The sequence below is a fragment of the Ixodes scapularis genome, unplaced genomic scaffold, assembly GCF_016920785.2.
Source record: "Ixodes scapularis isolate PalLabHiFi unplaced genomic scaffold, ASM1692078v2 PGA_scaffold2__306_contigs__length_199485367, whole genome shotgun sequence".
Lineage (NCBI taxonomy): Eukaryota > Metazoa > Arthropoda > Arachnida > Ixodida > Ixodidae > Ixodes > Ixodes scapularis.
The window spans coordinates 179,246,230-179,390,408 of NW_024609857.1; the positions used below are offsets into that span (position 1 = coordinate 179,246,230).

Consider the following 144,179-nt stretch of genomic DNA (forward strand, 5'->3'; position numbering starts at 1 on the left):
ATATGTTCACAAATCTGGTTCCCTTTATTTCTAATAGTTTATAAGTGGTTCAGATAAAAAAGATTGTAAATAACTTGATTTTTGAAAAACAGGGAAAGGAAAAAGACGGAAGTGACATATTATTTCTAAGTTCACTGTTCACCATTTGCATCTCTGGTCTATTTCAATGGTACGTACTACACAACAAGGAATCACCTGGTGCCACCTACTTTATGTGAATGCTGAGAATGCTTGCTTTTGTTCATTGGGCGAAAGTAATCAAGATCCTCTTTAACGAAGAGATGGACCAGATGACGAAGCAGTTGTCGTTGTCACGGGCCAAAACCTCACCAGCTTCCACATATCCTTGTGATTCTATCCTGATAGCCTGCAGTTACCTGATCTTATTCAACTTTTTCATGCAACCGCATCAGGTAACTGTACTGCCAAATGTTCATACAACACCGAGTTCTGTCTTTGATGTAGGGATTTGCTTGACCTGCATAGGCTATGCAAAAGCGGATCATATATTGTTTTCGCCACTCAATGCACCTGGCGGTGTCTTCTCTTCCAAGGCTTTTTTTTCTCCCCTTCTCTAGTCAATACAGATACTGATACCCATGTGGAGTAGGTGGTGCCATATGATTTATGTTGTCTTTTATATTTTGTGTTTTATTTTTGTTTCCTTTTAGCAAAGCTCCACTAAGAGTTATCTTTTTATCGAGTCACTTCTATCTGTACCTTTTTTATGTTTCCTTATCGGCGTATCAACATACCGAACTTTAGTTTCAGTCACCATGAATTTTTGTTCTAATTATATTGACGAGTAGGAACACTTGTGGCTCTGTTTTGGTTGTTGAAGCACCATAAAATTCATCACTGTGTTTCAGGGGAGTTACTTCAGCTGTAGAAATTATTTTAGCATTCAACTGGTTCCATACTTTTCAGGAATGGAAAAAAAGTGAAATCTAAGTATGTCAGTGAAGCCCATTATATGTTACTATCAAACTGCCAAATTTGTTTATCAAAGAATACATTAGTTTCACACAAAAATTCTTTTTAGTTGTGGGACCCTCGGATCCACCTATTCAGCGAGCCAGCCATGTCTTCAAGCCTTGGTGACAACATCTGCCTCGTCCATCAAGTGATTCCAGTCAGTTCCAGGGAGCAAGGCGGTGACGATCGTAGATCTCTTGTATGCACTTCCAGGCGTAGATCAGAAGGCGCCCAGGCATCCTTCGCCCCTAGGTGCTCATTTACCTAACTTTTCCCTCCCAAGTTTTGGTCAGTGTGAATACCTGGTGCAGCTTGCTCCTTCGAATTCAACGCCACTTTTGGAGGGAGACGGCAGAGGAAGAAACAAGTACAGAGCATGAGTAACAAACATACGTGGCGTGGCGAACGTGGGTAGAAAACAGCAAAGGAGAGAGTGTTCAGCGTCTCATTCAGAGTCCCGTGGTTCATGGACGAGCTGCCGTCACCACAGTAGGAGTTGTGTCAAGGTATCCTGGTCAACAAATAGAAACCACGAACATAAAAACAACAATTTCTTTAGTTATTGGAGATTTAAATATTCTGAAATGCTTTGTGTATGTTCAATACCCTATGGTGCTGTCATGTGACAAATGCTCGAACTTGCCTAATTTCAGTGTCCATGCCCGTTCCAAGTACTTTCATTTGGGTTTACAGCTTTCTTAAGTCACACTGGCACCTGCAGTGCATTTACGTGTAACTCATAGTTTGCAGATATCGGGAGGTTTGGTTTGTCAACGTATTCTATTAAAAGAACTAACAACATTCCACATTTTTTTTGGTTTCCATGTTTTGTAGGTGTTCACATGGACTTGGTTGCTCTGGAAGTTGCGAAGATTGCCTTCCATATGAAGGCTAAACGGGACCCACTAATTAATTCTCAATAATAAAGGTATGCACGTGTGTTACTCGCTACTGCATCTTGTGGGCACTTCCTCAAACTTTCTTATTAACACAGTGTTCAAGCACTTGTTTATCTCTAAGAGGTGCACTCGGCAGTAACATCTGAAATGAACTTGTAACAGCAGGCTTGAAGAAACACAATGAATGCGATAGCTCCATCTTCTAAGGCATTTTTCAAACTCCCCTTGCTAAAACGGTTTCGTATCATAAGTCGTAAGTTGGTTTCACTGTCTATGGCCCGCCAGAGTTAAGACGAGGCTCCTGCAGTGCGCTTACGTGTAACTCATAGTTTTTAGAAATTGCGAGGTTTATTCTGTCTTCGCATTTCGTTCATATCCTAATCACATTCCACATTGTTTGTTTTTTTATTTTCCAGGTTCTGTAGCTCTCCATCCGGACTTGATTGCTCCGGAAGTTAGACTGCCTTCCGCAGTAAAGCTCGACCTGGCCCACTAATTATTTCTCAAGAGTGAAGGTATGAGCACGTTTTACTTCGTACAGCGTGTTACGTGCTTTTGTTTGAATTTTTTTACTAACACGTAGCCTTGTCCAAATAATAAAGTTTGTGTTCAAAGCGAAGAGAGGTTTTGACCTAATATTTCAATTTGAATACCGAATAGTTTTTCCGCGCCTTTTACTATCATTGCATAATGCTTGGACGAAAACTCAGCTAAACTCGCGAAGGTTGTTCCCCTTGTTCGTTTATAAGCCAAGTATATTCTATGTATATTTATAAACTGTGACCTCAGAAGTTCTGATGTCTTGGGATGGCAAGTAAACGATGAATTTGTCATAAAATGAATCCTATAGAGATGGCCAACTATAACCAATTGAGTGAATTTACAAATCTTGCCATACAAAATATTCTTTCTTTAATCTCGAGTTAAAAAAAAGATTGAATTGCGCATGAGGAACGCAGGTTGTAAGGGCCTCTCTGCCCAACATAGTATACTCTTGCATAACAGTTTAATTTTGAAACTTTTACTACAATGCAAATATACATAACCACAAAGTTTCCATTTATTTTCAAATACAGCCGGCACGCGGGCATCACCCCACTTTCAATGTGTGCTTTTCTTCCAAGCACGGAATTACGATATTTCCACTTTCCCAATTGTTTATCGCGCGCCTTACCCTGTTTAGTGCGCTTCTTACCGAGCACCGGTGTAACGCAGAGAAGCAACACCCACGGAGCTCGCTTTCGCGGGTATTGCTTCTCCGCAGTGCAACGGTGCTCGGTAAGAAGCGCACTCAACGGGACTAGCCCACTGCAATCAACACTTCGAAAAACACGAATAGTGCAGTTCTTCTCGAAGCGAATATACAGTAGTGTATTATTCGAAACTACTGTTCGAAATTCCGAATATTCGCACAACCCTACTTACAAGGTCAATAATTATGTCTGGGAGGCAAAGTTGGCAGTAACTTTGAAATTAACTCGTGACAACAGGCTCTAAGTAGCTCATTGGACGCGGCAATTCTGTCTTCAAAGGCATTTTTGGAACTTTCCTTGTTAAAATTGTTTCGTACCATAAGTCCCAAGTTGGTGTCACTGTCTAGTGACCGCCAGAGTTAAGCTGAGGCTCTTTCAATGCGCTCACATGTAACTCATAGTTTGCAGAAATCGGGAGGTTATTCTGTCATCACATTCTGTTCATAACCTAACCACATTCCACATTTTTTGTTTTGTTTTGCAGGTTCTGTAATTCTTCATATAAACTTGATTGCTCTGGAAATTAGAGATTGCCTTCTACATGAAAGCTGGACCTGGCCCAATAATTATTTCTTAAGAATAAAGGTATGAACAGGTTTTACTTAATACTGTATTGCGTGTGCACTTTCTTGAAATTTCTAACACAGTGTTTAAGCGCCTGTTAATCTCTGGAATGCGCTGCTGGCATTAACTCCTGAAAGTAACTTGGGCCCAAAGGCTAATCACATTCCCTGGGCACTAGATATTTGATTTGAATATTTCTCGCATCAAAAAGTAGTTTGCGTGCCGTCTGTAACTTGCGGCGGCAGAAAGCTGTAATTCTCAATCACTGAGCTGCTCGTCATGCGTGACGACGGGAATCGTTCCGACATTAAAGATTAGCTGCCGTGTTGTCCGCACCTTGCAGCAATGGCCAGGGCCTTTTGAACTGCTAGCTGCAGTGATTTAACAAAACGGACATCTCAGTGAACAATAAATATATCAGTAGCATGCTATATTGATTACTGAGACGTCTGTTTTGTTAGGTCACTGCAGCTAGCAGTTCAACGGGCTCTGGCCGTCGCTGCAAGTTAGGGACAACACGCCGGCTATTTTCGATGCCGGAACGATTTCCGTCGTTGCACATCACGTGCAGTTCAGTAATTAAGAGTTACGGTTTTCTGCCGTCGCCAGTTACGGACAACACGCCGGCTAATTTTTGATGCCGGAACGATTTCCGTCGTTGCACATCACGTGCAGTTCAGTAATTAAGAGTTACGGTTTTCTGCCGTCGCAAGTTACGGACAACACGCCAGCTAATTTTCGATGCCGGAACGATTCCTGTCGTTGCACATCACGTGCAGTTCAGTAATTAAGAGTTACGGTTTTCTGCCGTCGCAAGTTACGGACAACACGCCAGCTAATTTTCGATGCCGGAACGATTCCCGTCGTTGCACATCACGTGCAGTTCAGTAATTAAGAGTTACGGTTTTCTGCCGTCGCAAGTTAGGGACAACACGCCAGCTAATTTTCGATGCCGGAACGATTCCCGTCGTTGCACATCACGTGCAGTTCAGTAATTAAGAGTTACGGTTTTCTGCCGTCGCAAGTTAGGGACAACACGCCAGCTAATGTTCGATGCCGGAACGATTTCCGTCGTTGCACATCACGTGCAGTTCAGTAATTAAGAGTTACGGTTTTCTGCCGTCGCAAGTTACGGACAACACGCCGGCTAATTTTTGATGCCGGAACGATTTCCGTCGTTGCACATCACGTGCAGTTCAGTAATTAAGAGTTACGGTTTTCTGCCGTCGCAAGTTACGGACAACACGCCAGCTAATTTTCGATGCCGGAACGATTCCCGTCGTTGCACATCACGTGCAGTTCAGTAATTAAGAGTTACGGTTTTCTGCCGTCGCAAGTTAGGGACAACACGCCAGCTAATTTTCGATGCTGGAACGATTCCCGTCGTTGCACATCACGTGCAGTTCAGTAATTAAGAGTTACGGTTTTCTGCCGTCGCAAGTTACGGACAACACGCCAGCTAATTTTCGATGCCGGAACGATTCCCGTCGTTGCACATCACGTGCAGTTCAGTAATTAAGAGTTACGGTTTTCTGCCGTCGCAAGTTAGGGACAACACGCCAGCTAATTTTCGATGCCGGAACGATTTCCGTCGTTGCACATCACGTGCAGTTCAGTAATTAAGAGTTACGGTTTTCTGCCGTCGCAAGTTACGGACAACACGCCAGCTAATTTTCGATGCCGGAACGATTCCCGTCGTTGCACATCACGTGCAGTTCAGTAATTAAGAGTTACGGTTTTCTGCCGTCGCCAGTTACGGACAACACGCCGGCTAATTTTTGATGCCGGAACGATTTCCGTCGTTGCACATCACGTGCAGTTCAGTAATTAAGAGTTACGGTTTTCTGCCGTCGCAAGTTACGGACAACACGCCAGCTAATTTTCGATGCCGGAACGATTCCTGTCGTTGCACATCACGTGCAGTTCAGTAATTAAGAGTTACGGTTTTCTGCCGTCGCAAGTTACGGACAACACGCCAGCTAATTTTCGATGCCGGAACGATTCCCGTCGTTGCACATCACGTGCAGTTCAGTAATTAAGAGTTACGGTTTTCTGCCGTCGCAAGTTAGGGACAACACGCCAGCTAATTTTCGATGCCGGAACGATTCCCGTCGTTGCACATCACGTGCAGTTCAGTAATTAAGAGTTACGGTTTTCTGCCGTCGCAAGTTAGGGACAACACGCCAGCTAATGTTCGATGCCGGAACGATTTCCGTCGTTGCACATCACGTGCAGTTCAGTAATTAAGAGTTACGGTTTTCTGCCGTCGCAAGTTACGGACAACACGCCGGCTAATTTTTGATGCCGGAACGATTTCCGTCGTTGCACATCACGTGCAGTTCAGTAATTAAGAGTTACGGTTTTCTGCCGTCGCAAGTTACGGACAACACGCCAGCTAATTTTCGATGCCGGAACGATTCCCGTCGTTGCACATCACGTGCAGTTCAGTAATTAAGAGTTACGGTTTTCTGCCGTCGCAAGTTAGGGACAACACGCCAGCTAATTTTCGATGCTGGAACGATTCCCGTCGTTGCACATCACGTGCAGTTCAGTAATTAAGAGTTACGGTTTTCTGCCGTCGCAAGTTACGGACAACACGCCAGCTAATTTTCGATGCCGGAACGATTCCCGTCGTTGCACATCACGTGCAGTTCAGTAATTAAGAGTTACGGTTTTCTGCCGTCGCAAGTTAGGGACAACACGCCAGCTAATTTTCGATGCCGGAACGATTTCCGTCGTTGCACATCACGTGCAGTTCAGTAATTAAGAGTTACGGTTTTCTGCCGTCGCAAGTTACGGACAACACGCCAGCTAATTTTCGATGCCGGAACGATTCCCGTCGTTGCACATCACGTGCAGTTCAGTAATTAAGAGTTACGGTTTTCTGCCGTCGCAAGTTACGGACAACACGCCGGCTAATTTTTGATGCCGGAACGATTTCCGTCGTTGCACATCACGTGCAGTTCAGTAATTAAGAGTTACGGTTTTCTGCCGTCGCAAGTTACGGACAACACGCCAGCTAATTTTCGATGCCGGAACGATTCCCGTCGTTGCACATCACGTGCAGTTCAGTAATTAAGAGTTACGGTTTTCTGCCGTCGCAAGTTACGGACAACACGCCAGCTAATTTTCGATGCCGGAACGATTCCCGTCGTTGCACATCACGTGCAGTTCAGTAATTAAGAGTTACGGTTTTCTGCCGTCGCAAGTTACGGACAACACGCCAGCTAATTTTCGATGCCGGAACGATTCCCGTCGTTGCACATCACGTGCAGTTCAGTAATTAAGAGTTACGGTTTTCTGCCGTCGCAAGTTACGGACAACATGCCGGCTTATTTTTGATGCCGGAACGATTTCCGTCGTTGCACATCACGTGCAGTTCAGTAATTAAGAGTTACGGTTTTCTGCCGTCGCAAGTTACGGACAACACGCCAGCTAATTTTCGATGCCGGAACGATTCCCGTCGTTGCACATCACGTGCAGTTCAGTAATTAAGAGTTACGGTTTTCTGCCGTCGCAAGTTACGGACAACACGCCGGCAAATTTTCGATGCCGGAACGATTTCCGTCGTTGCACATCACGTGCAGTTCAGTAATTAAGAGTTACGGTTTTCTGCCGTCGCAAGTTACGGACAACATGCCGGCTTATTTTTGATGCCGGAACGATTTCCGTCGTTGGACATCACGTGCAGTTCAGTAATTAAGAGTTACGGTTTTCTGCCGTCGCAAGTTACGGACAACACGCCAGCTAATTTTCGATGCCGGAACGATTCCCGTCGTTGCACATCACGTGCAGTTCAGTAATTAAGAGTTACGGTTTTCTGCCGTCGCAAGTTACGGACAACACGCCAGCTAATTTTCGATGCCGGAACGATTCCCGTCGTTGCACATCACGTGCAGTTCAGTAATTAAGAGTTACGGTTTTCTGCCGTCGCAAGTTACGGACAACACGCCGGCAAATTTTCGATGCCGGAACGATTTCCGTCGTTGCACATCACGTGCAGTTCAGTAATTAAGAGTTACGGTTTTCTGCCGTCGCAAGTTACGGACAACATGCCGGCTTATTTTTGATGCCGGAACGATTTCCGTCGTTGCACATCACGTGCAGTTCAGTAATTAAGAGTTACGGTTTTCTGCCGTCGCAAGTTACGGACAACACGCCAGCTAATTTTCGATGCCGAAACGATTCCCGTCGTTGCACATCACGTGCAGTTTAGTAATTAAGAGTTACGGTTTTCTGCCGTCGCAAGTTACGGACAACACGCCAGCTAATTTTCGATGCCGGAACGATTTCCGTCGTTGCACATCACGTGCAGTTCAGTAATTAAGAGTTACGGTTTTCTGCCGTCGCAAGTTACGGACAACACGCCAGCTAATTTTCGATGCCGGAACGATTCCCGTCGTTGCACATCACGTGCAGTTCAGTAATTAAGAGTTACGGTTTTCTGCCGTCGCAAGTTACGGACAACACGCCAGCTAATTTTCGATGCCGGAACGATTCCCGTCGTTGCACATCACGTGCAGTTCAGTAATTAAGAGTTACGGTTTTCTGCCGTCGCAAGTTAGGGACAACACGCCAGCTAATTTTCGATGCCGGAACGATTTCCGTCGTTGCACATCACGTGCAGTTCAGTAATTAAGAGTTACGGTTTTCTGCCGTCGCAAGTTACGGACAACACGCCAGCTAATTTTCGATGCCGGAACGATTCCCGTCGTTGCACATCACGTGCAGTTCAGTAATTAAGAGTTACGGTTTTCTGCCGTCGCAAGTTACGGACAACACGCCGGCTAATTTTTGATGCCGGAACGATTTCCGTCGTTGCACATCACGTGCAGTTCAGTAATTAAGAGTTACGGTTTTCTGCCGTCGCAAGTTACGGACAACACGCTAGCTAATTTTCGATGCCGGAACGATTCCCGTCGTTGCACATCACGTGCAGTTCAGTAATTAAGAGTTACGGTTTTCTGCCGTCGCAAGTTACGGACAACACGCCAGCTAATTTTCGATGCCGGAACGATTCCCGTCGTTGCACATCACGTGCAGTTCAGTAATTAAGAGTTACGGTTTTCTGCCGTCGCAAGTTACGGACAACACGCCAGCTAATTTTCGATGCCGGAACGATTCCCGTCGTTGCACATCACGTGCAGTTCAGTAATTAAGAGTTACGGTTTTCTGCCGTCGCAAGTTACGGACAACATGCCGGCTTATTTTTGATGCCGGAACGATTTCCGTCGTTGCACATCACGTGCAGTTCAGTAATTAAGAGTTACGGTTTTCTGCCGTCGCAAGTTACGGACAACACGCCAGCTAATTTTCGATGCCGGAACGATTCCCGTCGTTGCACATCACGTGCAGTTCGGTAATTAAGAGTTACGGTTTTCTGCCGTCGCAAGTTACGGACAACACGCCGGCAAATTTTCGATGCCGGAACGATTTCCGTCGTTGCACATCACGTGCAGTTCAGTAATTAAGAGTTACGGTTTTCTGCCGTCGCAAGTTACGGACAACATGCCGGCTTATTTTTGATGCCGGAACGATTTCCGTCGTTGGACATCACGTGCAGTTCAGTAATTAAGAGTTACGGTTTTCTGCCGTCGCAAGTTACGGACAACACGCCAGCTAATTTTCGATGCCGGAACGATTCCCGTCGTTGCACATCACGTGCAGTTCAGTAATTAAGAGTTACGGTTTTCTGCCGTCGCAAGTTACGGACAACACGCCAGCTAATTTTCGATGCCGGAACGATTCCCGTCGTTGCACATCACGTGCAGTTCAGTAATTAAGAGTTACGGTTTTCTGCCGTCGCAAGTTACGGACAACACGCCGGCAAATTTTCGATGCCGGAACGATTTCCGTCGTTGCACATCACGTGCAGTTCAGTAATTAAGAGTTACGGTTTTCTGCCGTCGCAAGTTACGGACAACATGCCGGCTTATTTTTGATGCCGGAACGATTTCCGTCGTTGCACATCACGTGCAGTTCAGTAATTAAGAGTTACGGTTTTCTGCCGTCGCAAGTTACGGACAACACGCCAGCTAATTTTCGATGCCGAAACGATTCCCGTCGTTGCACATCACGTGCAGTTTAGTAATTAAGAGTTACGGTTTTCTGCCGTCGCAAGTTACGGACAACACGCCAGCTAATTTTCGATGCCGGAACGATTTCCGTCGTTGCACATCACGTGCAGTTCAGTAATTAAGAGTTACGGTTTTCTGCCGTCGCAAGTTACGGACAACACGCCAGCTAATTTTCGATGCCGGAACGATTCCCGTCGTTGCACATCACGTGCAGTTCAGTAATTAAGAGTTACGGTTTTCTGCCGTCGCAAGTTACGGACAACACACCAGCTAATTTTCGATGCCGGAACGATTCCCGTCGTTGCACATCACGTGCAGTTCAGTAATTAAGAGTTAGGGTTTTCTGCCGTCGCAAGTTACGGACAACACGCCAGCTAATTTTCGATGCCGGAACGATTTCCGTCGTTGCACATCACGTGCAGTTCAGTAATTAAGAGTTACGGTTTTCTGCCGTCGCAAGTTACGGACAACACGCCAGCTAATTTTTGATGCCGGAACGATTCCCGTCGTTGCACATCACGTGCAGTTCAGTAATTAAGAGTTACGGTTTTCTGCCGTCGCAAGTTACGGACAACACACCAGCTAATTTTCGATGCCGGAACGATTCCCGTCGTTGCACATCACGTGCAGTTCAGTAATTAAGAGTTACGGTTTTCTGCCGTCGCAAGTTACGGACAACACGCCAGCTAATTTTCGATGCCGGAACGATTCCCGTCGTTGCACATCACGTGCAGTTCAGTAATTAAGAGTTACGGTTTTCTGCCGTCGCAAGTTACGGACAACACGCCAGCTAATTTTCGATGCCGGAACGATTCCCGTAACTGTGCATGATGTGTTGTACAGCGACTGAGAAATACGGTTTCATGTCATGCTTCTACGGCACAAGTTACGGGCAAAAACCATATGGCATCATTACTGTCATGCACATAATACCTAGTTAATGTTGTGACCGTGATGCAAGACAACAGTAATTGTACCGGCATCAAAAATTATCTGGCATTTTCTAGTAATTTGAGGGGATTCTTTTTACAGTGTGTGCTCGGCGTTTACTTATGACTAAGCAGGATGGGCTTCCAATATTCACCAGTACATGCTGCACAAAAGGAAAATAATAAAAATAGCTGGTTGAACATGTTGAGTATTAATTTACGGTAAGGAAAGGGTGACATTTCTTCTTCTGCCAAAAATGTGTTTGTCTTAGATGTCCCTCTTTTCTTACCGTAAAATAAAAGTGGCGCTCTTGCTATTAACAATTTCTTCTGCTCCATCTTTACTAAAGAGGACTTGCTAAATATTCCCGACTCGTGCCGATCCATTCACCCTCTTATGGATCCTATCGTAATTGACCGTACTAGAGTACTTAAGGCTAAAAATCAACTAAAGGTGTCCTCCAGCTCCGGATATGACCAAATTAACTCCGAGGTAATAATGAAAACTGAACATATTTCTTCCACTTTACTCTGCAACATATTCTCTCAATCTCTTAAACTCTCTGAAGTTCCATTCGATCGGAAAGTTGCTAACGTCATACCCGTTCATAAAACAGGCGATCGCATACTAATCAGCAACTATCATCCCAGCCTGCTCACCAGCGTTTCATGAAAACTCTTGGAGCACATTCTCTATTCTAACATAGCAAACTTTCTAGACACTCATAACCTCCTTTTCAAACACCAGCGCGGATTTCGCAAGTCCTACTCGTGCGCAACTCAGCTAACAGCATTTCTAACTGACGGTTACTCAAATTTCGATTCCAATGTTCAAACTGACGCCATCTACATTGACTTCTCCGAAGCATTTGACAAGGTCCCTCATCAACGTCTTTTAATCAAACTAAGAGATAGTAATCTTCACCCCTGTGTAGTGAATTGGATTTCTGAATTCGTCACTAATCGCACGCAGTACACTTCTGTTAACAATATAAAATCTACCACAAGCACAGTAACGTCTGGCGTCCCGGAGGGAAGCGTTCTTGGCCCCTTTCTTTCTTTAACCTACATTAATGATCTCCACCATGGCATCACTTCTCAAGTACGTTTTTTCGCCGATGACTTTGGCATCTATAGACCGATTCATTCACGCCACGATAAACTAATCTAGCAAAACGATCTCCAACTCATTATTCAGTGGTCATTAATGGAAAATGGCTTAAAACTATAATAAATGTAAATCGCGATCGTTTTCCCGCAGTTCACATGTTCTGTCCTCCTCTTACCACCTTTCTGGCATCCCAGTAACTGCTTGTTCATCGTATAAATATCTCGGAATTCATCTGACATGTGACCTGTCATGGATCACCCATATAGCACCTGTCATCACCGATGCTAACCCCACTCTCGGATTTCTTCGCCGTAACCTCAGAGAAGCTACATCCCCCTTAAAACAACTAGCTATACTACCTTAATCAGAACCAAACTAGAATTCGCTTCTTCCATATGGTCACCGTGGCAGGTATACCTAACTAGCAACCTGGAATCTGTTCGAAGCCGAGCTCTCCGTTTTATTTATTCGCACTATTCCCCCTACGCAAGCACATCAGGATTTCGCCAATCAGCTAACCTTGACACTCTTTCTCACCGCCGCAGGATGTCTCGTCTTTCTCGTCTTCATGATCTTTCATTACAACAGTCATCTCAGACGAAGTTTGTTATCACCTCCTTACCGCATTCCCCCTCGTCTCGACCATTCTTGTAAACTCCGTCCGATTTTATCGTCAACCGTCACTTACCAAGTGTCTACTTTACCATTAGCCACTGACGACTGGAACTCACTGCCTGAAGTAATTCTTTCCTTATCTGATACTAAGAAATTTTCTGCAGCCATTAGCTTATTTTTTCTAACCCATAACTAGATTACAGCATATTTTTGTAGATAAATTGTTTTGTTATTTTTTTTAAGTGCTCACTCCCTTGTATAATGCCCCTTGGGCCTTCAAGGAATAATAAATGATGATGATGATTGCGTTGGTGTTTTTTTGTTCGACTGGGCACTAGTCGTTTTATACCTACCTTCAGAAAGTTTCAGTGCCACCGTCTCAAGCACAGCAGGGTCAAAGAGAGACTTCTTTCACCTACCTCGAAAAAACCTCGTAGTGCGTTAATAATGTTCTGAATATTAACATGCACATGATAGAAAATGCAGATGAATGAACCCTACCTGATCTAATGAATCAAAATGTACGAAGTCGCCGAAACACAATATCTCTTGGCGGAGCCCGGATTTGAGCTCCGCGTCTCCGAATATCCGGTCGGGTACGCTAATCACTACACCACTCCGCCTTTCTTTTTGGCGTTTCCTATCTGCCCTGTTAATTCAACGAAATGGAAGGTATTCAATTAGAGGTGTTCTGGAACTATAAGTCGTCGCATGAAACGTGGTACGGCGCTCGCTGGCACGTTATACGTGCTCGTTTGCTCTAGAATTTCTGTCACTCTTTGTCTTGTCACGTGTACATGTATTATTGCTCGTTCATGAGCTTTACAGACACGGTATCATCAAATACCATTGACTGCCAATACTGGAAACTGGAGCCCAACTACATAGGGTTGTCGGGAGACACAGAAGTGCTGCCATCTCTCGGTGTGGGATGGTAAACCATGAACTCGAATTTAAAAGGATAACAGTCATTCACTAAACTTTTTTCTCTCACACTGTCAGGAATTGTGAATATATGGAAAATTGGTGTGACAATTTCAATTGAGCAAGAGCTGTTACGCGGTATTTCTAGTAATGAGGTGCGCTTCATATTAGCAGTATTTAGATTATATCAACCTATGTATTACACCTGGTACAAATGACTTACTGGCAATTAGTTCCTAGTAAGTTGAGTGTTTATGGACCATTTATAAAGGCAATGGCTGTTACTAGCTGTAGTGACTGGCTCTTTGCAGTTAGAAATAAAGCACAACAATTTAAATACCTAATTGCTGCATAGGTCAATATTTTAAATTATATGAGATTCACTTCCAATGAGGCTGCAAATGTTACACAATGTAGTAATTACAGCCAGTAAATGCTACACTTGCTTTTTAATGAAGAGCCAATAAGGAAGTAGAAATAGTGTCCGGTTCAGTATTACCTGCCGTTTTGGGGCCTGGTTAGCCTCTAATGACTGCAATGACTATTGGATTGCACTTCTGAGTTATTCGATCGAGTATAAACTAGATTGCCTTCCAAGGGCTATTAATGGTGCTGGGCCAATATGCTAAGCGATTTCGGGGCATATAGAGCGAGCAGCTGTTTATTAAGAAGTCCCACTTATGATAGACTTGAATGACCATTAGTGACCATTTCGTGATATTTGTGAGGTTATGTTTCAGATTGGATTTGAATAACTATTATTTGCTATTTGATTTGATTTTCTAATTATATGGCAGATTTTGATTCCAAACGACTTTTGATGACTATCAATGAATGTTTGTAGCTATTCTTAGTTATTTAAGTGCGTGCGGACTGAGTTGGCTTTGAATGGCTAATTTTGGCTTTTTGATCAAAATATGATATGACAGATATCTAGTTCAAATGACTTCTAGTTACTTTTAATGACAATTGGCCACTATTTTGAGTTGTTTGATGGTGTGAAGACTAAGTTGGCTTCCTATGGCTGGTATTGGCTATTTGATATTTCTGAACTATATGGCAGGGTTGGGGTACAAATAACTTCTAGAGACTATGCATGACTTTTAGTTACTATTTCGAGCTTTTTGATTCTGTGGGGACTGAGTTGGCTTCCAATGTCTATACAGTCGTATTTATTAATTATATGGCAGATTCAAGCTTCACATGTCTTCTAGTGATGATCAATGTCTATTAGTCAGTATTTCACATTATTTGCTTATGTGTGGACTAGATGGCTTCCAAAGGCTATTATTGGCTGTATGATAATATTTTTTGACTATATGGCATGTTTGGGGTCAAATTACTTCTGGTGACTACTCATGACAATTAGTCATTTTTTAGTCTGTGTGAACAGAGTGGGTTTCGAATTGCTATTATTGGCTATTTAATCCTATTTCTGAATTATATGGCAGATTTAGGGTCCAAATGACTTCTAGTGACTATCAATATTTATTAGTCACTATTTCGACTTACCTGATTGTACAGACTGAGTTGGCCTAATCTGGCTATTATTGGCTATATGATTATGGTTATAAATTATATGGTGGATTTGAGGTCCAAATGACTCCTAGTGACTATCTATCGCTATCAGTCACTAATTTGACTTATTTGATTTTATACAGGCTGATTTGGCTTTTAATGGCTAATATTGGCTATACGATAATATTTATAATTATATGGCAGATTTAGAATCCAAATGACTTTTATTGACTGTCAATGACTATCAGTCCCTATTTTAAGTTATTTGGTTGTGGGAAGACTGAGTTGGTTTTATACGGCTATTATTGGCTACATGCTCATGTTCATAAATTTTATGGCAGATCCAGAGTTCAAATGACTTCTACAGATTATTAATGACTAATGGGCACAAGTTTGAGTTATTTCATTGTGTGCGGGCTGAGTTGGCTTCCAATGGCTACAATTCGCTATACAATCATATTTTTTAATTTTTATGGCAGATTCGGGGTCCAAATGACTTCTTGTGACTGTCAATGGCTATTAGTCACTATTTCGACTTACCTGATTATGTGCAGACTGATTTGGCTTCATATGACTGTTATTGGCTATATGATAATGTTTATAAATTATATGGCGGATTTGGGGTCCAAATGACTTCTAGTGACTATCAATGATGATCAGTCACTATTTCGACTTGCCTGATTTTATGCAGGTTGAGTTGGCTTCCAATGGCTAATATTGGCTATAGGCATCTGTTATTGACCTGGTTGGCTCGAATAGGTAACCGGCGTTTGGCAGCAGCCGCAAAGCACTCTGGGTATTATTCACTTCCGGTTCGTAGCTAGCAGCCGACGCAGCCCCATGACGGCTATGGAAGCGTGTGCGGGTGTTGAAACCCGATCAATCCGGGCCTCCTTCCTTTGCTGCTGTGTTTCTTACGTCCTTCTGAACGTCTCAAGTTACTTCTACGGATATGTTAAGTAGTAATCGGTACGCAGAAGCATCGAGAAAGGCCACAAAAGCACAGACCGAGTGCGGCCGGCGGCAAGCTGCACTCGCACCGCGCTTTCCGAATCTTCGCGTGAAAACTCAGCTTAGATGTTTCGTTTTCCTTTTGAGCCGGTGTTTTTCATTTGGGTTCTGTATATTTTTGATGGTTACGTTAGATCACATCACCCACTCAAATAGGCGCGAATGCAAGCCGTGGGACGCGGCCAGCTGAAATGCCCGATCGGAGGTCTGGCGTACTTTTCTCATTTTGTTAGAACACCTGAGTCCGGTTAAGAAAATCTTTAGGCGACCAAAAGTTGAAGACAGGGAAAAAGTCGGTCAGACGGCGTTTCAAACTCAGCTAATATGTTTTGTCGCACGATTTTTAACACTCACGCGTTTTTTGTACTTCAACGAAGTTGTCCCTCGTAGACTACCATAACCCCGCCCCCCCCCCCCCCCTCACTTTTTTTTTAATTATGTCGAGTAAGAAAGCATGAATGAACGAGCACCGATTTTGATATGAGCTACGCAGGGTCGTACTACCGCTTTATTATCAGTCAATATGAAGGTGCTGCACATTTGCTTTTGCTTCTTTATATTACAGCAAGCTGACCTCTCCTTTTGTTTACTTATATTATAGCAAGCCACCCATTTACGCCACTTCGCGGGAACAGTCTGCGGCAGCTCATTACAGAAAAAGTTAATCCGAGAAAAAGTTAATCTGAGCTGTCGATGTAAGAATTAAACCGCCTGGCGATGGCACTGTAAGTCGACGAAACGTCATGCCGTGAACTGATTGCCTGCGACATCGAATCCTGCGTTCTCGTGGATGCCTCGTACGACAAGCAGTGCTCGCCCCTTCGCGGATAAATCGAGACCGTTTTGGTGGGTGCCAAGAGACCGTTAAAGATCGTTATTTTCCGCGGCCCCTACCTGAAGAAAGAGAGAACACGTTGTACTGGCCTGTAACAATATTGGCCACGCATAAATGGTCACCGACGTTTGTCTGTTACAGGTCACCTCGCTCCATCACTCGCTTAACAGCGACGGCCGATCCTTGCTTCCATGCTTTGTTTCATGGGAGCTGGAACATCTTATGCCCTCTATGGCTTGCGTTAGAACGACGTACCGCGGAGCTGTAAACCATTTTCACCGCGAATACAGCACGGCTACCACGCCATGAAGGGCTGTTGGTGCAGCTGGAAGAATCACGACCGGCACCGGACGAACCGGAAGCGTGAAGTCACGTGGCGCCTCGCTTTGGATGACGAAACTTCCGGCTCAAACGCTGGTCACCTATTGCCAAAAATATGCCTATTTGTGCTTATTGGTCGCAATATTCTGCTATTCTATACTTATGAATGAAAATGGCTGCAAGTGGCTATTGTTGGCAATAGCATATCATCTTAACAATATTACGTTAAATAGTTTCAGATAAAACATTAGTTCCATAGTTTTCATGATGTTTTGAATATGAATGGATTAAAGTGTCTACTATTATTGGCTATGGGCCGTTCTTGGCCAAATCGGCTTGAAATGGCTATACATGCCTATCAGCGACTATTATTGGCAATTTATGCAGTTGGAGTGTGTATAGATTTGAATGACTTCAACTGGATATTATTGGCTAAAGGAATCTATTTTTGACTTGGTTGGCTTGGATTGGCTATTATTGGCTTTAATCATCTGTTCTTCACCTCGGTGGCTTGAATTGGCTACTAATGGCTTAAAGCGACTAATATTTATAATTATCAGCTATTTCTTTGTCTACAAAGTGAAAGTGCTTCGTGTGGCTAGTTTTGGCTATTACCATCTATTTTTTACCGATTGGCTTTAAATGGTTATGAATGGCTATTCGTGAATATAGTTGACAATCCTATGCTATTTCGGTGTTTATAGATGAAAATGAATTCAAATGGCTAACATTAGACATAAGGATTCATTTTTATTATATTGGCTTGAAATAGCTATACATGGCTATCACAAATTATTATTTACAATTTATTCAATTGGAACGTGTATAGATTTGAATGACTTCAACTGGATATTTTTGGCTATAGCACCTATCCTTGACAAGGTTTCCTTGGATTGGCTATTATTGGCAACAAACATCTGTTCCTGTTCTGGTTGGCTTGAATCGGCTACAAATGGCTATAGGTGACTAGTATTTATAATTAGCAGATATTTCTTTGTCTACAAACTGCAATGGCTCCAAGTGGCTATTTTTGGATATAATCGTCTATTTTTTACCAGATTGGCTTCAAATGGCTATTAATGGCTATTCTTGAATATCCACTGAATGGCTATTCGTGAATATTCACAATTATATTTGCTATAGTCATTGCTAGCCCATTGAAGTCAATATGGTCAAAAATGAATGACAGTAGCCAACAATAGCTACTAAAAGCCAGTCCGGTTAGTAAACACTAAAATTGCTCATAACTATCAAGACTAACCACTAATAGCCAATTGTAGCTATTTCAAGCCAATTAATAAAGAATAAATGCTTATAGTCAATAAAAGCCACTAGTAGCCAGTTTCGTCCATAAACAGTCAAATAGCACAAAATTGTCATTTCTACTCGCTAATAGCCATTGCAAGCCCCTTGGGGCGAACCTGGCCAGAAATAGAAGCTAATAGCCCACTATAGCCACTAAAAGCCATCGCAGTTAATGTTGAATATCAGAAGAAGACGAGAGCCCATAAGAGCACGAGCTCGTGGGCCACCGCACCCGGTGAATCTGTCGTTCTGGGATAAAATGGATGCGAGCGGTACTGAGCGGTTCTAATCCTTTCCTTACAGTTAGTAAACATAAAAGTTGCTTATAAGTATCAACATTTATTTTAGTATAAGTATCAATATTTATAGTATCAACATTTATTTTAGTATAAGTATCAATATTTATAGTATCAACATTTATTTTAGATGACGAGCATAGTAGATTAAGAACCGAGCGCCGAGTTTCTAATTTATTCACCCAGATTCCCTATGGAGATAGCCAGCTGTTACGCAGACGCATCGTCGCTTGCTGTTGCCGCCGTCGACGCTCGCTGATGTTTTCGCGACATGTGTTCTTCTTTTTCGTTTCTGGCACAAGTTCGCCCGTATAAAATATTGAGTTAATTCTGTTTCTTCCTGCCTCATCGTCTGTCATTCGTGACAATATGGAGAAGACCAAGACGAAGGCGTGCTGCTGAGCGTGATCTTTACTTTCCCACGTTCAGAGCTCAACTGCCCTTGGCATGGGCACGTAGTTTCCGTGGCGCAGTGCACGCTCCAATAACGAGAATGACGGTGAAGATGGCGCTGTGTCCAGAAACACCCATACATTATTAACTTGAATATAACTAAAGTTTGATAACTTAGTCTCAAACAGTTTCTTTTCAGTACGTTCCATTTCCATAGAGAGAAAATCGCCCATAGCTGAGAAGTAAGTAAAGTGTGCCGCATAATTTAGCGAAGACCATTTTGTCGCGGCTTGCACTTGTAACTATATTTTGGGGAGCCATTCAGTCAGGTGCGACCTTGTCTGAAACCATTTTGCACTGGACCATTTTGTCCAGACCCCCTTCGCCTTCATCCAACAATTACGGGGGATAATTTTTGTTCTGTACCAACCTACAGGACTTGGTGACACATTTGCAATTAAGTGTGATTAAATGAGCTGTGATCGTTGTAACCAATGACAACAAAAACACCGTCTGGCACGCTGACGTTGTTTATCAGGTACGTTTGGAACACTTCAAATTTTGTCTATAAAGCTTCGCAGTATTCGCGAGATCAACCCTGAGAGCCATTTGTAAGAAACGGTCGCTTTAACATTCGTGAAAATAATCCATGGAGAAGGGGAACGAGGTGGACAAAGAACAAACACAACTTTTCAAACGTAGCTTGGTGACAGGGGTGCGACCGAAGGACTCAGCTTGGTCTTGGTATCGAACCAGGCGCCTCTTTATTTCCAGCGGAGCGGTCTACAAAGTGAGCTAAGCCGGACTTAGATGGCAGTGAAGCAGACGGGTTTGGCAGCCACCACCGTTCTAACACCAACAAAGGTCAACGGCCAGCATTTTAAGGAGTTTGTGATAATGAAATTAATGTAAAGGTGCAAGCAAGCTGCACAAGAATGGCGAAAAAAAAAATCCCCGGAGACGGAAAGCAAGGCGGTCAAAGGAGAAACACAAATTGGTCGCGCCCCAGTCACCTAGCTGTGTTTGGAGATTTGTGTTTGTCCTTTGTCCCCCTTGTTCCGCTTCTGTAGGGATTATTTTCGCCATTCTTGTCCAGGTCGCCCGCACCTCTGCATTGATTTTATCACCACAGATTTAGCGTTGCCGTAATTGCTTTTGTTTAGAGTAAATGAATGACTTTTTAAAAGAAATTCGAAAATAAAGGCGCAGATCACAACCGTTTACAGGTCTATCTGATAGATGCCTGTAGTGTGCCAGTGTTCTTCCGTCGCAAGGGGGTACAAGTGAGCACAGCACACTCAATCACTCTAAATCACGAATCACATTCAAGGGAGAGAGTGTGCAAACCTCCAAAACTTGTCGGTCGTTGAGTGGCTACGCAATAACTCTTGAAATCGTTGAGAGAGTTTGTCTGCACCGCGTACGAAACACCAATTGTTCGTTACCTTACGCAGGTCCAAAGTCGCTTCATAAATTTTTTTTTAATCTTGACAACTTTGACATCTTTTATTTGTAACTTTTATGCTAAACTAGCGGGGTTACTCGTAGGGGTGAATCTCATAGTTCTAGCATTAGGTGTTTGAAAAATTTTAAGCGGACATGATTTTGTGCGCAATATAATATAGACATTTCGTGTAGCAAATGGCTAATGCTGTTATAAAATGAGCACGGCATGTGAAGCTTGTTCTGTTTGGGCGGCCTTTATTAATGTTCAGAGCAGTTACAGAAGAATTTTACGTGGATGTTTTTCGTTTTTCCCGACGAAACATCTTTCATTGGGGCTAATAAGTTTCTTCATCAAACGTTTTATGTTGAACGTCGCTAGTTGCTGTTTTCCTCAGAAAATTCTGAACAAGTCGCATAAATGCAGATCTGAAAACAAAATAGTTAATTATCATTACTCTTTATTAAAGGCAAAGCCTAATACGGAAGTGACATGGCGATATGATATTAAAACGAGCGAAGCAGCTATCGTTGTTGTAGTGAGTCATCATGCCTCTATTCATCTGACCAAGAAACTCCTGAGCTTCTGATGCAACAAATCCTTTTAATAACATTTAAGACTGCGTTACGTGGGAAATTTTGATAGTGTGATTATGGCTGCCCTCCTGTGTTTTTCAGAAATTATCCCATGTGAGTATAAGCACTTCGGCACATTACTGACGTCTTTTCATTCAGCGATATTCTTTCGTGTGTCTTAGTTTTGGTACTGGCGACGTGCATAAGCAACACGCAACATATACAGTGCTCGTGTTAGAAGCCGATGAGCCTAAGCTTCCACCAAGTGTTTTACTCACACCATCGAATTTCTGGTCTGCAAATGGACGCCACGGGTATGAGTTATAAGAGAGCGCCACCGAAGACCCCTGGCGCCAATGCCAGGCAGTGGCCATTTCAATTTGAATATAAATAGCGCAAAGCGACATTTGGCACTCTAAAATATGACAGCCAAGGCATATTTTGACTTTGAGCTACTAATATTTGATATACACGTTCATTTCAGTTAGGGATTTTGTAGCCTGTCAAGATTGTGGGCTGAATGGCGTAGGTTTGAGTGTCTTTCGTACTGCCCAACAAGAGAGAATGGTCCTGGGATTTCACCTAGACAGCGGAGCGTCATCTTGGAGTCGACGGCAGTGCTATTACTAATATCGGCTACTGTGAGCTGCACTGGTCCTTTCACTTTCGACCTCATACTCTCGCCTGCTGCGTAGGAGTGCACGGTGACACTGCTGTTGATTTGCCAATGATACTCCCTTCTGCAGGCTGAATGGTGGACCAATCTCGCCCACGCGATTGTGAGACTTTCTCTTTTGGCCCGCCATACAGTCTTTCATGGTGTGTTGCCGTAGCTGTCATGTTTAAGAGGACGGCTTTTTATCGTTAGGTATTTGCAACCAGTTGCACCATAAATCAGGCCCTTAACTACACGCGTAGTAGGACTACAGCCAAGATAAGTGCATTCGCTGTATTTAATGTACTTTCTTCTAACTTAAGAAACACACAAAAAAAGACGAGACAGCTTTTCGTGTTCGAATTATCAGTGCTGAAAATGTGCTTTCAATATTCAAAAAAAAAAAAAAAAAAAAAACTGTAAAAACGTTTTGAGTACATGCTAACGGTATTCGTTCTAAATTTATTTTTTGGAACCGCCGATCGGAAATTATAGAGACGGCGCATCGAGCATAATCGCGATGATTTGTCTAGCGAATAAAAAAAAAATAGTGTGATGATCTGCTTAATCATGCTCGCCGCAGCCGGGGCAAAAATTGAGTAGAGAACGTTTTTAAAGCTTCTAAATTCTGGGAATAGGAAAACAACTTCAAAGCCAATACTGGTGGGAATCTAGGAGCATGTAGGAAAGAAGACTAGTAAAACTGATGGGCAATGGAAACCTGTGCTTAATTAATTTGGTTTTAGCAAAAGCGAAGCGGCAATACTGAAGAAATTACCGGAAAGCTACAGTTACGGCACTCCGACGTAATCAGTCAGTTTTGGCTTTTTGGATGTATTCTCTTTTTAAGAAAAAAATCTCCTTGCGCCTCAGGTGCGAAACCGGTAAATGCTTAAAAGGATTAACAAAACGTAGATTAGCAATCTGAATCTGAGGCTTGCGTGAGGTTCTATTATGCGTACAAGCTTCGATTACTCTCGTAAATTGTTTTCTGGACGCCTCTTTTTATTGTCGATATGACTGTAAAATCAAAGCAGAACTCTCGATATGAGAGGAAGTATTTCTAATTTCTTGCCCATAAATCGTTTTTGAAGCATGAATTAAGCGTCACAATAGAAATCACACTGAAAACCCCCGGAGACGACGAGACACAAAGGAGTGGACAAAAGCCACACCGTTTTCAATTAAAGGCGGTGTTGTGTTTGGCACATTTTTTGTGTTCCCTCGTCTCCGGGTTTTTCAGTATAATTGCTCACCAGCTCGCCTGCGCGATCACGTTTCTTTCTGCAACACTAGGAATGTTGACTTGGGCAGTGGGCCAATCAAGCTGGCTAGACTTCTTGCGATTTTAAAGAGGAATAAACTTTGCAGAAAAAGTTAGAATTAGCATTTTCCGGGCTTCTATGATCTAATTCTGGAAAGTAACACCCGATGCAAGTGCGTATATGTACACACTTTACCTTTGCTCCAGTATAACAGCCTATTTACCTTGCGTGCAAAAATAACCGAGAACGTTATCCAACTACTGCTCGGAGCAAGTGAAGTGATAGCTCGTGCTGCAGAATTATCTCTCTCCCCCTCCCCTCTTTTCCCTTACCCGCTTGAGTACGAATAAACATTGGCGTGAGTTCGTGTAGCAACCTTCGTGTATTGGACGTCGGATACCCTAGGTAGGCGGTCTTACGTCGTACTGGCTAATGTCATCTACAGCGTGGAACTTAAACATGAGGAAGATACATAGAAAGGGGGGACGGACCGAATCGTTGTCCGTCCCCCCTTTTTATGTATCTTGCTCATGTTTATTACTGTTAACAACACGCTCGTTTCATACTTAAAGCGTGTAACTATGCAGCCATAATCTTTGGTAGATTAACTTCATGATGTCTAAATATCTAACGTCTAATATGACAGTGACAGACCAGGAACGTATAATATTTACACTTATGGCAGGTTTAGCTCAATTGGCAACCAGTCCCGAAGAAACTAAAGCTCAATTATGTTAGTTTCTTTTTATTGAAACCTCATTTTGTGGCAATCGGTTCTCAACGGGCTATTAGCTGCTGCCGTGCCTATTTTTATTTATTTTTAAACATTCCTGGCGCACATCCTAACCTAATGTGATCTATTTAGCAAATCGTGTATACGGATCATATATAGGGGTCATTCCATGTCAAACGTCCCAGACGTTGCGCTCGACCACCTTTGATTTCTAAAAAAAAGCGTTCATGACCTTTCGCCGCATTGTCCGTAGCTATGCCCTAAAATATTTTTAACGAAAATATTTTTTTTTGATGGCGTGAACGAGGTTTTAACTTCTAAAAATAGCGTGAAACTAGGTATCACTCCCTAATTTCTGAAAAATCAGCTTTTTCTATAAAACACCCAACAATATTTTGTTCTTAAATCTGCACGGCTTTTGACTTGCAATGTGGTTGGGCTTGTGCAGTTTTATTTAATTTAAATAAAAAAATGAAAATTTTGTTACTTTTGTTATTTTATTACAATATCTAATTGCTCCGGGGACTTAATAGAACTTTTTACCGGTTGTCCTGCAGGTATATAATCTATATTAAAAACGTTCAAACCGGGGGTGGACGTGATGTTTTCGCGGTAAAGCGCCAAGCGAAAGATTGATGTTTTGCGGTGTGGCACATCCAAACCACACCGCAAAACATCAATCGGTCGCTTGGCGCTTTACCATCCGTCTGCGTCAGCGGGCTCAGCCACATTACAATCGCGAAAACATCACGTCCACCGCCGTAAAAGAAGACCACTTGCTCCTCGCGCACACAGTCGCCCCTGGAGAAGAAACCAAGCAGGTTTCGAAACGTTGGGCTTCGTTTGATTTTCGGTTGGCGTCCCTTCCACCTCTTCTAATTGTTCTTACCGAACCAGGCAGATTCCTGCCAAATGTTTACTTTCGAGAAATAACTTTCCTTCAATTCTAAGTACCATAGTTATTATAAACACAGACGAAAAAAGGTGCATATTCTTCCACCACTTGTCACATGTAATACACCCCAAAAGTTCAGTTCGACGTACCGCGCACTGACGTGAAGCTGGCGGTATCAACTTTCACTGGCGGCTCGATAGCCGAGATGTACAATTTATTAAAAAACAAATTCAAAAAATGTACGTGTGTCTGACTGCAAAAAAGAGTAATCGGGATTTTTTTGGCCCTACCGCAAAACATTAGTGTTTTTTTGTTGTAGTTTTTGAAACGTGATTGAGCTGCCTAATATATTATATCGTACCTTCATCAAGCATCTTGTAAAAGTTGGGGCCGTCAGTTCGAGGTCAGTGCGCGGTACGTCGAGCTGAAGTGTTGGGGTGGGTTATTATATGCAGTCTTGTACACGTTACTAAAAAAAAGTAATCGATTACAATTACTATTACTCTTGGCTAAAAAGTATTCGATTAGATTACTTGATTACTCGACGGCAAAAGTAATTGGACATTACTTAAAGATGCGATTGTTACTTTTCCGATTACTTTATTGCGTGAAGACACATCTTTAGCGCTCATAACAATGAACTACTTCCAACCTATATTTCACATTTGCACAAGTATTGAAGAAAAACTGGCTCCCTCTTCGTGGTCGTTGCACCTTCACAATGCGGACACAAGCATGGAATTCGTTTGAAGACGTTTAATGATTTGGGCGTTCGCGAGTGTGTGTTTGTGTGTGTGGGGGGGGGGGGGGGGGAGCGGAGGGGGTTCTAGATCTTGTTAAGCTTGAGCAAGGGTTGTCGCTCAAAGTTTGCGTCGCTCATTTAATTATTCAGATATGGATGAACTCGCACGTTATACAAAAGAGCAGCAGCTCCAGGATTTGAAACGGATCATGTGCAGTATTCATTAGAGGAAGAGATCGCCCCGACCACTTCTCAACTCCAAACATTTCTTGTCACAAAGGCCACGAAGGGGAAATGGGGAAATATTTCAACTGCCTTTGTTATATTTTGCATCCGCTTTAGGCATTCTTCGGTTCTGGTTCTACGGGCTGCGAGTAGGTACCCTAAGCAGGATTTTTTTTATTGTTTTATTTATGTGTGTGTGTAAGTGAGGGGGCTAGTTTAAACTAAGGACTCACAAAGCTACATTCTGCTTCCTCAAACTTCGCCCTGAATGGCCTTTGTCACGCACTGTGGCTTTCCTGGGGCTTCCTACTCCCAGTCCCAGCTCGAAAAACAAAACAAAAAACGGACATTCCACAGAAACTGTACATAGAAAGAGATTCCCCTCGTTTCCTGCAGCTCCGCAAAAATCTTTCTTTTTTTCCGTTCGAAAAAAAAAAAAGAAGGAAATTTTATTTCTGTCATTTTATAAAAAAAAGGCGTGTGCCGGGGGTGGGGGTTCCGTGGACAAATTGTAACCGGTTACAAGTAATTTTATTACTTCAAAAAGTAATCAGATTACTCTTCTGATTACTGCCTAATAAAAGTAATCAACTGATTACAAAATTACTCCAAAAAGTAATCGATTAGAATTAATTTGATCACTTGTAATGCGTACGGTACAAGTCTGGTTATATGTGACAAAGGGTCTAATGATTATACACTTGTTTGGAGTCATTCCTATTAACTTTTATAACCTTGATTCTCCATATCCAAAAGGTTTGACGGGCACTGATACGTTTGTAAATATTTCCTAATCTACGTTTGTAACCGACTATCAGTTTTGAATTCTAGTAAAACCTTTCAGGTGCCGACACACATACCTTGTTGTCTCCACATGGAGTGCCATCAGGCAACTCATATCTGAAACCCCTAGCATTCACGGTATTGTTTAGGCAACAGCCCATGAAACATTCTGTAGCGTTAGCAACGTGATATTTATTGCCCTCCTGCAATGTAAAATATTTAGAAATTTATTGGTTCAAATATTTAAGTCGCTTTGTAATATATATATGCCTGCCAGGGCAAGCTTGTACTCACAGGACATTTGAAAACTCCATGGGAATGTCGAGTAGAACAGTAGTTTTCTGCTTTGAAGTATGTCGCTGGAAGGCTCCGATTGGAGGAAACATCGGGCTTCGGGGTCTTTTTCCAACAGACGTCTTTCATTCTAAATAGTTGGAACAAATACACTTAGAACCTTTACGTAATGGCACTGCATTTTATGCAATGCATTAGGCTATTTTTCAATTAGGAATGCGCAGAAAGTTCCGCAATAAAATAGGCGTAAATTTTAGTGAAGTGTTGCCTATACACAATAACAGCGCTAGTCATTCGTATTTGTTCACCAACTTTTTATGGTGGAGCTGTTTGGGCTAGTTTTCACAGGATCGTGTCCGTGTATGTCAACACAAACCTACCTGGACAGGTATCGCCATCTATAAGCGACGGCGGCAAGCATACAACCAGTATGGTTTCCGTCGTCGCTCGTAGATGGCGGCAACCTTTCCAGCTATAATAGAAGAATGGATAGTTGGGCGCGTTGGTGGGAATTCATCGTAGGAAACAGCGCGAAAAACATACGATGACGAAAAAGAAGCACACAGTGTATCGAGTACAGCTCCGCTGGTCTTCCTTCTTCACGAGAGTGGAAAGGCGGGACGATGTTTTTATTACTTTTCCTACACAATATGTGTAGGAAAAGGTAATAAAAAATAAAAAAAAACAACAACAACAAAATTGAGTAGCCCAGAACGGCATATTCGACCTTTGAACTTTTAGCTAATGTCAAGTTTGGTGATATATACTACGCAAACTACAAATATGAGAAATCTCAAATATTTTCTACTTATAATAATACAAGGGAACTATTGATTTAGATATGTACAGCGTTTTGGTGAGTATATACATTGCGTCCAAAACGCGCAAACATTGCTCCTTTGTCATTTTGACACTTGATTTCTAAACCGTTATCTAAATAAAATTGAAGAGCTACAACATTAATATTTATGCCATAACTTCTTATTAATAAGTTCTTTCGAAGAATATATAAAGAATTGCTTTATTTAAAAACAATACAATTTTTATGTCGCTCGAAGCTTGTTTTGAAGTAGAGCGATAAAGAACTTCAAAATATAAATTAAGAAAAAAAAAAAAAAAAACAACTACCGTAAACCCTTTATTGAAATTCACAGTGATAGTTCTTTCACCACACTATTGTGTTTACTTATAAAAAAAATGTTGCATCATTTTGTTTTCTTCAAAGCTACAGCTCTGCAAAAGGCACCTTCCACGACTGCGTTTTTGCCCAATGCCGTGTATCGTATAACCAGATATAGTATTGTGCAGTATTCAGGCATTGGGCTCAAATTGATGTATTATACTAATTAAAACAATACCCGCGCTGCTTGTCCTTCGCATTTATTGAACCAGTAATCTAGTTTTCGCATTTAAATTTACAAGTTCTAGGTGCCTTAGCCGAAAGTTTTCCACTTGTAATCGCTACAACTACCTTTTTTACAGAAAGTCGTAGAAAAGTAAGAAGCGGTGCAAATTATATGCAAATGTGTATATATATATATATATATATATTCGTGATGAGGTGGTAATGACTGAGCCACTAAGCTTGTTAAACTGCTATTCATCAAGGTTGTAGGTCCGGCTGGCCAAGGTAAACCTGTGACTTCAGTGGTAGACTTTCACAAAGACGTCCCTTAAAATAGAGAAATACATATATGCATATATTTGTAATAATTTTATCTAATATAATTTAAGAAAAAATTGAAAATGCAAGAAAACAAAATGAGGAAACATATCGAGTGCACTAGAGCGCCCCCTTCGGCGAGAGGCTGTCTTGAGAAGTCCGTTTTTTTGGCCCTCTTTAAACCAAACTGACGAATTCCTTGAAGCACTCACATGCATTGCAATAATTTGAACGAGTGCGAGAGAACTCGTCAACTCGGAATGGAGAAAATAGGGAATGCACGAACTGATTTCCTCTGGTTCATGGCCGCAGCTTTCCGGGAGGAGAATTCGAAAGCCCCTGTGGAGTAAGTCAAGCTATGCCTCTCTGGTTGTCCTAGTTTTTGTACGTGGTAGCGAGCTCTTCTTGAAGCAGCAGACAAAACTAGGCCTGAATTTACCAGGGCAAAACAGTCGATAATCGCGGTGTCGGCCTATTTATAGGATGGCGTTTACCGATGTGGGAGTTGTTTTCTCGCCTTGCATCGTTCGACGTGTCAAATAGGAAAGCAAAGCAAAGCCGCTAAGCCTAAAGACCCGCACGGCCACCCTTGAAACCAATTTCAGAGTCACGAGGTTCGAAGGGCATTCGTTGTAACCCTGTGTCCACGTGCACGCAGTTTGTAGATGGACGTACTGTCGCTTTGACTCGCTGGCGGCACAGGTGCTAAGCAACATCGTTGTCAATATACGGGGTGTCCCCGAAAAATATTTACAGGGTGTTCTTCACCTCATATTAAACTACGCATCGCTAAACGCTCATTCTTCGCCCGAAGGTAGCGTTAGATTCTCGAACTAACTGCGAAAGCTTCAGCCCGAACGAATACGTCATCCAAAAGTTATATGTGATTTTCTGAAAATTTCAACGGGAAAATGGTATACCCGAAGGAACTCTCGAATTTATGAAGCTTTATGGCGCAAAAACCAAAAACGGGCCAAAATGGGGCCATTTTCTCATCGAAATTTTAAGAAAATCACTTATAATTTTGAATAAGATATCGGTTCGCGCTGAAACTTCTGCATCTGGTACGGACATATTGGCACGTGTGGTGGCAAAAAAACAACAACAAAAAAAAACAATAAATAAGCAAGAAGAAATAAACGTTTAATGTGGCGAACTTGTGCCAAAAATGAAAGGGTACAAAGGATAATAACAGAGCGTCGCGCGCGCCGAAGTCGGCGTAGCAGCAGAGTCGAACGCTGGGGCGAAAACCGACTCCGCTTGCCTTGCGGAATCCCATGTACCCTCGTGGGTTTCTGGATCGTTCGGCGTAGAAGGCTCGGCGCGTAAAACATTCTAACCTCTTATCAGCAAGACGGTTCTCAAATTCACCAGAACATCACATTACAGTGCCAAAAAAAAAAAAAAATGTGTAGCCGCGGCCAGGAATCGAACCCTGGCCTTCAGCGTGGAAGGCAAGCGCGATAACCGTTAGGCTTTTTTTTTTTTTTTGCGATATCCGTTAGGTTACGCGCGCGCTGCCTACTTGGCCAGCTGCGCGCGCGGCATTACTCCCGCCTTTAAAAAGTGTATCGTCCCGATGCAACCCAAAAACAAAACAAAGCAAATAAAAAGAACGGTAAACTAAAGAGTCATTTGGAACACATAAGGTTCACAGTCCTATCGAGTGTAGTACGGCTTCAGTCGCACGACATGAACGACTTCCGGTCGTGGGGGGCGGCGTGACGAAGTCCGTGTTCCGTCGGGCATCACCTCGTAGTTCAGATCCCCGAGTCGACGAAGCACTTTGTAGGGTCCAAAGTAACGTTTCAGGAGTTTCTCGCTGAGACCGCGGCGCCGTATTGGTGTCCAATATACCCGGTCTCCCTGTTGAAATTGGACGTCACGGCGACGAAGGCTATACCGGCGTGCGTCGACTCGCTGTTGGTCTTGAATCTTGATTCTTGTCAGCTGACGAGCTTCCTCCGCGCGCTGGGAGATCAGTTGAGCGTCGTCGTTGCCATCATTGGTTGGCACGTGAGGCAGCATGGCGTCGAGCATTGTGGTAACCGCCCGGCTGTGTACCAGTTGGAAAGGCGTCACTCCCGAAGTTTCTTGAACCGCTGCGTTGTACGCAAACGTAACGTACGGTAACACCTCGTCCCACGTCTTGTGCTCCACGTCGACGTACATGGAGGTCATGTCAGCGATCGTCTTGTTGAGCCGCTCTGTTAGTCCGTTCGTCTGCGAATGATAAGCGGTAATTCGTCGATGGTTGGTGTGACTAACCCGAAGAACCTCTTGAGTCAGCTGTGCCATGAAAGGTAATCCTCGATCTGTCATCAACACTTCGGGTGCGCCTTGTCGAAGGAGGATGGACTCGACGAAAAACTTCGCGACTTCCAGTGCTGTTCCCGATGGCAGGGCTTTCGTCTCGGCGTATCGTGTAAGAATATCGGTAGCGACGATAATCCACCGATTTCCTTGAGTCGATGTTGGGAACGGCCCAAGTAAGTCCATTCTGACCTGCTGGAAGGGCGTAGTCGGGGCGGGTATCAGCTGCAGGAGTCCTGCTGGCTTCGTCGGAGGCCTCTTACATCGTTGGCACTCATGGCACGATCGTGTGTACAGGTGGACTGTTTTCAGGAGTCTCGGCCAGTAGTACTTGCCACAAATCCGGGCGAGTGTCCTGCTGTAGCCGAGGTGTCCAGCCGTCGGGTCGTTGTGGCATGCTTGAAAGATCTCTTCTCGCGGGCTGGCCGGAACAACCAGCAGCCAGGCAGGGTTGCTCGTTCCAAAGTTCTTGAAGAGCACGCCGCGCCGCAGAATGAAGCTTGACGAGTCTCGGGCCAAGACTCAAGGAACTGGACTTCCTTGACCTTCGAGTTGGTCGATCACAGCGCGAAGTTCCCGGTCGTCTCGTTGAAGTGCTCCCATGTCAGTATCTGTAACTGCGCCGAGAAAACGGGTGTCATCGTCGTCGTCAATGATTTCGGTAGGAAATTCGACTGGGGTCCTAGACAAACAGTCGGCGTCGTTGTGCTTGCGGCCAGACTTATGCACAATGGTTACGTCGTATTCTTGCAGCCGAAGGCTCCAGCGAGCGAGGCGTCCTGACGGGTCCTTGAGGTTGGTGGGCCAACAGAGAGCGTTGTGGTCCGTGACAACTCGGAACGGGATCCCGTACAGGTACAGGTGGAACTTGGTTAACGCCCAGATGACAGCGAGACATTCCTTTTCGGTCGCTGAGTAATTTTTCTCCGCCGTGGACAGTGCCCTGCTTGCGTAAGCAATCACCCTGTCTGCTCCGTCTTGCTTCTAGACAAGTACCGCGCCGAGTCCATCGTTGCTGGCGTCCATCTGAACTTCCGTTTCCGCTGAAGGATCGAAGTGTGCGAGGATAGGGGGCGACTGGAGTATTTCCTTCAGTTCGTTGAACGCTTGTTCTTGCTCCTCCCCCACTGTAAGTTCACGTCGTCTTTCGTCAGATGCGTGAGCGGTGCAGAAATCTTGGAAAAATCGCGAACGAAACGTCTGTAGTAAGCGCACAGCCCAAGAAATCTTCTTACGGCTTTCTTATCTGATGGTTTCGGGAATTTAGCAACAGCGGATGTCTTGGCAGGATCAGGGCTAAAACCCTGAGCACTCACGACATGACCCAGGAATTTGAGCTCGCTGTTAGCGAACCGACGTTTTGACGGTTTTAGTGTCAGTCCAGCATTCTGGATAGCCGGTAGCACGGCTCACAAACGTCTCAGGTGCTCGTCGAAGTCGCTTGCGAATACCACGACGTCGTCGAGGTAGGCGAGGCAGCTTTTCCATTTTAGGCAGGAAAGAACGGTGTCTATTACGCGCTGGAACGTCGCCGGTGCTGTACACAGTCCGAACGGCATCACTTTAAATTCGTACAGTCAGTCCAGCGTGACGAAAACAGTCTTCTCCCGATCCCGTTCGTCGACCTCGATCTGCCAGTACCCACTCTTCGGGTCCATCGACGAAAAGAATCGGGCGTGGCGCAGCCGGTCCAGAGTGTCGTCGATGCGTGGCAGCGGGTAGACGTCCTTTCTTGTTATGGCGTTTAGTCGACGAGAGTCCACGCAGAACCGAAGAGTCCCGTCTTTCTTTTTCACCAGGACTACCGTAGAAGCCCATGGACTCTGTGAGGGTTGGACGATGTCGTCGTCGAGCATTTCTTGGACCTGCTTTTGGATGACTTCTCTCTCTTTCACAGATACACGATACGGCGACCGATGATCAGGAAGTGCGTCGTCATCAGTAATAATTCGATGTTTCGCAACCGTCGTTTGGCGCACCTTTGACGACGTGTAGAATCACTTACTGAACTCGGCGAGAAGGTCACTGAGTTGCCGTCGTTGTGGGGTAGGCAGGACTGGATCGATGTCAAACTGCGAATGCGGCGTTGTCTCGTGTCGCCCCGAAGAGATGTATTCTGCTATTACGGCGATTGCGGCTGAGTCCATGAGTTCCTCGGCGTGACCCACGGCGGTGCCTTTCGTAAGGTGCTGAGCCTCCTGTCGGAAGTTTGTTACGAGTTCAACAGTGTGTCCGTCTTGTAGCTCCGCGATGCCTCTTGCGACGCCGATCCCTCTTCCTAGAAGCAACTGGAGGCTTCCCTCGAGCAGAACGTCGCCGAAGAAAGCCCCGTCGATCCCGATGGGTACGAAAACACTGGACCGCGGCGGTAAGTTCATGTGATTTGCGAGGACTCGGACCGCGGATGACGTCGCTTTGGATTCCTCCAGCGCTGGAGCAGGTTTTCGTAGCGTCAGCCGGTTTTCACCGAGGTCGATGTCGGCGCCATACTCGCAAAGGAAGTCCATTCTAAGGGTAACGTCTCTCGAGCAGTCTTGGAGAACGACGAACATTGACAGGGCACGTCTCACCATGGATCTCGACGCCAGCAGTGCAAATCCCGACTGGTGTGATTATGTGCCCACCGGCGGTCCGTATCTGTGGGCCATCCCACGGCGTCGTCACTTTCCGAAGGCGTTGGGAGAGCCTCCCACTCAGGACGGAGTAGGCTGCTCCGGTGTCGACGAGGGCGGACGCGTCGTGGCCGTCGATAACGACGTGTAGGTTATTCTTCACCGTTGCAGGAGCGTCGCTTCGGTCCCTGGTGGTGTTTGACTGGGGGCCCTCCGACGTTTGTGGAGGATCTTTGCGTCGGTCGTCTTCGGCAACTCCACCTCCAAGGGTTGCCGCGCGTAATTTCCCCGGCGAGGAGCGAGGGGCGAAAGGCTTTCACGTCGGGGTCGGTGCATCGGCGAAGTTGGCCGTCCAGACGAAGATGACCGGAACTCTCGGCGGGACGCACGCTCGGGGGACTGAGGTCGTCGCAGGCACTCGTCGATCTCCCGAGGTCGTTCATCATAATGGGGGCGCGGGTCGTTCGGGTGGAACCCGCGCAGCCCAAGTCGTCGGTATGGGCATCGGCGGTAGGTGTGGTCTGCTTCCCCGCAGTGGAAACACAGAGGGCGTCGGCCGGGCGTTCGCCACACGTCGGTCTCCCAAGGTACGTGGGGCTCCTGGCAGGTGTACTGGACCTGGTCGTCGTGGCATCTTTCGTGTTGCGGTGCAGGAGACTGACGTCGGGACGGCGCGACATAGGTGCGAGGAGCAGGCGGTGGCCGTCGGGCCACTGCGGCGTAAGTCAACGTGGGCTCCTCGGTGGCTGCCACGGCGACGGGAGCCTCTGGTTGGATGGCTCTCTGAACTTCTTCCCGCACAACCTCGGCGAAGGAGAGCGTGGCTGGTAGTGGAAAGCGCGCGCTGGGAGGGCGTGCTTGATGTTTGTTGCCTCGGTGACGAATCCGTCGACGGTTGCCGGCGGGTTGCGGACGAGGCCTCCGAAAATGTCGTCTCTCACCCCGCGCATGAGAATTCGTAGCTTCTTCTCTTCGGTAGCCCAAGGCAAGCTCGATAACCGTTAGGCCACGCGCGAGCGGCAATATAGCGCTATTTTTGGGCGGATAATGAGTGTTCGTCGAAGCGTAGTTTGCATTAGCGGTAAAAATAACCTTGTAAATATTTTTCGCGGACACCCTGTGATATCGTCCCCAGGAGCCAACACAGGGGTCAAAAGCGGAATGCAGCGAGTCCTTAAAGCGACGAGCGCAATAGTAGCAGATCCGACCTAATCAGCGCTAGATCAGAAAAACAGCAAACTCCACAAGGTGGCGGTGGCCCCCTCGTGAACCTAAAGAGAAGCTTTAGAGAACCAGAGACGTCATGGATCGCAGAACACACGCAATTATTGCCTGTTTTCTTCTGGCGGACTTTGTTATTCGGAGGAACTGATTGCCACATGCTTACACTTACTCTGTACGTTGCTAGAAAGAAAAAGGTAATAACTCATCGTATTTCCTTCTTCCTTTCTCCTGTCATGCTTTCGGGAGGTCACTTAGCCTTGTGATTGTGTGACAAGACAACACGCGCGCTGTCTCTTTTATATTTTTAGTTTACGTAGTAGGTGTCCCCAAACATAACATAAAGCGGAATGTGAAAAATCGAATATGCACTCAGTTCTGATTTCTCTTCAATTATTATGTTTGTGCAAAATCTTTTTTAGTAACGTTCCCTACACACTTTGAAGATTAATATATAATCAATTTAGCAAGAAAAGAAAAGACGCTTACAATTCTCTGTAATGCCGAATTAGTGCGCAGCTCTTCAGGAGCAGAAGGCTACGGAGGGAAGGGCATGTCCCTGCTCCCCCTTCGTACCCCGCCCTCCTCCTTCCCTACTCCTTTCCTGTTTAGTGGGAGATTTTCGCTAAATTTCACGCTAAATTTAGAGGGAAATCTACAGTTTCCAGCTAAATTTAGCGGGAAAAGTATACCCTTGTGACGTCACAGGTGACGTCACGTGTGACGTTTTTATGGGACGATGCAACGCGTGGTTACGTCGACGCCACTCAACCCGGAAACGAGCGCCTCAGAGCTGGGCTCCAAAACAAACAAAAAAAAATACTCGTAATCGTGACGTCACACGTCCCAATGACGAGTGGCGTCACGAGAGAAAAATTTTCGCGCCAAACTTAGCGTGAAAATTTTACCCTCGTGACGTCACACGTCACGTCATCGTGTTACGTCATCATGTGACATCATGGTTTGACGTCATGAGGGTAAAATTTCCCCGCTATATTTTGCGAAAAAGCTTTTCCGCTAAATTTAGTGAAGCAATTTTCGAGCTAAATTTATAGGAAAAATTTTAAGCTCTTGACGTCGCATGTGACATCATTATGCGTGACGTCACACGCGACGTCAATGATGAGACCCATCCCATAACGGAACGCGCGGTTACGCCGCGCGTTCCGTTATGGGATGTTTATTTGCATGTGAGGACTCCAAGACTCGTTTTAGCGAACAACTCGGTGCGCCCAAGACTGCCCAGCTGTTCCTCGAAAGATGCCGAGTACAACTTGTTGCGCTGTGGGCTGCTCAAACAACCCGCTGCGCAACCCGGAGGTGCTTTTTCACAAGTTTCCAACGGACCTGAAATTGGAGAAGGTGTGGGTGAACGCTGTTCGACCAGTGGACTTTGGACTTCGGCTTTTACTTGCCCGAGGAAAAAAGAACGAAAAAACAGACGTGTACAGCCCAGCACACCTGTGTTCGGGCGCCGCGGCCCACGCCGGAGAGCCTCAAAGCTTCGTGTCTGGGACTGACCCGCAGCGCAAAAGCGAGAGGGCGCCCAGTACTGTACGTCACTGGCAGCGCGGCGTAGAGCAACGCCGCTCCATCCACGGAGCGCCGATGACAATTTAGGCCTAGCGACGAATACGGAAGACCGCACGCACGGCGACAGCCGCCGAGTACGGCACCAAACGAGTTCATTTGTTTTCCAGTCGCTAGCTTTTGGGTATACAAGCGACAAGTGTGGGTTAGCGCACACACGGCGGCGGCTGCCGAGTACGGCACCGAACGAGTTCACGGATTTTCCAGTCGCTAACGTTTGGGTATACGCACTAACTCTTGCTACGTATGCTGGACAACTAGCAGGTATACAGAATTAAAACAAAATAAGCTAGCTTACCTCCTATGTTTAGAAGGCTAGCGCAACAGAGGTAGGTGCCGCTCGGCCTGCGTACTCGTTGAACGAGAACGGGCCTGACGTCACGTTCACATAGCGGCTGATTTCCAGTGTTGCCGGGACCTCGAGCGGCTAGTTTCGGTTTTGTTGGCCGCGCCCCAAACAAAACTTGAGGCGTCGATATCTTTGAAACTACGCACAATAACGAGAAAAAAAATTACATCTTGCGAGTCAGGGGCGCTGACTGCGCTAAAAACTGTCATAATCCCAAAATCCAAAGTATGGACCAAAGTTGCCCTTTAATTAACGTTAAGCCGCACAGGCAATGTCTCGGTGTTAGCATGTGACACGAATCCATGTAAGCAGTTCAGACTCTATGTTCCCAGTCGTCTACTGTGTTTAGATAATGTTTTGACAACTTTAATGAACGAAGTACTCACGTATTATTGTTGTATTGCTGACGCAAAACCTCTTTGGTGCATTCTGATAAACCTCGGGGACTAGTCAAATACCTCGTAGCCATTAAGGTTCTACCGCTTTCTGGACAGGTATCACTTATATCCCACGGAGAGCCCAACCTGAAAAAACAACAGCAAAAAGAAAAAAACACAAAAAAAGACACTTTTAGAGTATTCGGTGAAAAAAGGGATAGAAAAAAGGCAAGCGCCGAGCAGGAAATATAAACAGATAAAATAATATTTGTAGGAGGGGGAGGAAGGGCAAAGAATGACCACTTGCTGCGGCTGCTTAATCCGAAATTGAAAGGTATAGCAAAGGAAGAAACACAGAATGCTCGTGTCCGCGCCTCACCTCTTTGTCGTTTCGTATTTACAACGACAACCGTTGCTGGTTTAAGGCCCGCGGACAGGCGGAGGTTGAGAGTTCAATCCTCGCTCCTGGCCCCATTTTTCGCCAGTTCTCTTTCCCTTTCCCTAACTTTAATGGAATGAATTCAATAGTCACCTTCTTCCCTCTTCGTTCACAATATTACTACGGCTGCACTTGTCAATCTTCACTCATTCCCAATATATATACGGTGCAGCCTGTCCCTATGGGGAGGAGTGGTTCCCTAGATATCTAAGAAGACGGGACCTTTTCGACATTTGCAAGCTGCGATGACGTGCCTCGTCACTGCCGCATGTCGGAAATAGCTCGGGCCTTAAATCAGCAATGGTTCTTGTCTACCAAGTTAAGCTAATTCGAAACTAAACAGTACACAAAGAGCTGGTCAGAAATTGAGTCCGCCGAAACCAGTGGCCGGGATGGTCTAATCGGTTAAGGAGCGCCCCGGACAGGCGAAGGTTGCGGGTTCAATCTCCTCTCCTAGCCCAGTTTTTCACCAGCTCTCTTTCCCTTTCCCTAACTTTAATGCAATAAATTCAATAATAACCTTCTCCCCTCTTCGTTCACAATACTACTACGGCTGCACTTGTCAATCTTCACTCGTTCCCATTTTAGACATATATATATATTTAATTTTTTGTATTTCTAATTCATATAAAAATTAGAGCTTTGCACTTTGTGTCCTTTTTGCTAGAAGTAGATCAAATTGTATGCAGACTTCACTAAGGGAATCATGTTTACTATATTTGTGTCTTATAAACGCTGCGGCTATTTTTTGGATGGTTTCTAACTTTCTAACCTGCGACAGTGTTTGGAAAGCATACGATATTGGTGTACTCGAGAATAGGACGGATTCTTCACTTATAGATAGAATTTCGTGTTTTCAGAGTATTATTTTTTTTTTGTGAAATTCTGAGTTTGCGTTATGGACTTTATTTTTCTTTAAGAAGTCGATGTTTTCTTAATCCTACAAATCTCTGCGTTAAATATATAATACCGAGCCACAAACGTACACTAAATTCATGAGAACTCGCCTGATCGAATGATACGTTTGCAGCTTCATTTGGCATTTGCGCCCTCCTCATTTGGTCCCACGACAAATCATTAAAATTATCGTCGCTTCAAATAATCTCACTACGTAGAAATAACTAAACACCTAGACTTAGTCGCAGAAAATCAAATGTTTTAGCTGCCCTGCTCTCCTAAGAAATGCCCCGATTCATAGCTTTCACTATTAGAAAAATAATGCCCCTCCTCCCATGAAGCAAATAGAGTATAATCCAAACTAAAAACCGGAATAGTTTTTTTTTCTCGTGATCCTTGCGAACATTAATATTGATTGACGAAAACAATTCTTGAGACGAGGAACAAGAGGGACAATGGACAGACACAAATCTCCAAACACAGCTCGGTGACTAATTCGCGACCGAAAGAAAATCCGCCTGGTCCGGGTATCAAACTCGGGACCTCTCCATTTCCGGTGGAGGGCTCTACCAACTGAGCCAACGAGGGTTAGACGTCAGTAGAGCAAACGGGTTTTATCATCTGCCACCAGTCTAACACCAACAATGGTGAAGCTTGCAATTTAAGGTTATGATTTTCAAGCAATTAAATCAAAGATGTAAGCGAGCTGAACATGAATGACGGTAGCAGCTGATAAAACAAGTTCGCTGTACTGATGTCTAACCCCTGGTTAGCTCAGTTGGTAGAGCGCTCCATTTGAAATGTAGACGTCCCGGGTTCAATTCCTGGACCAAGCGGATTTTTTTTGGTCGAGCACCAGTCACCTAGCTGTGCGTGTCCTTTGTCCCTCTTGTTCTTCTTCTCCAGGAATTATTTTCGTCATTCATGTCCAGCTTGCTTGCACCTTTGCTCTTAATTGCATTATAATCAGAACATTGATCCGCTGTTCTGAACAAACCTTGACGAGAAAAATGGGAAAAAGACTTCTGTCAATAGTTCAAAACTTCAAATGAAACCTCTCAGGACCACCGACCTTGTGCTCTCTAGAAATGCATTTGTCAACTACCCTGTTTTTTATTTTTTATTTTGCTAGCCTGGCCTCGAGATTCTGAGTTTTTTTCGAATAAATGTGAATTAGTGGATATTTTACCTGCGACTGAATTTTTTTTTTCTGTTTTTTGGATGTATAAGAAAACATCGAACTCTATGTATAGGCTATAGTTTCGTTATAAAAACCTTATGAGTCACAGAGTCAATGTGCAGACCTCAGAGATGTTGATGACTTAGATGCATGCTAAAGTATTTATAATCTGACTTTATTAAGGGGTATATTGTGTACGGGGTAAAAACAAAAACTAATTTTTTTGGTTGTTATCGTCAAAAATACATATGTACACATCGCGACACTGTTAGCACGAACACGGCGTCGGCGGATTTTCGCATTTTACTTCTAGATAGTATGAGCGAACATGAAATTTTATTGCTTACATTATAGAACTAAATGAGCTCTTTCCGTAGCAATAATAACTTGGATGACATCCCTTGGTTTCAAAGAGAAAAACTGAAAAAACCGGCGATCGCTTGTTCGCGCTAACAGTGTCGCGCTCTGTACATAAATTTCATACCATCTGCCATCGTGACTCTGATTTGCGGTGAAATGTAGTGCATTATTGAGGATGATTTAATATTTTTGGCTATCAATTTGTGAACGAAGTATATAATCGTCAGCAAAGAGGCGGATTCTTTACACCAATGTGTTTAAACTCTGTCGTTTATAAAGATCAGAAACAAAGCAGGTGTCAATACCGATCCCTTTGAAACGCAAAATGAAACTGTCCCTTCCGATGATGGATGAGCGTTAGTTGTAATGCGCTGAAATCGAGTTGCAAAGTACTTTGTTACCCACTTATATATTCTACCTCCTCGAAAATTTGATCCTGCTTTAGTTATGACTTTTCTGTGGAATAACTTGTCAATGCTTTAAATAAATTTATAAAAATGACATCCACCTGGCCTCCATTAACACTTACAGAAGAAAGATCACGAATGCTTTCAGTTATATGCGGCGCAGTCGATAATTGGCGTCTGAAGCCGTGATGAAGTGAGGTTAATCCATTATTCTGCTGTACGAAGGTTGCAATGTGTTTTGAGGTAATGCTCTCAAGCATTTTGCAGCAACAGAGATATCCCTGTAGAGTGGTTGTTTGGGCGAGTTGGTTTGACATCTTATACAATCTTGTGCTCAACAAAGACGACGACGAAAGCAGAGTAGAGGACACAACAAGGCGCAACTTTCAACTGAATTTTATTGAAAACGTGTTCCAGCATATATAGTCTCAACCATCGTTACAATGATAACAAAAAGACAAAAGTAAAGGAAAAAAAAAACACCATGATAGAGCATAACTGGGAAACAACACTATCCCGTTCTCAGGAAAAACAATTCCTTCTCCGATAATGCGATCGACGGCATAGCAACACATATGTCACCTAAATAATCAATGTGCTCGGCTTCTATGATTTCGCGTGTTACCGCTGACTTGCGTTTCCCAATTTTTACACATTCATCCAACAGTGGGGTACAACCGCATGTCCTGCAATGCAAGTCAAGAAAGCCACCGTTCTTTTTTTGCACGTTGTTATTGTGCTCGCGAAGCCGATCATTTAGGCAGCGCCCCGTCTGCCCGACGTAGTGGCTGCCACAGGACAACGGAATGCGGTAAACCACGGCATCTGTACGGTCGACAAATTTTGTTCTGTGCTTCTTTTCACATCCGTGTTTGGCACGCACGCCAGGCTTTGATAGTTTGCACAGTTCCATGAGCTTATTGGGCGCAGAAAACACTACCTTTACATTTGATCGCATTGCTATTTTCTTTAGATTGTGCGACACTCGGTGTATATACGGAATCACAACAACTTTTCCTTTTTGTCTTACCGGCTGGCTACCATTGTTTTCTACGAGACAGCGCTTTCTTAGAAGGCCTTCCGCGACCGCAACAAGAATGTGTTTTGGATACCCAGCTTCGAGCAAGCGCAAAACTTGCTGATTAAAACCCTGGGGGATCAAATGCTCACAGGACTTTTTTAGTACATTGGTGAAACACAGGTTAACAATACTCCTTTTGACTAGCCTGGAGTGGGCTGAGTGAAAGGGAAGTAACGGCTTATTCGCACGTGGCTCATAGCACCAACAGATGCGGTCGTTGAGAAATAAAAATCTGATGTCTAGGAAGCGAATAGTGTTGTCCACAGGTATCTCATGCGTGACCTCGAGTGGGCCAAAACATTCCTTAAAAGCGGTCAGGGTTTTGACAGCCTCTGCTTCAAAAGCGTTTGTGTCAGATGCGATGAAAACTAAAAAATCATCTACGTACCTAAAAACGTTTTTTACCTTTGATCCCTGAAGCCGGCTGTTAAGAGTACTGTCAAGTTGTGCTAAATATATATCGCTTAGAACAGGCGCGATACACGAGCCGATGCATAAAAGATAGAAACTAAGTAATTCTAAAAAACCGCTGCTTGACATCCCTAGCTCATTCTGAAAGGCTACCACTCCAAACTTGTCGATGCACTCCTCCACACAAAACAGCAAGCCGGAATGTTGGAGGAAGTAATAAAGGTCTTTCACATCGACCGAAAACGCCCTCAGAGCGTTTCCTTTTTGAGTTCTTACGAAGTCTAGGACTTCTTCTGAGCTTCTGACAAGAAAAGGGTCGTAACGTGTAGCATGTTAAGTTTCTCTTGAAGATATAGTGCTACTGATTTTTGCCACGTGCCTCTTTCGGAAATTATTACGCGTAAGGGCATTTCTAGTTTGTGTGCAAGGAACTTGAACTCAGTAGTGTTGTAAGGAGCATTGAAAAAAGTACGCGCGAGTGTTTAGATGTTTTTTTCAGTGCCAAAACCGACAAACTAGAAATGCCCTTTTATTTATATATGGAAATGGCTTAAGTGAATTTTCGGTTGTTTGGTAATCTTTATCTTCACTGGATGAATGGCTGAAAATAATACCAAGGTATTTTGCAACCTATACGTCATACAGTCTTATGAATACGTTGCGCATATTGCCGCAGCAAGTTCTTTTTTTTTGTATTTGGTTTAACTAAAAGTGACCAAACACCTTGTTCGGTGACGACAAGATCAATGACTGAGGCTGAGCAAGAGGCGAGGGAGGGTATGGCACCATTTTCAGCTTTAAATGCAAACTATAAGTACTTATGAGACGCCTTTCCAAGGTTTTCTTTATTAATTTTAGTTTGGACCCGGCTTTTGGGGAAACATTATTCCAGAATTTGGAATGTGATGATTTAATGAACGATTGAAGGCTTATATTTAAAAAAAACAAAACATTATGTTCAGTTGATTTAATATTGAAGCCGAGTTCAGAATTCAGCTCTGTCGAGTAATTTATCCACATGAGCTTTAATTTTCTTTGTACGATTGCGCAGTCCAATTATTTCGGGTTTTCTGTGAACGTTTTCTCGCTTTTCTAAGGAGTCTTCCTGACTATTTTTAGTCGGGATAAACTTTGGTATACAAACGTTATGGATGCTTCTTTAAATTTGTTCCAAAGATCGCCGGTAGTGGTGGGAGTGTTCATGGCGAGCAATTGTAAGGTGTCAAAATGTACGTCAAAATGATCGAGTAGGCCTGCGTCGTCTCCTCTGTTAAAATCTAGGATTATACAAACCTGCGGCGTAACAGAAACCGTGAAGCCTCTTTTGAAAGTGGAATTAACCATTTCATGATCGGATATTCGATTTAACACGTGAACCCTATATTTTTGTTTTATAAATTGCTCTCAACCCGAAAACACTATCTAACAATTACTGTGTTGACCTTGGAATGCGGGTATTATCGGTACCAATTTGAGTTACGTTGTAAGAAAGGCATAATTTAAGTAAGATCATCTACACCAGAAGAAGTCTTGGTGGTTGCTTGAAAGACTAATAAAAAGGATGTATGTTGAAATTGCCAGCCATTATTTTACTGGTCATGAAACTTTTACGCATGTATTCATAAGTTTTTTTTTAAGAACTTGTGGGAGGCATTTAGATACCTGTAAGCAGCTGCAACGTAGCAAGACCTGTTCTCGTACCCAATGTTACGCTATCAAGTTTAAATTTCTTGGAGTTCGTGTAGCAGGGTACAGGAAATCGCACTTCGTACAAGACCGCCACTCCGCCGCCACGCGAAGCCCCATTTTGACAAAGGGTGTAGAATTGGGAGGTGTGACCTCGCTATCTCGTATGCAGCTTGATAACCTTGTTTCGGCTATTACTAAAATATCTGGTCAGCACTCAGCTTTCAAATTTATTTCAGTACACACGATCGTTGCTTCGAGTTGATCAATTTTATAGACGATGCATAAAGAGATTAAACCAGACGCGCGATAAAGACGTCTAGAGATTCATATTCCCTCGAGTCAAGAGGAAGCCGGTTCGACTTCTCCAGCGTTTGAAATGGCCGTGAATAATTTGATGATAAAAATTTGATCTACATACTCAATTTCTTTCCGCCAATGATGGGAGGTCAGCTTTCTGGATTACATCCGAAACTGGTGTTCTCACATGGGTATTAAATATAAGTCTTACAGATTTATATTCAAACGGCCCTAACTTTGCAGTGCTTCATTTCATAAAAAGTGTACCAAATGGTGTTTTTATATTACAAAATTGGCTGAAAAACCGTTTCATTAGTGCGATGTCCGATATAATATGTAAGTGGTGTCCCATAATATTACTTTTTACGCCGGACACCCGCTATCGAAGTTGTGTGCATATCCCCAACTCTTCAGCATTTAGACGTCTGCTGTGTGCTAGCAACACAATACAAGTTGCGAGAAGACTGTTTTTTAAGATAACCAGGAAATAACATTGGAAACAAAATAGTGTGGTCGCCCACCCAATCTGAACATCGCGTCTTCAATAAGAAACAAATAAAGGTCACTAATAGGCATTTCTTGGTGTTTCGTTGTGAAACCTTATTAGAAACACTCTTCTGTGAGGGTCCATTGCTTAAAGCGATTCTTTTCACAACACCTCCACTTCTTTTGGACAGTCGCGTACACAAAAGGCCGTCTACCAGTCCAGTGTACAAAGATACCCTTCTCCTGGAGTCATCTCTTTACCGGGAGAGTCCAGTTATGAGACTTAAAAAAGAATGTTTTAATGTGCGCTGGTATCAGCATTTTTTTTACAAGGCGAAGGACGTCGTGTCCTGGGAGTGAATTATATAACTTTCGGTACATGGGTGGATAAAAAATTTAATTAAACCTTTTGTTAGACGCTTTCGTGAAACATTGGATTCTAAAGAATAACGTACAGCTAAAAAAATGATAAGCTCGGTCCACTTTCTTCCAGTAGGCACTTAGTTGCCCAGATTGGCCGTTGCAGGTCGTACCAACCAAATATGGCAAGGCATGACACAATAGCATTTGAATCACCGTCCTTAAAACTGGATTGCTTTGATCACACAGAAAAAGAAAGCGTATAAAGAGATGGCACTAACATGGATGACCAGAACGAACAGGCCTAAACTAATTTGTTCGGCTTAGCTACACCAACTTGGCTACGAAGGTGGAAATATTGACACAGGGACAGCCTAATAAAGTCGCATAAAAGATAATTATAAACACATGCCTTTTTCCGGCCCCCATAAGAGACCCACTGCATTGGACTTGGGCACAAAAGGTAACCACTGTACATAGCAACAATGTTTCACGACCTCTATTTTTTGCTGTCTCATCAATATCAGTAAGTGAATCAAACTGAAGTCTCGCTTTAAAAAGGCTTTTCCAGTTGTGACCTGCAGACTGCGCGGCTCCAGTTTCCTCGTTGATCTTCCGCCCCTTACATAAAACATACACGACCACTATGCGGCTGGCAAGTTCGTCTGCTTCCTTTGCGGAGGTTGTGGTGACGTCAGAACGCCGAGCTCTCATACGTTCTGAATGAAGGATGGAGGGTAGACCTCGAGGCAGCTTGCATTGAGGTCTACCCACTATCCTTCAATCAGAACCAATCAGAGCTCGGCGCGGTTCTGACGTCACCACAACTCCCGCGCAAGAAGCAGACAACTTGCTCTCCGCATAATCCCAGAAGTGACAAGCGTGCTGTAGGGAGTAATTTCCCATATGTAAATTTAAACACCGGGAAGTTAGTTTGGCCAAGATTCACCCGTGTCTGCTGTAAGCGAGAAAGTTTGCCAGAGAAGTACTACCGCAAGCCTGAGGCCTTCAGCGTGCATCGCGGAGTAGCGGTACAGTATCAGATGCCGCTACGATGGTAATCCAGACTTAAACGGGCAGCTGCGGGGATCAAGCCTAGGGTTTCCGGGTTCTGCAAATGGAACCATTGCTCTACGGACTCCTACCTGTTGCGCTCTTCGGCCGCCGTATCCCCTAACAAACCATGCCATGACCATGCATTGCAAGTTTGTATTTTATTGGCCATTGTACTTCGCCTACCATCTTTTTGAGATGCCGAATAATCAGCCGAATTATTACCTATTTCTTCCGTCGCTTTGTTTTTGCTCTCACATGCAGGGAGGTCTGTCAAATCCTTGCCGAGTTTCCCTCTTAAAGTTAATCAATTTCTAAATTTCGCAAAATTAAAACTTTGATAGATTCGTTTATTCAATACTTTCAACAAATTTATAGTCTCATTATCCTTTAAAATGAGACTAAGATTTTGTTTCTGCAAATTCCTAATTATAGGCTAGCGACAGAACTGCCTGTTTATGGCCAACTCCCTACGCAGCTGATTGTTTCATTTTCTACCCAAATATCATTCCGTTCAACTTGCACGGATCAAAAGGCTGAAACAGCTGGGGAACATAACAGCAAAAGCAAACATGTAGGAAAACATTCCCTCTTAACAACTAAGCATTGTTAGAGGATATAAAAATCTATTTTTGTTTAAAGCGAAGACACTTACATATGTGCTATTTGTTGGGCCACAGATAACACACCGTCAAACATAACTCCTGAGTCACGGACAAGCCCAACGCCTAAAGAGCAGATATCGTTGAAATAAGAATAGCCTGCAAATAAATTGTCATATATTCAAAAACACATCACAGCTCACAATAAACTGTAATCCGCCGTAGTCCCTCATGTATAAGAGTTGTTAAAGTGTTGATGTGGACGACTTTCCATACGTATTACGTGAGCCCTATCCTATATACCCGACATAAACCAAAGTATGTGATGCTATGTGAAACTGATAATTCCTGTAAAATCAATGCGAATAATTCTTAGTAAAAAAAATTGATATTTGAGTACAGGTACGGTAAAATTTGACCTGAATAAAAATTATTGTTTCCACACAAACTGGTTAAAAAGAAAACTAACTAGAAGATCAAAGCACACCTGAAACCAGAAGCTGTGTTGAATAATAAATATCCCAATACTAATGACTATATTATTAAAATATACCTGTTCATGCAGACAAAATCGTTTAATCTAGGAACTTTAGCCATGCTAAAAAGTAGATAGGGACTTGCACAAGACAAAGTTCTATAAAATTTCTGTTACATCATTCCGGCACTTTTATTCCTGCTTTGTATGGTTATCAGTAGTAACTGTATACTACCAAAAACAATTGCTACCTATTTCCCAATAATTTTAGCGGAACTTATTTTTAAATACAGAGCACAATAAGCTTGATTTAACGAGAGACATGTTTTTATAAAATTCCCAAGTAACAAGAAGAAATGGTTACTTTATACAAACATGAGGGTGACAATTCGTATTGCTGTACTACGTATTGCTGTATTATACTACGGACGGATTCAGTTTGCGTGCTCTTAAAGTCACAAGAGGTTCTTTTTACGCTGGGCATTTGGTTGATTAGCTTCAGTAGCGATTTATCATTTACGTCTCTCAACTCTCTTTGCGTCGATTGATTGTGCTAGGTAAAAAGGAATGATGCAGTGAATCTAATCTATTGGCTAGAGCCATCGGCTCTCCCACGTGTACAAATATGAAAGCGGTATCATCGACCCTCGCTAATATGTTTTTTTTGTTTTGTTTTCAAGGGCCCGGCTTGTGCGCCTTTTCTTTACCATCACTTAGGCAAATAGAGAGTATCCAGGATCACCCAGACGAGCCCAGATTGAACCAGCCTGTTGGATGACACCACTTAAACCGCAACTTTTACTTACTTCTTTAATGTCATATTTTGTTTAGCCATACCCTCGTGGAGCAAGGTTTATAATAATAATAATATTTATTCAGAAATGCTGATCTGGCAGAGTTTATGTCGGATTGGTCAAAGCCAGCTAGGGCGTGTAAAACTATGTCCTGAGATTACACTAAGAAAAAAGCAAACAGGAGTAAGTAATGCAGCTCAATGAACAAAGTAAACAAAACAATCAAAGCTAAAAATAATAGTAATAATAATAATAATAAAATTTATGCAGTAGTGCAGGTATAGCCAGTTGAGTATCGGGTCCGGTCAAAGCCACCAGGGACTTGTGGGACCAGACCCTACACTAGAAAATACAAAAAAGGAAGTTCGCACGAAATAACATCACGTGCAGGAAAAAAAAAAAGCAAATAACATACAGAAGATTCACTTGACAGAATGTAGTCGGAATGTTTGTGTCAGTGACTTGGGTGAAGCTGTGAAGATGAAACTATAGCAAACGCTGTCTTGATCACTGTGTAAATTACAATCATTAAAGGCATAAAAGTAAAAAAAAAAACACTCAGGCATCAGTATTTTTAAACACTGTAAGAGTGCATTCGAAGACACAGTCGTTGAATTCATGAGTCTTTCTCTCAACTGTTTCGTGTGTTCAGTAAAAAAAACACTTATTAGTAGAAAGAAAATCATTCAGTCAGCGGGTCGAAGACAAACAAACTTCACGTAATAAATGCAGTCGTCATTTGACATGTCCATTGATTACCACAAAAAGCACGTACAGCAACATACTACAAAATAAAATGATAATAACGACATGGGAGAAAGTCACTATCTAGCCACATCGGCGAACATGTTTCTCAGAGAGGCCTTCAGCATTTTTTTTGAGGTAATGGCAAGCAGAGCAGCTGGAACGTCGTTAAAAACTTTTGGGTCATAAAAGGAACGCATGCTTTCGCCATAGTGAGTTCTCACTCGAGGAGTTTGAAAACGCAGAACAGATCTAAGCTCGCGAGATGGACTGGCCGAGACCTTAAACTCACTCTCCCAGAAGTGTCGCCAAATTACTGTTTGAAGAAAGAGCGAAAGAAAACACGGTAACTTAAGCAAACAAGCTCTTTCTAGACGACATGTGTGTGTTGTATGCTACACTCTTCAGAATTCCCTTTAACGTACGATCAATTCTTGAGTGCCAAAAAAGTGGACAGTTAAAAATACGCTTATGCCATACCTTAGTGTACTAACGCGTGAATAACGCTCTTTCTAATTGAGAAAGGTAGAAACGATTTGATATTGTAAAGCAGACACGAGACAGTTCTCAATCGTTTGCATATATATTGTCACGGGTGGTGACCAAAAAAACAGGAAATAAAAAGGAAGAAATAAACGTATAATGTGGCGAACTTGTGCCAGAAATGAAAGGGTACACAAGATAATAACAGAGCGTCGCGGGCGTCGAAGTCGGCGAGACAGCAGAGTCGAGCGCTGGGGCGAAACTGACTCCGGCTTGCCACGCGGAGCCGCTTTTGTGCACGCGTTGGCTTCTGGAGCATTCGACGTAGAAGGTTCGACGCGTAGAACGTTCTAAACTCGAATCAGCTAGACGGTTCTCGAATTCACCAGAACATCACATTACAGTGTCAACAAACTGCCTAGCCGCGGCCAGGAATCGAACCCTGGCCCTCCACGTGGGAGGCAAGCGCGATAACCGTTAGGCTACGGCCGCGCTGCCTGCTTGGCGCGCGGCAATATGACATATGAAAGTTTCATGAGAGATCACTGTCGAAGTGAAGACCTAAATACTTTACGGAGCTAACATATTCAACAGGTGTACAGTTAGAGCAAGATGAATTGGTGTTGTGAAGAAATAGCTGAGAAGTCAAGCTTACATTTTTCAAAGGGCTATGAAACCAGACCAGCTTCGTTTTTAAAGCATTTACCCGAAGCTTGTTGGCAAAAAAACCAGTCCATTATTTTAGCGACATCGATCTGAAGCATTTCAAATGCGCGCTCGGACACTAGATGTCGAGAAAGTATAAGGGTGTCATCGGCATATTGAAATACTTTAGAAGTTGTGATTGACGTTGAAATATCATTTACGTAGATGTTAAAAAATAATGAAGACCAAATAGAGCCTTGTGGAACTCCGGAAGTTAGGAAAGCGAGGGAGCTGCGTACGTTACCGACTGAAACAACTTGTGTACGATTTATTAGAAAACTTTTTAACAATGCATGAAATGGGCCACGAAAGCCCACTCTGTAGAGCTTGTCTAAGAGGATATTATGGTTTACGGAATCGAACGCTTGGCAACGTCGATAAAGAATGCGCACACACACATGTTATTGTCAAACGAAGGGTGTAGAATGCCCGAAAATTCTTCAAGAAGATTAATGGTACCACGACCAGTGAGGAAACCGTATTGATGTGGCGAAATTATACTGTATTTCTCAAGAAACCCAGACATAGCAATAAATATATTTTTCTCCAAGATTTGTGAAATGAAGGACAATATTGAGATGGGCCTGTAGGATGAAACATGGTTTGGAACTCCACCCTTAAAGAGTGGAATAACCATGACCTGCTTTAAGTCGTCTGGAACTTCTCCAGTTCTAAGAAAGTTATTTATCATTACAAGGAGAACATTCTTCAAAGAGTCATAATGTCGGCACAAGTCACGCACTGTTATTCCATCGACACCGGCCGACCTAAAGCGCTTGAAGGCAAATAGGTATGACCGCAGTTCTGGCTCTGAGAAGGTGGAAGAAAAGCGGAATCAGAGATAGATGAAGTGCCGTCTGCAGGATCTTCATCACTGTCTACCCAGAGTGTGACTGAATTCGCGAAGAACACGTTAAAGGCATTGACAGTAGAGCTCAAGTTCGACCCGAAATGTTTTTTCAATGTTTCAGTCGAGTCCTTTTTTAATGTCCACGAAGCTCATTGACAATTGACCAAGTTTTTCTGGAATCAGCACGTGCGTTTGCAGTCCTTTTAGCATAATATTTTCTTTTTGCTGATCGAACAAGGGCATTCACCATATTTCTTTGTATTTTACATTCTATTTTGAGATTGGCATTGTTGGGAGAGCGCCGAAACTTCTTCCACAATTGTTCTTTCTGCGTTATACTTTTAATAATACCTGAAGTAAGCCAAGGCAGTGAGGGTTTACGTTTTTTAACATATATAACGGTCATCGATAACTCCTAAAATTTCTAATGATGTCCACAAACACTGAGTACGAGTTTGTGCTGTTAACCGAGGATAGGAATTCATGATATTCTTTAATTAGTTGATCAAAAGTGTTTAAGTCAACCCGCTCTAAACGCCACGCACTCTCGAAATTATAACCTTTTTTGGAGGGAAAAACCCATTTACATGCGACAAAAAAATGATCAGCAAGCTTTTGTAAGATGACAGTGGAGTGTATGGAAGTATCGGGAGCTCGGAGGTTAATATGATCTAGGCAGGATGATACAATAATTTCATTTAATACTTCTTCACGGGTCGCACTCTGAACGGTAGGTATGATTCCATTCTCTGCAATTAGTGGTAAATAATCACAAACACATTTTTTTGAAGTTTTGAGGGTGTCAACGTTGATATCTCCCACTAAATATAAATGTGCTTCAGTAGACAATTCTTTCAAATTTTCCCTCAGCTCCTCAAAAAAGCCAGAGCAGTTAGACGAAGGAAGTCTGTGAAGTGCAAGCAAGCAAACCGCATAGTTAGAATTCGAAACCTTTAGCATCAAGCTCTCTGAGTGTTGAAATTCGACATCAGCTTGAGTTGTTGACCATGAGTTCCTTAAAAGACGCCGATTCCTCCTCCTGCAGTAATTGGCCGTGTAGAACGAAATTTTGAAATTCTAAAATCGTAAACTGTGACAGATGATCGGCACTGACGTTGATCTCTATTAGCACAATTGCATTAATTTGGTCCCTCATTTGATGAATAACTGTCTTAAATTCATCCTAGTATTTTCGAATACTGCGAATGTTTATGTGTAAGACCATGAAAGGGTCGGTTGAAGAAGAGGAGAACGAACTATTAAACGAGATAAGATCGGCGTACTGTAAGAAACTAGCCATGTTGGTTATGTGATTAGGTCCAGGTCACTTCTGTGTTGAATTCGTACCGGAGAAGCGCCCTCATTTTTTCTGGCAAAATTCGAGCATAATAATAATAATAACAACAATAATATATTTATTTGCGCAGACAGTTCTTGAAGTTGAGGCACTGGTCTGTCAAAGTCAGTAAAGGCTTGTGGGACATCACCATGCAAGTCATAATCACAGTGTCTCCACACAAGAACAGTAGGAATCACATCATGCTATATCCACACTGTAATGCAATAAAATATGATCAAAATAAAAACACGCGAATAGCTTCAATGCCTACACTTTCATGCAATAAATGATAATATAAACAAAAAAATATTAAAGCCCTTAAAATTAAAATTAAAGGAGGGAAGGGTATTGAGGTGCACGTGTTCTGGGGGGGTCACGTGACCTCGGGGGGGGGGGGGGGATGGTCACGTGACCTGGAGTGCGGTCACGTGACCTTGGTGGGGTCACATGATCCCCTCCCCAGCTCACGTAGGGGTCACGTGACCTGGGGGTGTCACGTGACCACTGGAGTCACGTGACACCCCAGATAAATTTTTCTGCCAGATTAGTGGGGTATATTTTTTTGATAGATTTAGCGGGGAAAATTTTCCGCTAGATTTAGTGGGGAAATTTTCTGCGCTAGATTTAGCGGGGAAATTGTTTCCGCTAGATTTACCAGGGAAATTGTTTTCGCTAGATTTAGTGGGAAAATTTTCCGCTAGATTTAGCGGGAAATTTTTCCGCTACATAAAGCGGAGAAAGTTTTTAGCTAGATTTAGCGGAAACATTTTTCCGCTAGATTTATCGGGGAAATTCTTCCGTTAGATTTAGCGGGGAAATTTTTTCCGCTAGATTTAGTGGGAATATTTTTTCCGCTAGATTTAGTGGGAGAATTTTTCCGCTCGATTTAGCGGGCAACTTTTCCACTAGATTTAGCGGAATATTTTTCCGCTAGATTTATCGGGGAAATTTTTCCACTAGATTTAGCGGGGAAATTTTTCCGCTAGATTTAGTGGGGAAACTTTTCCGCTAGATTTAGCGGGGAAATTTTTACACTAGATTTAGCAGGAAAATTTTCTGCAAGATATAGCGGGAAAATGTTTCCGCCAGATTTAGCGGGAAATCTTTCCGCTAGGTTTAGCGGGGAAACTTTTCCGCTAGATTTAGCGGGAAAATTTTCCGCTATATTTAGCGGGGATATTTACCCATAATGCACCGCGCGGTTACGCCGACGGCGACGCCGACGCTGCTCAAGCCGGAAACGGGCGCCTAAGATCTGCGCTCTAAAACACGCACACATACGAGCACACGCTCAGGCACAGTAAGTTTTTAGAGCGCAGCTCTTAGGCGCCCAATTCCGGCATGAGCGGCGTCGCCGTCGCCGTCGGCGTAGCCAAGGTCACCCCAAGGGGTCACCCCAAGGTCACGTGACCCCACAGGTTACCCCAAAGTCACGTGACCCCCCAAGGTCTCGTGACTCCTCACAAGGTCACGTGACCTGGGGGTCGCGTGACCCCTTCCGAGGTCACCTCAAGGTCACGTTACCCCCAAGGTGACCCCCACGTGACCCCGTAAGGTCACGTGACCGCTCACAAGGTCACGTGACCCCCCAAGGTCACGACAAGCTCACGTGACCCCCGAGGTCACGTGACCCCTCCCAAGGTCATGTCCCCCAAGGTCATGTGACCCCTCCCCAGGTCACGTGACCCCCCGAGTTCACGTGACACCTTCCAAAGTCACGTGTCCCCTCGAGGTCACGTGACCCCCCTAACCCCTTCCAAAGTCACGCGACACCCCCCCCCCCCCGAGGTCTCGTGACCCCCCCGAGGTCAGGTGACCCCCGGAGCATATTAAAGAATGAGGGGAGGGGGAGGAGAACGAGGAGGAGGAGGAGGTGTCTACCCTCCCCTCAGTACCCTTCCCTCCTCCTCCTCAACAGCTGCTCTCCAATTCGGCGTTACAGGGCTTTCACTTTTTCACTGAGGTCTTGGAGCACTGAGTTTTTAGAGCGCAGCTCTTAGGCGCCCGTTTCCGGCTTGAGCGGCGTCGCCATCGCCGTCGCCGTTGGCGTAACCAAGGTCATCCCAAGGTCACCCCAAGGTCACGTGACCCCTCTCAAGGTCACCCAAGGTCACGTGACCCCCAGGTCAGTGACCCATTCCAAGGTTACGTGACCCTCTTAAGGTCACGTGACCCCCAAGGTCACGTGACCCCCCCGAGGTTGCTTGACCCCTTCTAAGGTCACGTCAAGGTCAAGTGACCCTCAAAGTGACCCCCACGTGACCCCTGGGGGTCACGTTACCTTGAGGGGGCCACGTGACCACCAGGTCACGTGATCCCCAAGGTCACGTGACTACCTGAGGTCACGTGACCCCTTCTAAGGTCGCCTCAAGGTCACGTGACCCTCAAGGTGACCCCCACGTGACCCCGAGGTCACGTGACCCCTCCCAAGATCACGCGAGCCCTCCCAAGTTCACGTGACCCCCGGGGGTCACGTGACCCCTTTCAAGGTCACCTCAAGGTCACGTGACCCTCAGGTCACGTGACCCCCCCTCCCCATGATCACGTGACCCCCTCTTTCCCCCCCCCCGAAGTCACGCGACATGCCCCCCCGAGGTCACGTGACCTCCTCCCCCCGAGGTCAGGTGACCCCCCGGAGCATATTAAAAAATGAGGGGAGGAGGAGGAGAAGGAGGAGGAGGGCCTACCCTCCCTTCAGTACCCTTCCTTCCTCCTCCTCAAGAGCTGCGCTCCAATTCGGCGTTACAGGGAGTTGTAAACGGCTTTCACTTTTTTTTTTGAGAGTTCGCACCATGTATGTTTTCCGGTAGGTCATTGAAGGTTGAAGGCTTATGAAATTGCGAACTTTTTTCCGTAGGTCGTGGTGATAGAAGGCACTTTATATCGTTCGGTCCGACGAAGTGATCTTGACACTGTATGATGTCCTTTATAGCCATCATTAAACAACATTTGAGTATAATTGTCTGAACTACTAAAGTTATTGAACAATGGCAAACCTAATTTTTTTAGTTTTTCTTCTTTAGTTTGTGACGCTGAACGTAAGACAATACCGTTAAACATTCCTTTCAAAACTGAATCTATTTTTCGACACGTCACGGACCCATCTTCAGAAATTGTTATATCCTACCTTTTATTCTACTTTGAGTGCCAGACGACGCGACAGAGATCTCATATTTTCGTTCAAATGCCTTCACGGAGTCATTGATTGCTTTGACAGAACTTCAGCGATAAATATTCATGTTACGAGAAGATTTTTGCGAATTTCTGCTCCACTTTATGTTAATTAATTCTTCCAAACCTGCCCCATGACGCGCATTCACACCTAGTATAACACTTTCGATCCTTTCTGCATTGAGGTTTTCAACCCTTCTTTTGCAGCGTTGACGTTTTCTCTTACAAATCTATAAATGTTCTGTAGCGCTCAATTTTTCTCTTGTCAATTTGTAGAATTATTCTTCCTTTTGCTCTATGTTAAATGTGCACCATTACAAAGGCGAAAGCTGTTCGTGAGCACAAAAATAAATAAATGAATGAATGAATGAATGAATAATACTGTTCGCTCACGCATTAGCTATCATCTTTTTGGTTGGTTGAGGAATAATAATAATAGTAATAAGAATAAGAATAATAATGTTTATTTAGTCTCTGGACAGCCGCGACGCCACAGAGAGGCCGGTGTCCCACACTGTGGAGGTTGTGACATGTTTGTTAGTCTCTAAGCAACACGTCATATTGAGATTTCATATATTACAAGTCCGTTTAGAAAACGTTTCCCAATGATTTAGTATATCAAAGAAAAATGTTCTAACGCAAATATTCGCTTTTTTTATCGAATAGACGCTAAAATTGCAGATAATCTGCAAAAGCACCAAGTACAACGTGCACTTCTACATGGGTGCTACGACAAACCAAAATTTAGGGGAAACTTATTTTTCTGTATAAGAGCAATTGAAGAGACAAATTCGGCTTTTTGACATGGTGTTTATGCGGCTGAGTTCTTCTATAGATAATATTTTAGTGTCGAAGGAAGCTTTCCGTGATTCCCACCTTTTATACGAGATTTCTGTTAGATATAGTTGTAATGAAGATAATTTTGAGAAATATAGCACAGCCATATAAAGAGGAATACCATTAAATCATGTCCAAATAATTTTTTTTTGTATAACAATGTACAGTGCCTAAAACAAATATTCAACGTATACTTAGCTACAGCAATCAGCTACAGTGCACTGTTTGACGCTCATCGACCGAAGTGGCCAAGATTTCTTTATTTCCGAAAAAGTGCCGTAAACAGCGCCCTTTCGGCCAAATGTCAGGTCGGTTAACTTCATCAAAGTCACCGTAGTCAACCGATACGTGAAAAGACGCATAACTATCATGTTTAGTTGCAAGCTCGGTGCACTTCGTTGACTTGCCTTTGAGAACACCAGACAGGAATTCCGTAATGTCCGACCCAGTACTAAGTGGATTCATCCGGGAAATGAAGAGCGCTCGACGGTCTTGGCTGGCGCGGTACGGAGCTCAGCTTGCTGACGGTGTTCCTTCCTTCGGCAAGTTTGACCCTTTTCTTTTGCATGATTGTCTGGAACCCTTTGGCGTCCACGTTATTCCTCTTCGTGTCTGGTTGAGTGGCCGTTGTCGAATTTGACAGTTGCGGGAAAAGAAAGGGGTTTAGATGATTGTCTGCCGATACTACCAACACCGGTGCTTGTTGTAGACTTGCTCGGGATTTTTAAAGACAGCAGCGAAGTTACTGGATTGTCTTACTGGCAAACCTCGCACTTCCGATGGTGTAAATGCTTTGCGCAGTAGTTCCGTGTTTGGCGAAAGCTGCAGTCATAATGCATCGTTGGCTGCTTTCAGCACCTTCATGTTTTCACCTGCTCGTCAATTTTGTTGCAAAGCTGGGCTACAAGCATGTGAAGATATGCCTCGGTAAGGGCGATTCATCGTTGCTGTGCGAAACAATTTCTTCGATCGAAATAGACGAGTAGACGTCACCAACCTTCGTTTCTTACGATCCCAGGCGCTTCATACACGTCGAGCACTTAAAGCTGCTGACGCCGTTCGCCATGAGCAGGTCGTAGTCCCCTTCCCCAAGGTTTATGCATTTGCAGTGAAATCTGCGCTTGCAGATCCCGGAACCAGCAAGAAACTGCTGCCTCCCACGGAAGGGGGCGGATCAGCTCTCGCACAAGTCCTTACTGCCCATCAGTCCAAGAAGGAATGACGAGTAGTAAGGAAACCGTAAAAAAAACGCAAGAACATGTCAATAGATATCAGGTACAAAGGGCCTGAGCGAATGTTTGTCCCATTTCTGTTAGACATGCGCGCGACGACGTCTTCGTATCACTTGTGTAAATTCGACGCACTCTTGAGGATCACTCGCGACGAAACAACTTGCTTTTCTTTAACCTACCTGATGCGCGTGGTGAGACCTGGAAGCAATCTGAAGAAAAAATAGTTTCCGTTTGCGAGGAAAATCTTGGTGTCAAGATACTCCCCCTTGGATCGAGCGGGCGCAAAGAATTGGGTTTTTCAAAGATAACTCCACGACAGTCAGGCCCATCATCGTAAAATTTAATTATTTTAAAGATAAAGAACTCGTGCTATCACAAGCAAACAAACTAAAAGGTACTGATTTCCGTTTGAGCGAGGATTACTCGGAAGAGACCCGTAAGGCACGAAAAGAGCTCCTTTCTTTAGCAAAAGCACAAGCTCGTGACTTCAAGCTTCGCCACGATAAACTAATTATCGGAAATTTGCGATATATTTTTGACCGGGAAACCGCACGTGTTATGCAGCTTCCCGCATAGCTACAGGAAACCAGAAAGTCATCCTCCCAACAACAGAAAAGACCATTATCAACCTTAAACTTTTTTATTGCCAATGTTAGAAGCGTTTATGCCAAACAAGAAGCGCTGCATTCTGCTGTCCACTCCTGCTCTGCAGACGTTGTTATCATCAGTGAAACTTGGCTAACTCCAGATATTGCAGATAGCGAATTAATCCTAAGTGACTCGTATTTTATAATCCGGAAAGATAGGATATAGCGGTGGGGAGGGGAAGTGTTGATTGCTGTTAGAAGTACTTTGCATGTTGAAAAGTGTGATATAATATCAAGTTTTGAAGGTGTTTGGGTAAGGATTAGGACGCCTACTGTTTGTATTTTAGTAATCGCATGTGATAAGCCACCTGACTTGTCAGATTTCTCGCCATTACTTTATGATTGCTTTGAGACCCTTGCTCGTTCTTATCCAAATGATCCCATAGTTCTCTCAGGTGACTTTAACTAACCCGAAATAAAATGGCCGGTCGTTCCAAATGTCATATCTTTTGATGCATGGTATAAACTTTCAAAGCGAAGTCGGGATTTTGTTGATCTGATAAACGCCTTCTTTCTTTTTCAAATGGTTTACAAGCCAACTCGTAACTCTGCTTTCTTGGATCTTTTTTTTTATTTCGGAACCAGATTTTATAGCTTCGGTAAACTTTATGGAACCGCTCAGTGATCATACTTCCCTAAATGTTGAACTTGCTCTTCCTACGCAAAAGCACAGTCCGCTGGTAAAAGCTATTTATGATTACTCCAGGGCTAACGTCGATGACTTCTGTCGTAGCTTGCAATCCTTTTCAAGTATTTACATGGTTGGCTTTGACTCTAGGACAGTTCACAAAAACTGGAGATTATTCAAACAAAAGCTACTTGATCTGCCCGATCAGTTTATTCCAAAAATAAATATACAGTCTTCTATTGAGAAACCCTGGTTTTCGAACCGCCTTAAACGACTACTGAATAAAAAACGGAGACTATTTCAAACAGCTAAATTGTCTTTGTCCCCTTCTGCGTGGACAAAGTATGACGAATTCCAATTAGTATGCAAGACAGAGATACGTCGAGTGAAGAACAAGTTTTACAACGAAGACCTCCGCAGCCTTATGACAGCTAACCCTAAAAAGTTCTGGAAAGCGGTTAACCCTAAGCAAGTGTCGAAGCCTCACCGATTCACTAATCCTGCGGGAGACGAGCTCGATGTGGGTACAGTGTGCGAGGAATTCAGTCGTTTTTTTAGCGAGATGTTTTCTGAAGACATTTTCCCCTTACCGGAGCGTTCGCCTAATTACGACATAGCCACAGAAATGTGCCCAATCACTATGTCTGTGAGCGGAATTCAGAAACTAATAGAACATCTCCCAACAAACTCAGCCCCCGGTCCTGACAATATCACGACGAAGCTACTTAAGCTTAGCAAATGTGAATCTTCCGCTCTCCTCTGTTCTATCTTTGAGCAATCCCTAACTAGTGGCCAATTACCTGCTGATTGGAAAATGGCAAAAGTCACCCCTGTCTTTAAAAATGGTCAAAAGAATGAATTCGCGAACTATCGACCCATCTCTCTGACGAGTGTTCCGAGTAAATTAATGGAACATGTTTTATTTTCAAATATCATGGATCACCTGTCAGCAAACAACCTACTTTTTGTAAACCAGCACGGCTTCCGTCGGTCTCACTCTTGCGAATCCCAACTTTTTGAATTTGTAACTGATATTCACAGTAACCTGCATTTTAAAACTGGGACGCATGCAATTTTTATTGACTTCCAAAACGCATTCGATAAGGTGCCGCATCATCGACTAGTTCAAAAATTACGTGCTTTCCAAGTGGAGCCATTCGTGATAGACTGGATATCGAATTTTCTTTTCAATCGCTCACAAAGTGTCTGTTATAATTACAAATCTTCATCACATCAGAAAGTAAAATCGGGAGTGCCGCAGGGGACCGTGCTGGGTCCATTGCTCTTTCTTTTGTACGTGAATGATTCACCCGATAGTATTCTTTCAACCATCCGTTTGTACGCTGATGATTGTGTGGTGTATAGGAAAATATCTTGCATTAGTGATTGCATTCAACTTCAAAATGACTTGATTACCTTAGAAACATGGTGTAAAATGTGGCAAATGCAAATCAACATCTTAAAAACTAAATTCTTAAACTTCAACACTAAGCGAAGAGCCACAGTGTTTAGCTACTCTCTTTTTAATACACCCATTGAACATGTGCACACGTACAAATATCTTGGGGTTCATTTCACGTCAAACTTATCATGGGAAGCTCATATTAATCAGATCGTTGTAAAGGCAAACCAAAGCCTCGGTTTTTTGAGACGAACACTACATATGGCTAACCGGGAGACAAAACTCGTAGCTTACACTGCCCTTGTTCGCCCGCAGCTCGAGTATGCATCTACAACATGGAACCCCCACCAGGCTTACCTTATACAGAAATTAGAGTCGATCCAAAGCAGGGCAACTCGGTTCATTCTTAAGAACTACACACAGACTAGCATTACTACGCTAAAAAAAGAACTCGGCCTTCCACTGCTTGCGGGAGGAAGGAAACTGACCAGACTAGTTTCATTACACGCTTTGTATTATCAGGCCCCTTTAAAGAGAGAATTGTACTGTCCTGCGGCTCATCACATTTCTCCTCGTACAGACCATTTTCAGAAAGTTCATCTGGCAACACCAAGGTCCAACCTTTTTAAATTCTCTCCACTGCAATTATCACTTTCAGAATAGAACTCTCTGCCAGAACATATTGTTACAATTCAAGACTCATCTGGATTCAGAGCTGCACTTGCTAATTTTTTCGATATTCAGCAACCTTTAACCCTGTGTTTTTTCTTTCTTTGTTTGTTTTTATTTGCTGTCAAAGCCCCCCCTTATGTAAAGCCCTACGGGCGCTTTAAGGGAACAAAAAATGAAATGAAATGAAATGAAATGCTCTGGACTAGCATTCTCCACAGTCTGAATTCAGGAAATGTTTTCTGTATTAAAAAAAAAACAAAAAAAAAACATATCATTGTAACCACTGGATATAAGTGCTGGATAACTTACCATTTGGACTAATTCCACTTCCAATGTGATCTTCAATGAGGATGCTTTTTTTTTTTAAGAAATACAATGTATCATTATATGCTTACATTCAATTCCGAGAAAATGCCCGAAGAATTTCTTCGTTTAGTGATAAAGTTCGTACCTGGTTAGCAAGAATACAATGTCATCATTATTAAAATTTATATTTTTTTCAACCCATGCCTGAAACATTCCCAGCGTAAATGTTGGGTCAAGGGTTACTCTATATTTGCTGTCCGTTTTCTCAAAGTGAGACTCCTCTTCTTTCTGAAATACATCAAAGCACACGCTTAGTTTAGCTATCCCTTTGCAATGCTAATAATTCTAAGGGCAGACATTATACTTCCATTATTTTGTGAGAGTTTTCAGATATAGGTGCACACGTAAATTTTTATTGTTTCAAAGTAACCCTGCATTTGTTTACGTGCCTCGCTTACAGTTAAGTTGAAGAAAATAAGATGAAGGACAGTACTTTCTTCGTTACCCTAATAACATCCGGCTAAATGTGTGTGCGAATATCCGAGTTTCGAAGTTGAATTATAGAGCAATAGCATGAAGAATTCTACTCGGCCTTCAGAGTTTTGCTGTTCAAGTTTTCGAATAAATAAACATTTTGAATAGCTGAACAAAATTAGCATATAATAAAGAACGCTTCCTATAAGTGACATTCACTTGACGTCACTCGCTAGGTGCGCTGTCATCGGCCACCACGATCGCTATCTTCGAGGTCTCCTTTTATCCCACGTAAGTGTTAGGTGCCGCCTGGCCTGATCTTTCAGCGTGGGTTAGCAGCATTTTACAACATTAAGGGGTCTTCTTGGCCGCATCTAAGGGTTATTCTTAGACTTTGGTGCTTTTGAAGCGCCGTAGGAATAATTTTTGTGTGTGTTTTAGTTCGTTTTTGTCGCTATCGGACTTTTCCGCCACGGCCGCGTTGCTCCGTCGGCTCCGTGCGGCGCTCCGTGTCGCGCGCCGTGCCCACGGCGGTTGCTCTTTTACAAGCACTGTGATTTTCTACTTTGGGGCTTTCGTAGCACGGTGTGATTACTCTTTGTTTTGTTTTCCTAGTTTTTTTATTGTTTTTTCTCTAGCGGATTTTCTGCACTACGGCCGTGTAACCGTGTTGGTCCATCGCCTCCGTGTCGTTCGTCGTGCCTTTAGTGTTCGTTCTGTGGAGAAACATACCGTCCGGCTCACCGAGTGCGCAGCTAATGAAAAAGGCGTCGAATTTTTCATTAGCCCTAACGATTTAAAAACCTCATGCAAGCGATTTGGCGAGCGACGATACAAGCGACGGCGACCCGCTTCGCTGTCACTCGGTCACTCACGGGACTAGGCAAACCGCATGAAAGCGACGGAAGCAAACGACCAAAGCGATGAGCGCTAAGTTTTCTAAAAATCCAAAAACTGAGCTACGCGACGAGCGACAGTGAAGGGTGAATCGCATGTAAGCGATCTAGCGAGCGACGGCGGCAGCGACGGAAGTCGGCGACGAGCGACGGAGATTTCATTTCTCACGGTCGCTCGTCGCGTCGTTCGGTTTTTAGATTTCTGGAAATCGTCGGGGCTCATAGCCTTGGTAGCTTGCTCCCGTCGCTTTCATGCGGTTTGCCTTGTCGCGCGAGTGACCGAGCGACAGCGAAGCGGGTCGTCGTCGCTTGTCTCGTCGCCGTCGCTCGTCTCTTCTCGGCGTTCGCTAAATTGCTCACATGCGGTTCAGCCTTTAGACACGGCACTCGGCGGCAACAAAGGAATTAAAACGGCCCGCCCCCGATATAAACTGCTCTCTCTATTCTGTTCAACGAAGCTGCTTCAACGATATGAAATTAGCACGCACTACCAACTGACGACCGCATACACAAGCCAAACAAACGTTAAATCACGACCTCGGAGATGGCGGATCGACGGTGGCGCTCCCTGGCAAAATCGAACCTGCAGGCTCAGTGAATTTGGTGACTGTACTCGAAAAGGACATAGCTAGATCTCAATTCCGTCTGCGGTGAGATCACTTGAATGACTAACCGTTTCGAAAGAAAGTAGTTCGTTTCTTATTTGACGACGACGGCGACATCTCTTTTGCCTGAGCTTCTGCAACCAACCGCACGACGACCAACCGTGACGGGAACACCTTCGCTACGTGGGCGGTGTGGACATTAAGCGCACCGGTCGAAGACGCTTTCGGATACCTTATAGCGAATGTACGACGCCCCCTTTCGCCGCAAGCACTTCCGGCCCACAGTGTACGGTGCAGGCAGCAGCATAGACAACCCTACCTGCCCCGCCTTCATCACCCGGCCATGTACGTGCTGGGAGAGTTCCTGGCGCCGCCCCCCGCCCACAACTATAGCGGGGGCAGGGCCCAGGCCCCCGCCGTGGTGGTGTGCGGGAGCGTGGGCCCTAATGGTCCGAAGGCCGGTAGGCACACGCGGCTTACCCACTCCCGCCTTACTTGCAGCCAGGCCAGGCGCCCGCCGTGGCCTGAACCAATCTTCTGAACCCGCTTAGCCCCGGCAACCCCAAGTACCAGCACGAGTACCACATGTTCGGGGAGTGACAACAAGTGCCTCTCGGGGCCCACCCATATCACCTCGACATACACCCCCCCTCCCCCCCCCCCCTTTAGCGCCACGGGACGAAACCCGCCTTCCGGTTTCAGGGGCACCCATCGGTCACCGCTTGGTCCCGCCGCCTTTCGGAGGGCCACCCGGACTGAGCTCGTGCTGCCGCCGTTCCCTCGAGGGAATCGACCGGCGTCGCCCTCGGAACGCGCGTCTCGGCACCCGAGCTTGGAGCATCCATAGTTTTGTCTTGAAGGTAGAACTGCTTCTCGAAAAACGCATTGTACAATTTTTGTACATATGTATTCAGGGTGGCATGCTCTGGGTGTTGTTTTAATTCGCATGAGTTTGTTTCTTTGTACGGTTGCTGTAATTAGAACTTTAATTTAATATGCATTTATTTCATTTTTCACAGAAATAGAATAATAATAAAATTTAATAACAATGTTATGATTAATAAATTAATAATCCACATACCTCTTGACAGATCTGTACGCTACACAAACTCATTTCATAATTTACGACCATACTACAATAAATAATTAACAAAACAACAAGGAAACTATCAATTTAGTCCAACTCTTCTACTAAAGCGTTGCACTCTCAGGCAGCGAGTGATGAGGTTTGGCTTTGCTGTTGAAGGTCAGTGGTCCGTTCATTAAAAACACTACATATTCTCGCGTGAATGCACTGACATACTTCAACTGCGTCTCACATCTTTGGTAGTTAAAAGCGGTTACCAACGTCGTTTCTATTTCCGGCTAGACGCTCTTTCCGCTGCCCTTACGGAATAATACCATCATAGGCGTCATTTGTTGTACCTAAAGCTTTTTTTTTTGTTCTTGTGCCATGAAATTAGAAGTTTCGGTAATGAATACTCGATTGGACATTCAAATTTGTAACTACAATTTGCACATCCTGATACGAATCAGATTTGAGCCGAAATTTCAGAATCGCTATCCTCTGCAACTAAATCGCTTATTTGGTATTATCTACCGATTTGCTTATCCGAGTATTGTTCAATCACACTTGTATTGAGACATGGTTTGAAGGCCTACATTTTAACTCTAAATTAAAGTCATTATTCCAAAAGATCCCTTTAATTTCCCCCACTTAACCTTGTCATAAACACATTGTAACATTAAAATATGTACACAGTAAATGTTTCATATTTGCTCAAAGAAAACTTGTAATTGCCAATATCAAGAAAACGAACAGAGAGGCATGCTAAAAGACGCCAATCCTCTAATTATGATGAACATACCGTTGTTTCGTTTACACCAGTGAGAACTAAATTTACTTTCGGACATTCTGACTTCCGTAAATAAAATTCCACCTGCAGAAAAAGAGGTGCATTCGAATTGTTTTTGATTTTCACAGATGTAAGGTGTTTTCACATATCATCAATTAAAAATTAAAATATTACATCAAAAGATGATTACACACTACGTCCTCAAGACATTTTATAACTGAACTGAACGCCTTAGAAACAAGAACAAGTGGAACAAGAGACACGTTTGCGCACTCGCAACTGAAAGTTTAATTTGAAGAACCCACACTTGTATACGGTTCGTAACACACCACGTCATTACCATAGGCTGAACTATTTCTGCAAAAATACAAACTCTTTATCAAGAAGTGCCAAAGATTGCTGACTGACAGACTTGCTTGTGCCTCTTGTTTTTGTTTTAAAAACTTCCTGTATCTCTCTTGTTGCCTTATTCATATGCCTTCCGAGGATCTTAACCTCCAAAAGAAGTGTAATGCACTCGCATCTATTGCTATACATCACCAAGTGGCCTGAGAATGACTGTTTGTTGACAGCAGCATGCTCCCTTGCACGGTTATTGACGCATTGCCCAGTTTGGCCCACGCAAGAGCGCTCGCGAGAAAGTGGAATGTCATCCACGACACACGTGGAGATTCCACAAATTTGTTTTTGTGTTTTTTCTTGCAGTTATCACTCCCCGAATTAGGGGCGTTTACTTTTCGCCACAAACCAGATAGCTTATTTGGAGCGAAAAAAATTTCTGTGGCATTATAGCGTTTAGCTACTTTTTTTAAGTTGTGAGACAAGGTATGTAAGTAAAGAGTTACTTCCGGCCTTAGCCTCAAGTGCTCTCGGGGGCTCTTGTCGGCGCCGATGAGCTTCTTTATTAGGCCTTCTGCAACGTCAACCAACGGCTGGTGTGGAAACCCCGCACTGAAGAGTCGGTCGCCCTGTCTCTGGAAGCTGCTTCCCATTTTGTCAGGACTTGATTTCGTCAAAGAGGCTCCAAGACACGAAGTTTCGATGCCTTTTTTACCAGTTTGGAGTGGGCCGAGTTGTATGGCAGCAAAACTTTCTTTAAGCGGGGTTCATAGGCCCAAAGAACGTAGTCAACGAGAATTCAAGTTTTAAATACAAAAACTGGATTTTTCCCTCCAAAGTGTTTTCACGCGTAAATTCTAATCTATGAGCGCAAGCCGTTAAAAATGCTTAACAAATCGGCTCTGACTGCGTCCGAGAGCTCATTGTGTCGGAGAGAAATGACCAAGTAGTAATTACGTATCCAAACACCTTGAAGGTCTCTTCTCCCCCCAGCATTTCAAAAATAGCATTGTAGCAGTGAGCTTAGAAAATGTCGCCAAGGACAGGAGCAACCCGCGACCCAATACAGATGCCTTCTTTTTCCACATCTAAGGAAACAAAAGTGTGGTCTAACTAAAACGACAAAAGTTGAATGGAGCCCTTCACGTTAATCCCGCAGGTGTTCACGAAAGCCGTATCACGGTTAGATTTGATGCATTGTTTTGCTGCATTAAAAAGGGTCTCATGGCGCAGAGAATAAAAGAAGTCCTCTACATCAATCGACAAACCATCACACTTTCCCCTGGGACCCCACTCAGGACTTCCAAAACCTCCTTTGAACTGTGCACCAAGAATTTGTAATGCAGTTTCAGAGCGGAGAGGTGGGGGTTGGGCAAGGGTGCTATGTGAAACTGCCACAAATCCCCTTTCGTCACAATCGCCCTCAACGGAACGTTCATTTTATGCTTTTTAGCCGCGAAGAAAATTCCAAGGGAAAGTTTTTTTCCTGAAGTTCACCTTCTTTCCTAACATCTGAAAAGGTAGTGCACAGCACAATTCCATAGCCCTAAAGTTCACCTGTATCTGAAAAGCCGGCAGCACAGGCTTGACGTTCTTTAGGATGGCTTGTTTCGTCTTGGCAGCGTACATTTCTTGCGGCATGACGACAAAGCCCCCTTCTTTGTCAGACGTAAGCAGGCTGAGCTTGCTGAGTTTGAAGTAGTCGGTCAAGTTTTCTGTCTTCATGGTTGTCGTCCTGTAGTCCCGTGTGCGGCAAAGCATATCCACTCCGGCGGAGTGGATGTGCTGTGTCATTGCATCGGTCGCTGTCTTTGATAAGGACCTTTTGCGCCACGCTTCTGACCAACGATAGCTTCTTTGGAGGCGGAAGTCCTGGTTCCACGCTGAAATTGGGCCCGTTGTCGAGTCTGTGCTGGATGTCCTCTGGCAACGAGGCGCCTCCTAGGAAGGTTACTCCCTGACGCTTGCCCTTGTTGCTCCGTTCCTCTTTTGGAAAACAAGCCAATATATGTTGCCACAGGCTTACATGGGCCAAACTGGGCGATGCGATAATGACCGTACAAGGGCGCATGCTGCTGCCACTAGACAGTCACCCTCAGGCCACTTGACGCAGCATTGCGATAGTTGCGAGTGCAGTCCACCTTTTTCGGAGATTAAAATCCTCGGAAGGCTCAGGAATAAAACAAAAAGACAGGTACAGGAAGCCTTCGAAATAAAAACAAGAGGCACGAGCAAGTGTGCCAGCGAGTGATCATTATAGTTCTTCTTGAGAAGAAATTTGTATTTTTGCGGAAAGAGTGGTGGCTCAGGCAATTGCGTGGTGTATTTAAAACCGCATATAAGCGTGTTTTTCAAATTAAACTTTCGGTTGCGAGTACGCAAACGTGTTGTCTTTTCGTCCTCTTGTCCTTGTTTTTTAGGCGTTGAGTTCGGATGGAAAACCAACTAGCACTACTTATTATTTTGATGCTATTTATATATTTTTAATAGCAACTAGCCCACCTTATTATTTTGGTGCTATTTATATATTTTTTTAATAGCAGAGCGTAAGGTATACAAAAAGGAAGCATACGAGCCATCCTTGTATGAGTAAAGTCATCTGTGTGTAATATCCACTACTCAGACATATCAGTAGGCTACCGGGGATAAATACTTGGACAAAATTGTTAAAATGTTGCATTCGGTTTGTGTGCACATCATATGTAATATTACGTGCACATTACAGTTGTTTAGTACACAAAATGTGCACTGTATATTCGTAAGGTGCAAATTTTGGCAGAACCCGAAATTTAAGAATGAACTGATCAAAATTTGTATTTCGTACATATTAAGAGGTTCATATATTCAGAAAAAGTAGCAGCAAAGGCAAAGAACGGTCTTTCATAAATTATATTACAGGAGTGTTTGATTTTAATCTAATTTAATTTATTTATTTAATACCCTCAAGGCCCTGGGGGCGTTACAGAAAGGAGTGAGAGAAAAACAACAACAACCAACAGTAATTGAAGAGATGATGGGTCACAGGTCACTTTCGCAAAAATAATTAATAACAGCACTTTGAAACACATCTACCGAGGGTAATAATATTTATGACGCCGGAAGGTGGTTCCACTCTGATGATGTCCTAGGAATGAAAGAATCGTGATTGGCTGAGGTTCGAGAATGAGGAACGCCGACTTTGTGCTGATGATCAATGCGTGGAGAAGCGTAAGGTAGGTCGAGGAAGAGCTTCTCTTTACGAATGGGGTTAGAATTGTATATTTTATAGAAAAGACATAGACGAGAACACTTACGGCGCAAAGAAAGCAGTGGCAAGGAGAGAAGAAATTTCATGTGTGATACACATGCTGTACGGTGATAATTATTAATAAAGGATTATTATTATTATTATTATTATTAAGTATGAAAAGTATGAAAGTATAAATAAAGGATTATTATTATTATTATTATTATTAAGTATGAAACGAGCGCCGCGGTTCCGAACTGACTCGAGATGAAAAGTGAGCGTCGTCTGACGAGGATCACAGATTGAATTTGCATACTCTAATTTTGAGCGAAACAAAGATTTGAGTAATATTAGTTTGAGAGAAACTGGCGCTAAAGAAAAGTTACGTTTTAGGTAGCCTAACATAGAATTGGCATCAGCAATGATGTGGTTAATATGAATATGCCAGGGGAGGTTGGAAGTAATATGCACACCGAGGTACTTATATGAAGTCACACATTCTAAGGAAACGTTATCAAGATGATAGATAAAAGGCGAAGTGTTGCGGCGAGACACTTTAATTGTTTTACACTTTTTAGTGTTAAGTATCATGAACCACAGCTTGCACGAATCAAGAACAGCATTTAAGTCGTTTTGAAGAAGGAGAGAGTCAGAATCATTAGTAATTTTACGATAGATAACGCAGTCATCCACGAACGAACTAAGCGATGATGAGACACACAACGGCAAATCATTGATGTAAATGACGAATAGCAAAGGACCTAGAACGGAGCCATGAGGAACGCCAGAAGTAACAGAAGACACTGGAAAATTAGAGTTATTTACATGAACAAACTGAGAACGATTTGTAAGAAAACACTCAATCCAAGTTAGTATCTGAGGGTCAAGGTTGAGTTTGCTAAGCTTGAAGAGTAGTAGTTTGTGAGAAGCTTTATCAAATGCTTTACCGAAATCAAGAAAAATACAGTCAACCTTGGATCCGCGATCATGTAAGTAAAATTAATCGTTAGTAAAGACGAAAAGTTGTATTTCACAGGAAAGAAATTTACGAAATCATGCTGTAAGGACGAGAAAAAAGAGTTGGATTCGAGATATTTAACAAGATGTGAAAAAATAATATGCTCTAACTTTTTGCAAGGAGTACTGGTTATGGAAATGGGTCTATAATTGTAGGGGCAGTGTTTGTCTCCTGATTTATGAAGTGGAAGCACCTTGCCAGTTTTCCAATCTTCAGGAAGGACACCAGTAAGAATAGATTGCTGAAAAATCTTAGTAAAAAATTGCACTGCAAATTTCAGTATTCTTTAGAAACTTAGTGTTAATATTATCAATACACAGGATGAAGACACTTTGAGGTTGTCAATCAGCTTAACAATGCCATCAAAATCAAACACATGCGGGTACATAGGAAAGAAATCATGATCAGGGTAAGTACCCAATAGAACAGCTTACATCCCTAGAAAACGATTGTACAGACACCTCATTCAGAACTTTTGCAGAGTCATCGTTAGACACAACAATGCCATCAGAGTCACAATGCAAAATAACCTTGTCTTTCTTGCCATTAATAACGCTCCAAAACATTTTGACGCTAGTTGACAACAGACGGGTTAATTGCATTTTTGTATAAATTGTCTGCGCTGTGGTAAACCGCCCAGCGATCAACAGTGTCTGTACGCTTAGCAGTGCGGAACAGGCGTTTCTTTTTATTTGAAAGTCTTTTCAAGGCACTATTAAGCCATGGGGACGTGGAGCTATTATTAAGAAAGCGACGTGGGACGAAAGAATTGATAAGGGAATTGACTTTATTTTTGAACATTGTCCAATTAACTTGGACAGCGCGTTAAAAATTGGATAGGAAGAAGTCAAGGAATTGCGCAAACTCGCTGTTTATAGCCTCAAAATCAGCTTTGCCATAGTCAAGAAAAGAGTTATTCTTCGCTTTTGTGAAGGCAGTTACAGGAACGCTTAGGTGAAAGTGAAGTAAACAGTGATCACTGATGGCAGGTAAATACGTAAGAGAGGATGCAAGATCAGGCGCAGTAGAAAGAATAAGGTCCAGCACGTTCTCAGAAGTTGCCGTAACACGAGTCGGCCTAGTAACTATCTGCGTTAACGAAAAATCGGAGCAGAGACTTAAAAACTCGGAATACGCAGCAGAATTTGAAGATAGGGTAGGATATAGACCAGGCCATTCAATGCTGCGGAGATTAAAATCGCCCAAAAGAAGAAAAGGCAAGGCAGAAAACCCTGACCGAATTGTATTCAGAGCATCGTGTAAATCTATAAAAAAAAGTTTGCTGCGGCATTGGGAGGAGGTAGCACGCGCACAAAATAAGCTGTTTATGGCTAAAACGCAAGCGCACGCCAAGAAACTCAAGAGATGTAACAATGTTGACAAGACAAGACTCACTACTATCATTTACCCAAATTATGATACCACCACCACGCCTAAATAGCCTATCGCATCAAGAAAACGAGAAACGTTTCTTGCAACAAAAAATTTCGCTGTCACGTACAACACTAGATAGCCAAGTTTCAGTGAGTACAAAAATGTCGGCGAGTGAAAAATCGATGGCAGAAGACAAGTCATCACGATTGCGAAAAATACTTCGAATGTTGGTGAAAAGCACTGAAAGATAAGGACTAGAGTTGTTCCGTATCAGGTTATGTTATTGAGATGACGTTGATAAATCCAATACAGGGTCAGCATTAACACGAATGGAACTCGTGCTCGGCGTGATATAATCGCGGACCTCACAAACGGCATCGCTGGCCGCGCAGTAAGGAAAACATTTGTCGTCAAAGAACACTACGTTGTAGCGTAGGCTAAAAGACTGTGTATGAGCCTTAGCGAATTCGAGCAGCTTTCTCCTAGCAAGACGAGTGGCAGGGGAAAAAGTCCTCTGCGACGGAAGTGGCGCTACCGCGCAGTTAGCCTCGCGAGAAAAAAACATGGCCTTTCGTTTTGAATAATGAGAATTTCACTAAAACTGGCCGACATTTACGGGGGTTAAAAAAACGACCGAGTCTATGTGCACGAATGATACCCTTAGGGGGAACAATGTTCAGACAGAGTTTAAGAAGAGGTAAAGTAACATGTACATATCAAGCTCGGCGGCCTTTTGATTAATAAATAATCCGCGCGGTGAGTGAACTATTTTACTAAAATTTTGTAAATTAACTTTTTAAATGTTGGTGTTAGGGGTCATATTGCAGTCACAGTAAAATTATTACATATGATGTTAATGCAAACGTTGGCCAAAACGCTTTAGGGAAAACTATGCATTGAGCAGTAAAAAAAGGGTGATGCCATAGTGGTCTGTGCCAAGGGTTTCTATACTACATTAGTAGCATTCAGTATGATCGGGTTATTAGTTACGTTTCAACACCTATGTATTTTTAATGATTTATATAACGGTACGTTTTGAATTAAAAACGTAGTGCGAATCAACCGAAATGATTAAATCCGTCGATTTTGTGATGATATAACGCACGCGTAGCATTTCACGTCGTTCAGGAAAAGTGCTCATTTTGGTCAGGTATCTTCGTTTTGGCTTCTTATCAAAGGGCATCTCCGCGTGAGCTATCCTTCACCGCAGGGTAAAACCGCGCAACGTGCGGTCACTGCCACGCATTGCACGTAAAGGTGAGTAAAGGCGCGTTTGTCAAAAAGGCAAACCTCATGTGGCAGTTCGGAGTCTTTCTTATATTGCTTCTTCTAAGTGAGATGCCCGAAGGCACACGTGCATATATTTACGCATGCGGGCGACGAGTGAGATTGCTGGGGCGAAGATGCGTCGCGCTAAGAAGCTGAAACCTAGAGCATAGCCTCCTCAATACGCACAAAGCCTGGCAGATTGAGGACGGAGCCATAGAGTACCCTGTCGCAGATTTGGAACACGAACACCTGGTATCAAAGCGCATCAAAGAGCCATTCCTCGGGGAACCTGGACGTCAGCGTACAGCATTTGCAGCGGGAGGACCCGAAACAGAGTTGGTCGCTCAGAGGAAATGTGTTTCGTCGTCTCGCCGCAGCGGGGCGCAATTCACGTGGCCGTCCTCTCATCCGCTCTCTGCCGCTCCACCTTTTCCATTTTGGCGGCCGCTTCTCGTGGCGATCTACCAGGCTGCCTCAGTATATAGGAGGCTACGCCTAGAAAAAGTTCAAGTCGAGCATTTTTTCTCAACGCCGTAAAATACTGCACGTCTCTTATAGTATTGTAATACCGGTGCTTTTAGTAGTTTTCGATGATTCGCATCAAGTTTATAATTAAAACAATACCTTTAATATTAATGTTTAGATATGTTTGTACTAAGAAAAACTTTATTAACTAATAACATGAACGCTAAGGATTTTTCTTAATGGGCCCTTTGATGCAGACCACCAGATCACCAGGTTTTGTCTCTGCTCGATGCGTATTTTTTTGCCGCAGAAATTGGGCCAACGTTTCACAAAACATCCTTTATCATTTAAAAAATACGCGAAAAGGTACTAGTTCTTAAGGTGTTTCACTCGTCCCTTTCACATAAATTATTATGCCCAACATAATGATAAGGTCGCCTTAGGAATACGTCGCTTTTTGCTTTTTCTTTTTGAATTTACTTTGAATTGTCTGTGTATTGTAGCGAGTATCACCACCTTCCAAAGATGGTGGTGCTCGCAATTAATAAATTTCTCTCCACACTTACAAAAAAGTGCGTCCTTTTTGAGAATAGAGAATACCGCATGCATTTATGAAACAAAAAAAGGGGAGGCAAATTTTGCGGAACAAAAACTGTACAGAGACGGGGGCAACCTCTGTCTGATGGTACGTTTACACTTTCGGATCCGCTAGCGAATCTGCCTAGCTTTCGCCTCTTGGGCGAAACATTGGGCGAAAAACGCGGCGGCGAACCGTATTGGTCCAGGACCTATTTCTGCCGCCCAATGAGGCGTTTCGCTGACCGGAAATGACATTCTTCCGCAAGGCGACGCTGCCTACGTCACGAGTACGCGTTCTTCAGGGAGCAGGAACGTCCGGGAGGGACAGCCGAGGTGGGAACTCTCGCGTTTTCTCGTAATATTTGATGGGATGTTACGGCAACCGGTGCCTCAGCCGGCGCCGACGCCGCCGCTCACAGGATATTCACGTAAACACAACCCGGTTGTCGCCGCCGCCGCCGGGGGCGGATCCGCTCCCGCGGCAGCGGATTTCTTCTCAGGTGTAAACGTACCATTAGGCTGTGATTGTAAAGTAACGAAATGACATAGAAAGAATGATTGGTTACGCGAGTACGGAAGGTTAAATCTACTGTTCTACAAAAAGTAGTGCTGCGACGGTCTTTGCGAGCAGTGGTGGATTTAGGGAGGAGGGGGAGGGGGCGAAAAGGGCGACCACCCTTCCCCTACACTCCCAAACGAATGGCCACAGGCCTTAGCTTCAGAGCCTGACCCATAAATCCACACATTTAACAAGACACATTGCAGCTGGGGAAACAACCATCCCGTTTTATGTATTCTTGCAAAATATAGTGATTTTCAAGACGCCTTTTCTATTGAAGTCACTGCCTCAAACTCTTGTTTCGCCTCGCTGTGCCTCCGTTCGGAACTGCTGAAGTCCTGTCCGCATGTAATTAGTGATAGTTTTGACCTCCAGACATTTCGCTTTGAACACTCCGGTTTTCGCTCGGTTATAATACAGGGAGTTGCGAAATCCCTTCTAAGAAAGTTGAAAAGCTCAACCGTTGCACCCAAGAGGAAACCAAAGAATTTTGTAGTGCTACCGCATACTCATAAAGTGTCGCACAATCTGAAAAGGATGGCATAGAAGTTCGACGTGGACGTTGTTTTCACTACCCGGAGCAGAATGTCTAGATGTGCGCTACGGTGAGCGGGCCGAAAGTGAAGAAACTTGCTTGCAGCAAGAAACGCGTCACAAAGTTTGTGCCTTGTGCCGCTGACGTGATTTACAGGATTTATTTAACCTGTGGTCGTGTTTACATAGGCCAGACGGGACGTTGCTGAAATGATAGACTTCGAGAACATGCGGCTTCTCTTCGCAACAATTACGGTTCCCACTTGCCGGGGCATTGTAAAACTTGTGGCTTTTCCCCCATGCACTCTAAGAAAAAATGGAGGAAAAAAGTAGCAACGGCGCGCCTTCCTCCCTTCTGCCGACGCGCCCCCAAGCGGACACGAGAAAAGGGGAGAAACGAAATGTTTTTCTCCTTCTCCAGGCAGACGGGAGAAAGCTTTCGCCCTCCCGACTCATCGTCTTTCGGTTTCGTTTTTCGAGCAGGTCGCGCACGTTGTTTAATAAATAGCTGTTGAGTTGATTGAGCTTCAGCAACAGCGAAGGCCGCCTGTAATTCCGTCTTCCAGTTTAAACGTCCAGAACATTTCGGTTGCATTGACATTTTTATCACTAATTTTATCAAACGAGCTAACGAAGCCGCTAGAAATAGCGAAGTTCCGGAGCAGTGCCAGCAGCGCCACATACACTGGGGGATGGCCGTCTCCGGATTGCGTGACTCGCTCGGCACGGAACTACAGCCACTGCAGGCTGCAGCACTACAGACTACAGTAGCGAAAGCACGCGGAACTGTGTCGACGTTTTCGACGTTATGGAAACCGCAGGAACTGCGTCCAAGATAGGCAGGTTTTGCTGCCGGCTGCCTGGGTGCCTTCCCCCCTGAGGTCGGTTCTGTTTTGCGATGCTAGTGCAACCGCCGTTCAACGTGGTTTTGTGTTTGTGCGTGTCAGCAACATAGCTGCAACATCGTGATGACAGTGTTGGGTTGTGAACAGAAGACTGGAATTATCGCCGATGTGACCATGTGTCCGCGTATCAGTTATTTAACAAGAAGATGAGATCGTAAACTGTTGGGCATTGATGCCGCTGGTCGGGTTGTGATCGGAGGGGGCGGGGTGTCGCAGGTTGACATTCCGCTTTACATTAAAAAGTTTAATACCACTTGAGGGATTACGTGCAATCGATCAACGTGTGGATAGTCATGTTGGAACGCTGGTCTGAACAGTAGAAGCTCCTATCGTACAGTGGCCAATGTGACTGTCGGAATGGTCTCGTCCCCGACAGCGATTGCGCTCAGGGGCAAGGACTGAACAGTACGAAATCGTGACGTAAAGTACGTATATTTACAGTATGAAATTTCGGCATTAAAAACAATAGTAGCTAAAATAAAAAAAAAAAAAAAGCTACCCTTTATTTTGCTGCTTAATTATACTACGGCTGCTGGAGAAACTGCCCTCCGTGGCGCGCTGGGATGAGCGCTAGAAGTTTTCGCGGTCGCACGGCGTAGTTCCGTACACTTAAACCTGCCGCAAGTCGCGGCTTTGACTGCATTCAAGTTGATCGAAAAGCAATTTCTCACTCCGTGAAGCATCACTTCCAGCTGACTGAATATCCGCTCTACAGAGATTAATTCAAACGGCAATTGCAGCTTTGCGCGAACAGCACAAATAGAAAAACAAATAGAAATACAAGCTACGACGTGCCGTGTGGGGAAACAAACTCATGGCTTCGAACCGCATTGGAGCGGCTTGATTTATTGGCTTTCTAATAATTACGGCATGACTGATCGTTTACTTTTTAATAAGAGATTCAACCCCTGAGCCATTCAAAATACTTTCAGAGGTATGACATTGCAGGGAAAAAATCAACATGCTGGGAATACGTTTTATTGCTTAGGGAGTCACCGAAAAGCTCCGCACGTTCAAAATGACCAGTATAAAAGACGGAAACGCAGAGCACGGGTGTAGTGTTCGGGTTAGTGTGGTGTTCCGTTGTATTGATATTTGTGTATGCAGTGCATGTGTTTAATGTATGTTCACCTGATGCTTGTAATAAGTGTATGGGTGTCACGTGTGTATAGTAGAAAGTCCTCAAGCGCAGTAGTGGCCTAAGAGAAGCAAATAATTTTTTTGTAAAACATGAATTGGGCGGTACCTAGCGCCACCTAGCCTAGCTACTTGCAATTACTCTGCTTGACCCCGCCATCTGGTGGCTAGTGATTTAACCTTCTTTCACGCTACGCGATAAACAGGGGCTTCGAGTTCGTTCTTTCGAGAGCGGCTTTTGGTTTCGGGGAGTGAGTTTGCCCTTCTTCGTGATGTGCGGTTGACGAAGGAATTGTGACTCGAGGAACACCAAAGGTAAGACGCAAAGTGCGCGAAGTAACTGGGTATCGGTTGTCTTCGTTTAACATCGCAGTGCTGTTGACGAGAAGACTGAGTAATTGCTTTGGAAACGCAGGTTTCTGTACCTGTGGGGGGAATCTGGCTTCGGAAATAAACACAGTTTGTGGAAAGCTCGTGTTACGCTTTCATTTGCTGCTGCTCTCGTCCCGTACAAGAGACGTAGCGTCCTCGTTAAGCCTTATTGGGCTCGATTTGCTCGATTCGGGGCCGCCATATTGAGATGCAAGCGACGGAGGAACTTTGCTCCCCTGCTTCAGGGACGAAGGTTTCTCCCTTTCTAAAAGAACATAGGTTACAAGACCGTTCCTCCCATAAGGGAGGACTATACGTACCCTTTTTTCTAAGAGTGTGCTGGACGGTGCGCAAGGGTAGGGACGCAACAAAGGAAGGTTGGACAGAGAGTTGCTGGAGGTGCCAAATATACATGCTTGTGACAAAGACATTTGTATCAGCGTCGCATGGGTGTATATGCAACCGAAAGAGTATAGCTTCATTAACACTATCTAGCTTGTAAATATTAACACGGCGCTTTTTTCCATTTTTTCATTTCCTCGTTTTTTATCCTTTCCTCGTTCAAACTGTGCGGCGGGGTGATCTAGCTGTTTTGCTAACTTTTTGAACAGGCAGTGGGCGGGCTATATCTACTAATTTGGCGGTGCGCCATGTTAAAAGGTAACTGCAAAGAAAAAAAAGTTTTTTTTTTAAACAGCCTAATTGGGACAAGCATGTCACAAAACAAGTGTTCCGCGAAAAAAATGATTTTTTTAATCAATATTTACGCCACAGGACGTAATTTAGTAGAGTCAGAACCTCTCCACATTTGAAACTCCCGCCCTTTCGACCCCCGCGGAAGAGGAGTACGCCCCGCCCCTCACTCTCCTTGCGTTGCGGAGTTGAACGGCGCAGCGTCTCGACTTCCGGCAAGATCTGGCAACTACGCCAGGCCGCGGTATTGTTTTGGTTTGACGCGGTTTGCGAGGACATGTAGCGAAGACGTGACCGGAGACGTGCCCCTGTGATGTCCCCGGAAGACGGAAAGTATCGTTCGTAATCGTCGTGCGTGCTTTGAAAGCGAAGGGAGTCACAGAATTCACGAGGTGCGCAACCACAAGCCAAAGTTCACGACAGCGCTGCGTTGGTTTCGGCGAACTCGTTCTGTTTGGTGCAACACGGCGATGCGACAGAGCTGAAACGTTCTTGGTGTGTGTAATGCGGTGCTATGTGTGTTATGTGGGGTTGACGTACAACGGGTGCAATCCCGTCGTCGTCAACTGATCCAGTAAAACTGGCCCGGGAGGACGCACCGAGCGTTTTTAAAAGTAAATCTTCCTTCGTTCTGTTTCAAAATGTGAAAGATTCCGGACGCATACCGTGAGTAAAAAGCTGCGGGCGTTTTCAAATAAATTACGTCGTTTTAATTGAACAATAGACTCCGAATTGTTCTCCTAAATCTGCCGTTTTTATGCTTCGTGTTGTTGGACTGCGTTTGCACAGCGACGTGTTGCGCTCGTCGTGCGGTGTGAATAAATTTGGGCAAGATTTCGTACCTGTCTACAGATGCATGAACTGAGACCACATTTTACGTAGTGAACATGGTGCTTTTTTATTTTGTGTGTCTAGTTGTGGACGTTAGGTGCGCCCGGTGCGAATCTCGATGGCCTCCGGAGCGATATGACGAGAACGTAACTGGACACGTTTGTCGCTACGCGAACGCTCGATTGCCTCCAGCCAAATAGCATTCCTTTCGGGGCGACATGGCTGCTGGAAGGCTCACTGTCGGGATCACGCATCTGACATCTCCGAAAAGTCAGCATTTGCACGCGCAAACAAGCAAAACAAACACAAAAAAAGCACGCTAAGCAAGCAAAGAGGAAAACGAAAGAACCGCGCTATGAAAGCCAAAACCCCGCGTCGCTTCCTATCACTAATACCTGCGACAGCTGCTAAACACACACTACTTCACTTCAAGAGGTCTCACTCAAGCACGTCTGGGTCAGCACGAAACACTGATCACTTCGCCGAAACGATTAGTCGAGGTAGGCGAGACAGGCGGGAGCAGAGACTTCGGCGGCCATGAAAGAATGGCGAAGCTTTTGTTTGTTGTGGTATGAATCCAAACAGAAGTGCCCGTCTTGTAAACATTTTGTAAAGAATAATAACTCTCATCACATGGGTTATTCTTTAAACGTAAAAATATGCCGCTCAAAAGGAAATTGCAACAAATAACAAAGGTTTAACAACCAAGATCTAAGCCAACACCACCTGGACAGAAGGCCTGCACACGCGTCATCACAGTCAGATCGATCGAGGCGAGAGATTGGGCACGAGTGCTGCGTCAGTGTCCGGCTGCGCCTCGTGGCCAATCAGCGCGTCGAAGGTCGGGCTCGGGTCCAATAGCCGACCAAGCGCGATCCGACTGTGATGACGTTTCATAGAGGAAGAGGAAACCATGGCGAGGCCTTCTGTATAGGTGGTGTTGTCTAAGCTGTCAATCAAACTCTTAGCCAATGAGAGCCGATTGGGATTAACGTCACGGAATCCCAACTTCGTGGCGCGCGATTTAAAACGGGCGAAATAGCCGCAAACTAAAATCAGTCTCACGCAATAAATATTGCTGTAAAATTTTTTTTTCTGGCGGAAAAATTGTTTTTTGACATGCTTGTCCCAATTAGGCTGTTTAAAAAAACATCTTTTTTTTTCTTTGCAGTTACTCTTTAATGTTGAGACGAGACTACGCGCGTGCACGGCGGTAGCAAAGTTGGAAGCATTCAATATAATTTAGTTGGCAGTTAGCGCTTGTCCTGTGTGCTTCTTCGTCTTTTTTACTTTTTTTTGCGCTATTTTTAATATGATTGTTTTGTCTCCGAAAGAGGCTGAATGGAATGTCACGCCAACTGTCTGCCAAGAATGACTGTTTAGGAACTTATTTAAATAAAGTATACGCAAGGACGATACAGCGTATCATGCCTCAATCGCTACAGTTGCACTGATTGTGCCGTAAATAAATTTCAGACGCTGACCACAGCGCAATTGATGCGCTTGCGCTATGCTAAGCTCGGGGCGTTAGCGGATATTCTGTCTTTAGAATGCACCCGATGCACAACGTCAATGTCACCCTTAGTGACCCGGTACGGAGGCAGGTAGCTATAATTCCCTTAGCCTTCCGCAAGTTTACTTTTACAGCAACTGGAAGCCTTTTGATTTTGAGATTTGTGTTTATACTATATTGTTTTAGTTCCGTTAGTTCTCCTTTCGCTTCTACGAGTTCTTTGCTTAACTGCTCGTCTTTTTTGTAATGCTGCGAGCTATGGATCTTCACTTCCGCTAACTCTCAAAAGAAGCCATCAACATATTTTTTCTACTTCCGCCTTCAAGAACTGTATTGATTCTGGTATACTGACAAGCTCAGTGTGAATTTCAGCATTGGAAATTGTCACTTCTTAGACATCATTTCTCATGTCCGTAGCAAATGCATTGAGCTTGTGTACCAAATCTTTTAAAACCTTGACAACTTCTTTTATGATACTTGGTTGCTTCTCTACTATGGCCTTAACCATGTAATTAAGGTCTCTGGAGTGTTTGTCCCTCATATCTCGAAAGCAACTACTGATGAAGTTAAATAGCTTGTTCTGGTTTACAAAAAAAAAAGTACAGCAACGACGGTAAGTCAGATTAACGCTGAAAACTTTATAAAATTATGCCACAAACCTGTAAAGTGCCGATATTGCGATTACACAGCGCCCGTACGTCGCCGCTGCCACCACCAAAGTGTTGAAGCTGCGATGCGCTAGATCCACTGCCCACGTGATGCAAACGATCATTGATAGTGGAAGACAGTCCTAGCACCCAACCAACCTAGGACAGATGTCAGTCCTAGGTTGCTAAACAAAGAACCGTTTATAAATAAAGAGTTTGGCCGATTGACAGAGCTTGCTGCCTGCTAGAAACAGCGTATTTCGCAATAACAAAATGGTGTTACATTCTCTCTCCTTTATTTTTGAGAAATCTCAGAGAATTCCAATGAGTAAGAATCCCCAAATGGCGCACGAAGTAGTCATCTTCCGGTTGTCCGACCACGCTGCTGTGGTTGCCAGACTATTAAAATCTCCCTAAAAATGCAAGCCCCTCCTTATTGAAAATAACACTTCAGCCTTGATGTCTTATAGGACCTTCTCAACGCCTCCAATCTCTTCTCGCAAGAAAACCTCTCAGCTCCCTAAACCACTTCAGGCCTTCATCCCTCAAACCCTTCAGACATTGAGACCCCCTCCGACTAGCACCCTTTAAACTCTAAAATGACTGAATCATAGACAAACATTCTGCTTAAAACGTTATTAGAAATTCATTTTAGAGCGCAGCTCTTAGGGGCCTGTTCCCGGCTTGAGCGGCGTCGGCGTCGGCGTAACCAAGGTCACCCCAAGGTCACGTGCCCCCCAAGGTCATGCCAAGGTCCCCCAAGGTCACGTGACTCCCCGAGGTCACGTGACCCCTCCCCCCAGGTCACGTGACCCCTCCCCCCAGGTCACGTGACCCCCTCCCCGAAGTCACGTGACACTCCCGAGGTCACGTGACCCCCCGAGGTCACTTGACCTCCCCGATGACGTCATCGTCACTGATGACGTCACCGGCATCCGCATCGTCATCATCATCATCACTGATGACGTCACCAGTGACGTCACTGATGACGTCACCGGCATCCTCATCGTCATCGTCATTATCACTGATGACGTCCCCGGCATCCGCATCGTCATCGCATTAATCACTGATGACGTCATCAGTGACGTCACTGATGACGTCACCGGCATCCGCATCGTCATCGTCATCATCACGGATGACGTCATCAGTGACGCCACTGATGACGTCATCGGAATCCGCATCGTCATCGTCACTGATGACGTCATCAGTGACGTCACTGATGGCATCATCGGCATCGTCACGTGACCCCCCCAGGTCACTTGACCCCCCCCCCCGTACCCTTCCCTCCTCCCCCTAAGAGCTGCGCTCTAATTCGGTGCTACAGGGAGTTGTAAACGGCTTTCACTTTTTTTACATGCCTGTTTTAACTCAAAAGATGATAAGAGCCAACGTTTACTCAAACCAGGCGCAAGATGCTGTAAAACCCCTCACGTGCACACTAACTGTAAGTAGCACGTTTAGCAAAAACAACGAACACGGAACCAACATCCGCCGCTGTTGAGAGCCTGAGCACAGTCGCGTTGTCGTTTCATAGAGGCGTCGCGGTGACGTCTCACGCGTCGTCTTTCATTGCTGGGTATTTTTTGAGCCGAACAGACGAAAAATCACATAAAACAGGGAACTGAGAGACCTTTCTGATCCACACACCCAGTTGCTCTGGAAGATACGTTTCACGCATGGACGGGAAGCCGCAACTGCTCCCGCTGGTTGTTGCGCATTCCGTTTGCGCTCGTCGACGGAGAAAAAACCAGGGCACCAGCTTCTAACGAAGGCTGTAATTCGACTAAAACAGTTTATCTTCAAACAAACACCAGGAAGTCTCCCTTCCGATTTCCCGCTCACCCTCTCTTCATTGTGAGCGAGGACTGCGCGCCCATAGGCGTCGGGAAAGCGCCATTGCTTTCTCTCTCTCTCTCTCAACTCCAGCCCGTGAACAGTCCGTGAAACACATGCACAGAACCCACAGACTCAGCAATGATGGGCGGGCGAACGTCTCCTCTATTTTCAACGTTCGTATTGGCCCCCCGATACAAAATGATCAAGAGGCTTTTCCGACGCATATATCATGAAGGGTCAAGTGACCTCTCTCACCTGTGGTTTCAGTGGGATAGGGATAGACGGCACTGGCCTCTCAAAAAGCATGATGGGTTTTTTACACCTTTAGGAATGCTAAAGTTGTACTTCAGGCTCCTTAGAAAATTAAAAAGATCTCAAACTCCTCAATAATTTTTTAATGGTATGTCAATGCATTTCAGAAATACTGGTAAGAACCATAGACACATTTTCAATAGGTTCTCAGTATAAACGGCTCTCTCTTGCCGTAGGCACGCCGGATCTCCAGAAGACGCTGTAATGCCAAGTCTACAGCTTTTTCAAAATGCCTGAGGATTCCCAGCCATCGATTGCGAAGTGCAGCGATTGTGATTACACTGTGCCCGTACGTCGCCGCTGCCGCCACCAAAGTGTTCAAGGTCCGATGCGCCAAAGCCACCGGCAACTTGATGCAAGCGATAATAGGTTAATAGTTGCAGAAAGTCTGGACAGATGGCATTCATGGGATTCTATCCGTCGGCACGCTGAAGCTCCAGAGGACGCGACGATGCCAAGTGTCGAACCTTTTTCGGATATGCCTGAGAATTCCACCCACCCACCCACTGTAATGTGCAGAGATAGCGATTCCACAGCGCCCGTACGTCGTCGCTGACGCTTCGAATGTGGCTCGCGGGGCTCGTGCCCAGCCAACGGAAGTGGCTGTGATCAAACATCCAGCGAACCATCGGCGCAGCGTCGAAGCTTGGGTTTTGATGAGCAATGGTGAAAGACATCGGAGTTGGACGCACTAGCGCAAGGGTGCCAATTCGAGGGAAATTTTCCAGATTAAGGTAATAAACAATTCCACGTGGGAATAAGGGAAATTCTGCTGCTGCTGAAATTCTGAATAAGAAAATTCCGAGCTTCTATATCAAAGTGTTTAATGCACATTTACTCTAGGACGCAAACCCTCGCCTCGCCCTACTCTCCACCCGGCAGTTTTATCTGTTTCCAGAGGGCTCCAGCAGGCGTCGCATTTGTCTACAGCCACGCGCTCCGCTGTTCGCATTTAATTTGAACCCTGTAGTACGTAGCATGAATACTAAGCGAGTCACCGCTGTGCCGCTGCGTTGAACGCGATGCATTTTATGTCACGATTGGTTTTGTGGTGAGCGTTGACCGCCATCTATCAAAACAGTGCAGAAAATGCCAAGCGGTCACAACATCTCGAGGCAAGTGAACTAACCGTGCTCACTGCTCTATTCGAGTAAGCTCAAAAATGTTCGGAAATAACGAACAAACGAGCCATGACAAGCGTGCCAGGTTCATTCCACTTTCATGAACAGGATTAAAATTTCATTTCTTACGTCCATACTACAAGCGGTGGACCAAAAGTAAATTGCTACAGCCACTAAAAATATAACAGCCCTACAGAAGCTTCAAACCCTTCGCATTTAACTCGCTCGGTACCCGCAGACAATATTTGCATTACGCACTACAGCGCGGCCCAACATGCACTTATGGGCAATCATTTTTTACTGGTCGCAAATAACTAAGAGTCAATCCCGGAAGTCCTAACAATTTATTTGATGCCAAACAGGATATTTTCAAGTCACTAGAGGTACTTATGCTATGCTCAGTACCGAGCAGTCTCCGGACGCACGAGCGATTGTATCCCGACCAATACGTTTCTCCACTTATCATAAACATTGAGAACAAACTTTAATATAACTTTACCGACAATTCCGAAGTGCACTCAAAGAAACCGAGCGACTGCAAAGTTAACGGTGCAAATCTTTCTGGACGAAAGCGATTAAGCAGAGTTTTACGGGCATTCATTAAAACAGCAATTAAGTGTTCATAGTGCACTTAGTGTTCTTACATTGGTTACATAAACAATAATGCAACATTTAACCCAACTTTTTTGTCAAAATTAATCTTTAGAGTCTACGCTGGAGCACTTGTTGACTATCCGTCGCCCTTCACAACTTCCGTTCAGGGCTAGTACAGGAGCTGCGAAAGCAGATCCATGAGAATCATCCAACCACAGAACAGACACAGACCGTAGAGAAGACGTGTTCAGTGCCAAGTAGTTGCTAAGCTTCTTCACATCCTGGCGGAAGAAGCCCATTGCACTGGACCGAACGAGGACCATCGAGCGGTTGGTCCGGTGCCGAGCGGACGCAGGTCGCGTTTTTTTTTTAGGTCTTGTTGCCACGTGTGGATTAGTAGCACACCACGTTACCGGTTTATCGTACTATGGTCCCGTAATATTAGTTCTGGCGGTGTTTGTGAGCATCCTTCACCTACGTTGAGAGCCTAGACTGGCAAATTCAATCTTTTTTTTTTTTTTTCTAAGGTTAGCCGCCAGTGCGGCAACACCGACGTGCTCTCCCATCGGCCTGCGCCTGCGTTTTGCTTCAGGTTTCCGTTTCCGTCGGCCATTTTGTTCCTGAGTATTTTTTGTGCTACTACCGAGATACACGTTGTCGTTAGATATTGACTAGAAAAACATGCCCACACGGTACGGTGAATTCGGTCCACGGCGTGATTCAACAATGACCTAACGGGGTGTTGTCCAGTTGGCTGCTGAACGGGGTCGGGCAAGGCAAGGCAATATTTTACGTGTCCCTTGGTAACCACGCTGTTGCGAGGGTTAAAATTTGGCAGCACAAAATTGAAAGGAAAATCTTGAAACCTACTACCTCGGTCAGGCTGTGCGAGGGGAGTTATTTTCCCAATTTGGTGCAATGCACCAGAAAAGCCTGAAAGCATCGAGCTGTAGCGTAATTCTTTTTCTGTTTTTAATGTGAAAGCATTAACTGTTCCATGAAGTGAACCGGCGTAATCAGCTTTTGAAGCCACGTCAAACGGCCCCTAAATTCCCCTGTCCCATGGAGCGAAGCCTGTAGCAGCGAATTGATGGGAAACTCCAATTGGCTGGCGCGCGGCATAATTCCAAGGAACGCCACACCACACAGAAGCCTTCTCCGTGGCGGGGCGGCCCGGCCGACTGTCAGAGGGAGAGGGTGGCAGGACTTTGCAGAGCAGCCATGGCGGCCGGCCGCAGAGCTCACCCGGGCAGCTTACGCAGGTGTCGCTTGGCCGGGCTCAGCGCGGCGCGCAGCTTGCAGGAATACGCTACGTGCACGAATGCTTTCGCATTCTTCCACATCAGCAGTCTTAAGTGTCTTTGTAGTTTTTCTAACGGAACTCGCCGGCCGGAAATCGGGAGCTGTGCGCTGACTTCCCTCTTTGGCGGTCGACGCCAACTGGTTGAAGTTTCTCAATTTCGCACTATAAAGTCCCTAATATAGCCTCGTTGTTTTAGAGCCCTGATGTCAATATAATTTTCAAATGCCTTTAAGTTGTAGTGCATCATCGTCGAACCGCAAGAACGCCGACTGGATTTGCAATTTCTTTGTGAATTTTGAATTCAAGTCGCAGAGAGACCTCATATGTTTTGGTACTGCTCGCGTGTTACCGATTTCTTTCCTTTTTAATGCTCTCGGACAAATGGTCCAACGCATCAACGCTGCACAGTTTTCGTTGACAGATGAACAATTTGACACAGCTATCCTTAAAAAGTTTGGCGTTACGAAGCTTAAGTGCACGGCTATGCCGTCCACGTTTTCCTATCATCCCCAAAAGCCACCACGGATATCACCGCACCCTCGGGATTCTTTTACTGATGTCAGCCACAGAACCAAGCCTGGAGGAGTAGCCCACCTGTTTCCAGCACTGCGCCAGCCAAAAATGTATCGCGTAAATAAGAATCGGTTTAATATTGCTACTTACAAGAGACTTAACAAGGGATCGATATTAAAACGTACCAATCGATTGGCGGTCAAAATGACACCGCGTGCGATTCTTCGTCCTTCTCTTTAAGTGTGGGTTACTACAAAGTGATTTTACATGTATACGAAGACGGCGCCTAGTGAAATAATACCCGCAGGCGCTGAAAGCTTGCCCAACTTGCGTACATGAAAGTGTTTCGCAGTATCAAAGTCGTATAAATTGCTTTCTAAGCATCCAGTAATAGGCGCAATCGGCCGCCAGAGCATTGGAAGGCGTACGGCAGCCATTGACGAGGAGCCGACCGGAACCGGACGGGCATAGCAGAGCAAATTAATTATGTAGGAATACGCGTTCCGATTCGTATTGGGCGCTAATGTAGATAAAAACTCGAACCTCGTGGAATCGTAAATCGCCTTCGCCTTACGAATCTTTATGTCGGAAGCTGAAAAAATAATAATTCCGTCTTCGTCAGGCAACACTGGATTCGCCGGGATCATTTTGGTATCGACCGGAACAATCGAAACGGTTGACTTGATCAGGCGCGAATTGGAATTGGGCGCCTCGGATCGAGCGTAGATTGAAGTCGTAGCTGCCTGATTGACACTGGACAAAATCGAATCTGACTTTGATGTTACATCTTTGCACGGTACCGAAGGAAATGGGGGAGAGATGGGGAGAAAGACGGAGGGGGAGTGAGGGGAAGGAAGGCAGATGGAAAGGATAACCTAGGAGGGGAGAGACGGGGAGATACATGAAATGGGAAGGCGAGGAATGGGGAAAGGAATTTGGTGTGTCACGTGACGTACACTTTCCCCCTCAGCTGAACGGGAAACTGGGTTGTATAGGTAAAGTGACGACAATTTCCCCACTAGATTTAGCGGGAAACGGTTTTGGTGTTTAGATTAAAGGCGCGAATTTTCACGCTAAATTTAGCGGGGCTTAAGTAGAAGGTTTTATCTGGATTGCTTAAGATACGTCAATTTTTACATAAAACAGGCAAATCTATCACATTAAACTCGTTGGACGCATTACTCCCGTACGCGTTAGAAGTTAAGTAGCTGTAATACTGGGTGTCCCAAGGAGCGGCCAGGCTCTTTAAATCGACCGCAGAATTCGGTTTCTTGCTTATCGCTCTACGACTTTGTGCAGCGTTGCCCAAAAATGGTGCAGTTTTTTTGTAAAATCTGCCAAGAGCGAACTTAACTGAGTAAAATATAAAGAAAGAAAAATGCTTGATTCCTATGGAAACGCTGCGAAACCAGCGGTCTTCAAAAATATGGCGCCGTTTCGCAGGGGAGACAAGAGATGGCGCAAGCGGTCGCGACGCCAACTGCCGCCAACGAACGAGCATACGGCGCCGAGAGCCGACGTTTTTTGCATCCAATCTATTTAACTCAAAAGCGGCGCGAGTTTTTCTGATATCAGTTGCCAATGCATTATTTTATCATCCTTAATAATAAAACGTATTGAATGACGCATAATCGAGTAAAAATGGTTTGTCGGTATATTTATGCTTTTTTGTTTTGTTTCAGAGTACTGATGTCGTCTGCTTTGCAGTTCCTTCTTGTTACCGCGTCTGTCTTTGGTTCTGCGAATGTCGCCGCCTGCGGAACGCGCGCCACTTTTGAGTTGAAAAGATCGTATGCTAAAGGCGCTGGCTCTCGGCGCCGTATGCTTGTTCGGTAGCGGCAGTTGGCGTCGCGACCGCTAGCGCCATCTCTTTTCTCCCGTGCGAAACGGCGCCGTATTGTTTGAAGACCGGTGGCTTCGCGGCGTTTCCATACGTGCTAAGCCTTTTTCTTTCTTTGCATTTTCCTCAGGTAAGTTCGCTCTTTGCAAATTTGACAAAACCAATGCACCATCCGTGGGCAAGGCTGCCCAAAGTCGTAGCGTGATAGGTTAAGAAACCGAATTTCGCGGTCGATTTAAAGAGCCTGGCCGTTCCTCGGGACACCCAGTGTATTACAGAAGCATGCGGTATGCTTTGTTAGTTACAAATCAATCAAGCCCCAGGCAAAAGAGTGCGTAGCATTCGCTCAAAATTGAACAAGAACATCGGAACACGCACACGGTCGACACTTACCGTATTAAGAAATATACTTATATATTCCCGAAGAGGTGTAGTGTGATTTTTTTCTTGGCGTGCCTTCACCAATGAAGAATCACATACAAAACGTACGCCTAGTGTTATATTTGGCATCATCGATATGGTATTTGCTCCTGAAACATAAAATTATGACAACAAGCTTGAAAGACAGCTTAAAATATCGAAAAAATAGTTAGGGTGCAAGCGAGCTGGTGTAAGTTGAACATGATTGCAAACCTGAGACTGGGGCAGAAAACAGAACACAACAGACGGTAGGAAAAGAGGAGGCGACGTCTCAAACTGAGTTGCAAAGTTTATTTCGTACACGCTTTATTTACCCCATCTCCAACGCCGTCTCCACAAAAAAAAAAAAAAAAAAAAAAAAAAAAAAAACATGACAAGAGGGCAAATCCTACGCAGATCATTTCTTAAGCTCTCATGTGCATCCCCCAATAGCCTTCCTATTATACAGTCCGCCATTTCCTTCTGAATAGACTCTTTCGGAAATTCAGTCTAGTCGCTTGGGTAGCTATCATCACCTAAAGGCCTGTTCACACATGCAGCGGATCGCTACAAGCATAGCGATCACCTCGCGCTAAGCGCGTGCTGATGGGAGCGTTCACCAGCTTTGTATCGCACCGTCAAAACTGTTGCTCATGGCAGACGATAAGTAACTGACGGCACGTGAGGAGCGCTACATCAGCGCTTCGCTGCATGTGGGAACCGGCCTTAAGTGTGTATGATCTGTACATGCTAATGGCGGCTTTTTGATGGCTGGTGAAGAAATAATTTGAAGACAGAAACCGATGCGGAGCCTGAGCATCCAGACCTTACTTCGCTGTATTCTTGTTTGATGACGTCGAGACGAGATTTGTTAAGTTTTTGTGCTCTACGCATTTGTTGCTGTCATGTAAGTCCTTGGAATGATCGGGTTCGGCACGCCCCAGACAGCTCGTGACGCATGATAAAATGTTAATTTTTTGGATAGGTTTACTTAACACTACGTGCCCTGTGCAGTTGTAGTTTCTTGACACCATCGAAACCGAAGCGAATAGAGAGATAACTGCTCATGGAAAAACATCTTAACTTTCGTACATCTACCGTTGAAGAATAGTTAAGAGATTTTATCCGCCATGAGCATACAACAATTCGGACTGATATTTCAGACACTAGATGACAATGAATTTGTGAAAGGGTCTATTATACGTTGATAAAAAAAGTGAAAGCCGTTTGCAACTCCCTATAACGCCAAATTAGAGTGCAGCTCTTGAGGAGGAGGAGGGAAGCGTACTGAGGGTCACGTGTTCTTGGGGGGTCACGTGACGTCGGGGGGGTCACGTGACCTTGGTGGGGTCACGTGACCTCAGAGGAGGGGGTCCACGCGGGGGGTCACGTGACCCCCCGAAGTCACGTGACCCCCCGAAGTCACGTGACCCCCCACGTGACCTCGGGGAGGGCGGTCACGTGACCTGAGTGTCACGTGGCCTCAAGGGGTTTAACGTGACCTGGAGGTCACGTCACCCCTCAGGTCACGTGACCCCCCAGAGCAATTTTGCCTCAAGATTTAGCGGGAAAATTTTTCCGCTAGATTTAGCGGGGAAACTTTTCCGATAGATTTAGCGGCGAAATATTTCCGCTAGGTTTAGTGGGGAAACTTTCCCGCTAGATTTAGCGCGGAAATGTTTCCGCTAGATTTAGCGGGGAAGTTTTTCGCTAAATTTAGCGGGGAAATTTACCCATAATGCACCGCGCGGTTACGCCGACGGCGACGGCGACGCCGCTCAAGCCGGAAACGGGCGCCTAATAGCTGCGCTTTAAAAAATGTGCAATTAAGAGATAAAGACTAAAACTTCTTTTAGCGTCTTATTTCACTAAATATTGTTATTCTAAGCAGTGAAAGAGTGCAGGCGAGCTGGTAATCAGTGATGGGCAGTATTTCAAATACAAGTATTTGAAATACGTATTTAAATACTTTGTGTATTTTGCATTTGTATTTAACTACAAATTGGGCAATGTATTTGACGTGTGTATTTAAATACTAAAACATGGGTATTTCAATTACAATTGTAATTAAATACAATTTTGTGGGAGAAAATACATCCCTAAAATTTATTGTCACTGTCCTGAGCAGAAAGAAAACTACCTTCTGCACTGAATGCACTGTCTCTCAATCAAGCACAAGCGTATAGTGACTTTGTGATTACGGTGCTAGTCCAGGGCAAGAATAGTGACGAAATCGACGTTCACAGGCAGACTGGCTAAATAAGTCCCTGTGACAACTTGTCATGCTTTCCAACCTTAATTCTATTCATATTTTTGCCTGGAACATTCTAAATGCGCGGGTTGTCCAGATTTTCGTAACTGGTGCGAGTTGCAACAATAAAAAAAATTTTGTAGCTAGTGCTGCGTGTCTTGGTCCTTTGTTGGTCTATACGAAAATGTGATCGACAAGAAAAGCTGCTTGAAGCTTTGTAGTTTTTTTCACCTATTACGTCCAAGCGGATTACATTTTTTTTGTGATTATATTTCTATTACGTAACTAGAGCCTCGCACACTAACTTCCGAGTTTGCGATGCAAAATTAAAATGAGGTACCCAGAAACCCGTTGCAGGAGCCATGAAGTCACTGAGACAAATTTTGAGGAATGTATTGGAATAAGTATTTCGAGGCGACCAAATACATTTCCTTGTATTTGTATCTTGTACTTCAATGATTATTTAGAAATGTAATTAAGTTTGCAATTAAATACATTTTTGACGAAGTATTTTGTATTTGTATATCGATACATATTTGCATGTATTTTGCCCATCCCTGCTGGTAATTAATCGACATCTTGTAAACCCTGAGATGGGGAACAATAAAAAAACGGACGAACACAACAAAATCTCAAACGCAGCTGACTTTTATTGATATGAGCATACCAATAAATAGACTTTCAGATAAAAGGAAAAGAGAAAGGGCAAAAATACCCCAAAAGAAAAAAACAAGAATGCGAACGCGTTCACCCCAGACAGCCTGAGCCACTCCCCGGCTCGAAAAACGTTCGGAAAGGGAGCCGACCACCCGAACAGCAACAACCCCATGGTCACCACACATGGTGACCTCCAAACCGCTAAAGCCCAGTCCCCATTTCCTACTTCAAGCAAACGCTTCCCGGTTCCCTCCCCCCCCCCCTTCTCAAGGTTTACAAAGCTCCCCTCATACAAACAAAAACTCTTTCATCTGATCACTGATGACCATGGGCGGCTGGCTCACACAATTCCCCCGCTCGCGAATGCACAAAGTCTCCTTAATTAGCCTTCTAAACAATTCTTTTTCGTTACACAGAAAGGAAGTTTCATCCCAAAGAGGGGAACGAGAATTACAAGAACAAACATGATTAACCAATTCAGAATTATGCGCCAAATTCTTTACACACCATTTATGTTCCGCAAGTCGGTTATTCAAACAACGCCCCGTCTTACCAACATAACACAATCCGCAGTCAAAGGGGATCTTGTAGACCACCTCTGCGACACAGGAAACTGAGGGATCTCTGTGTTTTTTCCCGCAACATCCCTCAAGTCTGAAGGCAAACGGAGTAAGCCTGTCTAAACGGAAGTACGTCCTAAAAACCACATTAACGTTATATTTTCGCACCCAAGGCTTTTAGACTATGAGAAAAACCATGAATATACGGAATCACAGCAAAGGTTCTACCTTGAACCCTCTCAGCGGTCACCGACGCGCGTACAAAGAGTCTACGTGCACTCGAAATGATAAAATCTAAACTATAACCCACCGTGAGTAAACGTTTGATTTGGACGTCGAATGAAAACAAGATTTCTTCAGTGCACTGCCAATTAATAATCTCACCACCCCCCCCTTTAACCAGTTTAGAATGAGCGCTGCATCTAGAAAGAAACTTCTTTACGGTTTCTCTACCATAAGACAAGCAAAGCCCCCTTTTATTATATAGTTGCAAGTCCAAAAACTGTAACTTCCCATCTTTCACTGATTCGGAGGTGAATTTTAATTCCGGTGCAGCGGTCAAAATAAAATCATGGATCTGAGTAGCAGAAAGCTGATTCGGAGCACAAACCAAGATATCATCAACAAACCTCCGAACCAAAAACCTTTCTCCACCCAAAGAGCCAACAAAATCTGTTATTTTGTTGTCAAGAGTGTTAAGATAAAGCTCAGTCAACACGGGAGCCACCGCCGAACCGATGCACACACCTTTCCGCTGTATATAACTATCACCATTAAAGGTAAGCACAGTTGCCTTCAGATAGCACGTCAGAAGCTCCAGTACCGCATCTACAGAAATACCCGCTTTGGCTTGAAAAGAGACTAAATTGTTTTCTAAAAGCCCCCTAACCCTTTCCAGCAACAACACGCAATCTAAAGAATAATACAAATCTTTGATGTCCAGGGGCATCAACGTGCACGAGCTGCGATGCAGGGGAGAAATCCCTTCGATTAGTTCTTCCGAGTTCCTAAGGGCAATACTGCCCTCCAGATTGACATGGCCCAAACATCCCTGAAGGAAAACCGCAAGCGACTTTTGCCAAGAACCATTTTCGTTAATTACCACACGGAAGGGAAAATCTATTTTATGATCTTTTACTAAAAACTTTAAACCAAAAGAAGAGCGTGAAGCGCCCCTCACTCTGTTTAGAGTAGCCGTGATCTCCTCCAGTGCCGAAATCTTACACACATCCCGTTTTAAAACCGCAACATTTTCATCACTCTTTACAAATAACTCGGAAACAGCCACCAAAGCTTTCTCATTAAAAATACCATCCGAGAGCACTGCAAACAAGCCACTCTTGTCAGTCTGGAGCAGGGTCAAAGAATTATATTTCATCTCCCTTTTCAAAGCCGACACTTTCCTGGAATTTACCTGAGGAAAAAGTAAAAAAAGAAGAAGGCTTGGCGCCTAGGGAAACGTAGCGACGCCTCCGGTCTGCAAACAACACGGCGCCGTTTCGCAAGGGAGACAAGAGATGGCGCAACAAACGCCGCCAGAGATGGCGCAACAAACGCCGCCAACGAACGATCATACGGCGCCGAGAGTAGGCCTTTTTAGCAGACGATCCTTTCGACTCAAAAGCTGCGCGCGTTCCGCAGGCGGCGACAGTCACAGAAACAAAAAAGACAGGCGCGGTAACAGCAAGGAATTGCAGTTCCAAGTCTGCTAAAGGGCCGGCTCTCGGGGTTGTCTGCTTGTTCGTTGGCGGCAGTTCGCGTCGCGACCGCTTGCGCCATCTCTTGTCTCGCGCGCGTTGTTTGCAGACCGGTGGCGTCGCTGCGTTTCCATAGGAGCTAAGCCTTTTTCTTTCTTTACTTTTTCCTCAGGTAAGTTCGCTCTTCGCAAATTTTACACAAAAAGAAAAAATGGACCATGGGGACGTTGGCAGCACAAAGTCGTAGCGCGATAGGTTAAAAAACCGAATTTGCCGGTCGATTTAAAGAGCCTGGCGTCTCCTTGTATCACCCTGTATATGAAAATGCAGTAATGTCCACACAAGGCACAATGTTTTTGGGTGTTTTTATCTCAATACAGGCAGCGTTTTAGGGTCCCAACGAACAACTGGCAATTTTGAAGACTTAAATGGTGTCATACACTCAATATACTTTATTTCATGCTTATAATTTCTGATAAAATACAACCACAACTTAATCGCAATCAGACTAATGCAAGTTAAAAAAATAAACACTTTGAGAAAATTGGTTTTGGACTCGCTGGATTTCCAAAATATCCGTCCGTTAAAAGGAATTAGAACAGAAAAACTTGGAGGTTTTTTAAGCTTCGCCTTTAAAACTGGAACGCCATAGCGTTAAGGGGTGTCCAAACAGGACACTACAATACGCACGACTCCGACAAATCGTGAAAATTGAAGCGGACGCGCCCGCTTCAAGCCCGCTTCAATTTTCACGATTTGTCGGAGTCGTGCGTTTTGTAGTGTCCTGTTTGGACACCCCTTTATCGGGCCCCGTTCGCATCGCCTTCTCATTCGCTTCGCACGCTCTTCCCGCCCGCCAACAGGAAGTCGGCGGCCACAGTTGCCTAGCCAGTAGCCTGTCTGACTCGCAAACGGAAGGTCGTGGTCTCAAATCCCGCCTAAGATTCTTTAACATGTTTTTAAGGTGAATGAATTACTATATAAAGTGAGGTAATTGAGACATGCGGCGACCTTTCATTCGCATTACGTGTCATGTTATTTAATCACTTTCATTCCACGCATGACGTCACGCTTCACGTAAGCGTTGTGGGTTGTTTGAAATGCCTGCGGCGAGGTCATATGGCTTTGACGTCATGACCCTATCGACCAATAAGGACTTTCTTGTTCGCGATTTTCTCGTCACTCCACCGAGGCCAGATTTTCTGCGACACGAGCTCCGTGACGCTGTCGCGTTAAAAATACAACCACCGAAAATTTCAAAATTCAACCTTTCAAGGCCAGCTCGGCACCATGATTACGGGTGACTGTTTATGTCCTTTTCGTCGTCTTGCAATGTGCGTGGTTCCATCTCTTCCGAAGTTTCGTGTGTCTTCGAAATTGTCCAGTGCGATTGTTGGATTTGAGAGTGCAATGCCTATATTGCTGCGTTTAATAGCTCAGGGTGTCCTTCGGTGTTGGTTTTGCTCGACGCTTACAGCATGACGCACCTTTATCCAGAAATATTGTTGATTGATATTTACATATCATTTCTTATTTTAAATAAATAAACATAATTAAGTTTGGGCTTTCTCGTGATGACAAGGTCATTTCTATATCTTAAATAGGTGACACTTAACGAATTCCTGACCTTTGTCAAAAATGAGCGTAAGAACACAGAGTGTTTTCTGCCATCTGTCGAAAACCGCATGTTTGACCTCTCATTAATTAGTTTCCTGTCAAAATACTGGACTTGGACTCTTCTGTGAAACTCTCAAAATATATGTATTATGCTGTATGAATTAAAAAGAATGAGAATTTTCAAAGTATTTAGAAAGTCAGACTGTATTCCTTTGTAGATTTGTTTGTGTCCCCTATTTGAGGAATTTTAATAACCTTGATATCAGCAGAATATCTACAAATGGCTCTTGTTATTAAATCAAATTATATCTGATATTGTAGTAGACCCGAATCGAGGGGTTTACTGCGGGTTTATTCCAATACAGTAGGTCGGAGGGGCATGACCAGCTGACAGGTTTCCAGCTCGCCGAAGAACGGAATGCACGAGCTCTCATGTCCGAGCTCGTGCTCTGCTGACAAAGACGATGATCGTCTTTTGCAGTCACCGCATTTTTTCCTCTTAGGAAGGCTTGTAACGGCTAGGCTTGAGGTGGCTGCGGGCCGGATATCACCTACTGCACTCTGGTTGCAGTGGAGACCCCGCAGGAACTTGTGTGTCGGTGGCATCCTGCTGGGTGTAAACTTGAGAAGGCCCTGGCACATCCGTAGGGAAGATTGAAATGTCGGGATCGTCGTATTGTCACGGGTGGTGGCCAAAAAACAATAAATAAACAGGAAGGAATAAACGTTTAATGTGGCGAAGTTGTGCCAGAAACAAAAGGGTACAAAAGATAATAACAGAGCGTCGCGGGCGTCGAAGTCGGCGTAGCAGCAGAGTCGAACGCTGGGGCGAGACTGACTGTGGCTTGCCACGCGGAGTCTCTCTGTACATGCTCGGTCTTCTCGAACAATCGACCGTGGAAGGTTCGCGCATCGAACATTCTGACCTCGAACATTCAACAGAGTTCGCGAATTTCCGAGAACAGTAAATTGCAACAATATATAAAAGACATGTCGCGACCAGGAATCGAACTCTGGCCTTCCGTGTAGAAGGAAGCGCGATAACCGTTAGGCCACTCGAGCACTTTTTTTTTCTTTATGGCATGGAAAAAATACGACTAGACCAGAGTGCCTATTTAACGTTCAATTTGTGCACTGTTCACTCATACTTCAAAAATCTTTGATGTCTCCACCTACTTCGTCAGCTGCGCTCGCGGCATTATTCCCCCCTTTAAAAAAGTGCATCATCCCGATGCAACAGAGAACGGAAAAAAATCAAATCCAAAACAAAAGGATAGCAGTATCGCGAGCCACAGTTCACAGTTCACAGTTCACCCGTCGACGAGAGTGGAACGTTCTATCGTTCGTAATACGGCTTCAGCCGGACGACGTGAACAGCCTCGGGTCGCGGATGGCGTCTTGCAGATGGGCGCGTTCCGTAGGGAAGGACTTCGTAGTGCAGATCGCCGAGGCGTCAGATGATCTTGTAGGGTCCGAAATAGCGTTTCAGAAGCTTCTCGCTGAGACCGCGGCTGCACCGTATTGGTGTCCAAACCCATACCCGGTCTCCGGGTTGAAACTGGACGTCCCGGTGACGAAGGTTATACCGGCGTGCGTCGACTCACTGTTGGTCTTGAATCTTGATTCTTGCCAGCTGACGAGCTTCCTCCGCGCGCTGGGAGATCAGTTCAGCGTCGTCGTTGCCATCATCGGTTGGCACGTGAGGCAGCATGACGTCTAGCATTGTGGAAACCGCCCGGCCGTGTACCACTTAGAAAGGCGTCACTCCCGTGGTTTCTTCAACCGCTGTGTTGTACGCAAACGTAACGTACGGCAACACCTCGTCCCACGTCTTGTGCTCCGCGTCGACGTACATGGAGATCATGTCAGCGATCGTCGTGTTGAGCCGCTCTGTTAGTCTGTTGGTCTGCGGATGATAAGCGGTGGTTCGTCGATGGTTGGTGTGACTAAGCCGAAGAACCTCTTGAGTCAGGTGTGCCATGAAAGATGATCCTCGATCTGTGATCAACACTTCGGGTGCGCCATGTCGAAGGAGGACAGACTCGACGAAAAACGTCGCGACTTCCAGCGCTGTCCCCGATGGCAGGGCTTTCGTCTCGGACTATCGTGTAAGATAATCGGTAGTGACGATAATCGACCCGTATCCTTCCGTCGATGTTGGGAACGGCCCAAGTAAGTCCATTCCGACCTGCTGGAACGGCGTAGTCGGGGCGGGAATCGGCTGCAGGAGTCCTGCTGGCTTCGTCGGAGGCCTTTTACGTCTTTGGCACTCATGGCACGATCGTGTGTACAGATGGACTGTTTTCGGGAGTCTCGGCTAGTAGTACTTTTCACGACTCCGGGCAAGCGTCCTGCTGTAGCCGAGGCGTCCAGCCGTCGGGTCGTCGTGGCATGCTTGAAAGATTTCTTCTCGCTGGTTGGCCGGAACAACCAGCAGCCAGGCAGGGTTGCTCGTTCCAAAGTTCTTCTTGAAGAGCACGCCTCGCCGCAGAATGAAGCTTGACAAGTCTCGGGCCAATACTCGCGGAACTGAACATCCTTGACCTTCGAGGTGGTCGATCACAGGGCGACGTTCCGGGTCGTCTTGTTGAAGTGCTCCCATGTCGGTATTTGTAACTGCGCCGAAAAAACGGGTGTCATCGTCGTCGTCAGTGCTTTCGGTAGGAGATTCGACTGGGGTCCTAGACAAACAGTCGGCGTCGTTGTGCTTGCGGCCAGACTTATGCACAATGGTTACGTCGTATTCTTGCAGTCGAAGGCTCCAGCGAGCGAGGCGTCCTGACGGGTCCTGGAGGTTAGCGAGCCAACAGGAAACGTGGTGGTCCGTGACAACGCGGAACGGGATCCCGTACAGGTACGGGCGGAACTTGGTTAACGCCCAGATGACAGCGAGACATTCTTTGTCAGTCGTTGAGTAATTTTTCTCTGCCCTGGACAGTGCCCTGCTTGCGTAAGCGATCACCCTCTCTGCTCCGTCTTGCGTCTGGACGAGTACCGCGCCGAGTCCGTCGTTGCGGGCGTCCGTGTGAACTTCCGCTTCCGCTGATGAATCGAAATGTCCGAGGATGGGGGGGGGGGGGGGGGGGGGGTGAATGGAGTGTTTCCTTCAGTTCGTTGAACGCTTGTTCTTGCTCCTTCCTCCGCTGGAAGTTCACGTCGTCCTTCGTCAGATGCGTGAGCGGTGCAGAAATCTTGGCAAAATCGCGAACTAAATGTCTGTAGCAGGGATGGGCAAAATACATGCAAATATGTATCGAAATACAAATACAAAATACGTCGTCAAAAATGTATTTAACTACAAATCTAATTACATTTCCAAAAAGTATTTAAATATAAGACACAAATACAACCAAATGTATTTGGTATCCTCCAAATACTCTTCCAAATACATTCCTCAAAATTTGCGTCAGCGACTTCAGGGCACCTGCAACGGGTTTCCGGGTATCTCATTTTAATTTTGCATCACACACTCGGGAGTTAGTGTGCGAGGCTCTAGTAACGTAATAGAAATATAATCACAAAAAAATGTAATCAGCTTGGACGTAATAGGTGAAAAAAGTACAGAGCTTCAAGGAGCTTTTTTTTTGTCGATTACATTTTGGTATAGACCAGCAAAGCACCGAGACGACCAAGACGCGCAGCACTAGCTAGAGAATTTGTTATTGTTGCATCAGAATTAATTGGGGGGCTAGTTGGTTGAACATCTAGACGGTGGTTTTAAAAGCGCAAAAGACTGAGAAGAGAAGGAGGGGACAGGACAGAGCGCTTACTTACAACTGCCAAATTTAATAGAGCATCTAGAGAACGACAAGGTGGAAGTGAAAAAAGAAAAGGAAGAAAAGAAAGATGAAATTAAAGTCATTGCTGCTACAAAGAACATATTTAGTTTTATAAATCGAAATAAAAATTATTTTAACTTCAGCTAAAGGCAAAATAATTGTCACGTAAAAAACTGTCTATACTACAAAGAGAAAAAATAAAAAGAAAAAAAATGAAATAGAAGAAAAAACAAAAGAAGAAAAAAATACGCTGAGCAAACACTAAAAAGTCTTCAGGTAAAACACCGCTAGAACTGAAGTTCCTTTTGTGTTTCAGGTCTTCAGGGGAAACACCAAAGGAACTGAAGTTCTTTTTGTGTTAGGATCACTGATGGCGCGCTTATACACTTGTCGCCCCTGGTGAGGATGACTTGAGCGTCGTACAGTTCTCTGGTGTTTTTGTCACGGAACAGCTTTAAAACTTTGGTGTAGTTGAATGTTGGCGAGCATTTGCAGTTTCTGACATGCACCGCAAGATGTCCCGATGGTGCTGATTTTAACGTTTGGGCATGTTCTCATAATCTGGTATTAATACATCGCCCCGACTGACCTACATACACTTTGTGCAAGTAAACGCTATTTGATATACCACTCCACTTTGACATTTTACATACTTGAGTCGATGTTTAACACTGCACTCTGCCTGTTGATGCTGTTGGCAATTGATCTTAGGGCAGAGCCTTTTTAGTTTTTCCGGAGCTGAAAGCACGACTTGGACTTGAGACTTCGTGGCTGTTCTCTTCAAGTTGTGGGACAAGCGGTGTATATATGGCACGGTGTTTCTTGCGTTTTTCAGTGTCACGTTTTTTATTTGAGGTCATCAAGGATTTGGCGACGTCATATATTATGGAATTCGGATATCCCGACGCTTTCAGTCTTTTTACTTGAGCATCGAAGCTTTCCCCCGCTGAATGTATGCAAGATTTTCCAAAATTATTAAAAGAGGAATTGCAAAAAATTGCCTGAATACAGCTCTTAAAAAATCTTGCATACATCCAGTGGGGGAAAGCTTCAATGCTCAAGTACAAAGACTGAAAGCGTCGAAATATCTGAATTCCATAATATATGACGCCGCCGAATCATTGATGACCTCAAATAAAAAACGTGACACTGAAAAACGCAAGCAACACCCACCGACTGTTCTGCCATATATACACCGCTGGTCCCACCACTTGAAGAGAACAGCCGCGAAGTTTCAAGTCCAAGTCGTGCTTTCAGCTCCGGACAAACTAAAAAGGCTCTGCCCTCAGATCAATTGCCAACAGCATCAACAGGCAGAGTGCAGTGTTAAACATCGACTCAAGTATGTAGAATGGCAAACTGGAGTGGTATATCAAATAGCGTTTACTTGCGGCAAAGTGTATGTAGGTCAGTCGGGGTGATGTATTAATACCAGATTAAGAGAACATGCCCAAACGTTAAAATCAGCACCATCGGGACATCTTGCGGTGCATGTCAGAAACTACAAATGCTCCCCAGCATTCAAGTACACCAAAGTTCTACAGCGGTTCCGTGACAAAAACACCAGAGAACTGTACGAGGCTCAAGTCATCCTCACCAGTGGCGACAAGTGTATAAGCGCGCCATCAGTGATCCTAACACAAAAAGAACTTCAGTTCCTTCGGTGTTTCTCCTGAAGACCTGAAACACAAAAGGAACTTCAGTTCTAGCGGTGTTTTACCTGAAAACTTTTTAGTCGTTTGCTCAGCGCATTTTTTCTTCATTTTTTTTCTTCTACTTTTGTTTTTTTTCTTCTATTTCATTTTTTTTCCTTTTATTTTTCTTTTTGCAGTATAGACAGTTTTTACGTGACAATTATTTTGCCTTTAGCTGAAGTTAAAATAATTTTTATTTCGATTAATAAAACTAAATATGTTCTTTGTAGCAGCAGTTCAGTTCAGAAAGCGTTTATTGGCCTTTGGGGGAGGGAGAATGGGGCTGAGATCGGTGGCTTACAAGCCTGGATCTATGGCCAAGGGAAGGGGTTGCAGTGACTTTAATTTCATCTTTCTTTTCTTCCTTTTCTTTTTTCACTTCCACCTTATCGTTCTCTAGATGCTCTAGTAAATTTGACAGTCGTAAGTAAGCGCTCTGTCCTGTCCCCTCCTTCTCTTCTCAGTCTTTTGCGCTTTTAAAACCACCGTCTAGTTTTTATTGTTGCAACTCGCACCAGTTACGAAAATCTGGACGACCCGCGCATTTAGAATGTTCCAGGCAAAAATATGGTGGGAATTAAGGCTGGAAAGCATCACAAGTTGTTACAGGCACTTATATTTAACCAGTCTGCCTGTGAACGTTGATTTCGTCACTATTCTTGCCCTGGACTAGCACCGTAATCACAAAGTCACTAAACGCTTGCGCTTGATTGAGGGACACTGCATTCGGCGCAGAACGTAGTTTTCTTCCTGCTCTGGACAAAGACAATAAATTTGAGAAATGTATTTTCGCCCACAAAATTGTATTTAATTACAATTGTATTTGAAATACCCACGTTTTAGTATTTAAATACACACGTCAAATACATTGCCCAATTTGTAATTAAATACAAATGCAAAATACACAAAGTAATTGAAATACATATTTTAAATACTTGTATTTGAAATACTACCCATCCCTGGTCTGTAGTATGCGCACAGCCCAAGAAATCTTCTTACCGCTTTCTTGTCTTATGGCTTCGGGAATTTAGCAGCAGCGGATGTCTTTGCAGGATCAGCGCATACACCCTGAGCGCTCAGGATATGACCCAAGCATTTGAGCTCGCCGTAAGCGAACCGACATTTGGACGGCTTTAGTGTCAGTCCAGCATCCTGGATAGCCTGCAGCACGGCTCGCAAACGTCTCAGGTGCTCGCCGAAGTCGCTTGCGAATACCACGACGTCGTCGAGATACACGAGGCGGGTTTTTCATTTCAGGCCGGAAAGAACGGTGTCCATTACGCGCTGGAACGTCGCCGGTGCTGTGCACAGTCCAAACGGCATCACTTTAAATTCGTACAGTCCGTCCGGCGTGACGAAGCAGTCTTCTCACGATCCCGTTCGTCGACCTCGATCTGGCAGTTCCCACTCTTCAGGTCCATCGACGATAAGAATCGGGCCTGGCGCAGCCGGTCCAGAGTGTCGTCGATGCGTGGCAGCGGGTAGACGTCCTTCTTAGTTACGGCGTTTAGTCGACGATAGTCCACGCAGAACCAAAGAGTCCCGTTTTTCTTTTTCACCAGGACTACAGGTGAAGCCCAGGGACTCTTTGAGGGCTGGACGATGTCGTCGTTGAGCATTTCTTGGACCTGCTTCTGGATGACTTCCCTCTCTTTCACAGATGCACGATACGGCGACCAATGAGCAGAGAGTGCGTCGTCATCAGTAATAATTCGATGTTTCGCAACCGTCGTGTGGCGCACCTTTGACGACGTGGAGAAGCACTCACTGAACTCGGCGAAAAGGTCACTGAGTTGCCGTCGTTGTGGGGTAGGCAGGACTGGATCGATGTCAAACTGCGAATGCGGCGTTGTCTCGTGTGGCCCCGAAGAGATGTCTTCTGCTATTCCGGTGATTGCGGCTGAGTCCATGAGTTCCTCGGCGTGACCAACGGCGGTGCCTTTCGTAGGGGGCTGAGCCTCCTGTCGGAAGTTTGTTGCGAGTGCAACAGTTTGTCCGTCTTGGAGCTCCGCGATGCGTCTTGCGACGCCGATCCCTCTTCCTAGAAGCAACTGGAGGCTTCCCTCGAGCAGAACGTCGCCACAGAAAGCCCCGTCGATCCCGGTGGGTACGAAAACACTGGACCGCGGCGGGAAGTTCACGTGATTTGCGAGGACTCGGACCGTGGATGACGTCACTTTGGGTTCCTCCTGCGCTGGCGCAGGTTTTCGTAGCGTCAGCCGGTTTTCTCCGAGGTCGATGACGGCGCCGTACTCGCAAAGAAAGTCCATTCCTAGAATAACGTCTCTCGAGCAATCTAACAGAACGATGAACTTGACAGAGCACGTCTCACCGTGGATCTCGACGCGAGCAGTGCAAATCCCGACTGGTGTGATTAGGTGCCCACCGGCGGTCCGCATCTGTGGGCCATCCCACGGCGTCGTCAAATTCCGAAGGCGTTGGGAGAGCCTCCCACTCAGGACGGGGTAGTCTGCTCCAGTGTCGACGAGCGCCGACGCGTCGTGGCCGTCGATAACGACGTGTAGGTTATTCTTCACCATTGCAGGAGCGTCGTTTCGGTCTCTGGTGGTGTTTGAGTGGAGGCCCTTTGACATTCGGGGAGGATCTTGGCGTCGGTCATCTTCGGCAACTCCACCTCCAGGGGTTGCCGCGCCTAGTTTCCCTGGCGAGGAGCGAGGGGCGACAGGCTTTAAGCGTCGGGGTCGGTGCATTGGCGAAGCTGGCCGTCGTGGCGATGGTGACCGGAACTCTCGGCGGGACGCACGCTCGGGAAACTGAGGTCGTCGCAGGTACTCGTCGATTTCCCGAGGTTGTTCACCATAACTGGAGCGCGGGTCGTTCGGGTAGAACCCGCGCAGCCCAAGTCGTAGGTATGGGCATCGGCGGTAGGTGTGGTCTGCTTCTCCGCAGTGGAAACACAGAGGGCGTCGTTCGGGCGTTCGCTACACGTCGGTCTTCCGAGGTACGCGGGGCTGCTGGCAGGTGTATTGGACCTGGTCGTCGTGGCGTCTGTCGTGTTGCGGCGTAGGAGACTGACGTCGGGGCGGCGCGACATAGGTGCGAGGAGGAGGCGGTGGCCGTCGGGCCAATGCGGCATAATTCAACGTGGGCTCCTTGGTGACTGCCGCGGCGACGAGAGCCTCTGGTTGGATGACTCTCTGAACTTCTTCCCGCACAACCTCGGCGATGGAGAGCGTCGCTGGTCGGTTCGCGGCTGGCAGCAACCGGCGGATTTCCTCCCGGACGACCTCCCGGTTGATTTCGCGGATGTCCTTACCTGGAGCGTTTTCGCCGCTAAGCAGAGCGGTTGCAGTGACGCTTGGATGCCGGTAGTTTTGGAAAGCGCGCGCTTGGAGGGCGCGCTCGATATTTGTTGCCTCGGTGACGAAGGCGTCGACGGTTGCCGGCGGGTTGCGGACGAGGCCTCCGAAAATGTCGTCTCTCACCCCGCGCATGAGAATTCGTAGCTTCTCTTCGGTAGCCCGAGGGTCGGCGCGGGCACTCAGGCGCAGGACGTCCTCTACGAAGCCGGTGACGCTCCTGTTGGGGCCCTGGGTTCTGGTATGCAGTAGGTCCTCGGCTCTCTCTCGGCGGTGGTGGTTGCTGAACGTAGCCGTGAGATCGGTCTTGAACATGTCCCACGACGTCAAAGAGGACTCATGATTCTCGTACCAGTGCTTGGCGGTACCCTCAAGCGAAAAATCGACGTTGTGCAGGCGCTGCTTTCCGGTCCAGAAATTGTGGCGGGCAACGCGTTCATACTGGTCAACCTAGTATTCGACGTCTTTCTAGTGCTCGCCGTGGAGTGGAGAGCCGTCCGCGGTACGACGGGCAGGTATACGACGGCTGGAGCGGCCGGGGTCTCCGACTGGTTGGCCATCGTCGTCCTCCTTGTTTTTTCTGGCCCTGGGTGGCAAGGGTCCTAACTCCGGGGGTAGGCCAAGGTTCCGGCGACTTAATCGGATCTCGGTCTGGTCTTCGTTGGGTTCTTGGGGGCTTGTGTTCGGACTTGCACTGCGGGAACTCGGAGGGGAGCGCTGCATGGGCATGCGGTTACCCCGCACCTCCACCAAAATGTCACGCGTGGTGGCCAAAAAAACAATAAATGAACAGGAAGAAATAAACGTTTATTGTGGCGAACTTGTGCCAAAAATAAATGGGTACAAAAGATCATACCAGAGCATCGCGGGCGTCGAAGTCGGCGTAGCAGCAGAGTCGAACGCTGGGGCGAAACTGACTGCGGCTTGCCACGCGGAGCCCTTTTTGTACACGCGTGGACTTCTCGAACAATCGACCGTGGAAGGTTGGCGCATTGAACCATACTGACCTCAAACATTCAACAGAGTTCTCGAATTTCCGAGAAGAGTAAATTGGAACAATAAATAAAAAGCATGTCGCGACCAGGAGTTGAACGCTGGCCTTCCGCGTAGAAGGCAAGCGCGATAACCGTTAAATCACGGGCGCACCGCCTACTTGGTCAGCTGCGCTCGCGGCAATGGGTCAACCTTGGTTTCAGGTGATCTGAATGGACCCGACGGGTTTTGTTATCTTCATCTGAAACTTCATAATGACGTTGCCCATTTTTTGTGACATCTTTTATCCAGTGTTGTTTGTGGAGAGGATGTTTTACGCACGCTTTCTGCTTCTTGTGAGCGTAACAGTTCCCTCGTCTTTGTCATTTTGGCCTGAGTCCGCACTTTGGAAATCTTCAATAAGTCGAAGAACCGTCCGGTAGGGCCGGCTCGTGAGCAGGTGATAGGGGGTTCTCCCATTGAGGTGTGGTAAGTGATCCTGTACTTGGGCAAGAAGTCTCGGATGGCTGCCTTCCTCTCTCTTCTGAAGAAACGTCGAAGAGCAGTCCTCAATGCCTTCGCAAAAGTATCCGCTTGTCCATTGAACTTGGGGTATACGGCGGAGTAAACAGATGAGAAACACTGCCGCTGTCCACGAATTCTTTAAATACCGAGCTGATGAACTGTCGCCCATCATCGGCGACAAGTTGTTGTGGCAGGCCTTGACGAGAGAACATTCCCGGCAAAGCAACGATGGTATCTGCCACTGTTATGGATTTCATCGGCATAACCTCGGGCCATTTGCTAAACAGCATCTATGACAATAAGATAGCTCTGCTGATCTATCTGCGCAAAGTCAGCATGAAGTTTCTGCCACGGGATTTCAGGAGCTTCCCAGCAGTGAAGAGAAACGCGTGGTTTGTTATCCCAAACACTGCTGCAGGGCTCGCATTGCTGCGTCGTGTGCTCAATGCCTCTGTCGATGTGTGGCCAACAGGCGTACGACCCTAACCACATCTTTATTTTTGTTTGCCTCACGTGTCCTTCATAAGTAAGGTGTATTACTTGGTGCTGGAATTTGCGTTGAACTACGGTTCGCGAATTCCATAGGATGCAACCGTTGAGGATGGATAATTCCGATTTCTGTATATGGAATGTCGTGAGGTCAGAGTCCGTCACCTTTTCTGGCCAGCCCTCACTGATGCACGGTTGTAGTCGGGAGAGGACAGGATCTGACGCAGTTTCCGTGGCGACGTCTTTTGCCTTCACTGGTAGCGTAGAGAAACTCTGGGTGTCAAGCGCAAAGAGATGTTGGGTATCACAGGAGATGGTGAAAACTCCGCTTGCCATTTCTTTGTCGAATTCCTCGTCGGGACCTTGTGCGAAACGCGAAAACCCATCAGCGTTTCCGAACTTTGCCATTGGCACGTACTCAATGGTGTAGCTGTAGTTAATTAGAATGAGGGCCCAACGCTGGAGTCTGTTCGCCGATGTCACGGGTATTCTTTTGATGGGGCCAAGGTGGTCTTCAGAGGTTTGGGGTCAGTATAAAGCAAAAATTTGCGTCTTCAAAAGTTCTTGTAAAACTTACAGACTCCAAAAATGATGGCAAGTACTTTCTTCTCCATTAGTGCATAAGCACAAACTGATGAATTCAGTGTCTTTGAAGCATGTGCAATGGAATGTTCCTTGCCACTGATCTCGTGGTATATCACCGCGCCCATGCCTTTGGACGATGCATCCGCCGCAAGGTAAATTGACAGATTAGGGTTGAAGTGAACTAAGGCCTCCGTAGCCGTCAGTTGTTCTTTGATGTTTTCAAACACATCTACGCACTCGGAGCTCCATCGCAAGGTGGTGTCTTTACTCAATAACTTGTTCAGTGACGCACATTCGTCAGCAAGGTTTGGAAGGAACTTGCTGTAATGCTGCACCATGCCGAGGAGAGATTTTATATGGCTGATGTTCTTGGGCTCTGGTATATTAAGGATATCCGAGATCTTTTCATGGAAGGCGTGAAGCTGTCGGTGGAAACGACTTGCCCGAGGTGCCCGACCTTTTCTTGAAGAGAAGCGCATTTTCGCCTTTTGAGCGTGAAGTCGTATACCTATAGCCGCTGGAGCACTTGTTGAAGATTCCGGAGGTTTTCAGGAGTATCTCCCCCAGTGGCGCTGATATTATTGAGGTAACCAGATAATTGCATGGCCGTCGAGCCATGTATTTACCTGGTCCACCGTGCGCTGGAACACTGCTGGGCGGAGGCGGCTCCAAAGGGCATCTGGTTCAATTGGAATAGACCTTTGTGCGTGTTTACCACGAGAGCCATTCTTGCCTCTTCATCGAGTTCCAGCTGGAGATACGCTTCTCAGAAGTCCAGCTTCGTGAATTTGTTGAATTCATTTAGTTTAGTGGAAAGTTATTCTGAACGTGGCAGTGGGTACTGGGTTATGTCGAGCTGAGGGTTCATGACGACAGTGAAGTCACCACAGACTCGAATTGATCCATCCGACTTTGGGACGACCGCAATCGGAGTTGCCCACTGCGAGAAGTCCATAGGTATGAGAACGTTGTTCTTGACTTACGTGGCTAAGTCTTTCTCTACTGCCATTCGCGTAGCAAACGGTATTGGACGGGGCTTGAAGAAATTTGGTGTTAGGCTTGAACTGTAGTTGTGCGTGCACAAGTGGGTGCAAGTGGGAAATTGTGCCCACACGTGCCCATTCGCAGCGCGAAGCGGGTTCGTTTCGGCCGGCACTCCACGAGTTGTTGCAATCTCCGATTCCGTTGCACCGCCGGCACCCCACGCGTGTATGCGCTTTCTGCACCGAGAAAATCGAGCGTGCGCTGAAAAGGAATCCTGTCATGCCCCGTTCTGGCGAGGAGCGGGAGCAGATGACAAATGATCGTCTGCTACGATGTCTCTTTCGTACAGCGGAACCGAAAAGATAAAGAGTTTATTTTCTGATAGAAATCGTATCCCGCGGGCAACGGAATCAAACGAGAGCTTGAATGTTGAGCGTCTGCTATTTTATGAAGAAAGCAATTGACAACCCGTGCTTTATTTGAAAGTTTCTAGTCGCTTTGTTGCCATAGAGGCGCTGAAATATACCAGTGTGTAAAGAAATGCCCAGAACAAACACATCAGCTGCCCCCGATATCTTTATCACCATCCGTGTGCGGGTGAAAAATGGAACATTTTTCGTCAATGATCCACCAGCAGAAACCTGTGAGGGTTCAATAAGCTTCCGACAAAGCTAAACCTAGTGACTTTAACTGAGGCTTAGGCAACATCACCATGTTAAGCATTTACCTACGTCAGCTATCTTTCCCCGTCGTTTTTTGTTTGAGGAAGCTCCGGTTCTCGACGCCGACACCATGGCTGAAATTTGATCTACCTGCAACTACGATCGAAATCGAGAGTCCCACGAAACGTTTTGCTGGACATCCCAACAGTCTTTTCAGTGGTTTATGGGTAATAACATGCTCAAAAGGATCAATCTAATGCGCGGACAGCATCATCAGTTTTCTCCAGTGTAAACACCAGCTGCATTGTAGTCAGTCGATTGCGAAAATTTACGCTATCTGTAAATATCTCTACGACAGCCGAGTTGCTTGAAGTCATCGCCAATAAAAACTACACGTTGCAGCGGCCAAAGTTTATAAAAAAACGTGCGTAGGGACTGCACTCTCGCATTCCCAGCCATCATGCCGAACAGAAATGCGCTTGTTTCGGTTTGAGGTCGGAACTCTTTCTACAACATAGATGGCGGCCGCTTCAGTCTTCTGCACTCGGTGCATTCCGCAAGTTTATTTGAGGACAGTTCTACGTGCGACACTCCGCCAGTGAGATGCACTCTGGGAGAGATCTCGAACGGTGCCAGTGCGTGTGAAACGAACTCGCTATAAGAATGCTTACATGCGGGAAGGCGAAAGCATAACACACGCACTGGGCACAGATTTAGTCAGCCGGAAGCGCGGAGCCGTCCTGGCGTCGGGGAAGCGCGCTCGTCTGACACCCCATAAGCCCGTTTTTGATTCCCACCCAGACCGAAATATACAAAATTTTCATTTCAAATCCGTTATTTTTCTTTGTTTTGACTATTTTTACTTTTTGCGCTGCGCCACCAGCAGTTAGGCTGACCCTTTAGCAACGATGATGCCGTTGATATGAAGCCACATGACGCGCCGCATCCAATAAGAATTTAGGTGCGGTTTCATTCAGGGCAATTTAGGTGTCGTTTATCGCTGCTTCAGACAACGATAAAGCCGGCTTCAATTCAAATAACGCCGGATCGCCTTATGAGCCATTTAATGCTTTCGCATTAAAAGAGCCATAATGTTCACCAAGCTGTTCATTAGGGCTAGTAAAGCAAAACGCACAATTTAACACTACGTTTCCGATACCGACAGATATTATAAAGATAGAGTTTGTTAGCGTTTCCTGAAACCCACATCTAAAGTCCTATAACCGTAGAAAATTTTATTCGTAGCATGATCCGAGACGGTAACTGTTTAGGCTCGTCAGTACCGAAAAAAACGAAGAACAATGGTCCGTTGTAAGTGTTAACTGCCTCGCGCAGGTATTATAAGAAATTAATTTAAGAGTTTAAAGTAGAGAGGACTTGATGAGCGTATTTACATTTTACTCAAAGACAAGCTCTTGACTTACCGACTATAGTGCCTGCCAGAGCCATGAACAGAACCCAGGATTTCATCTTGGGTAAAAGCTTTCGAATCCGCAAAGACGACTGACTATTGTTTCCCTCACACTTTATTGCCGACCTTTAGAGTGAACTGCCAAGCCTCAAATGGGTAAAATATTGTTTCAACAAAGAAGCAACATGTCGACTGCAGTAGAAAGAAAACAGAATATACGTACGTCATAAAAAAAGTGTTTGTCTTTTTTCTTGATAAATATTCCAGCTATTTAAAAATTGCCATAAGAGTAAACTGAATTAGTTATGCATTAATGAAAGTATATTTCTGTATTTATGTTTTTATTATTCGTAATTGTATCAAAATTTTGTTTCTAGCATTTAGGCAGTGTCGGACAGATTCGTTACGTTCATGGCAGCCGAAAGCCCTTCATTGCTGACTGCTGACAGCAATAGAGCTTCGACGGCTGAACAGAAAACGTTCTACACTGTACCATCCTGCAAAATAAATTAACTTTGCTTGAACTTTTAATTTGAAGCAGAGTTTGAGTCTGGTTGAAAATAATGTTTTTCAATTGTCAACTCCGCTTGTTTTATAAGTATAGCCTTATCCATGTGTGTGGTTTATAACGTCGGAAAAACTGAAGGTGCTTAGGACTGTGAAATACACTGATTTTGTTTTTCAATGCCTTCGCCACGCGCGTGCGGAGAAGTACTATTGTCTAGCAACTTGATGGTCTAAACCTCCTTCGTATTTCTAATAATTTTATTGAGAATTAAGGGTAATATAAAACTATATCGGGTTCAAATTTTACTAGCGGTGCTTTGCCAATTGAGATTATAATAATTACAAGCACACGAAGGCAGGGAACCAGATACGTAATTTTTGCTGCGAAATTGTGTAAACGACTACACGCGGGCTTTTTCCTTGCATATTTTTTTACAAAACCTTTTTCAGCCGTCATGTTTTCGTTGATCGACCAGTACCATCAATGTTCATAAAAGTCAATTACTTGGTTAGCAGTGTTCGTATTATGTGCGGTACACCAGACATTGTTAGAGTACGGCAATTGTTGTCGCCAGACCCATTCCCCACATATGTGTAGCGAACTATTTGCTGACGAACTGGTTACTATCGACCACAAGCTTAGTGGTAGCGCAATGCTGGGGTACAGTCTCTCAGTCGAATTCGACAGCCCTGGAACCACCAATCCGCATCAGGTCATTTTTGCAGCTCGGGAACTGACTACGACAGTACACACTTGAATATATTTGCGGTTGATATTCAAGAAAAAGCCGAATCGAGTTTTACTTATCTTAAGGGAGTATATGTAGGATTCTGTGCTTTCGAAGCTGATATTTCGTGATATTCGGAGGGTGTTTTATGAAGGTAATTCGTGTTCTGTAAAATAGTTGCAGTTTATTGGTTTTTATTTCTGTTAGATTTTCAATTCTCCTTCCCTCAAATTTTAATTTCGCTCCGTTCCTAGGTTTTGTAAAGTTCCGCCCTAAATTCACAAGAACCCTCTAGTATAAAATGGTATTGCTTCAGTCGAATTTGTCGTTAGCGTCTTTAAGACTGATAATATTATGCTGTCCTTCGACGAAACCTGCAAACCAGTGGTGCTTTAGTGAAGGTTGATACCTTAAAATCTACAAACTCACAAATAACGCTGTGAAACTAGTTCTTTTCTGACCTCAAGCCACCACTCCACTCCACGCTTTCACGAAAGTGCCGAAGCAAGGAACATAAATATTTCCAGCCGTCCTTAAACCCCTCCTAGAAAATCTAAGAGGGCTTCACTAAAAAGCAAAAATAGTATGGTTCTACTTCTAAACCCAAGGTCACGAACACTGAGTTTTATCGCAATTTAGAATTAGAACTACACATTGTCCTGGCCTAACCTCTACGAAATAAGAGGTGCACCCTTTTGTAAATTATCTGATATCCGAAAGAAAACTGAAGCACTGATTCTGTGCACTTAAAAAAGGTATTAGTAGAATACTGCTCTTTTTACTTCTTGATCTTGAAATTGGGAGTTTATGGGGTAAATCCCCACTGGCGATGAATTTACGGGCGAGCGTTTTTCGGAGTTCTTCAGATTTATCCGAAAACACGGAACTCTATGCTTAGGTAACAGTCCTGGCTGAGTAGGAAAAACCTGCAACAAAAGTGATATGTTTACCTAGGAGCGGGGAAATTAGAACTATGTTTTGTGTTTAGTTCTCAAAAATGGTACAGTGATTTTTCAAAGGCGTCAACAAATTATATTCCCCTTTAAACACAAAATGAACAATAAAACGCAGCAATTTGGCCGCCACAAGTGTCCGGAGTATCGCCTACGCAGGCTTCCAAGGCAAACTGACTATAAACCAAAAGATCAGTACAGTCGTAAAACACAAACGTACAATCTCAAAACCAGGGACGCGCGCTGTAAATTGCTTCGTTCCACCAAAATTGACGGCAAATTTTTTTTCCACCAAAAGCGAGGCCGCTGTAATGAAAATAAAATTCTTCTCAGGCATTTGAAAATTTAATGTAAAAGTATTTTATGGCTGATTCTATATAAATAAAATGATTTTATTAGGGACAGAATTATCTAAAAAACTCTGGAAAGTACACTAAGGCGATCTTTGCAGGTGAGCTATACGGCCAAGGGGACATAATACAAGGAGCTAAATATAACGAAAAGTCGGATAACTAATATTACTTATTCAATGTTTGAACTAGTAATGAAGAACATGATTTAAGTTAGAAACTTGCCCAGCATCATCGAGAACTACTAGATTTGTAAATTTTAGTACAACTTGATGCGCGTGAAAAACGCAGAGGTGCTATAAAATTACTACTCATGGAACAGGCGCAAGGCTGGTGGTGCGGAGACGCGGCAAATAATTTGATCACATTTTTTCCGCACCGCCAACTTTGTGGCTGTTGCTCGAGTGGTACCTAAAGCTTGCTAATTTTGTTGCCTTGAATGAAGTTCAACGCGTTTCCAATTCGAAACTCACGTTTATTTTCTGTAATAGTTAAATATTAATGAACAAATATTACATAATAATCCAACTTGTCATGTTAATTGACTCCTGTAATATGTCCCCCTGGCTGTAGAATGTAACTGCACATACCGAATTATTGAACCTTTCACGGCTTTTAAAAATAAAGCTGCCAGAATTAAAGTAGAGCATCCCGTACATTACGTGACAAGAAGAAGAACACAACAGCGAGATAGTTCGTCTGCTATTTGCGAACCTCGTGCTTTTGACGATATGCAACTCCATGCGACGTCACATTGTGACATGACGTCAGTGCGAAAAAGAATGATACGCATTTTATGTGATAGGCGGTTTCAGCGTCGCTTTTATTATAATTTGATTTTCTTCTTAAGAGCGTTTTTTTAAGACTTTGTCAAATAGAAGATTTGAACGCGATCTGATTTTTTTTGCACCGGGTGGTAAATGGTTGGGCTGATGCTAACCAACTTTTGAATTCTGTCGATTTTCATGTTCCTTGTCGCGTTACCAGAAATTTTACTGTCTTTTATACTAAATTCATGTCTAAACTCTCAACACTGTGCCGTATGCAAATTTCATTTAATACAATCGCATCGTCTAGCTTGGACATCTTCAGAGATGTCGTAGTTTTTCGCCGGAACTTGGGAAGTCTAGTTAAAAGTTGAAACTATTACATTTTGTGTGAAGTGTGCGACCTCTTTTTTGTCATACCAATTTGTACATTTTAAGCTGTGCGTGTGTTGTGTTTCTTCTTTTTGTTTTGTGTGCGCCAATGTGAAGACCCGCGCGGTTGTTTTGGGGCACATTAAATAGACAAATTATTATTATTATTATTATTATTATTATTATTATAGTCATGTAACATGACAGTGTTATGTGAATTTGTAGTGTTACACGACGTCCCAATTCATGCACTAAATTCGGTTAATTTTTTTTTTAATATCGGATGTATTATTAACCAACAAAGCTTTATACCAAAGCGGGTTTCAGCACGCTGGAAAACAGGCGCAGAAACAAACGGTTGAAAACGCTTTACATGGTTTTAGATGAAACACTTAAAATGAATAAACCAAAAAAAAAAAGTTTCAAAAATGCTTTTTTCCCCCGAATGATAAGGTATTGGGATGCGCTGCTAGAAAAAAAACAAACAACTTTCGTAGCCATCTGTAGATTGGAGACTAAAAGAAGTGTAAATATGTAAGAAATATATTGATGTTATTCCTATTATCACTGTTGTATGCCTGAGCAGTATTTTTGTGTCGTCTAGCTTTAAATGCTTTGGAATGATTAGAATGACTATATTCGTAGCGGCATGTGAATAACAATTTACGGTGTTCTTCGTGTGCGTGCCAGAATCTGAATGATGATGTTTCATTTTTTTTCCTAGATGCTCTCTCCTATCATGGTCCCCGCAGTGGCGCTGATAGTATTGTCAAATAAAATAACGGAATGGGTTTCCCCACAAAATTTAGTGCGCAAATAGTGACGCCACGTTACCATGTAATCTTAGCACTCTAGCCGGAATTTAAAGGTAGCCGGGGGGGGGGGGGGGGTGAAGAATTATTCTTATGTATTTGCGCAACAGATTATGGAGCACCTCGGCCGTCACTTCACTTAATTCGCGAGGCACTGCGAGGATCCGGATACTTAATGTTTGTTTTCTGGGAGCCAGAAAAAGGATTGCGATTGCACTGAGCCGCATAACGACTCTGAATTTTCGGGGAACTGCGTGTCGGAGCTTTCTCAGCATTTCACATATTGAAACAGACTAAACATGAAGATAGGCATGAGCTCCTTTTAGGCCTTAAAAATGCCTTGACACCCAGGCATACGTCAGGGGCGGATCCAAAACACCGTTTTTTTTCGTGTTTTTTTTTTTTGGGGGGGGGGGGAGATTTGTAAGGATACCATTCTCCCACTCTTTATTTTACACCGGGGGGGGGGGGGGGGTCCACCCCATGTCAAATTACCCTCCAAAAAGGAAGGAGGGGTGGGGGTCGACTTTTTTTAACGGGGCGGGGGGGAGGCGGCCGCTCCTGTTGCCCCCCCCCCCCTCCTTGGATCCACCCCCCCCCCTCCCCCCACACGTACGCGCACGGTTCACATGAATGTTCGACAGGCGGCGATTTGGGGCAGCACTCGGGAATACTTTTTGGCGCATTTATGAAGATGTGAAGGCTGCAGCAGGGTTGAAAACTGGCTGAGGTGGTGGTGGTTCATCAGCGCTTTTTGTTCTGGTCCTTTGTGCCATTTTTCTTTCATCGTCATCTATGCTTCATTTTAGCTTCAGTGCAGACGCAGCAGACGCAGCGAAGTAATCGGACAAATCAAGCAGCGTTATAAGCGCAAGTCACTAGGTCTTCATCTATTATTGGTTCAACGATGAATGAACAGAAACATGAGCTTGGCAAACAACGCGATCGTACACTTTTGACGCTGCGTGATTGGTCCTGTCGGTTTGTAGCGTCGGCTGTGTCTAGGACGGCAAGGTGTGCGAGTACCCGCACTCCTTGCCGTAGGCGGGAATGGCATTGTGAAGCTAACACCGTGAAAGAAAGGCAGAACCGTGTAAATTTTGCACACCTTGAAACTACGGTAAAAACAGGCGCAAAGAACTGCTGCGACAAACATCTGCAATCTGCTCTAACGAACAAGTTGGCCAACTGCATGGGTAGGAAACAAAAATACGAGATGCAAACATCTTGTTTATTGATTGAGACAGCTTGCGTATGGTGCGGAGATGCCCAAAGTTGTGGATATGACGTCAGACTTCTTAGATTTTTTACTCGCACATTCTTTTGCGAGAACAAGTGGCATCAGGGCAGGGCGGATAATGGAAATGATTATGATTTAAACTTTGATTTAAATCCGACCAGTTTTAATATGGCCGAATAATAGAAACCATTACCGCAAACATAATCTTTGCGAGAACAAGTGGCATCAGGGCAGGGCGGATTCTGAAAATTATTATGATTTAAATTTTGATTTAAATCCGACCAGTTTTAATATGGCAGAATAAAAGAAACCATTGACGCAAGCATAATCTCGGTAATATTTTGTACTTACAATTTGTCTATTGTTTGATGGTTTCTATGTTCATTTGTACTGTATTTATATAAAAAAAATATTATTTGAGGAAAACTATATTAGGTTGAACACGAGAAAAAACTTATTTTCTAAGCAAATCGGAGGGTTGAGAGTAATTTCCATCTTCCACTTTGATCGTAACGACCAATGTAACAAAATCAAAACGCGAATGAGAGAAATGAAAGCTAGAAATGTTATGTTCGATTGCAGTGATGTCAAAAAGCAGAAACATCAAATAAAAAATTCTAACGAAGAAAACGTTCAAGCTGTTCTTGTTCGTATGTGGCGAGGATTGCTACAATAAAAAGTTGTTAATTAAACTCCATATTTACGCAATTCTTTTCTCAGCAATCTTATCACTGATCGGATGAATTGCCCAATCAATCTGCCACGTTCTAGAAGGAACCTAGTTGTAACGAATCACTACTTTTTATCTACAGTGATCTAAACCATGTGTATATGTATTAATTCACATAAATATGACAAAAATGTGATAGGTTTTAATAATGCTTCATGTTTACTCCATGTCAGCCTTCTTTTAAGGTGAATTTGTGAATGCTCCAAGTATAAAAGAGGAAACAATTTTGATATTCTTGATCTTGTATCCTATCTAATATATATATAAATCAAAGACTTTTCCCGCCTAATTTAGAACTTGTTTATTACTAAATGTAGTGAAAACCACCAACACCAGGAGCACGACAAGGACGAATAAAGGCAAACGTACGACAGCGTCCGTCATTGTAGTGTGTGTTACATTTTTCATTTTTATCTCTTTTGGGCTAGTTATGTAGTTTTGAGCAGAAACTGACGAGTTCAATCTAAAATCGTGATGAACTTTAATTAATTTTTTGAACTAAATGCACACTACATCTAGGAAATGCAGAGCACAAAAAATGCAGACTTTTGAAACGTTGTTTTTGAAAGGCACGGAAGTTACTTTACATGACGCTTGCAGCTTTGCATTTAATTGCATTATAATCACTTACTTCACTTCCTTATAGATATTTCTGTTACAAGTGCAGTGGCTTCTGAGCTTCGCCTGGCATTTCAAAAGGGTACAGGCAGCGCACAACTTGTTTTGTTCAAAATATAAAGATTAACTTAAGCAATGATACATCCGTAGGAATTATATCCTGCGTTTCTGAGCTTACTGCAACTCTTGCAACAACTTCTTTCGATACGCAATGCTTTATTGCATGAGAGCCCTAAACAAAGACAGGGACTTCCGAGTGTTGTGCAACTATATCATTGTTCCCCTTCGACGTGTGGGCGCCTCAAAGACGCATTCCTGTAAAATGTCAAGGCGGGTACGCTTGTTTTATTTTTGCATTTTGATACAGATGGTTTTACGCAACAACACATGAAATATCGAGGGTCACCAATGCTGCGGACCAGGGAGGGGGAAGGTTCAATATATGATATGTTTTTTTTTTTCTTTTTGATGCACAAAATCTGTTGTCAGCGCTACATTGTACTCCCCTTAGTTCTTTTCTGCACACCGTTCTTGAGTCTTCTAGAGGGTATAAAAAAAACTATGGCTTCAAGGATTCATTAGATTGGGCAAGTGCGTGCATTAGGCTTGTAAGTCATGCGCATAGTTGTTCAACACAACACAACAGAAAAAGCTTTATTCTAAATTCAGTGCGATCAACACGGTGTATGAAATTCGTTAAAATTTTTTACCCAACATCTGTAAAAATAACCACAACCAAAAACTTAAGGGCGGTCTAAAAATAAATTATATGAAATTAGACTCTTATATACCTTGATTGTGATATTTATGATTCTCAGTGATCGTAATTTATTGTTCGTTATCTTTTAAATTGTGCTTTGTAATTCACTGTAACACCTAGCTTAATTTATCTTTCGTTGCAGCAAAGCTATAGTAAACGTTTGTCCTATTGTGGAAAGTGTTTTCAATCTATCTCGTAGATGTGTGCTGCGTCCTTATTGAGACAAGTTCTCTGGCATTGATTGTGAAAACGGTTTCTACGACTAAACAGTGTTGTAGATATTTTGCAAAGTAGCAATTTTATACCTCCGGGGACATGTACTACACAATCAAAAGCTTCAAAGAGTAAACGTTTCATGTTTTGTTTTGCTTACAACCCCCCCCAAACTACTCGGAACCAGAGACGGCTTCTGCTCCGGAAATAAATCGTGAACGGTCTGCTGTCCTTACTAATGGTTCAATAAGAACTATAAAATCGTTATTTTTTGTTGGTTCAAACGCTGCTGGATGGTGTTACATGACCCAGCAAACCAATAAAATTCTCCATAAACTTTTTTAGCGCCTCAATGCGCCTTTAAAAAGATTTCTCCACCGGGATAACTTCTGCATTTGCGGTGATGTTTACGGCAAAAAAGTATAGTACTCTCAAATCACAATTTAGTAATGCGCTAGGAGCTTCCTCGTAAATAATTAAAATAAATAGTGTAATCTAATAACCCCTTTTGACGACTCCTGCGCTTCCACTAAGTCGTTTGTTATGAAGCATAAAAAAATAGGACCCAGAAGTGTCATGTACAGGCACTGCGCTCTCTGCTTGCATCTGAATAGGGCGACTATCGACGGCTAAGCTCGCTTTACTATAAAAAAAGAAAGAAAAAAAACTTACTGGAGGTTTTGTTGTTTAAACTTTTTCCGAGCCAAAAGACGTTCTCACTCCGAGGAAGATATTATCGAGTGTTTTCTTTGCCTAGTTTGGTTGAGGACCATATGACGTTTAATCGCAACCAGAATAGCCAATCCAGACAAAAGCTAATATTGGAGCGTAAACTGCGTGAGCACAAGACGAATCACTCACTTTAACGTGCTACTATGGTGCATGGAACGCGTCTCCGAATGTGGCGTTTACCACGACCAAAAAGTGGACCCTCGATATCCGCCTCATGACGTCATAGACGTTCCAAGCGGCACAGATTTGGCCAATCATTGGCCGATGGCTGGAAGTGGTACCTTCGAAAGTGGCCGCACCGTGACCAGCGATTGGCCGACGACTGGCCTTTCTCTGGCCATTAGCCAACGGCCACTGGCCATCAGCCATCGGCCAAACATTGGCCGATGAATGGCCACTCTTTGGGCATTGGCCAAAAAATCATCGCCATCCATTGGCGAATGCTTGGCCAAATTCCTGCTGCTTAGGGTGTCCTACTGTCGCTGTCCGAAATCCCGGCTAAGTCACAGCAGCGGCGAGGGAAGTGACAAACGCCTGTTCGAGAGCCGCATATGCAGAGTTTGGCCATTCGTTGGGAAGTAAAGGAGACAAATGAGGAGGCGCAATTGGCCGAAAACGGGCTGGACGTGTTCCAGGGCGTCTTCACAAATTCGAATGTGGCCAAACAGAAGCCGGAATTATTACCCTGGCGGTGGTCGCGAAAAACAAACTTGATGAGTGCGTCGGAGTAACTCTCGGTGACTGAAATACAGTGCACATGATGTTTCAATCATGGTCATCCAGAAGCATGGTGGAAGAGTGGGACTAGCAAAACGATCGACATACTCCGTACGCCAAGCGCCGAGGGCCGGGAATCTATCGTCCGAGCGGTCACACTCTGCCCGAGTAAAACAGAGTTGAGCGGCGCATTCGTTTCTTTCATCTTTCTGCATGATCTTGATCGAAACACCAAGTGCACCCTATTTTCAATTATAAAGGGTTAACACGCTTCACTCCAACGCGCTTACTAAAATCATATACCAACATATACCTTTGATTAAAACAGTTTCTCACTACCACCGCTAAGAGATCCTTTCGGCTTCTGGTTGGCCAAGAGAGCATGTCACGCCCACTTTCTGCGTCTGGTGCACGCCCTGGCTCTGCCAACGCCTCCCATTGATCAAACTCTATGTATACTAGGATTTGGCCTGTTCTGCCGCAGGCGGCTCTCCACCTTGACAGGCTACAAAATTTTTAGCAGCTAGGAGTTCAGACACCGCAACGTGACGTCAGTGACACTCGTGTTCGCTCGTGCTTTTTAGAGTACTTCTAGTGCCAACCGGCGGGATCGGGACATCCCACAGCGTGGTATAGAAAGTCTGATTTGCGGAGACTTTTCAACTGTTGGATTGGGGACACGTGGTTCATGGGCCGCGTTTGCAACTTTAGGGAGGTGACAAACGCGTTGATCGCCTGCGAGCGTCTCTGCCTTTCCGCCAGCTTTCCTCCTCTCCACGCGACAACGCAACGCATGCCTACTTGCGATCAATTGACGCGAGAAGCGCCCACCATTAATAGCAAACGTTCCCACGGTTTGAGTTGGACTTTCTCAACAATCTAGGCTCTTCTCTAGCATGACACTCGTGCTTTTCTGAGGTCATTTGTCGCCACTTTAGAGTTGTTAACTGCCGCGGGAAGTTCAAATTCTGATTTTTGAAAATTATTATTGATTTGTTGCAATGACGGAGTGTTCGGTCTCTAACTTTCGAGGCTAACTACCGGGGTTACTTTCCGTTGTTTGGGACAGCCAAATGTTTATTTAGGATTATCAGTGGCCCTTCAAATAGTTTATCCCGTTTACGTACCATTCCTTCGCTCAATGTGTTTAGTCTGTGAATCTCGGAAAGATATCGATGGATCTTTTGTTTTCTGTATGGTCAGCGGTGTGTCTAATACAACACTGTTACCACGAAGTGTGTTTTGACTTGGGCGAGCATTTATATTAAATTTAAACAGTATTATTGTAAAGCATGAACCGATTGAAATTTCCGAAGAAAATAAAACTCCCCATGCGCGGTTTTGTTTCCTCATTATATGCACGAAAGATACTTCTGAATGCGCCCTAGTGTAGATTCTCCAATAGCTAAACTAACAATTCTAGCGCAACCCGATTTACAATAGAAACAAACGAACAAACAGACAAACAAGCAGGAATATATTTTATATGTATAAAAAAAGGCAGTTAAGCAAATGCCACAACGCTTAATCTATGAGGTGGAAGCATTGCAGCTCGTTTAGCCCGCACCAAGGCTTGATATATCAAACTCTAAAATGACCTTTAATAAACGAATGAGATCCGTTTAAATTTTTTTTTCTGTAGACTTTGTATTTTACGATATTTAAGCGTTTAAATTAAAGTGAATATGCTAACAATGCGTCATTTGTGAAGACTGGTAGACCATTATGTAATACTGAAAGAGAAATAGCTGCGCGCTGCTTGGCCACGACAGCTCGCACAACTGGGAATATGGAATCTGCACCTGAACCTTTAAATGCCAAGGGCTTTAAAACCACGCGCATTAATATTTATCCACACGTGCAGCGCTTATAGGCGATTTTAAATAGTGGTATCATGTGTTTGTGAACACTGAAAAATACGTTTGTTGAACTTCGACTAGTGTTCTGATTGGAATAGGAAGATATTTTGGGGCAAACACTTACTTAAGTCAATTAATTAATTTTAGAGATCTCAAGTCCAGGTTCTGTTTAATACCTCTGCCGGGGTCTCCATTTGTGTCAAAATAAAGTTAAATCAAGTGAATCGTGTAACATCTAAACAGTATTAGCGCACACGTGAGAGGCGAGAGAAGACACTGCAAAGAGCGCGCTGTTCCCTGTATCTTCTCTCTCCTCTCACGTGTGCGCTAATACCGTTTAGCTGTTCAAATACCAACTAGGCTTTTATCAACCCTTTTACAGTGAATCGTAGAAATGATATGAAGGTTTACCGGTGAAACTGGCATTTACTCGTAATCTGTTTTCATCACGTTTGGCAGACCTGGCAGAAATGTTAAATATATGTTTGGCGTCGTTCATTGTCTTGGCCGTTGATATCTAGTCTAATAAAAAAAAAAAATGAAATGCTCTAGAATCTTAGCAAGAGCAGCGTTTCGTTGCCAGAGGTTTTTTTTTTTGTTTTTTTCGGAATTTTTTATAGTAACAATCTGGTTTTTGCGTTGCCATTGCCCTTAACTCCTGCGTTATATTGAACACATTTTCAAGTTTATTCGAACAAAAAAGCACTCGAGTAATAGCTCGTACATTTACTATTTGACACGGTGTGAATAGATAACTCGGAAAATAATTAGGTAAAATAAATCACTATGTCCGAATTTTATTTTTTTTAAAGAATTTTTTAAAAGAGTCCTTGGGCTGATAATTATATTTTGGACTAAGTTAGCATTAGCATACGCTTCCTGGGACGAACGCTGAACTATTTGTGTTTTCATTTACATTTGTAAGAACCCCTTAGAATATATAATTAAGAAATGCGTTTAATACTGTAATGTCAGACTATGTGATAACAACTTCTCGATATTTCTAACAATATCATTTTGCAGCACAAAACGAATGAAAGGATTTGAAGCATAAGTGAAACCGGTAAAGATTTCCGAGTAGCAGGAGTAGAACGAACGGCCAGCGGCACACGACAAACAACCACCGACAGATACACCTGAGCCTGTGATCGGCCAGTCGCTCCTCGGAGGATCTCGTTTGGAGCGAGAAGTCGTCGATCGGGTGCTTTCGACTGCTTCAGGACACAATACACTTCCCATTCCGCTGCTTTGAAGTTTGCTTCCGCCCGCCTTCAAATTTGGTCTTTTTCGCTGACACCTCTCCTTGCATCATTAGGAAGCAAAAAAAAAAAAAAAGCGTGGTCACGTTGACAAAATCCGGAAAGCACAGGATGTGTTGAGCACAAACTACCACCTCTCAGAAATTTACGTCACGTAAAGCGAGCGACCATGATGTAGTCAAGTCACGTAAATTAGCATCACTTCACTCTAGGTCGTGTGATGTGGTCACCTAAACACCAATTAACACGAAACTTGGGGTGAGGGTTCTTTGAAATGTTTTTTTTTTAAATTTAAATCAGCTGATAAATTGCATTTTGTGTTAAAAGAATCCTCATAATACTCGCCTTGTGCCTACGAAAAAATCAACACAATGAACAAACAGGAGTGTTGTCACTTGAGCCGGCGCGAAACAGTACGAACCTGTCATGCCAAAAGTGACATTATGTTGTGCTTCCCAGGCCACATCTTTCTCGGCCGCTTTTTGGTATCGGTTTGATGCTCATTATAAAGAAATAACACTCTTGAATAGCATTGAATATTGCCTCCGCAGAAAACTGTATTGCAGCGACCGCGGTCAGGTTGGTTGAATTGCCAGCAGTACGAAATGTCAGTCGTAAATAAAGCCGACCTGCCGCTACCGACATGCCGCTGTTTGGCTTAGCCGCTCGGTGACACGTATCGCGGGCTGAGAAATAAACAGTTGCAGAGCACGCAGCACCGCCCGCTGTGACGATATGAATACTGGGAACAGCCTGTAGAAAATAGGTTGTCGCAGACGACAAAGGCGACCTTGAAGGAGACAGGATAAGGCATGTGAGCGGGCGAGGACTCTCGAGATACAGCGCTATTCCAAATACTTTACAGCAGTCAGTGACAGGTTTAGAGTTCAGTCGATGCTTCCTTCCACAGGCGTAATGTGTCCTCTGCAAGTGCCTCCGCTGTCGAAAAGTAGTGCGCCTATCGTCTGCTCGACCCTATGGCTGCATCGGCGGCGTCGGTTGTAGGGGCAAGCGGAGGAAGCGAAGTTGGCTCTTTTTCGAACGGGATGATATTGACTCGAGGTAGCAGAGGTAGCTGTGTTATTTCATACGATGTGAAGCTCTAGAAGATTTTGGGTCGTGCACGAAAGCACTAGATGTCAAAATCCTCGTGTCAAATGCCCCGCGGCAAACGCGCCGTCATTTTTGCCCCGCTTTCAAAAGCCCCGGTTTCAGAAGCCCATGACGCGAATCCCCCGTGTCAGGTGGCCGGGTTCTCAACGTAACAACGTAGCATTGCACTTTTAACTAAGACGCAGTAAGTGTGCACGCGAGCTTGTGTTACGAAATCATGCCGTACCCGGGACTGAAGTAAGGAATCAGTGGATAAAACTTCCCGCTCTTCAGGAGTGCACTAAACATATTCATGTCTTGCGACGTTAGAAGTAAAAATAAGGAAAAAGATAGCAGCAAGTGGCAAAACATATGCAGTTACAGCTATTATCAATAAGCATTGGATCGAAGCTTTCGTTGACTCTGAAGCACGAGCGGATTCACAGTTCCGACCAAGTCGGTTCTGTCGAAACTGTTAAACCGCAGCTGATGACACCCTACTTATCGCAGCGCCAAAGTCCAGTTCCATTTTTCTTAAGCCGTTCTAATAAAATATTTCTACTCATCTAGGTAGATAAAATCTATAATTTTGCGTCTGAGTACGCCTCTATGACAGAGGAGTGCATCACGAGGGATGCCGATTCATGCAATCGGCCGCTTGTACGTCGTTCTAAGTTTTTCGGCAGTTCAAGTAAACCTTATTTAGTTGTTTCTGTCACTTAAAATATCTTTAGTAGACCCTGTACATGAAACATGGAACAATGCTGGTTGAAGAGCGAAGAGGGTGAAACGGGGCAGTGAGGACGGTTCTCTTGGCACGCGGGGAATACGGCGCGGGGTAATTGAACGCGGGGTTTTCGAAACGTTCGGCAAATGACGCGGGACCTTTGCGAGAGGGATTCTGCAAGCGGGGCAATCTTGCTATCCACAAGATTGTCTACCTCGTGTTATGTAATGTGACGCCAGAACTCTTTCGTGTGCGATTTTACAATCCGACTTGTCACCACGGCGTGACTTGGCAAGGGTGCAAGTTTCATGGATAAGTTAATACACTTTTGAAGGCGTCACATCAGGCGACATACTTCATTTTTAAAACCGAGCAGCAAGGTGGACGGAGTTCGGTGAGGCAGCATAGTGTTTTCGCCACTCCACTATTTAACGCTGTGTATCGTTAGTGGTGACAGCAGCATTGTCACCTCACAGAAAAATATAACAAAAAGCACTCACACCCCCGCGATATTTTGACAAACCTTGTAACAGGCGCGAGCGCTAAACGATCGAAAAAAAGGGACCGGTATTCACGACTCCAGTGAATTATAGGGGGCGCGCTGGTCAGGAAAAATGGAGGACGAAAGGAGGTCGCTTTTGTCGTTCAGCCCACGTACCACCATAAATTTCTTGCACTGTAGCTTAAAATCGGTGTTACATATAAAAAAAAAAAGAAGCGATTTTTTGGAAGCAGAAATTTTCTTGTAGTCAGTGCGTAGGAATGACTCGGCGGAAGGATAAAAAGCTCCATTATTGCCGCTCTAATGGCGGTGATAGGAGATCATGCGCGGCTAAATCAAACACCCTCGATTCCGTGCATCGAAGGTGACGTGAAAGGACCAACATCTTTTCCTTTTTCTGCTCTATGCTTTCGAAGACGTTCGATTTTTCTGGTGTGGAGAAACAGTGTAGTTCCGCCATTAGAGCGTCGGGTCTGGCTCTGCACAAGGTGGGTAGACTGACTTTCGTAAAGGGTCTATTAAGATCTTTGGTAAGTCATCATAAAAGAAGTTGAAGCCGTTTACCACTCCCTGTAACGCCGAATTAGAGCGCAGCTCTTGAGGAGGAGGAGGGAAGTGTACTGAGGGCCACGGTTTCTCGGGGGTCACGTGACATAGGGGAAGGGGTCACACATGACCCCCCCCCGAGGGCACGTGACCTTGTTGGGGTCACGTGACCTCAGGGGAGGGGGTCCACGTCGAGGGGGAGTCACGTGCCCCCCGAGGTCACGTGACCTCAAAAAGAGGTCACGTGACCTCGGGGAGGGGTCACGTGACCCCCATGTCACGTGACCAATATTTCCCCGCTAGATTTAGCGAGGAAATTTTTCCGCTAGATTTAGCGGAGAAATTTTTCCGCTAAACAGCGGGAAATTTTTCCGCTAGATCTAGCGGGGAAGTTTTTAGCTAGATTTGGCGGGGAAATTTTTCCGCCAGATTTAGCGGGGAATTTTTTCCGCTAAATTTAGCGGAGAAATTTTTTCCGCTAAATTTAGGGGGGAAAATTTTCCGCTAGATTTAGCGGGGAAATTTTTCCGCTAGATTTAGCGGAGAAATTTTTTCCGCTAGATTTAGCGGGGAAAATTTTCCGCTAGATCTAGCGGGGAAGTTTTTCCGCTAGATTTAGCGGAGAAATTTTTCCGCCAGATAGCGGAGAATTTTTTCCGCTAGATTTAGCGGGGAAGTTTTTCCGCTAGATTTAGCGGGGCGAATTTTCCGCTAGATCTAGCGGGGAAGTTTTTCCGCTAGATTTAGCGGGGAAATTTTTCCGCTAGATTTAGCGGGGAAATTTTTCCGCTAGATTTAGCAAGGAAATTTTTCCGCTAGATTTAGCAAGGAAATTTTTCCGCTAGATTTAGTGGTGAAATTTTTTCCGCCAGATTTAGCGGGGAAATTTTTTCCGCTAGATTTCGCGGGGAAAATTTTCCGCTAGATCTAGCGGGGAAGTTTTTCCGCTAGATTTAGCGGGGAAATTTACCCATAATGCACCGCGCGGTTACGCCGACGCCGACGGCGACGCCGACGCCGACGGCGACGCCGCTCAAGCCGGGAACGGGCGCCTAAGAGCTGCGCTCTAAAATAATTACTGGAAACGATGTTTGTTTTTATTCTGCCTACGAGAACCAAGCAGCGATAGCAAACGACGGAGTCGAAACGAACTCTTCTCTTGAGCTTCTCGACGTAACCGCTACGCGGCGTCGATTTAGCTGGAGTCGCCAATAGAGAAAGCTTGCGGCGGTCTCCAGCGCCAATGCTTACAGGATTGTCCAAGCAAGGTCAGGGAGCATTTCGACGCCAAGCACATCACAGTTGAATTCTTACCCGGTCAGACAAAACTCCTACATAAAACTGTTCACATCACCATGATTTTGCAATGTGACCTGTTTCAAGGGCGAACACCGAAAATAATAGAATACCTAAAGAAGCGCAAAAAAACAAAAAAAAAACAAGGACGGGGAAGTAGACAGACAAGTGCTCTTGTCTGTCGACTTCCTCGTCCTTGTATTTTTGCGCTTCTTTAGGTGATCATAAGCCAACAGGCCCAAATTTCTACCTTAATGTAATAATAGAATAGAATTTTTGTTTGTAACACATATATTTCCAAAAACAACCACCATAACGAGCCGGTGTAAATCTCAAGGGCTTGCGTACCGTAAACACAAATGAAGATAAGCAATCGGCACCGTTTCCGTCGGTCTCGTCGTGAGAAGCTTCCGTAATCGTCCAGCTGGGGCACTGACCATGTTGACGATGACGAAATTGGACAAAAAAAAAAAAAAAACTGAGTGCGCAGAAGGGTTGGTGGATGTTGATAATGATATAGAATACCCGAGACTGTGGTAAATGCTGAGAAACTTTGTCAAAGAAAAAAGACAGGGGAAAAGAACGTATCAAACACAGCAACTGCGTTTATTTCCTCAAAGCCTTATATATCTACAATCTAATCACCGACTACCGACGTCACAAAGTCAACCATTGTTATACAATCCTAACAATACTGACCTTTACTTGAACGGTAAAAGGTGACCCGAATCCCAAACAGAAAACTTGAAACCTTGAAAAAAAAAAGAAGAAAAACGATCCCACCGACCCACTTCCTTTCCAGTCGGAGTCTGAAAAGGCTGTGCTTTATCTAAACGTGGACTGATACGGCCTCCAACTAAACCCTTGCCCGCAAAATGAATCAATGCATGTTTACCTACAACTGAAAAAAAAAAAGAGACAAAAACCTTACATTTTAAAAAGTTCTTGGGAGTATTTCCGAGTTGCATCGAAGCATGGCTGATATGGGTGTAGAAAAAAATGTCCCCGGGAAAAAAAGGTCCCCGGAAAATATGTCCACGGAGAAAAGGTCCCGAAAAAAAGGCCCCAGGTGGCTTATTTTGACAAAATGGGCCTCAAGACAGGGACAGAGTAAGTAAGACAACAGGAAGCCACTTCGTGTTGCCTTACTTACTTTGTCCCTGTCTTGCAGCCCATTTTGCCAAAATAAGTCATGCACCAACTGGCCCATCTGTCACTATTGCTTGAGGTGGAAAGTAGGAAAAAATGTTCCCAAAAGATCCTCTATCTCTGGGTTTCCCTGATTCTCGTGGCTTTCGGGCGGGCCGGTCACATGTCATCGGGAAAAAAGACACCGTGTTGAAAGTAGGAAAAAGCGGCCTCAACAGATAAGAAAATATACGATTCCCCGAGGTACACATCGCGACACTGCTAGCGCGAACACGAGATCGGCACATTTTCACAATTTACTTAGAAAGAGTATTAGTGGAGACGATGTTTTACCGTCTGCGTTATATCTCCAAATAAGCACTTTCAGTGCCCATAAGAACTTTGATAAAACGTTTGTATAAGGAAACGATAAAAAAATAGTAATCGTTTGTCTGTTCTAACATTGTCGCGCTTTTTACCTATTTGAAAACTGTACACAAGTGCCTCTCAAATTTGCCCAAACAAATCAGTTGCTTTGGCTAGAAGTGTTATACATGTTTATTTATAAATAAGAAAACAAGCAAAAACAGTGTAGAAGCAATGTTACAAAATTAGGAATCAAATGACACACTCTGGATTCCTACACAAAAGTCAAAAGCGGATCGTACGGCCGACGGCACACATGAAATTTTTCATTTCGATTGCCCCAGCGGCGTACAATTCGCAGAGGTTGTGAAGACGGCGTTGCATTTCGATGGGTGTGGACTCAGGTAATTTGGGACCGGACATTGACAGGACTTCCAGAAGGCCATGAGAATCAGGAAAAATCCAGAAAAGCGGAAAAATATATATTTTGGGACTTTTTTCCTACTTTCTTCCTGGGGCCTTTTTTTTGGCACTCTTAAAAAAAAGGTATGGATAGTCCTCCCTTAGGGGAGGAACGGTCTTGTAACCTATCTTCCTTTAGAAAGGGAGAATCCTTTGTCCCTAAAGCAGGGGAGCAACTAGTTCCTCTGTCGCCTGCATCTCATTATGGTGGCCCTGAATCGAGCAGATCGAGCTCAATAAGGCTTAACGAGAACGTTACGTCTCTTGTACGGGACGAGAGGAGCAGCAAATAAAAGCGTAACACGAGCTTTCCGCGAACTGTGTTTATTATCGAAGCCAGATTCTCCCCACAGGAACAGAAACTTGCGTTTCGAAAGCATTTACTCAGTCTTCTCGTCGACAGCACTGCGATGTTAAGCGGAGACAACTGATACCCACTTACTTCGCGCACTTTACGTGTTACCTTTGGTGCTCCTCGAGTCACAATTCCTTCGTCAACCGCACATCACGAAAGAATGGCAAACTCAATCCGCGAAACCTAAAGCCACTCTCGAAAGAACAAACACGAAGCCACTGTTTATCGCGTAGCGTGAAAGAACGTTAAATCGCTTGCCACCAACCAGATGGCAGGGTCAAGCAGAGTAATTGCAAGTAGCTAGCCTAGGTGGCGCTAAATACCGCCCAATTCATGTTCTACAAAAAAAATTATTTTCTCAAGCCACTATTGCGCCTGGGGATCCTCTACTGTACACACATTACACATAGTACAAGCATCAGGTGACCATACATTGAGCAGATACACATGCATGGCACATACAAACATCAATACAACGGCACACCACACTAACCCGAACACTATACCTTTTTTTTTAAAAAAGCAAAAAAAAATCTTTATTTTCTTGTACAGGACATTATTGCAGTTTTCACCTCCATGCCGAGTCATGCCGGTACCAATTTTACTTGCTTATCGATGTCCACAACGTCCAGAATCAACGTTGAGCAGAGCTAATTGTAGATCCTAATACAACGCAAACTATATCCCAGACACAACCTAATAAAAATAAAATGGTGATTTCTGACACATTTCGTTAATCATTCAGATCTTCGACTAATATAAACAAAAATGTGGAGGTGCCGGGTATCGATCCCAGTACCTCTCGCATGCTAAGTGAGCGCTCTACCATCTGAGCTACACCCCTTTTCTACCTCCATTTAAAAGTTTTATATATACATGATTAAAAGGCTGGCAGGCTTTTTTTCCATCCAGAGAAACATGTCTTGCGTGGTTACAGTGTCACTCAGCAACGGCACGCACACCCGGTTTCGGGTCCGACAAGGCTAGCTCTCTGGGCTATCGCTTCGTCACAATCCGCGATGGGTTATGTCCTCAATGAGGTAAAGAGCGCATGTTCCACAGAAAAGAAGCGTCTGCTGCCCGCCGAGGGTCATAGCGCTTCAATGTTCACGTCTCGAAGTGAGTTCTCGCTTTTCCAATCTTGCATTTAATTGCGTCCAGCACTCTAAACCAGGTTGCTCCGTTACATCAGTCAAAGAGCAGACGTACTTAAACCCGTCGATAAAATGCTGCCAGGCGGGCTTTCCTCTCTCCACTACTTCGAAGTGGTCCGTCCTCGATCTCCATATTGCATGGAGACCAAGGAGGGCTAGTACTTCCCACGTCCTGCTCTCTGGCCCCTCTCCGAACTTCAAAAATTGTGCCCGTTTCCATCCCACATACAGGTCGATCCTCAAGACCGCTCAGAGTTCTGCCCAAAAAAGTTCCGCATTGGAGCAATACAAAAACACATGTTGTAAAGTTTCAGGCGTCGGACACAATACACAATTTGTAGACCATGGTTCACAAAACCTTTTCTTGACCCGCCAAGTCTTGACACTCAAAACTTCAAAATGAAAGCGCGCAAAAACGTTTTTGGTACTTGTTTTGACGGGGTATCTCCGCAGCCGTTGAAAAACATCCGACTCGACATTGCTTCTATCTACCACGCGATATAACGGCGGCGGCGTAAGCAAGTCTAGGGTGTCCCAGTACAAGGTTTTTCTATTAGCCTTCTTCAGGTACTCCTCCGAGAACCGTGCTTTGAAAAACTCAATCGCTGCCGCTATTTCCTTAGAAAACTTCAAAACACGTGAACAGGAGTTCCCGGTCTCACCCTCTACCCATGGCCTTAAGAATCTCCCTCCCAGCTTTTTAAAAGAAGAAACTATAAGTGAATCTTTTCGATCTCGGAAAAAAAAGGAAACGTTGAACTTTCACCTTAAGTTCAACGTTTACCAGACCTAGGCCGCCCTTCTTTTTGCTCAAAAACAAGTTATCCCGCATCATGCGCTCAAAACACGAATCCCAGACACAAGTGGCCAAGAAACGATGAGCTTAGCAATGTCCCCCTGTGAACATGGCATCACTTGTGCCGCGTACCATACGGTCGGAAAAAATACAGAGTTGCATATGGATGATCGGCTAAAGAAAGACATCTGCCTGGCATGCCAGTCTTGAACTTTGCTTCTAAGGCGGTTAATGTTCACTCCTCCGCGCCCAGCACTTAGTTGCTCTGCATCCAGGCTTAGACCTAGGTAGTTCGACACACTTTCCGTCCAGGTGATTCCGAGGTATCGTTGTGGCTTCGGATCCCAGTCTCCCAGCCAGGCTCCGGCCGACTTGTCTGTGTTCATTTCAGCACCCGAGGCTCGCGTACTTGCGTTCTTGATGAGCACACAACAGCTACATCGTCCGCGTAGGCGAGCACTTTTAGGGACCATGTCGACAAGGACTGCCCGCGAATGTTTGCGTCACCAATGATCGTCCTGCACAGTGGCTCTAGGTACAACGCGAATAGTATCGGCCACATTGGACATCCTTGTCGCACCGACCTAGTCACAGAAATGGGAGCTGTCATGTCGCCATTCACCAGCAATCGTGTTGTGATGCTCCGATAGCATATTTGTACGTACCGGAGCAAGCTCGAACCAATCCCGCAGTTCTCTAGTAGTCGGAAGAGGAAGGCGTGGCACACCCGGTCAAAGGCCTTGCTGAGGTCTACCTGAAGCACTGCTAACGGGCACTGTAGCACCTGCGCCGCCTCGTACACCACTCGCATCGTGTGCAGATTGGTGCTGATGGTTCTGCCCTTGACTCCGTAGGTCTGATGTTCTCCGATGACGTCTCGGACTCCCCATTCCAGACGCTGTGCTATGATTTTAGCTAGGATCTCATAGTCACTGGTCAGTAGACTTATTGGTCGGAAGTTACCAACTTCTGGAGTTCCTTGTGCATTTTTGTTGGGAATCAGGACAGCGACTGCCTGACGCATGGAGGGTGGCAGAAGTCTTCGCTTGAGTACATCCGAAAAGCTTCTCGAAGGATGGGGCTCAGCAGTTCTACGTACGACCTGTAGATGGAGCTACCAAGTCATCGATTCCCGGAGACTTGCGCGGGGTTAAATCCTTAATGGCCTTCTTTACTTCCGAGATCGTTATCTTTCGGTTCATTTGTTTTCTGACGGCCTCAGAGATCTTTAGGAGCGCTCCTTCGGACCTTGGGTGTACCTGATTTTCCTCCACCCCTGTAAAAAGATAGGTGTAGGCGCGCAAAAATGCGTCTTCTATTTTGTTTTGTCGTTTTGTCGTGTTTGCTCAACCTCGCCAACCTGTAGCTTTTCGATCCTGTTGCGAGTAGCATGCAACCGCTCCTTCGTCTTAAATATCTTTCGCGGCTCTTCGTCCCTCTCCAAGAACAACGTTCTGCTGCGGATCATGGCGCCACGGTACTCCTTTGCACTCCCGTATATCTTGCGTAAAAACTCCAGGTGTCCGATTTTCTTCCGCTATCAGGGTTCGCAGCGTCTGTGTCAGGAAGCGCTTCTCCGCCTTCGCCCGTGTTGCCCTCTCTTGACTGTACTTAAAGGCTGCCAGCTTTATCTCTTCTTTAAGCTCCTCCCAGATCACTGCATCCATGACCATACCTTTGCTTCTGCTCTCGATCAGCTCCTTAATCTGAACGCACGCAGTGGTTCGTCCTCGAGCAGACTTTCGTTCAGCTTCCAGCCGCTCCACCATGAGGACTTCTGGACTCGGGGGGCGGGCCTTCCCATTGTCACCTTGACTAAGGCGGGGTCCGAGAAGGCTGTAAGCTAAACATCGAGCACCGGCGACGCTGTTGGGAGGTCCCCAGAAAGATACACGCGACCTAGGCGTGCGTGGCAGTCTCCCTGCCAGTGGGTGTATGCCGGATCTTCTGTTGATGCATCTTCCTTGGCGTCTACAAGATCGAAGTCTCGCAGTATCTTCCTTAGTTCAACCCTACTGGCGTCGGAACGTAAGCGCTTAGAACAGTCAGGCTCAGACAGCACACAGTTGAAGTCACCAGATAGCACCGTCTTGCACAGTGTGTCTACGTGTTGCCGCAGGTTCTTGAAAAAGTCTGTTCGATCAGCCGCCTCATTCGGAGCGTAGACCGTCACAAATTTATATAACTCCCCGTGATACAACACTTCTACGCTGCAAACTCGTCCATTCCAGTCGGTCTCCCACTCAGGGCAGACTGTGATTCCCCTTTTCCTGCGAATCATGATCGCCGTGCCCCCACTCTGTCCGCTTGCCTTCGACAGAAAGAAAGTAAAGTGCTGTTCTACAAAGCGACTCATTCCTTGCAGCTGGCTGTCTGTAGAAAGCTTGGTTTCTTGCAAGAACGCGACGTCTACCTTCTTTTACAAGAGTGTGTTTAGCATCCACTGCTTTGTGATTGGGCCACCAGGCTCACACAGTTAAAGGTAGCAAGCTTGAGCGGTTGCATTGCGTACTATGGGAATGGGGGGGGGGGGGGGGTTCTGGCTGAAGAGAAACGGACGTTGAGATAGCACAGAAATGAGTAGCAAGGCGGACCCACCTATTGAGGGGCTGTTCGTCGACGATCTTCCTGCGGCATGCGTAGGTTCGGAGTGAATCGCTCCTTCTTCACCATCTGCGTTCGCCACTTGGACTCGGAGCGCGCTGTGAGGTTGCCCTCCCCAGCGTGGCCGCCCTGTCGCTGCTTCAACTCCTCGCCGGCTTCGTGCATGTCGGAATCGTAGTCATTGAAGTGTCTTACTTTAGCGCCCTCCTTGTCGACTGTTTCCGTGACTTGGCTACCTGCCCTTCGCTAGACCCTCATACCCTTCGCTAGACCCTTGTGAACTGGCTCGTTCCTCCGCGTCTTTTCCGTACTGTTTCCCTGGAGTGTTCCCACCATCTGCTGCGGCAACGGCGGCCTTGTCCTCACGCGCAGGAGCGGGTACCTCCGGCTCGGTTTCCCGTGCGGCATCCTCTGCTTCCTCCTCGTCCATCTCAATTGTTGAACCGTCTCCGGTCCTTGCTGCCTCTTGCGTGACGGCTGCGTAGCTCCTAACGCAATTCTGACGTTCGTGCCCGATGCGATGACATCCGTCGCACCTTGGGACATGACACTCCCGTCGAATATGTCCTCTTCCCTTGCACCGGAGGCACAGTGGCGCGCGCCCCGGCACAACGACGAGGACATTGTCGTCAGCAATCTTCAGCTGGTGTGGGAGGCGCTCCTGGGTGACGCCCTCCTTAAGGCTTATCCGCACAAGCCTTGTTGTTGGCTGGACACCGGTGAAGCCTTCTGCCTTCCACTTTTCCCGTCCCGAACCCTGCCGAAAGGCTCGAGGGCGATCTTCACAGATTCGTCGGACACGTGGAACGGGATCCAGTGAAGCTTATTACGGACGTCCGTCTTGTCTGGGTCTACAACGAGGCAGCGCTTGTCCTTGATGCAGAGCTCCTTAACGTCGACCAGGCGCTGCTTAGTGTCCGTTGTCTTCAGCGTGATGATCCACAGATGATTCATCTGGTATGCTCCGAAGACTTCAATGTCCCCCATCACACCCAGACGTTGCATTTCAGCCCTGAAATCACCTATCCTGTATGGCCTCCCGGGGATGTCGCAATGCAGCAACAAAGAGTTCCGTACGATAATTCATGACGGCAACGTAGGCAGCACAATGCGATAGTAACTACCATTTGTTGAGACCGAAAAACCGCGGCCAGCAAGGGCCGTTGATATCGCTCCTGGGGAGCTCATGATTCCGCGTCCTTATCGTGCGAGCACCGGAAGTGGAATGACCCAGACACCCTACCCCTTCTCTGCGTTTCCGTCTTTTATACTGGTCGTTTTGAACCTATGGAATTTCTCGGTGACTGATTAAGCAATAAAAAATATTCCCAGCATGTTGATTTTTTTGCAGCAATGTCATACTTCTGAGAGTACTTTGAATGGCTCAGGGGATGAAGCTCTTATTAAAAAGCAAACGCTCCATCATGCCCTCGTCATTTGAAAGTCAATAAATCAAGCCGCTCCAATGCGGTTCGAAGCCATGAGTTTGTTTCCCCGCACGGCACGTCGTAGCCTGTATTTCTATTGTAGGGTAATTTCAGATAAGATGGACCAAAGGATGGCTAGTCGACATTTTCAAATCAACTGATGTTTTTATATGTTATTGTCTAGTGTCTGGTATGAACGAATCCAAACTTAGTTTTGACTAGAAAAAATACTTGGGGACAGGAAAAATCGTAAGGCATGAGGTGGTGGACAGTTGCATTAACGCGCACTGATGGAGGGGGCCCGTTTGAGAGTGAATAACTAAAGCGATAACATTAGGAGAACTCTAATACGTTTTAGGCGCAAACTATGGGTATAGCTTGCTTGTAATATAAAGTAATCATATTTATTTAAAATTTATTTATTTTTCTAAAAATTGACAAACATGCCTGCTCGAACGACAAATGGCAAACTTTGGAGGTCTGTATCTCATGAAATAATTTAATCATTATGATATAATTTGCAGATATTATTCTGATAATATATAGCTAATATTTAAAAAATAACTAAGGTATCTGTGTGATACAATAGTTAGGATATATTTAGTCAAACATGGAAAAAAAATCAAACAAAGAAAAATTCCGATGCGAATAAAAAAAAAACCCACCCTCGATTTTTTTTAAATTTAGGTAACCTATTATACTCTATTTCGGCATTCATTTCCATTAAAAACATGTTGCATCATTTTATTGAGAAAGAAGGTACAACTCCCCAAAGTAGGGTCCTTTTTCAAAGCCTACACTTAGCAGTGTTTTATACAAGAACTGACTCTGAGTTCCAGTTTCATGAAACCAACACACATCTTTTATATATTTTTATTCAGATGAGGCCAATGATAACTAAAGAAATCGTTCACACACTTAGATTAAGGAGAAACTACTGTGTACAAAGAGGTATCATATTACGGACTAGTGATCCGAGAAAAGATCATGCAGCCATCGGCAACTAGGAACTTTGTTTACTTTATTCTCCTGCGACACTATGTGCTATTCCCTCTTCCGCTCTACCTTCATCTCTCTCTCTCTCTCTCTCTCATATATATCCCTGATATATATCCAGAACAAAAACATGTTCAAGCATTCCCTTTCTGCGTGGTAGTGTTCTGTGGCTAGCAAAAATCATTTCCTCGCTAAGCTCACGATTATGGCAAAATAGTTGCCGATACAATCTTTTTTTTTCGCATTTCCCCGCTCGCTGTCAAGGACAAGGGGGTTCGCTTCAATCAGCGAAACATGGCCGCCGACGCCTGTTTACTGAGCAGTCATGCCTGTCGCCATTTCACTCGCTGGCGTCACGGGCGATAATATCAGGCACAAAGGGGCACACCAACCGGCAGCATTATCCCCAAATACTCGAGCCTCGCGTAAATACATAGAGTGTAAACGCTGTCGCCATGTTATCGTAGTAAGACAGCCCCCCCCCCCCCCCCCTCCCCGAACGGGGGACTGCAGTACGCGACAGCGTACTAACACAACGGCGACGATATCGACATCGCGGGCTCCGAATTTTCCCATAGTTCTACTCCACGGGCATTTCTCGAAACGCTTGATATTGTGTACGCCCGCCTGGAAGGATTTCAGGCGCGTAGTTAAGGTAAGGCGGTTCTCCGCGGCAAAAGAAAGCAATTTCACAAAAGCTTAAAAGCGGCGGCGACGCGTGTGCGGTGAACGCTTGTAGTTTTGGTGTAGACAGGGTGTGTGTGTTCTCGTTGTTGACACCAGCCGGCGATAAGGCACTGCAGGCGGTAGCTCAGTACAGCAAGGGCTAATCCGAGTGACCATCAACGTAACCCCACCGCCAACCCCTCGCGAACCGGTCGCCGACATGGCTCAGGCTGTGTCATGAACCACGTGGTAGAAGCTCGGGTGCTTTCATATCAGCGCATGGAGGGACGACAGTGCGATTCCGGAAAGTCTTTTTCGAAGGCCGCTGACCACAATTTTTTGTCTAGAGACTTTCCCTCTTTCTTCCTTTGACGTGGATCAAGCTTTGCCGACAGCCTCAGTTGTAACCTCTCTTTTCAAACGTACGTTTGCAGTGAGTGAGCTCCTCAACCTCGGACTTGTCACTTGTGCACCCAGTAGTTCTTTCACTTGGCAATTATATGCCATCAGTTGGGGTTTAATTTCTATTATTTATGTATACATTATGAAGACGTCCTGGAGCTCCGAGCGAGTGTTTTGTGCAGATTACTTTTGCAAACACAAAAAGACTATACCAAAGCAGCGGAATTTTCGAAGTGTTGGAGAGTTGGACCTAAACTCGTTGAAGCAAATTCTTCCGCCTGACTGTTCCACCAAAGTGAGTGCGACGGACTACCTGTGCTACCATTGCTTCATGCGCATCACTAAGGAGATCTCGATGCGAAGCTCAGAGCAGTGCCCTGACATATTTGTGCCAGCTGAAGAAGCAATTGAAGATCTAAATCGCAGCATACTACCTACAGATGTGTCGCTGCTGAGACAACCAAGCGTCGTAAGAAGTCGGGACAGGCCTGCCTATGTCAAGAGAAAGCAGACAGAACTGGAGCAGGTTGCTGTCAAGAATAAACGCTCAAGGCTACGTATTGCGTACGACAGGGACTCACCATCGGGGTCGTCCGAACCAACATGCTCCACATGCACTGAGTGGGTGGACAACTTTCGGCAGGCCTTTGAAACCGCCACCTCTCTCCGGGAACGTTGTCAACTGCTTACACTCCTGCCGTCAACACTGACGAAGAATGAGGTTCAAAAGATGATTCCACAGGCCTCAATGTACCTCATCAGTAAATCCAGAAAACTCAAGGAAAAGCATGGCGTGTGGTATGAGCCGGATCCTTACACGAGGTGCAAGGTGAGCCCTGAGAACCTGTCTGCTGCCCTAGAGTACTTCACGAAAGACGAGCTACAATGTTCGCGCCAAAGTCCCAACCAGAAGGACGTCATCTCTGTCATGCTCAACGGAGAGAAAACGTTCGTGCCAAAGCGCTTCATGACACGCTCAATACGAGAGGCCTTCCGTATATACAAAGACAAGCATCCCGATTCCGGCGTTGGGCTAACGAAATTTTATTCGTTGCGCCCTAGACGGGTCCAATGTATTCCACACCAGGAAGTGTGCGTTTGTGTGCGCTGCGCCAATTATTATCTTTGTATTGCCGCTCTAGAGAACGTTACAGGCTCAACATTCAACACTGGTGAAATGAACTCGGCATTTCTGTGCGACCCAGCAACAGAACTGTGCCTTCAAGGAGACTGTGATCACTGCCCAAAAGGCCAGTTTCTTACACTTCAGGAACTTGATATCCCGGAGGATGAAGAAATTGTGCTTGCAACATGGGAGTCCGGCGACCTTGTGAAAAAAACTTTGGAACCTGAGACTTTCCTAAAAGTCATCCAAGTGACGGTTGGAAGTTGGGTACTTCACAACCATATCCGGCAAACGCAAGGTAAAGCGATCTACGATGAAAAACAGTACATGCAACGCGGGAGCATTGTCTTTCATTTTGACTTTGCTGAAAACTGGACCATCGTGCTTCCTGACGAAGTGCAAGCATATCACTGAAAAAAAAACAAGTTTCGATATTTATATGTGTAGTGACGATAAGAAAATCTACAAACAGCTTTGCCATCATCAGTGAGGACCTGTGTCACGACGCCGCTCACGCTTGCTTGGCTCTAGAAAAAGTGAAGGAGTGGGTTGAAGACAACGTTGCGGTATACTCGTACGTGACGTACGTGAGTGACGGCGCCGCCAGTCATTTCAAGAATCGCTACCAGCTTCACCAATTTGCAAAGGACGATTGCCCACAAGCCCAGTGGTTATTTTCTGCATCTGGACATGGGAAAAATGCATGTGACGGAGTTGGCGGACTCGTGAAGCACCAGGCCACGCTGAACAACCTGAGAGAACGTTCAGTAAGCGCAATTCAGACGGCCAGGACAATGGTGAGCGTTCTATCAAAGAAACTGAAAGGCGTGCATCTTGTATATCTGGACGAAAATGAGGTTGTTCGGTATCGTGAACAAAAAAAAAAGAAGAGTGGCTGACGGTGCGCGCCTTCCCTGGCATTCAGTCTTGGCACGCGTGGCGGCTCAGCAAGTCATCAACAGAAGGGACCTGTGACGTATATATAGCACGGACAGTCGGATCTGCTTGGAAGCAACTTTATTAAATGGGTACAGCGAGGAAAACCTTAGCGTGAAGTGCCGAATTTGATTTCCCAAGGACTGCTCATTTTGAATGCAGGGACATCTTATTTATCACATTTTTCTTCACGGGGTATTTAACCTACTGTTTTTGTTGGTGGTTACTAATAATTTTTATCTGATCACTATAAAAAAAAATCCCAAAATGTTATCCTCGAGCAGGATAAAATATATCGGCTTGCCACGATTCATTCAAACACCGAGAGCATCGAAGCTGCTCCAGTTAGGCACTATGGCATCCGTCACCTGAAATTGTTTGTAATCGTAAATACACAGCCAACCTAAATATCTTACTATTATATCTTTGTTTTTGTGTGTGGAAGTAAAGTTATTTATTTTACTCTAGATGTAAAATATACCGGAAGGTACAACTTCACACTGCATCATCTTTTCTCAAATCATTAGTCTCTAATATGATACCACTTTGTACGCTTATGTAAAATGCTGTATATAGTTTCTCCTCCCTTTTACTGTGTGACCGATCGCTCTTTTTATCAATGACCTCATCTGAATAAATGTATATAAAAGATTTGTGCAAGTTTCATGAAACTGGAACTCAGAGTCACTTCTTGTATAGGACACTGCTAAGTGTAGGCTTTGAAAAAGAACCCTACTTTGGGGAGTTTTTTTTTTTTTTCACAGTTCAATGATGCAACATGTTTTTAATAGAAATGAATGCCGAAATAGTGTATAACAGGGTACCCAAATTTAAAAAAAATCGAAGGTGGTGTTGTGTTTTCATTTGCATTGGAATTTTTCTTTGTTTGATTTTTTTCCCATGTTTGCCTAAATATATTGTAACTATTGTGTCACTCAGATACCTTATTTATTTTTTCAATAATAGCCATATATTAGTAAAATAATGTCTGCAAGTTGTGTAATTATGATTAAATTATTTCATGAGATACAGATTTCCAAAGCTTGCCATTTGTCGTTCGAGCAGGCATGTTTGGCAATTTTTAGAAAACTAAATAAATTTTTAATAAATATTATAAGCAAGTTGTACCCATAGTTTGTTTGTAAAAAGTTTTAAAATTCTCCTAATTTTATTGTTTTAATTATTCACTTTCAAACTTGCCCCCTCCATCAGTGCGCGTTATTGCAACTGTCCACCTCTCCCTGCCTTACGATTTTTCTTGTCTCCAAATTTTTTTTCTGGTCAAAACTAAGTGTGGATTCGTTTATAGCAGACACTAGACAATGTCATATAAAAACATCAGTTGATTTAAAAATGTCGACCAGCCACCCTTTGGTCGATCTTATCTGAAATCACCCTGTAGTGTTTGTTTTTCTATTTGTGCTGTTCGCGCAAAGCTGCAATTGCCGTCTTGAATTAATCTCTGTAGAGCGGATATTCACTAAGCTGGAAGTGATGCTTCACGGACTGAGAAATCGCTTTTCGATCAACTCGAATGCAGTCAAAGCCGTGACTTGCGGCAGGTGTTAAGTGTACGGAGCTACGCCGTGGCGACCTTGAAAACTTTCTGCGCTCATCCCAGCGCGCCACTTGGAGGGCAGTTTCTCCATGAATCGTACTATATTTAAACGACAGAATAAAGGGTACCTTTTTTTCGATTCTACCTGCTATTGTTTTTAATGCTAAAATTCCACACTGTAAATATACGTACTTTCCGTCACGATTTCGTTCTGTTGTCCTTTCCGCAGAGCGCAATCGCTCTCGGGAACGAGACAACGGACAGTCACATTGGCCACTGTACAATAGAAGCTTATTGTTCAAACCAGCGTTCCAACATTACTATTCGCACGTTTATCGATTGCACAAAGTCCCTCAAGTGTTATTAAACTTTTTAATGTAAAGCGGAATGTCAACCTGCGACACCCCGCCCCCTCCGATCACGGCCCGACCAGCTGCATCAATGCCCGACAGTTTACAATCTCATCTTGTTGTTAAACCACTGATACGCGAACACACGGTTACATCGGCGATAATTCCAGTCTTCTGTTCACAATCCAAAACACTGCCATCACGATGTTGATGCTAAGTTGCTGACACGCACAAATACAGAACCACGTTAACGCCGGTGGCACTCGGCATCGGAAAACAGAACGGAAGTCAGTACGGAAGGCACCCGGGCAGCCGGCAGCAACACCTGCCTGTCTTGGACGCAGTTCCTGCGATTTCCATAACGTCGAAAACGTTGACACAGTTCCGCGCGGTTTCGCTACTGTAGTTCCGTGCCGGGTGAGTCCCTCATTCTGGAGACGGCCATCTTACCCAGCATACGTGGCGTTGCTGGCACTGCTCCGCAACTTCGCTGTTTCTAGCGGCTTCGTTTGCTCGTTTTATAAAATTACTGACAAAAACGTATATGCAACCGAAATGTTCTGCACATTTAGACTAGAAGACGGAATTGCAGCCGGCCTTCGCTGCCGCTGAAGCTCAATCAACTCAACACCTATTTATTAAACAACGTGCGCGACCTGCTCGAAAAACGAAACCGAAAGAAGATCAGTCGGGAGGGCGAAAGCTTTCTCCCGTCTGCCGGGTTTTGCGAAAGGCCCCAGGAGACGACTTTGCCTTTCCATACCGACCGGCACGGGTGAACGCCCTGGAGCATCATCGCCAGGTGGTTACGGTCAGCTGCGCCCGGAGACAGGGCGAGAGGCGCCCTGGAGTCTCCAACGCACCTTGGTTTGCGGGGACGACGTGACCTTCTCCGAGGGATCATCGGGCTGACGCCAGTGTCATCTAGCCGACTTTGCCGTCCGGTCCCTCTCCTTGATTGCTTCTTCTGTCTGACCTCGACGCACGGCGACCGTACAGCCTTGGAACGTCCTCGACGAAGGAGGGGGCTTTATTCAATTTTCCCAGCTTGGATCGCCCTTGGGATTATCCCCTAACACACGGAAGCCAGGACGCCTGCAATTATGGATGTCATTCGCCTTCTTCGACTTCGATGGCACCATTGTCCGCCGAGATTGACCGGCGACACCGCGGCCAAGGATGTCTGGCCCTTCCGTATGTGTGTCGCGTGTGGCGGTGCGAGAGAGAGGGAGATGGCGTGCCTTGACGTTACGAACAATCAACGATAGAGATTCCCTACTAGGGATGTGGGGAAAAGTGACGTTGTAAAAGCAGCAGCAGGTGGCTGCTACTTTGTGTTCTCTGGTGTTCTCAAGGGCTCTCCCGAGACACCCTCCTGCTCCCTGGTCCTTCCCGAGTAGGGCCTCTACATGAGTTCCTGCCCTGGCTCGGCTCCCTGCCGTACAACAAGTCCCCGGACCACAACGCGTTCCCAACACTGGAGAAGGAGAAAAAAGTGAAAGCTGTTTACAACTCCCTGATGACGTCACTGATGACGTCATCAGTGACGATGACGATGCGGATTCCGATGACGTCATCAGTGACGTCACTGATGACGTCATCAGTGATAATGGCGATGACGATGCGGATGCCGGTGACGTCATCAGTGACGTCACTGACGACGTCATCAGTGATGACGGCGATGACGATGCGGATACCGGGGACGTCATCAGTGATGATGACGATGACGACGAGGATGCCGGTGACGTCATCAGTGACGTCACTGAAGACGTCATGAGTGATAATGATGATGACGATGCGGATGCCGGTGACGTCATCAGTGACGATGACGTCATCGGGGAGTCACGTGACCTCGGGGGTCTCACGTGACTTCGGGGAGGGGGGTTACGTGACCTTGAAGGAGAGGGGTCACGTGACCTCGGGGGGGGTCACGTGACCTTGGGGTGACCTTGGTTACGCCGACGCCGACGGCGACACCGACGCCGACGCCGACGCCGCTCAAGCCGGGAACGGGCCCCTAAGAGCTGCGCTCTAAAACGTTTCGTTCCTCCCCTTTTCTCGTGTCCGCTTGGGGGCGCGTCAGTAGAAGGGAGGAAGACGCACCGTTGCTACTTTTTAGAGCGCAGATCCTAGGCGCCCGTTTCCGCCTTGAGCGGCGTCGCCGTCGCCGTCGCCGTCGGCGTAACCAAGGTCAACCCAAGGTCACGTGACCACCAGGTCATGTGATCCCCCAAGGTCACGTGGCCCCCAGGTCATGTGACCCCCCAAGGTCACCCCAAGGTGACGTAACCCCCAGGTCACGTCACTCCCCGAGGTCACGTGACCCCCGAAGTCACGTGACTCCCCTGAGGTCACGTGACCCCCGAAGTCACGTGACTCCCCTGAGGTCACGGGACCCCCCCGATGACGTCATCGTCACTGATGACGGCACCGGCATCCGCATCGTCATCGTCATCATCACTGGTGACGTCATCAGTGACGCCACTATTGACGTCACCGGCATCCGCATCGTCATCGTCATCATCACTGATGACATCATCAGTGACGTCACTGATGAAGTCACCGACATCCGCATTGTCATCGTCATCATCACTGATGACGTCATCAGTGATGTCACTGATGTCGTCACCGGCATCCGCATCGTCATCGTCATCATCACAGATGACGTCACAGATGACGTCACCGACATCCGCATTGTCATCGTCATTTTATCGTTTTATTTTCGAGTAACTTGTCATGGAATGCTCATGTTGATTATTTGTCATCTAAGGCCAGCCGCACATTAAACTTTCTGAGGCGCAATTTTAGTCAGGCACCTTCTAACCTTGAAGACGCATTGTACATATCGAATGTACGTCCCATTTTGGAATATGCATGTGCCGCATGGGATTTGCATACCCGTCACACCATTGAACAACTTGAACGTATTCAGAAACGGGCAGCTCGGTTTGTCTCCGGCAATTATGATTTCTCTATAAGATCATCTGAAATACGCCGCAAGCTGGGATGGCCTCTGTTGGAAGACAGACGAAGGTACCTAAGGCTCACTTTATTTTTTAATATACTAAACGGTAGGACCGGCAGCGAGAAAGAACGTTATATTAAGGAGCCCAGTTATGTGTCGCCGCGTACAGATCATCACTTAAAAGTACGAGAATATAGATGCAGAATTAACGTTTTTAAGCACTCGTTTTTTCCACGAACAATACACGAATGGAACAATTTACCAACTGAAATTATCTCTGCGGCTCCTTCATCCTTTCCTACTGCCCTAAAAAACTTGCTGCTTGAATAATTTTTCTTTTGCTCTTCTAATAATGCCAGTCACTATACTTTGTTTTCATATATTGTACAAAGTGTTGTTTGTTGTTTTTTTCTCCTAAGATGTCATATCCACTATTTCTGCATCACAATAGTTCTTGTGTATCTCTATATGTATCGTTTGCTATTGTTTTGTATTGCCTTACCTTCCTACAATAATGCCCAGATCTGGGCGGTGTAGGTATTCGAATAAATAAATAAAAATCACTGGTGACGTCATCGGTATGCGCATCGTCATCGTCACTGATGACATCCCCGGCATTGTCATCGTCACGTGACCCCCAGGTCACGTGACCCCCCAAGGTCACGTGACCCCCCCTCCGGTCAGTTGACCCCCCCCCCCCCCCCCCCCCCCCAGTACCCTTCTCTCCCCCTCCTGAAGAGCAGCGCTCTAATTCGGCGTTACAGGGAGCTGTAAACGGCTTTCACTTTTTTTTCCTCCATTTTTTCTTAAAGTGTGGGACATATTTTCCGGGGACATTTTTTCCAGGAACATTTTTTCCGGGATGTTTTTTCCGGGGACCTTTCTTTCGGAACCCGGCTGATACAGTTACCGATGAATTTGATAAGAATTGTCTGTCTTAGAGCGTCTTAGTTTTGTAACGCTCTCTGTGCACTACGTCAATTCACGACCAAAGTACCGTAAATCGTTGCACTCTCTAATGTGTTTAACAATCTCTGAATTGGATGCGTTTACTTTTACATTTCGTTTGCGCTCTACCAATCTATCATTTAAACATTTTGCCGTTTAACCCACATACTTGAAACCACATTCCAGTGGTATTTTATAGATCACCCCTTCCTTGCAATCAACCGTTTTATCGCGGTGCGCTTTCTGACATACTTCCTTTCTCGTTTGAAACGGTGTCAAACGGTTCAGTTTAAAGTTGGACCTAAACGCTACACGAACCTTTGTGAGGTTGTGAGAAATCGTGTGAAAATACCTTAAGACATTTGCGAGGTTGTGAGAAAATGTGTGAAAATACGGAATAACCGTATTATGTTTTTTCGCTTCTTTTTCTGGTCGTTG

General features: G+C 44.9%; 1 protein-coding gene and 2 pseudogenes across 1 annotated transcript; all 3 read right to left on the minus strand.

Annotated features, from left to right (window-relative positions):
* Window positions 1-20,847: 20,847 nt before the first annotated feature.
* On the minus strand, window positions 20,848-108,781 carry LOC115326985. The gene is made up of 10 exons (XM_042291305.1): window positions 108,736-108,781; window positions 87,514-87,650; window positions 64,153-64,224; window positions 60,455-60,597; window positions 60,313-60,356; window positions 46,078-46,183; window positions 36,772-36,909; window positions 26,638-26,767; window positions 26,421-26,546; window positions 20,848-20,898 (listed from the first exon to the last, which is right to left on the minus strand). Exons 1-10 carry the CDS (start codon window positions 108,779-108,781, stop codon window positions 20,848-20,850), a joined length of 993 nt encoding a protein of 330 aa, XP_042147239.1.
* A 20,132-nt stretch (window positions 108,782-128,913) lies between these two features.
* Window positions 128,914-131,430, minus strand: LOC115318120 (annotated as a pseudogene).
* A 931-nt stretch (window positions 131,431-132,361) lies between these two features.
* On the minus strand, window positions 132,362-133,109 carry LOC121836672 (annotated as a pseudogene).
* Window positions 133,110-144,179: the final 11,070 nt, after the last annotated feature.

Excerpts from the sequence above, each read along its gene's own strand:
- LOC115326985 (XM_042291305.1), bottom strand. The coding sequence starts at position 108,781 with ATGAAATCCTGGGTTCTGTTCATGGCTCTGGCAGGCACTATAGTCG. Across the intron at positions 60,357-60,454 it reads ATTGTATTCTTGCTAACCAG|CATCCTCATTGAAGATCACA; the intron begins GTACGAACTTTA and ends AAAAAAAAAAAG. Across the intron at positions 20,899-26,420 it reads CTCCATGTGGAGACAACAAG|ATCTGCATTTATGCGACTTG; the intron begins GTATGTGTGTCG and ends TTTTGTTTTCAG.